The sequence below is a fragment of the Somniosus microcephalus genome, chromosome 7, assembly GCF_052327205.1.
Source record: "Somniosus microcephalus isolate GS21.2 chromosome 7, FLI_Smic_1.0, whole genome shotgun sequence".
Taxonomy (NCBI): Eukaryota; Metazoa; Chordata; class Chondrichthyes; order Squaliformes; family Somniosidae; genus Somniosus; species Somniosus microcephalus.
This window is the reverse complement of record NC_140993.1, coordinates 14,031,876-14,176,054: the sequence shown is the minus strand read 5'-3', so window position 1 is coordinate 14,176,054 and position 144,179 is coordinate 14,031,876.

The following is a 144,179-nucleotide window of genomic DNA, read 5'->3' as shown; positions in this document are numbered from 1 at the left end:
GGATAATATCCCAAGCTGATATCTCCTTATCCTCGCACTGAACCACCACTGCACCGTGTTTCCTTTTCCAAACCTCCTGGGGCCCCGACCCAAATCCTTGGGCTCTTTTGTTCTCCCTCCCCCCAACATTTTCTCCCCTGATTAAATTCTTCCTGGGAGCACAGTCCTCTGAGGCACTCTGGGCCTCTCAGCAGCCATCTGGCTGTTGTTTACATAGAAACATAGAAGATAGGAGCAGGAGTAGGCCATTCGGCCCCTCGAGCCTGCTCCACCATTCAATGAGATCATGGCTGATCATCCAAATTCAGTACCCTGTTCCTGCCTTCTCCCCATATCCCTTGATCCCTTTAGCCTTAAGAAATATATCTAACTCCTTCTTGAATATATTTACTGAATTGGCCTCAACTTCCTTCTGTGGTAGAGAATTCCACAGGTTCACCACTCTCTGGGTGAAGAAATTCCTCCTCATCTCTGTCCTAAATGGCTTACCCCTTATCCTTAGGTCCTAAAACATGAAAAAAAACCACCACCAACTTTTTACAAACTCACTCCAACTCCCTGCAGTAATCAAGCACCCAGCAGCACCTGCTCACTCCTAGCCCCGCCCACCTAGAGAAAGCCACCCACTGAGCCACGGCTGACACACAACTGACGCTGTTACATCCTCTTTTTATTAGTGATATGTGAAATTGTGCGAAAAAATATATTCAATACTTGCTTTGACGGTCTATCCAAAGCTGAACTCTGAACATCTCCATTCTGCTCATACCTTATCAGCAACAAGTTAAATATCCAACAACAACTTGTATTTATATAGCTCCTTTAATGTAGTAAAACGTCCCAAGGCGCTTCACAGGAGCGATTATCAAACAAAATTTGGCACTGAGTCACATAAGGAGCTCTTGGGGCAGATAACCAAAAGCTTGGTCGAAGAGCTAGGTTTTAAGGAGCATCTTAAAGGAGGAGGGAGTAGTAGAGAGTCGAAGAGGTTTGGGAAGGAAATTCCAGAGCTTAGGGCCTAGGCCGCTGAAGCCACGGCCGCCAATGGTGGAGCGAAGGAAGTGAGGGATGCACAAGAGGCCAAAGAGTTGAAGGAACGCAGAATTCTCAGAGGGTTGTAAGGCTGAAGGAGTTTACAGAGATAGGGAGGGGACAAGGCCATGGAGAGATTTGAACACGAGTATAAGGATTTTTAAAAATCGAGGCGTTGGTGGACCAGGAACCCATGTAGATTGGCAAGCACAGGAGTGATGGGTGAACGGGACTTGGTGGGAGTTGGGATATGGGCAGCAGAGATTATGGAGGGTGAAAGAAGGGGGGCCGGCAAGGAAAGCGTTGGAATAGTCGAGCCCAAAAATCCCATTGAAAATGAGAGTGCAAATGTAGCAAAGTGATCACATAAGGACTGCACTGCAAACACAAGTTCATCTGAATGAGGAGGACCATGTCATAGAATTATACATGGTGTGGAGATGCCGGTGTTGGACTGGGGTGGACAAATGTAAGAAGTCACACAACACCAGGTTATAGTCCAACAGTTTTATTTGAAATCACAAGCTTTCGGAGCGCTGCTCCTTCATCAGGTGAAATGGAGAGATGCATAAAGACACAGCTTATATAGTCAGAGAATAATGACAGATGATTACAGGTAATCTTTCTAACTGCCATTTATCACACCTCGGCAGAGAGATAATCACAGCAATCAAAGGTGTGAATGGTGTCCAAACAGGTCAGTCAGGAAAACATCACATCCAGGAACAATGAGGTGGGGTCACAAGGGGTCAAATGTTGCAGATGCTGGGGTCTGTATGAAAAACAAAAAACAGACAAAAAAACATTTTTTTTGCTGGAAATCACAGCAGGTCCGGCCGCATCTGTGTAGAGATCGGGCATTATTCTCTGACTATATAAGCTGTGTCTTTATGCATCTCTCCACTTCACCTGACGAAGGAGCAGCGCTCCGAAAGCTTGTGATTTCAAATAAAACTGTTGGACTATAACCTGGTGTTGTGTGACTTCTTACATAGAATTATACAGCACAGAAAGAGGCCCTTCGGCCCATGTGGCCCCTCCATCTCCGACATCTAGAGAGAACTCCAAGTCCCTCCAGTTAAATTGCACTAAATTAATTGGCATTGTCTAAAATTCTATCCAGATAGTTTCTTTGCGAGTAAAGCCACAAAGACTGCAATTCTGAAGAAAAAAATCAGATTAAGTGGTACAAAACTCTGAGGTAAATGTAACTGTGATAAAAGGGTGAAGTAGCCATCAGTAATTTCAGCATATTTTTACACGAATTCTCACAGTTTAGAATCTCCCGTGATCAGGCTACTATATCACATGGAGCTTCGCCATTATAGCGTTTAAATCACTGTAGATCCTCTCCAATAAGAAAGCGCCTTTCACGACCACCGGACGTCCCAAATCGCTTTACAGCCAATAAAGTACTTTTTTGAAGTGTGGTCACTTTTGTAATGTGGGAAATGCAGCAGCCAATTTGCACACAGCAAGCTCCCACAAACAGCACTGTGATAATGAGCAGATAATCTGTTTCAGTGATACTGAGTGAGGAATAAGTAATTGACCAGGACACCAGGGAGAACTCCCCTGCTCTATCTTTGAAATAGTGGCCGTGGTATCTTTTACATCCACCCGAGAAGGCAGACGGGGCCTCGGTTTAACGTCTCATTTGAAAGACGGCACCTCTGACAGTGCGGCACTCCCCTGGGAGTGTCAGCCTACATTTTTGTGCTCCAGTCTCTGAAGTGGGACTTGAACCCCCAATCTTCTGACTCAGAGGCAAGGGTGCTGCCCACTGAGCCACAGCTGACACTTAAGATACTTTGATGTTTTGTGAGAAGAATTTTACCACTAATTAAGCCTGTTTGCCGACATAATAGGCACTTTGAGTTTTCCCCCAAGAATCCATGCCAAGTTGTGAATAGTGATGCAGGTGCTGTTCCCCTCCTCCTGTCTAAAATATTATTGGTTAGCCAAAACACTCCTGTACAACAGCCTTGAAGTGAAGGTACATGCAGGAATATATTTTTATTTTATCGCTAAACACTGATGATGTACTGTGTGTACTTTTTTGCTTCTTGAGCATCCCTGATTATAATCGCTCCACCATTGGCGGCCGTGCCTTCAGCTGCCTGGGCCCCGAGCTCTGGACTTCCCTCCCTAAACCTCTCCGCGCCTCCGCCTCTCTCCCCTCCTCCTTTAAGACGCTCCTCAAAACAATTTCTTTGACCAAGCTTTTGGCCACCCCAGTACCTCCTTATGTGGCTCAGTGTCAAATATTGCTTGACTACGTTAACGGCGCTCTGTAAAGGCAAGTTGTTGTTGCTGTGATAAGACAAGCACTAACGTTTCTACTCTCCCAGGCTCTTAGAATATTTGCCTGTTAGCCAAGCCATGCTCCGTGCAGTCAGAACTACGCACTGATTTTTTGCATCTTGTATATATTTTCAACTATTCCCAATGGGAACCATCCCATCTGCTACTGTGTGAATTTCCGAACCCAAGTCCAGTACTTACATTTGAGAACACTTACACTAATGACTATGTTAAAAGAAAGACTTGCATTTATATCACACCTTTCACAACCCAAAGCGCTTTACAGCCAATGAAGTACTTTTTTTTGAAGTTGTAATGTAGGAAATGTGACAGCCAATTTTGCACACAGCAAGCTCGCACAAACAGCAATGTGATAATGACCTGATAATATATTTTTGTTATGTTGGTTGAGGGATAAAGATTGGCCAGGACACTGGGGATAACTCCCCTGCTTTTCTTGAAAATAGTGGCCGTGGGATCTTTTACGTCCATCTGAGGGGGCAGACGGGGCCTCGGTTTAACGTCTCATCCGAAAGACGGCACCTCTGACAGTGAGGCACTCCCTCAGCACTGCACTGGGAGTGTCAGCCCAGCTTTATGTGCTCAAGTCTCTGGAGAGGGACTTGAACCCACGACTTTCTGACTCACAGGCAAGGGTGCCGCCCACTGAGTCACAGCTGTTGAGATAAAAATAGAATTACAGATTTGGCAAATGACACAGGCTGTCAATTCCAGAAGTATCCCACTTTCTAGCTAATGTATAATTTATTTTTACATAGTAATTACAGTGCAGGAACAGGCCATTCGGCCCAACACGTCCATGCCGATGTTTATGCTCCACATGAGCCTCCTCCCACCTTCTGACTCAGAGGCGAGAGTGTTACCCATCGCCTGAGCAACGGCTGACAGGGTGATAGCACCTGCTATTCATTGCTGTCAGGACTAGTTAGCTTGTCCCTCTCTAAGAGCATCTAGAGAGGGAAAAAGCAAGGTTTATCTTCTTTTTAGGCAGTGCCTCGGAACCGAGGGTGACTTGCTTCCACACTAAAAATGAGTTCTCAGGTGACTGATGAGTCCAATGCGGGACCTACAGTCTCTGTCACAGGTGGGGCAGACGGTGGTTGAAGGGACGGGTGGGTGGGGCGCTTGGGTTGACGTGCGCTCCTTGCGCTGCCTGCGCTTGGCTTCCGCTTGCTCCCGGCGAAGAGACTCAAGGTGTTCGGCGCCTTCCCGGATGCTTCTCCTCCACTTTGTGCAGTCTTAGGCCAGGAATTCCCAGGTGTCGATGAGGATGTAACACTTTTTCAAGGAGGCTTTGAGGGTGTCCTTGAAGCATTTCCTCTGCCCACCTGGGGCTCTCTTGCCGTGCCAGGGCTCCGAGTATCACAGAATCACAGAAACCTCACAGTGCAGATAGAGGCCATTTCGGCCCATCGAGCCTGCACCGACACATATCCCACCAGATCCCCGTAACCCCTACACCAACACATATCCCACCCTATCCCTGTAACCCCACGTATTTAATCCCCCTAACACTAAGAGTCAATTTATCATGGCCAATCAAACTAACTCGCACATCTTTGGACTGTGGGAGGAAACCGGAGCACCCGGAGAAAACCCACGCAAACACGGGGAGAATGTGCAAACTCCACACAGACAGTCGCCCGAGGTCGGATTCGAACCCGGGTCTCTGGCGCTGTGAGGCAACAGTGCTAACCACTATGCCACCGTGCTGCCCTTGTTTAGAGTAGAGCGCTTGTTTAGGGAGTCTCGTATCGGGCATGCGGACAATGTGACCCGTCCATTGGAGCTGATTGAGCATGGTCAAAGCTTCGATGCTGGGGATGTTGGCCTGAGCAAGAACACTGACGTTGGTGCGCCTATCTTGCCAGTGGATTTGCAGGATCTTGTGGAGGCAGCGTTGGTGGTAACTCTCCAGTCCTTTGAGGTGCCTGCTGTACATGGTCCATGTCCCTGAGGCATACAGCAGGGCGGGTATCACTGCTGTTCTGTAGACCATGAGCTTAGTGCCGGGTTTGAGGTCCTGGTCTTCAAACACTCTCTTCCTCAGGCGACCGAAGGCTGCACTGGCACACTGAAGGCGGTGTTGGACTTTGTCGTCGACGTCTGCCCTTGTTGACAGTAGGCTCCCGAGGTATGGAAAGTGTTCCACATTATAATGGTTTCCTGATGGATAGAGTTACAACTTACAATAGAACTGGCATGAGGGTTTGTGATCATTTTTAAAAATTCATTCATGGGATGTGGGCATCGCTGGCAAGGCTGGCATGTATTGCCCAACCCTAATTGCCCTTGAAAACGTGGTGGTGACCCACCTTATACAACTGAATGTCTTGCTGGGCCATTTCAGAGGGGCAGTGGGTCACATATCGGCCAGACCGGGTAAGGGCGGCAGATTTCCTTCTCTAAAGGACATTAGTGAACCAGATGGGTTTTTGCGGCGATGCAGTAGTTACATGGTCACCATTACTGGTACTAGCTTTTTATTCCCGATTTATTTAACTGGATTTAAATTCCCACAGCTGCCGTGGTGGGATTTGAACTCAAGTCTCTGTGATTAACTAGTCCAGCAACACAACCACTAATGCTACCGTTCCCGATGTGGTGAAATATTAGAAGGATGAGAAGGAAGAGAAGCGGTTCTCATCACAAACCTGCAGTTGATAAAAGTCCTTCGACTTTCTAGTCTGACAGAAGTGCAGGGTTATCCAACGACATTCCAACGACACAATCCTGTTGTTATCATAGAAACTCAGGATTTCGTTTCAATCCTGATACCTGCGATATGCTTCACCAGCGGAAGCGCAGATACAATTATTTAGTCGATTGCCTCAGATAATTTTTTTTTTACAATTCTACAGAGTCCAAATGAGCGGGATTGACTGCGGCGTCTAAATTGGCAAGTGCCACCATATACAATCAATTTTGTAGAGAGGGTCAGGCAATAAAGCCAAGTTACTGCAACAAAAACAAGAACGACCTGCACTAATATAGCACTTTTAACGTAGTAAAACATCTCAAGGCACTTCACAGAACGTTCATAGGATCATAGGGGGAAAAATTCAATTGGTTTGCGCCTCCCGTTAACGCCTTAAGAGGGCGCTAATGGGGCGCAAAGCAACTAGCGCCCGTGCGCGGCGATGTTTGCGCCGCTCAGGAAATTAACTAGACATTTTGCGGCGGCGCTAAACACTACCGCCACGATCTCCTGCGCCGGCAGATCGTGATGTCAGTCGAGTGTGCAATGCCCCGGTAGCGCCCTGGATCAGATATTGAGTGGCGCCCCCTGCCTTACCGCCTGCCGCTAGCAACGACAGGTTGAGGGGAGCGTTTTGCAGACAGGAAGGGACTGGGGGAGCGCTATTTAAAGGCGACCGCTTCCTGCCTTTTTTTGTTGGTGACATTGTTGCACCACGCATTCTGAGAGAGAGAGAGACTTCTGGAGAGATTCAACGCTGTGTGAAGGAGTTTTGGGTACTGAGCAGCACTTTGCAGGTTTATTTTGATTTGCCCTTCCTTGTATCGATTTAGAAGAGACTGTGGGGGCTGCACTCTGAGCTCTTTCCCTGGGTCTCTCCATTGTTCTTTCCAGCAGATTTGATGTACAGGTCTCTCCAGGCCAAGATTCAAGGCTGCAATGAGCAGGATGTGGATGGAGAGCAAAATCAACCCTCCCCTTTAAGAACTGGCCGGCGCCAGTGTGTCTGTGTTCCATTGCTGACTGACATCACATGAGCTTCACCAGCGCTGTGAGGTAGGGCCTCACTCCTCAGCGTTAGCGCCTTAAGAGAGGTGTGAAGTGCCTGATTTAGCGCTCCAATCACCTCCGGGGCGATAAAAGCCAAGTTTGCAGTCGGAGGCGATAATTAGCGCCAGGCGCTAAACTTTGCGCCCGGCCAATGATCGCGCCCCAAACGGGGCGATACTGAATTTTTCCCCCATAGACTCTTATAGCACAGCAGGAAGCCATTCAGCCCATCGTGCCTGTGAAAGGGCTGTCCTATTTAGTCCCACACCCCAGCTTTCTCCCCATAACCCTGAAAATAAGTCCGCTTCAAATACATGTCCAATAGCCTTTTGAAAGTTCCTATGTGTAATGCATGTACCTTTAAGGGGGAGAACTACTTTTTACAGCTCCTGTATCCTGTAGTACCGGCAGTGACCACACCTGTATATAAACCCTGAGTAGTGATCTGTACAGTCAGTTGCAGTTTGAACCCTCATTCAGTAAACACCTGTTGATCGTTCCCTGCAGTCTTTTGTCTGATTGTTGAAGGACACAACATTAAGATACACGGATCTAACATTGGCGACGAGCAGATTCGAACCTACCTGCAACTCTGCATCACCTCCCAGGGATTCGCTCCTGGAGAACAGTGGAAGGAGGTCGAGTCCAGAAGCACGGGCATCGACCACGGGCAACCGCCCAGTCACCCAGCGGAGATTTGAGCATCGCAGGGGAGGCTGTCGAGAGCCAGGCTTGGCTTTCCAGTCACGGTGGTCCAGCGAGGCAGGCTGGCAACAGGTACTGCGCAGACCCTTCCCGGACAGCGGCGGTTAGAGCCGACCGAGCGGCACAGAAAAAGGCCGAGCAGCGTCGACGGGGGAGAGAGAGAGGGCAGAGCGCACAGAGCGCAGCCGGTGTTCAGGACCGAGCGGCGTCAACGGGGAGAGAGACGAGAGAGAGCAGAGCGCAGCCGGTGTTCAAGGGCCGAGCAGCGTCAACGGGGGAGAGAGGCACGCAGGAAAACACGCCGAGCGCAGCCGGTGTTCAAGGGCCAAGCAGCGTCAACGGGGGAGAGAGGCGTGCAGGAAAACGCGAGGCGCTGCCATTGCCATGAGGACCGCAGAGAGCGGCATTGGCAGCAGCGCAGGAGCAGTGCACGAAACCCACAGGGCGTCGCCATTTGCCACGAGGACCGCCGAGAGCGGCGTTGGCAGCAGCACAGGAGACGCCATTTTAAGCCGCAGCGGGGAAGAAAGGAAAGCGCGGGAGACGCCATTTTAAGCCAGTCTAACCACACCCAAAAATGCCGAAGAGTGGCAGTATCACAGCGTTCGACAATGAAGTCGAAGATTGGACGACATATGTCGAACGTATAGAAGTATACTGCAAGGAGAATGAAGTGCCAGATGACAAGAAAGCGCTGGTATTGTTGAATTCAATGGGTGCAAAAACGTATGGCTTACTACGAAACCTAGTAACCCCAGAGAAGCCAGTAGAAAAGGATTTTGAAAACATAGTGTCAATCCTACAGGACCACTTAAACCCCACACCGCTGCTGATAGCAGAAAGATTTAAGTTTCACAAAAGGAACCAGCATAAAGATGAAAGTAATGCTGAGTATTTAACGGAACTGCGCAAGCTATCGAAACACTGCCAGTTTGGAACGGGACTAGCAGATACTTTAAGGGACCAGTATGTGTGTGGGCTTCAAAGTGAAGGAACCCAGAAACGGCTTCTATCAGAAAAGGATCTTACGCTGGACAAGGCTTTCAGCATTGCAGTATCACACGAAGCAGCAGCACGGGGCGCTGCAGAGATACAAAGGAGACCGCAAGAATATGGCACAAATGAAATGTCATATGGAACAGTGAAGTGCTATCGCTGCGGCAGAACAACACACGACCATAATGATTGCTGGTTCAAGGACAAAGTGTGCAGACAGTGTGGAAAAGTAGGACACATAGCAAGAGTCTGCAGGTCAGGAAAGAAAAGCAGCAGCAAGAAATCTCCACAGGAGAAGTACAAGAAGGTACATAAGGTGACGGAGAGTAGTTCAGACGAACAGAAGAGTGATACAGACTCCGGAAGCAAGGAGCTGGGTTGTCTGAAACTACATAATGTGATCAAAACGGAGGATCACCAAACTATCTGGGTCACGCTCAAGCTAGCAGGAGTCCAAGTGAAAATGGAATTGGACACAGGATCAGCCCTAACAGTCATAAACCGAAAGGACTACAGGTGGCTATTCTCACATATACCCTCGAGAGATACAAAGATTGTCTTGAAGACGTACACGGGGCAAAAAGTCTACCCCAAAGGAAAAATAAGGGTGAACGTTATATATAACGGCAAGGAAACACCAAAAATGGACCTATATGTATTGCCAGATGGAGGACCACCACTACTAGGACGTGAGTGGATCCGGAAGATACAGCTAGATTGGCATTCCATACAAGCACTGACTGTAGATGCCAAAAAGGATGACGACGTCACACCTGGACGACTGTCAAAAATGCTAACTGACACACAAGAAGTGTTCCAGCAGGGACTCGGAACACTAAAAGGCATAACAGCGACGATCAAAATAGAGGAAAATGCAAGCCCAAAGTTTTTTAAGGCCAGACCGGTACCTTATGCGATCCGCCCAGCCGTCGAAGCAGAGCTGGAAGGTTTGGAACGTTCAGGAGTACTGTCCAAAGTGGACTGGAGCGAGTGGGCTACACCCATCATTCCTGTAATGAAGAGGTCGTTGAGTAATACGCCTGGGGAACCAAAGAAGGTTCGCATCTGTGGGGACTTTAAGGTGACAGTGAACCCAGTCCTTCACACTGTACAATATCCGCTTCCGCGGATTGAAGATATTTTCGCCTCGCTATCTGGAGGGAAATGCTTCACTAAGATTGATCTGGCCCAGGTGTACCTGCAAATGGAGGTAGAAGAAGCCTCAAAACAGTACCTCACGATCAACACTCATAAAGGTCTCTACCAATACAATCGGCTGGTGTTCGGGGTAGCATCAGCTCCGGCTATTTGGCAAAGGGCAATGGAACAAGTCCTGCAAGGGATTCCAGGGACCCAGTGTTATTTGGACGACATCCTGGTCACGGGCGAAAATGACAGTGATCACCTCGCCAACCTGGAGCAGGTGCTCACTAGGTTGAAGGAATATGGGCTCCGAGCTAATCGCCACAAATGCAAGTTTTTCCAGAAGCAGATCTCGTATTGTGGCCACGTTATTGATAAAGAGGGGTTACATAAGTCCCCTGAAAAGATTGAGGCAGTAGTCAAGGCTCCAGCACCGGAAAATGTGTCACAGCTGAGGTCGTTCCTCGGGCTGGTGAACTACTACCATAAGTTCTTGCCGAATTTGTCTACCGTACTACACCCACTGAACACCCTACTGCAAACGGGGGTACCATGGAAGTGGAGTGACGAATGTAAATGAGCTTTCAGGAGAGCAAAGCATTGATCCCATCAAAAGAGGTGTTGGCTCATTTCAACCCAGCACTACCAATTCGGTTGGCGTGTGATGCACCACCCTATGGCATTGGAGCGGTGCTGTCGCACAAATTCCCGAACGGCTCGGAGAGGCCAGTAGCCTTTGCGTCTCGGTCACTAACCTCAGCCGAGCGTAACTACGCCCAGATTGACAGGGAGGCCCTCAGCCTAGTGTGGGGAGTGAAAAAGTTCAATCACTATCTGCACGGGCAGAAGTTCACCTTGCTGACTGACCACCAACCACTTGTCTCCATCTTTAATCCAAAGAAGGGCGTTCCGGTGATGACTGCGCAACGGCTACAAAGATGATCCCTTTTTCTAGGGGCGCACCAATATGAAATCGAGTATAAGGGCACGAAACAGCATGGAAACGCTGATGGGCTATCACGCCTGCCACTGCCTACTGCGGAGGAAGCACCAGCAGTGGATCCTGTCGAAATATTTCATTCGACTATAATTGAATGCTTGCCAGTAACTAACGCTGGTATAGAGAAGGAGACCCGAAATGACCCGACACTGTCTCGGGTATATGATTTGACGGTGAAGGGATGGCCAGCACATGGCGACTCACTGTTGCCAGCATTCTCATCCAGAAGAGAACAGCTGTCAGTACGCCAGGGGACCTTGATGTGTGGATCCCGAGTGGTAATTCCACCCAAGTTAAGGGAGCGAGTGCTCAATGAGCTTCACGAAGGTCATCTGGGAGGGGTGAAAATGAAAAGCCTTGCTAGGGCTTATGTGTGGTGGCCGGGGATCGATCAGCAAATCGAGGACCTGACAAAGAGCTGCTCAGGATGCCAGAAGGTCCAAAATGCACCACCACATGCCCCTCTACACCCATGGGAGTGGCCCTCATCTCCATGGCAACGGGTGCATATTGATTTTGCTGGTCCATTCATGGACTCAATGTTTTTAATAGCCGTGGATGCGCACTCGAAATGGCCTGAGGTGATCAAAATGTCCTCCACCACCACGGAGAAAACTATTGCAGTCCTACGGACCATTTTTGCCAGGAACGGCTTGCCAGAGCAGATTGCTCTGATAACGGACCACAATTTGTGTCCGAAGAGTTTCGAAGATTTATGAAAAGGAATGGGGTAAGGCATTACACATCCGCCCCGTATCATCCAGCCACAAATGGATTGGCTGAGAGGTTTGTACAAACCTTTAAGAAGGCAATAAAGGCTATGTACAATGACAACATTCCGCTGCAGCACAAGGTGGACAATTTCCTGTTCGCCTACCGGAATGCGACACATGCAGTCACCAACCAGGCCCCAGCCATGATGTTCTTTAACCGAAGGTTAAGATCTCGCCTGGATTTGCTCAGACCAAACGTATGAAGAGATGTTGAGAGTAAGCAATTCCAGCACATCAATGAGAAGCCGACAAGGAGCTTCAATGTAGGGCAACCAGTCTTGGCCCGCGACTACCAAACAGAGAAATGGCAACCAGGAACGATATGCACACGGCAGGGGCCACTAATGTACACAGTGGATATTGGGGAGAACATTGTGAGACGCCATGCTGACCAGATCCTAGAGTCACAGGAACGAGTCAACCCCATGTCTCGGCCATACGTACCTGGTGAGGAACCCGACGTACAGATCGCACCTACCTCAGAAACAATAGCATTGGAAGCTGATGAATCAACTGGCGACAGGGTGTTAGAATCGCCTCCGCTCCAAGAGCGAGACACTCGGGAAAGGCGTTATCCAGAAAGAATCAGGAAGCCTCCCCAAAGACTGAATTTATAAATAGACTATTTTCAGTTAATGTTGCATGTTAAAAGTGTTAATTGTAATTAGTTTGATATTTAATTGTTAAATGAGTGTTATGGTACTGTTAATCTAAAAGGGGAGGAATTGTAATGTATGTACCTTTAAGGGGGAGAACTACTTTTTACAGCTCCTGTATCCTGTAGTACCAGCAGTGACCACACCTCTATATAAACCCTGAGTAGTGATCTGTACAGTCAGTTGCAGTCTGAACCCTCATTCAGTAAACACCTGTTGATCGTTCCCTGCAGTCTTTTGTCTGATTGTTGAAGGACACAACATTAAGATACATGGATCTAACACTATGGAATCTGATTCCACCACCCTTTCAGGTCGTGCGTTCCAGATCTCATCAACCCTCTGGGTGAAGAAATTTCTCCTCATTTCTCCTCTGTTCCTTCGCCAATTATTTTAAATCTCTGACCTCTGGTTACCGACCCACTTTCCAGAGTAAACAGTTTCTCCCTATTTGCTCTATCAAAATCCCTCCTCATTTTGAATATCTATATTAGGTCTCCCCTTAACCTTCTCTGCTCTAAGGAGAACAATCCCAGCTTCTTCAACCTCTCCATATAACTGAAGTCCCGCATCCCTGGTATCAAACAAAATTCAACACTGAGCCACATAAGGAGATATAAGGACAGGTGACCAAAAGCTTCGTCAAAGAGGTAGGTTTTACGGAGCATCTTAAAGGAGAAGAGAGAGGTAGAGAAGCGGAGAGGTTTAGAGAGGGTATTCCAGAGCTTAGAGCCTTCGCAGGTGAAGGCATGACCGCCAATTGTGGAGTGATGAAAATCAGGGATGCGCAAGAGACCAGAAGTGGAGGAGTGCAGAGATCTCGAAGGGTTGTAGGGCTGGAGGAGGTTACAGAGATAGGAAAGGCTGTAGGGCTGGAGGAACACAGAGAACTCAGAGGGTTATAGGGCTGGAGGAGACTACGAAGATAGGGATGGTTGTAGTACTGATGAATCAGTATTCCTCCATGTTGAACACCACTTGGAAGAAGCACGGAGAGTAGCAAGGGCACAGAAGGTACTCTGGGTGGGGGGCTTCAATGTCCATCACCAAGAGTGGCTCGGTAGCACCACTACTGACCGAGCTGGCCGAGTCCGGAAGGACATAACTGCCAGTCTGGGCCTGCGACAGATGGTGAGAGAATCAACATGAGGGAAAAACCTACTTGACCTCGTCCTCACCAATCTACCTGTCGCAGATGCATCTGTCCATGACAGCATTGGCAGCAGTGACCACCGCACAGTCATTGTGGAGACGAAGTCTCGTCTTCACATTGAGGACACCCTCCACTGTGTTCAATGGGATAGATTCAATCCTCTCTGGCTTCAGGTGTGATGCCGGAGGACTGGAGGACTGCTAATGTGGCACCGTTGTTTAAAAAGGGAGAAAAGGATAGACTGAGTAACTACAGGCCAGTCAGCCTAACCTCGGTGGTGGGAAAATTATTGGAAAGAATTCTGAAGTACAGGATAAATCTTCATTTAGAAAGAGACGGGTTAATCAAGGATAGTCAGCATGGATTTGTTAAGGGAAGATCATGTCTAGCAAACTTGATTGAATTTTTTGAGGAGGTAACAAGGAGGGTAGATGAGGGTAGTGCATTTGATGTCGTTTATATGGACTTTAGCAAGGCTTTTGATAAGGTTCCACATGGCACACCGGTCATGAAGTTAAAAGCCCATGGGATCCAGGGCAAACTGTCAAGTTGGATTCAAACTGGCTCAGAGACAGGAAGCAGAGGGTAATGGATGATGGATGTTTTTGTGACTGGAAGGCTGTTTCCAGTGGGGTTCCGCAGGGCTCAGTACTAGGTCCCTTGCTTTTTGTGGTATATATCAACGATCTTGACTTGCATATAGGGGGTATGATTAAGAAGTTTGCAGATGATACTAAAACCGGCTGTGTGGTTGATACTGAAGAAGGAAGCTGCAGACTGCAGGAAGATATCAATAAATTGGTCAGGTGGGCAGAACAGTGGCAAATGGAATTCAATCGGAGAAGTGTGAGGTAATGCATTTGGGGAGGGCTAACAAGGAAAGGGAATACACATTAAATGGTAGGACACTGAGTAGCGTAGAGGAACAAAGGGACCTTGGAGTGCATGTCCACAGATCCCTGAAGATAGCAGGCCAGGTAGATAAGGTGGTTAAGAAGGCATACGGAATGTTTGCCTTTATTAGCCGTGGCATAGAATACAAGAGCAAGGGGGTTATGCTTAAACTGTATAAAACACTAGTTAGGCCTCAGCTAGAGTACGGCGTGCAGTTCTGGTCACCACATTACAGGAAAGATGTGATTGCACTAGAGAGGGTACAGAGGAGATTTACAAGGATGTAGCCGGGAATAGAGAATCTAAGCTATGAGGAGAGACTGGATAGGCTGGGTCTGTTTTCCTTGGAACAGAGGAGGCTGAGGGGAGACCTTATTGAGGTGTATAAAATTATGAGGGGCCTAGATAAAGTGGATAGAAAGGACCTATTTCCCTTAGCAGAGGGGTCAAAAACCAGGGGGCACAGATTTAAAGTAATTGGGGGAAGGTTTAGAAACATAGAAACATAGAAGATAGGAGCAGGAGTAGGCCATTCGGCCCCTCGAGCCTGTTCCGCCATTTAATGAGATCATGGCTGATCATCCAAATTCAGTACCCTGTCCCTGCTTCCTCCCCATATCCCTTGATCCCTTTAGCCTTAAGAAATATATCCAACTCCTTCTTGAATATATTTAATGAACTGGCCTCTACTGCCTTCTGTGGTAGAGAATTCCACAGGTTCACCACTCTCTGGGTGAAGAAATTCCTCCTTATCTCAGTCCTAAATGGCTTACCCCTTATCCTTAGACTGTGACCCCTAGTTCTGGACTCCCCTGCCATCGGGAACATCCTTCCTGCATCTAGTCTGTCTAGTCCTGTTAGAATTTTATAAGTTTCAATGGGATCACCTCTCATTCTTCTAAACTCCAGCGAGTATAAGCCCAATCGACCCAATCTCTCTTCTTTCGTCATTCCTGCCATCCCAGGTATCAGCCTGAGGGGATTTGAGGGGAAATCTCTTCACCCAGAGGGTTGTGGGGGTCTGGAACTCACTGCCTGAAAGGGTGGGAGAGGCAGGAACCCTAACCACATTTAAAAAGTACTTGGATGTGCACTTGGGATGCTCTAACCTGCAGGGCTACAGACCAAGAGCTGGGAAGTGGGATTAGGCTGGATAGCTCTTTGTTGGCCGGCGCGGACACGATGGCCCGAAAAGGCCTCCTTCTGTGCTGTAACTTTCTATGATTCTATGAACAGATCTAGCAGCTCAAAACTGGCCATCCATGAGACGCTGTGGGCCATCAGCAGCAGCAGAATTGTATTCCACCACAATCTGTAACCTCATGACCTGGCATATACCTCACTCTAGCCATCAAGCCAGGAGACCCTGGTTCAATAAGGAGTGCAGAAGAGCATGCCAGGAGCAGCACCAAGTGTACCTAAAAATGAGGTGCCAACCTGGGGAAGCTGCAACACAGGACTACATGCATGCTAAAAAGCAGAAGCAGCATGCTATAGACAGGGCTAAGCGATCCCACAATCAGATCAAGGCTCTGCAGTCCTGCCACATCCAGTTGTGAATGGTGGTGGACCATTAAACAACTAACGGGAGGAGGAGGCTCCATGAATATTCACATACTCAATGATGACGGAGTCCAGCACGTGAGTGCCAAAGACAAGGCTGAAGTGTTTGCAACCATTTTCAGCCAGAAGTGCCGAGTGGGTGATCCATATTGGCCTCCTCCTGAGGTCCACACTATCACAGAAGCCAGTCTTCAGCCAATTCGACTCATTCCATGTGATATCAAGAAACGGCTGAGCGCACTGGATACACCAAAGGCGATAGACCCCGACAACATCCCGGGTATCGTACTGAAGACTTGTGCTCCAGAACTAGCTGCACATCTAGCCAAGCTGTTCCAGTATAACTACAACATGGCATCTATCCAACAATGTAGAAAACTGCCCAGGTATGTCCTGTCCACAAAAAGTAGGACAAATCCAATCTGGCCAATTACCGCCCCATCAGTCTACTCTCAATCTTCAGCAAAGTGATGGAAGGTGTTGTCGACAGTGCTATCAAGCAGCGCTTATTCACCAATAACCTGCTCACTGATGCCCAGTTTGGGTTCCGCCAGGACCACTCGGCTCCAGACCTCATTACAACCTTGGTCCAAACATGGACAAAGGAGCTGAATTCCAGAGATGAGGTGAGAGTGACTGCCCTTGACATCAAAGCAGCATTTGGCCGAGTGTGGCATCAAGGAGCCCTAGTAAAATTGAAGACAATAGGAATCAGGGGGAAAGCTCTCCACTGGCTTGAGTCATTACCTAGCACAAAGGAAGATGGTTGTGGTGGTTGAAGGTCAACCATCACAGCCCCAGGATATCGCTGCAGGAGTTCCTCGGGGCTGTGCCCTAGGCCCAAACATCTTCAGCTGCATCAAGAATGAGCTTCCCTCCATCATAAAGTCAGAAGTGGGGATGTTCACGGATGACTGCACAGTGTTCAGTGCCATTCACAACTCCTCAGGTAATGAAGCAGTCCATGCCTGCATGTAGCAAGAACTGAATAACATGCAGGCTTGGGCTGATAAGTGGCAAGTAACATTCGTGCCACACAAGTACTAGGCAATGACTATCTCCAACAAGCGAGAGTCTAAACACTGCCCCTTGACATTCAATGGCATTGCCATCGCTGAATCCCCCACCATCAACATCCTGGGGGTCACCATTGACCAGAAACTTAACTGGACCAGCCACATAAATACTGTGGCAACAAGAGCAGGTCAGAGGCTGGGTATTCTGTGGCAAGTGTCTCACCTCCTGACTCCCCAAAGCCTTTCCACCCTCTACAAGGCACAAGTCAGGAGTGTGATGGAATACTCTCTACTTGCCTGGATGAGTGCAGCTCCAACAACACTCAAGAAGCTCGACACCATCCAAGACAAAGCAACCCGCTTGATTGGCACCCCATCCACCACCTTAAACATTCACTCCCTCCACCATCGGCGCACCGTGGCTGCAGTGTGTACCATCTACAAGATGCACTGCAGCAACTCACCAAGGCTTCTTCGACAGCACCTCCCAAACCAGCGGCCTCTACCACCTAGAAGAACATAAGGACAAGGGCAGCAGGTGTATGGGAACACCATCATCTGCAAGTTCCCCTCCAAGTCACACACCATCCTGATTTGGAAATATATCATCGTTCATTCATCATCACTGGGTCAAAATCCTGGAACTCCCTCCCTAACAGCACTGTGGGAGTACCTTCACCACACGGACTGCAGCGGTTCAAGAAGGCAGCTCACCATCACCTTCTCAGGGGTAATTAGGGATGGGCAATAAATGCTGGCCTTGCCAGCGACGCCCACATTCCGTGAATGAAAAAAAAGGGCTGGAGGAGTTTACAGAGATAGGGAGGGTTGTAGGGCTGTAGGAGGTTACAGAGATGGGGAGGGTTGTAGGGCTGTAGGAGGTTACAGAGATGGGGAGGGTTGTAGGGCTGTAGGAGGTTACAGAGATGGGGAGGGTTGTAGGGCTGTAGGAGGTTACAGAGATGGGGAGGGTTGTAGGGCTGTAGGAGGTTACAGAGATGGGGAGGGCTGTAGGAGGTTACTGTTGAATCCGTAAATCTTAAGGTATGGTGTTCTTCAATAACTAGACGGAGGCTGCAGATTAACAATCAACAGGTGTTTACTGGAGGAGGGTAGTCTAAAGACTAACAGTACAGATGCCTGCTCAAGGCTTATATACAGGTGTGGTCACTGCCGGTACTATAGTATACAGGAGCTGTAAAAGTAGTTCTCTCTTAAAGGTACATACACTACAATTCCTCCCCTTTTAGATTAACAGTACCCATAACATTCAAATAACAGTTAACACTTTAACATGCACATTTAACTGAAATAGTCCATTTATAGATTCAGTCTTTGGGGCGGCTTCCTGATCCTTTCTGGATAGCGCCTTTCCTGAGTGTCTTGTTCTTGGTGCGGAGGCGATTCTGGCCCCCTTTCGTCGGTTAGTTCATCAGTTTCCGCTGCTACTGTTTCTGAGGTAGATGCTACCGGTATGTCGGGTTCATCCCCAGGTACGCGAGACATGGGGTTGACTCGTTCCTGTGACGCTAGGATCTGGCTCAAAATGGCGTCTCCCGCGCTTTCCTTTCTTCCCGCGCTTGCCCTTCTTCTCCACTGCGGCTTCAAAAAATGGCGTCTCCCGCGCTCTCCCTTCTTCTCCGCGGCTCAAATGGCGCGCTCTCCCTTCTTCTCTGCAGCTCAAATGGCGTCTCCCGCGCTCCCTTTCTTTCCCCGTGGACGCTGCTCCGCCCTTGAGCCCTGGCTGCGCTCTGCACGTTCTGCTGTGCGCCTCTCTCGTTGCCGCCGCTCGGTCCTGTACCCCGGCTGTGCTTTACCCTCTCTCTCTTTCTGTTTTCCATCGACGCCGCTCGGTCTTCAACCCCCGGCTGCGCCCTGTGCGCTCTACCCTCTCTCTTACCCCGTCGACGCTGCTCGGCCTTTTCTGTGCCGTCGGTCGGCTCCAGCCGCCGCTGTCCGGGAAGGGTCTGCGCTGTACCTGTTGCCAGTCTGTTGCTGGATCGTCGTGGCTGGAGAACCAAGCCCAGCTCTCAACAGCCTCCCCTGCGATGTTCACTCTCTCTGCCGGATGGCTGGGCGGTTGCTCGTGGTCGACGCCCGTGCTTCTGGCCTCGACTTTCTTCCACCGTCCTCCCGGAGCGAATCCTTGGAAGGAAATGCAGAGTTGCAGGTAGATTCGAATCCCATCCTCGTCGCCACTGTTGAATCCGTAAATCTTAAGGTATGGTGTTCTTCAATAACTAGACGGAGGCTGTAGATTAACAATCAACAGGTGTTTACTGGAGGAGGGTAGTCTAAAGACTAACAGTACAGATGCCTGCTCAAGGCTTATATACAGGTGTGGTCACTGCCGGTACTACAGTATACAGGAGCTGTAAAAGTAGTTCTCTCTTAAAGGTACATACACTACAGTTACAGAGATGGGGAGGGTTGTATGGCTGGAGGAGGTTACAGAGATGGGGAGGGTTGTAGGGCTGTAGGAGGTTACAGAGATGGGGAGGGTTGTAGGGCTGGAGGAGGTTACAGAGATGGGGAGGGTTGTACGGCTGGAGGAGGTTACAGAGATGGGGAGGGTTGTACAGCTGGAGGAGGTTACAGAGATGGGGAGGGTTATAGAGGCTGGAGGAGGTTACAGAGAGAAGGAGGGTTGTAGGGCTGGAGGAGGTTACAGAGATAGGGAGAGTTGTAGGGCTGGAAGAGGTTACAGAGATGGGGAGAGTTGTACGGCTGGAGGAGGTTACAGGGATGGGGAGGGTTGTAGGGCTGGAGGAGGTTACAGAGATAGGTGTAGAGTTGTAGGGCTGGACAAGGTTACAGAGATAGGGAGGGTTGTAGGGGCTGGAGGAGGTTACAGAGAGAGGGAGGGTTGTAGGACTGGAGGAGGTTACAGAGATGGGGAGGGTTGTAGGGCTGGATGAGGTTACAGAGAGAGGGAGGGTTGTAGGACTGGAGGAGGTTACAGAGATGGGGAGGGTTGTGGGGCTGGAGGACGTTACAGAGATAGGGAGGGTTGTAGGGCTGGAGGAGGTTACAGAGATAGGGAGGGTTGTGGGGCTGGAGGACGTTACAGAGATAGGGAGGGTTGTAGGGCTGGAGGAGGTTACAGAGATAGGGAGGGTTGTCGGGGCTGGAGGAGGTTACAGAGATAGGGAGGGTTGTAGGGGCTGGAGGAGGTTACAGAGATGGGGAGGGTTGTAGGGCTGGAGGAGGTTACAGAGATAGGGAGGGTTGTAGGGCTGGAGGAGGTTACAGAGAGAGGGAGGGTTGTAGGGCTGGAGGAGGTTACAGAGAGAGGGAGGGTTGTAGGGCTGGAGGAGGTTACAGAGAGAGGGAGGGTTGTAGGGCTGGAGGAGGTTACAGAGATAGGGAGGGTTGTAGGGCTGGAGGAGGTTACAGAGATAGGGAGGGTTGTAGGGCTGGAGGAGGTTACAGAGATAGGGAGGGTTGTGGGGCTGGAGGAGGTTACAGAGATAGGGAGGGTTGTAGGGCTGGAGGAGGTTACAGGGATGGGGAGGATTGTAGGGCTGGAGGAGGGGACAGAGATAGGGAGGATTGTTGGGCTGTTTGTTTGACTTGGAGAAATTCCAGTAATCTTTCTCAGATTACTCTCGTTTAACTTGAAAAACCAAGGGGAAACCAAGGCCCATGGGCCGGCACCACCGAGGCTGAAACCAGTAAACTATTACAAAATACTGATTTGGTGACATTAAGCTTGAGTGTAAAAAAGCCTGAAGACACAGAGGGAAGTCTGTGAGAAGGAAAGGGGTTCCAGATTTAAATGAATTGTGTAGAGACAGTGTAATGAGTCTTGATTTATACAGAGAGAAGATAGCAGCATAGAACCCTCGAATCACACAGCGCAGAAGGAGGCCATTCGGCCCATTGTGCCTGTGCCGGCTCTTTGAAAGAGCTCTCCAATTAGTCCCACTCCCCCTGCTCTTTCCCCACAGCCCTGTAAAAACATGTAGATGATATGTTAGCCGCAAAGATAGAAGGAACAAAGGGAGAAAGTTCAGAGGAAGACTGACAATACTGATAAAATAGACAAGAAAGGTTGTGGCAGAGAGAAAGACTCTGGGTGCTTGAGGTGACAAAGGGATTTCCGATCCGTCAATGAGTATTTTCTGGCAGCCTGGCCAGAAATTCGGAACATAGGAACAGGAGAAGAACATTCAGCCCCTCGAGCCTATCCTGCCATTCAACTAGATCACGGCTGATCTGTATCTTAACTCCATCTACCCGTCTTGGTTCCGTAACCCTTAATACTCTTGCCCAAAAAAAATCCACCAATCTCAGTTTCGAAATTTTCAATTGACCTCCAGCCTCAACAGCTTTTTGGGGGGAGAGAGTTCCAGATTTCCACCACCCTTTGTGTGAAGAAGTGCTTCCTGACATCACCCCTGAATGGCCTGGCTCTAATTTTAAGGTTGTGCCCCCTTGTTCTGGACTCCCCCCACCAGAGGAAATAGTTTCTTTCCATCGACTCCTCTAATCAACTTAAACACCTCAATTAGATCACCCCTTAATCATCTATAATCAAGGAATACAAGTTCTTGTCTATGCTACCTGTTGTGGTGTATGTGCCTTTAAGAGCAATTGTGGTGTATGTGCCTTTAAGAGCCCCAGGTGTGCGTAATGCCGGTAATTGCCACTTGGGCTATATAAGCCTGTGTATTGTGTATATCCTTTAGAACCCCCCCCCCCCAGACTTGCTTAGTAAATACCTATGAACCAACTCCTGTCTTCAGTGTCTTTATCTACACACGGACACTACAGTGGCGACGAAGTGGAAACGGACTTACCTGCAATTCGGCAGCACCTCAAGGACATCGATTCCTCCAGCGTCCAGAAGACTCAAGGAAGTAATAGAAACTGTGGTTTCACCAGCTGGCCAAGCTGGTGGCAGGTACTGCGCTAATCCTTCCTGGGCGTCAGGCTGGGGCTCCAGCGGCGGGCTCTACAGCTGAGACAGGCAGCGAAATCGGAAGCAAGCAATAACGGACTGGGAGGGTGCACTCGGGAGATGCCCGGCGCGGCAAGCAGGTCAGCGTTTAGACCTCCGTCGGGAACGAGTCTCCAACAGTGAATAAACGGAAACCACAGTAAAACAGCCTTGTTATCGGTAGCAGCGACGGGAAAGCGCGGGAAGCGCCATATCGTTGCTACAGAAGAAAAAAAAAAGCGCGGGAAGTGCCATATCTTTTTTTTGAAATGCCTAAGTCTGGCAATATTGATGCTTTTGATAACGAAACAGAGCCTAACTTTGGCAATATTGATGTTTTTGATAACAAGATAGAGGATTGGACCACATATGTAGAAAGAGTGGAGGTGTTTTGCACCGCAAATGGAATAGAAGATGAAAAAAAAGCTTCAGTGCTTCTGGATCTAATGGGCGCAGAAACATACAAGCTGTTACGCAACTTAATCACTCCAGCCGAACCGATGGACAAGAATTTTGAGGAGATTGTTGATACCCTACACTGCCAATTCGAGGCAGGACTGGCAGATTCTCTGCAAGACAAATTCATCTGCGATCCCCTAAGTGTAGAAACACAGAAAAAGATATCTTCTGGAAAAGATTTAACACTGGACAAGGCTTTCAGTGCAATAGGAGCGGCAAAGATACAGCAAAGGCCACAGGACTTCGGCACCCATGAAATGACACGGGGTTTCGAGAGGTGTTATCGCTGCGGCAGATCCAACCATGACCAGAGGGATTGCTGGTTCAAAGAAAAAGCATGCAGGCGATGCGGAAAGATGGGACACATTCCACGTGTATGCCGATCTGAAAATAAAAAATCCACTAACGGGAAAAGAATCAATAAGGAAAAGCACAGAAAGGTACAAATGATGACGGACAGTAGCTCCAAAGACCAGAAGAGCGATAGCGACTCCGGGAACAAGAGACTAAGCTCTCTCAAATTACATAATGTAATTGCCAATGAAGATTACCAGACCATTTGGGTTACCCTCATAATAGCAGGGTCCCCAGTTAAAATGGAGCTAGATACAGGATCAGCTCTAACCATAATAAATCGACGAGATTACGAGAGGCTATTTTCGCATATACCTCTAAAAGACACATCCATTATCTTAAAAACATATACGGGGCAGAAAGTATACCCCAAAGGAAAAATAAAGGTGCCTGTGGTATACAACGGCAAAGAAATACAAAAGTTGTATTTATACATTCTACAAGATGGTGGTCCACCGTTGTTGGGACGTGAATGGATAAGGAAGATACGTTTAGACTGGCACTCCATTCAGGCACTGACGGTGACCAGTAAGGAAAAAAACAATGATGACATCATACCTGAACGATTAAAAGACATCTTGGCCAACGCCAAAGAAGTGTTTCAAGAGAAACTAGGAACCTTGAAAGGCATCACCGCCTCAATAAAAGTGGAAAATGCAGCAATTCCAAAAAATTTTAAGGCAAGACCGGTGCCATACGCAATACGTCCGGCAGTCGAGGCAGAGCTGGAGAATTTGGAAAAGGCAGGCGTATTATCCAAAATAGATTGGAGCGAATGGGCAACACCCATCGTTCCAGTCATGAAAAAAGCATTGAAAAATAACTCTGAGGAACAGAGAAAAATTCGCATCTGTGGGGACTTTAAGGTGACTGTAAACCCGGTCCTTCACACGGTACAGTATCCTCTTCCGAGGATAGAAGATATTTTCGCCTCACTATCCGGAGGAAAACGTTTCACAAAAATTGACTTGGCACAGGCATATCTACAGATGGAGGTTGAGGAGACCTCTAAAAAGTATCTCACAATAAACACACACAAAGGCCTGTACCAGTACAATCGACTGGTTTTTGGAGTAGCATCAGCTCCAGCTATCTGGCAAAGAGCTATGGAGCAAGTCCTGCAAGGGATTCCGGGGACTCAGTGCTACCTAGACGACATCCTTATTACAGGAGAAAATGACAACGAGCACCTTGCCAATTTGGAGCAGGTGCTCACTAGGCTGAAAGAACGGGGCCTACGAGCAAATCGCCCCAAGTGCGAATTTTTCCAAAATCAGATATCATATTGTGGCCACATAATTAATAAGGAAGGGTTGCATAAGTCACCTGAAAAAATTGAAGCAGTTATAAAAGCCCCAGCACCTGAAAATGTTTCACAATTGAGGTCATTCCTGGGATTAATAAATTACTATCATAAATTTTTACCGAACTTATCAACTATTCTACACCCTCTTAATGATCTTCTACACACAGGAGTGATTTGGAAATGGAACGAAGACTGTAAACGTGCCTTCCATAAATGTAAAGACTTAATCACATCCGAGAAAGTTTTGGCTCATTACAACCCATCACTACCAATCAGACTGGCGTGCGATGCATCCCCTTACGGCATAGGAGCGGTATTGTCCCATAGATTCCCTGATGGCTCGGAACGGCCGATAGCTTTTGCGTCACGCTCATTGAACTCAGCTGAGCGTAACTATTCCCAGATAGACAGGGAAGCACTCAGCCTGGTATGGGGAGTGAAGAAATTCAACCATTACCTACACGAACAAAAATTTACCTTGCTGACTGACCATCAACCCCTCATCTCCATATTCAACCCTAAGAAAGGTGTCCCCATTATGATGGCACAAAGACTACAGAGGTGGTCCCTTTTTCTAGGGGCACACCAATACAACATTGAATACAAAGGGTCAAAACAGCATGGGAATGCTGACGGTTCATCGCGCCTGCCGTTGCCAACGATAGAAGAGACACCTACAATAGACCCAGTAGAGATATTCCACTCTACCATAGTGGAATGTCTACCGGTGACAAATTCTGCCATTGAAAGGGAGACAAGAAATGACCCTACTCTCTCACGGGTCTACGATTTAACAATGAAGGGATGGCCAGCACATGGCGAACCACTGTTGCCAGCATTCTCGCAAAGAAGAGAACAGCTGTCAGTGTGCCGAGGAAACTTGATGTGTGGATCCAGAGTGGTGATTCCACCCAAACTCCAGGATAAAGTGCTAAAGGAGCTTCACGAGGGGCATCTGGGTGGAGTGAAAATGAAGAACCTAGCTAGGGCGTTTGTATGGTGGCCAGGTATCGATGGAGACATCGAAGACATGACCAAGAGCTGCCTAGGATGCCAGAAGGTCCAAAATGCTCCGCCACAGGCCCCGCTACATCCATGGGAGTGGCCCTCATCTCCCTGGCAAAGGGTGCACATCGACTTTGCTGGTCCATTTATGGACTCAATGTTCTTAATCGCAGTTGATGCACACTCCAAGTGGCCGGAGGTAATAAAGATGTCCTCCACCACCACGGAAAAAACCATCACAGTATTAAGGACCATATTTGCCAGGAATGGGCTGCCGGAACAGATATGTTCTGATAATGGACCGCAATTTGTGTCCGAAGAATTCAGAAAGTTCTTAAAGAACAATGGGGTAAAGCACTACACGTCCGCCCATGCCATCCCGCCACCAATGGATTGGCTGAAAGGTTTGTCCAGACCTTTAAGAAGGCCATAAAGGCCATGGGTAATGAAGACATAAAACTTCAGCACAAGGTGGATAACTTCTTATTTGCATATAGGAATGCAACACATATGGTTACAAACCAAACTCCCGCCATGATGTTCTACAATAGAAACCTAAGATGCCGGCTGGATTTGGTCAAGCCCAACATCCGAAGGGACGTGGAGGACCGGCAGTTTCAGGGCATGAATGAAAGGCCAACTAGGGCCTTCCAGATAGGCCAACCGGTTTTGGCCCGGGACTACCGTACCGAGAAATGGCAGCCTGGAACTATCTGCACATGACTAGGACCACTGATGTATACCGTGGACATCGGAGAAAGCATAATAAGGCGCCATGCTGACCAAATCATCAAGTCATCCGGAAAGGGACAACCTACACCACCACGCTATACATCTAACGATGAGGTAGAGATACCCATATCTACCTCCGATCCGGTGATACTGGAACCCGATGAACGCGACACTGGCCTTCAAGCCGAATTGGCCTTGCCAGAAGAACCTACTACACCACCAGAAACTACTACACCCCCGAGGCGTTATCCGGACCGAGTCAGGAAGCCTCCTGAGAGACTAACTTATAATTAATTAATACAGCAATGTATATTATTTTGCATATAACATGTAATTAATAATTACTTAAAATATGATGTACTAGTTAGCTAGAAGGGGAGGAATTGTGGTGTATGTGCCTTTAAGAGCCCCAGGTGTGCGTAATGCCGGTAATTGCCACTTGGGCTATATAAGCCTGTGTATTGTGTATATCCTTTCGAACCCCCCCCCCCAGACTTGCTTAGTAAATACCTATGAACCAACTCCTGTCTTCAGTGTCTTTATCTACACACGGACACTACACCTGTGCTCATAATTTAACCCTTTGAGCCCCGGGTATCATTCTAGTGAATCTGCGCTGCTCCCCCTCCGAGGCCGATATAACCTTCCTGAGGTGCGGGGCCCAGAACTGAACACACTGGGCTGGATTTTGATACTGGAGGCGTGTAGGAGGCAGGACTACAACTTTCGGGGTTGTCTTCCCACCTCCATCGAGTTGTGGCCAACCCCACGCGATTTTCACTTGATTGACCTTGTTGAGCCCGCCCAGCGGGCCCAGCAGGCCAATTAAGGGCCACCCGGCAACAGGTGACATCACAGATTGATATTTCATCTGTCAAGAGCTTTTGACAGATGAAAAATCAGTGTTTGACAGCTCTTTGAAGCTGTCAAACACTGACAATCTGAACTCCAAGTTAATTCCTTCCTCTCAGGCTGATTTAGAGATCACTCCAGAACAGAAAGCTGAATGCTGCAACTTTTGACAGCTCGCAGCCATTCTGCTTTCTGTGCCGGTGAGATGAAGGAAGGAAGGCTGTAAAGATAAGTAAAGGTAAGTAAAACTTCTTTAAACACTTTACACACACCAAACACACTTACCTCTGCACTCATGCACCCATCACTCACCTGAACACTGGACATCTCGACCCCTCCAAGCCCTTCAGCCCGACGGTCCGCCTCGCTAACTTGGCGTGGTTTGGAGCTGTCGGTGGTCCCACACTTCAGGGATAAAAATAGGGATTAGGCTAAAAATTGCCTGTTAACTACCTGTTAACAGGCAGTTAATTGGCACTAATCCCCTTCCCACCTCGGGGAGGCGGCTCCCAGCACAGGTCGGGTATCCGCTTCCTTTGAAACTGGCATGGAGGCGGGTTGGGGGGGGCGGGATGATTTCGTGCCCCCCGATTTCGCGATTTTAACCCCCCACACCCCTCCAATCCCGACTCCACGGCCCAATGAAAATCGAGCCCAGTGACTCCAGGTGCGGTCTAACCAGAGCTTTGCACAGCTGCAGCATAACTTCCACCCCTTTGTATTAGGATGGCTCCCCCAGATGTGAGGGCAACATTTAAGTCTTGGATGACCTTGGATTTTATATATAGTTAAGGACCGATGAGTCATAGAGTCATAACGCCACAGAAGGAGGCCATTCGGCCCATCGAGTCCGCGCCGGTGGGGATGACGGGTGGGATACAAATGTTGGCCACACAGGAGGAAGCCAAATATCTTGCAGGTGGAGATGTGGGAATTGAATTGAGGCCAGAGGAGATACTGAGACCAAAAATGTCCATAGGTGACGAAGGACTAAGGTTGGAGCCATGAAATATACGAGTTACCCGCTAATTGTCAGATTTATGCGAGACACGAAAATAATTGAAAGGAACAAGCTTTCCATTGCTTCATCAAAGTACATTCTCGCTGCCCGTTCTCTTCAGTTTGCCATTACTAATGCTTAAATGCTTTAGGACTAATATTGCTACCTCTTTTGATATAAATTCTAACATACGTTTCCATTGATCAGCCTTGTTAATTAACCACTGCAAATCCAATTGCAGAGATGGTCATTGTGTCTCCTGGTGGGAACATAAGCATTTGTAAACAGTCTCAATTTGCAATGTTTATCACTGTAAACAGGAGCCAAATCCTCATAATTGTTTCTGACAATTCAGCTCCTATTTGGCCCAGTGAACAAAGTATAGAAAGAATATAATCTCTTGCCGTATTTTAAATCGCAAGGGTCCACAGCCTCTAATCATTGTATAATGGCTCCTCTAGCTGACCTGGAAACAGCCCAGATATGTCCAACTAGATGAATAAATTCACATCTGAAATGGGTAGTTTACATCTCTCCCAGTGCTCAGTTGAAAAAGGTGTCAGTGACAAAATTCTCATCCTTGTTTGCAAATCCCTCCACGGCCTCGCTCCCCTCCCTATCTCTGAAACCTCCTCCAGCCCCACGACCCTCCGAGATCTCTGCGGTCCTCCAATTCCAGCCTGTTGAGCATCCCCCCGATTTCCATCGCTCCACCATTGGCGGCCGTGCCGTCAGCTGCCTGGGCCCTAAGCTCTGGAATTCTCGCCCTAAACCTCTCCGCCTCGCTACCGCTCTTTCCTCTTTTAAGGCGCTCCTTAAAACCCACCACTTTGACCGAGCACCTGCCCTAATATCTCCTTATGTGGCTCGGTGACAAATTTTGTTCGATAATCGCTCCTGTGAAGCGCCTTGGGACGCTTTACTACTTCGGGGAAAAAAGATCTACAAACTTACCTGCCGGTCCCGTAGATCCCGAGGCTTGCTATCCTGGGCCTCTCCTCTTGGAAATGCACAGAGGCCCCGGTATAATAAATTATGCCTTTGTCAACACAGCAATTTAAATTTATACAGCATCTTCAGAGAAAACAGCACAAAATCCATGACTCACGGAGACATGGTTGAGGGAGGGTCAGGACTGGCAGCTCAATATTCCGGGGTATAGAATCTTCAGGCGAGACAGAGGGGGGTGTAAAAGGGGAGGGGGTGTTGCAATATTAATTAAGGAGTCAATTACTGCTGTAAGGAGGGATGATATATTAGCGGGTTCCTCAAATGAGGCCATATGGGTAGAACTTAAAAACAAAAAGGGGGCAAGCACTTTGCTGGGAGTGTACTATAGGCCCCCAAACAGTCAGGGGGAGATAGAGGAACAGATATGCAGGCAAATCTCAGAGAAGTGTGAAAATAATAGGGTAATAATAGTGGGGGATTTCAACTTCCCCAATATAAATTGGGATAGTCAGAGTGTGAAAGGCTTAGAGGGTGCAGAATTCTTAAAGTGCATCCAGGAGAGCTTTTTGAGCCAACATGTAGAAAGTCCTACAAGAGAGGGGGCGGTACTGGACCTAACTCTGGGGAATGTAGCCGGGCAAGTGGTGGAAGTATCAGTAGGAGAGCATTTTGGCGACAGTGACCATAATTCGGTGAAATTTAAGGTGGTCATGGAAAAAGACAAAGACGGCCCGGAAATAAGGGTTCTAAATTGGGGAAGGCCGATTTTAATATGATAAGGCAGGATCTGGCCAAAGTGGACTGGGAGCAGCTACTTATAGGAAAATCCACATCAAAACAGTGGGAGACTTTCAGAAGGGAAATAGAGAGAGTACAGCGCCAACATTTTCCTGTAAAGGTCAAGGGTGGGACCAACAAGCAAAGGGAACCTTGGATGACAAGGGACATACAAAAATGCATTAGAAATAACAGGGGGGCTTTTGGCAGTTACAAAAGACTAAAGACGGAAGAAGCCCTAGAGGAGTATAAAAAGTGCAGGGGCATACTTAAAAAAGAAATTAGGAGGGCAAGGAGGGGCCATGAAATAACACTGGTGAGCAAAATAAAGGAAAATCCTAAGATGTTTTATAAGTATATTAAGGGCAAGAGGATAACCAGGGAAAGGGTAGGGCCCATTAGGGACCAAAGTGGCAATCTGTGTGTAGAACCAGATGATGTAGGCGGGGTTTTAAATGAATTTTTTGCATCTGTGTTCACTATGGAGAAAGACGATGCAGACATAGAAATCGGGCAAGGGGATTGTGACATACTTGAACATATTAGCATCGAGAGGGAGGAGGTGCTAGCGGTTTTAGCAGGCCAAAAAGTGGATAAATCCCCAGGCCCGGACGAGATGTATCCCAGGCTGCTGTGGGAGGCAAAGGAGGAGATTGCAGGGGCTCTGACACAAATTTTCAGAACCTCTCTGGCCACAGGGGATGTACCAGAGGACTGGAGAACAGCTAATGTAGTACCATTATACAAGAAGGGTAGCAGGGATAAACCAGGGAATTACAGGCCAGTGAGCCTAACATCTGTGGTAGGGAAATTATTGGAAAAAATTCTGAGGGACAAAATTAGTCTCCACTTGGAGAGGCAAGGATTAATCGGGGATAGTCAGCATGGCTTTGTCAAGGGTAAATCATGTCTGACAAATCTGATTGAATTTTTCGAGGGGGTGACTAGGGAGGTGGATGAGGGAATTGCTGTGGATGTGGTTTACATGGACTTCAGTAAAGCTTTTGACAAAGTCCCGCATAGGAGACTGGTCAAGAAGGTAAGAGCCCATGGGATCCAGGGTGCCTTGGCGCATTGGATCCTAAACTGGCTGAGTGGCAGGAGGCAGAGGGTGATGGTCGAAGGTTGCTTTTGTGACTGGAAGCCTGTGTCCAGTGGGGCACCTCAGGGATCGGTGCTGGGTCCCTTGTTGTTTGCGATCTACATAAATGATTTGGATAAGAATGTAAAAGGGATGATCAGTAAGTTTGCAGATGACACAAAAATTGGTGGGGTGGTAAATTGCAAGGAGGAAAGCCTCAGGCTACAGGACGATATAGACGGGTTGGTCAGATGGGCGGAAAAGTGGCAAATGGAATTTAACCCTGAAAAGTGCGAGGTGATGCATTTTGGACGGACAAATAAGGCAAGGGAATACACAATGAGTGGTAGGACCCTAGGAAGTACAGAGGGTCAGAGGGACCTCGGTGTACATGTACATAGATCTCTGAAGGCAGCGGAACAAGTAGATAAGGTGGTTAAAAAGGCATATGGGATACTTGCCTTCATTAGCCGAGGCATAGAATATAAGAGCAGGGAGGTTATGATGGAGCTGTACAAAACGCTGGTGAGGCCACAGCTGGAGTACTGTGTGCAGTTCTGGTCGCCTCACTATAGGAAGGATGTGATTGCTTTGGAGAGGGTGCAGAGAAGATTCACCAGGATGTTACCTGGGATGGAGCGCCTCAGCTATGAAGAAAGACTAAACAGGCTGGGGTTGTTTTTCTTGGAGCAAAGAAGGCTGAGGGGGGACCTGATTGAGGTGTACAAAATGATGAGGGGCATAGAAAGGGTAGACAAAGAGGAACTTTTCCCCTTAGTAGGGGGGTCAATAACAAGGGGGCATAGATTCAGGGTAAGGGGCAGGAGATTTAGAGGGGATTTGAGGAGGAACTTTTTCACCCAGAGGGTGGTTGGAATGTGGAACTCAATGCCTAAAAGGGTGGTGGAGGCAGGAACCCTCACAACATTCAAGAAGCATTTGGATGAGCACTTGAAATGCCATTGCATACAAGGCTATGGACCAAATGCTGGAAAATGGGATTAGACTGGACAGGGATGGATGGGCGGCGCAGACACGATGGGCCGAAGGGCCTCTTTCTGTGCTGTAAAACTCTATGACTCTAAAGTGCATGCTCATCTTTCTCACAACGTCATGTTTGAGTCTCTCCAATCGGATTTCCTTGCCTGCCAGGGCACCGAAATGGCCTTAATCAAAGTCACAAATGATATCTTCGATGCATGGTGCACTGTCCCTCCTTGTCCTTCTCGAACTCTGTAGCCTATGACACGGTCGATCACTCCATCTTCCTTCAATGCCTTTCCTTTATTGTCCAGCTCAGTAGGACTATCATTGCTTGGTCCAACGCTTCACGATCCAATCATAATTGATCACGTGGGCCATGGGGAACCAATCAAAGAACATAGAAACATAGAAGATAGGAGCAGGAGTAGGCCATTTGGCCCCTCGAGCCTGTTCTGCCATTTAATGAGATCATGGCTGATCATCCAAATTCAGTACCCTGTCCCTGCTTTCTCCCCATATCCCTTGATCCCTTTAGCCTTAAGAAATATATCTAACTCCTTCTTGAATATATTTAATGAATTGGCCTCAACTGCCTTCTGTGGTAGAGAATTCCACAGGTTCACCACTCTCTGGGTGAAGAAATTCCTCCTCATCTCAGTCCTAAATGGCTTATCCCTTATCCTTATACTGTGACCCCTGGTTCTGGACTCCCCTGCCATCGGAAACATCCTTCCTGCAACTAGACTAGTCCAGTTCGAATTTTATAAGTTTCAATGAGATCCCCTCTCATTCTTCTAAACTCTAGTGAATATAATGAGCCTAATCGACCCAATCTCTCTTCATACGTCATTCCTGCCATCCCAGGTATCAGTCTGGTGAATCTTCGCTGCACTCCCTCCATGGCAAGAACATCCTTCCTCAGATATGGGGATAGAGTGCGATATGTGTTGGTGTAGGGGTTACGGGGATCGGGTGGGATATGTGTCGGTGCAGGCTCGATGGGCCGAAATGGCCTCTATCTGCACTGTGGGATTTCTGTGATCTGTGATTTCTGTGATAAGGCGACCAAAACTGCACACAATACTCAAGGTGTGGTCTCACCAAGGCCCTGTACAACTGCAGCAAGACATCCTTGTTCCTGTACTCGAATCCTCTCGCTATGAAGGCCAACTTACCATTTGCCTTCTTAACCGTCTGCTGCACCTGCATGCTTACCTTCAGCGACTGGTGCACAAGGACACCCAGGTCTCGTTGCACTTCCCCTTCTCCCAATCTATTGCCATTCAGATGTCATCTGACTTCCTGTTTTTGCCATCAAAGTGGATAACCTCGCATTTATCCACATTATACTGCATCTGTCCTGCATCTGCCCAATCACCCAACCTGTCCAAATCATACTGGAGTTTCTCTACATCCTCCTCACAGCACACACGCCCACCCAGCTTTGTGTCCTCTGCAAACTTGGAGATATTAGTTCCCTTGTCTAGGTCATTAATATATATTGTGAATAGCTGGGGTCCTAGCACCGATCCCTGCGGTACCCCACTAGTCACTGCCTGCCACTTGGAAAAAGACCCGTTTATTCCAACTCTTTGCTTTCTGTCTGCCAACCAGTTCTCTATCCAAGTCAGTACCTTGCCCCCAATCCCATGTGCTTTAACTTTACACGCCAATCTCTTATGCGAGACCTTATCGACAGCCTTCTGAAAGTCCAAATACACCACATCCACTGGTTCTCCCTTATCTATTTTACCAGTTACATCCTCAAAAAATTCCAGTAGATTAGTCAAGCATGATTTACCTTTTGTAAATCCATGTTGACTTTGTCCGATCCTGTCACTGTTTTCCAAGTGCTCTGCTATTACATCTTTTATAATGGACTCTAGCATTTTCCCCACTACCGATTCCCCGTTTTCTCTCTACCACCTTTTTTGAATAGTGGGGTAACATTAGCTACCCTCCAATCCATGGGAACTGTTCCAGAGTCTATAGAATTTTGGAAGATGATCAGCAATGCATCTACTATTTCTAGGGCCACTTCCTTAAGTACCCTAGGATGTAGATTATCAGGCCCTGGGGATTTATTGGCCTTCAATCCCATCAATTTCCCTAAGACCATTTCCCTACAAATACTGATTTGATTCAGTTCCTCCCTCTCATTAGACCCTATGTTCCCCGACATCTCTGGGAGGTTATTTGTGTCCTCCTTTGTGAAGCCACCGAACTGTCAAAAGTATGACTGGGGATCACATTTCAAAACATAATAAAACATTAAATAATGTTTTTTTAATTACATATTTTAAATGAATTAAAATGCCATTTAATTAAATATTTGAATGAAAAATTTCATTTTTTGAAAAAAAATAACGAAATGTTTTTACGGGACTAAAAATAAACTTAGCTTTTATAAGAGTGTTTTTAATTTATAAATTAGTGATCAGATTTTATTTTTCTATTTTTTAAAACTCTTACGCTGGTAAAAGCAGGCCTTACGCAGGCTTTTACCAGGCGTAAGAATTTGACAGGTTTTCAGCGGGCGGAGGTTGTGCAGAAAGCGGAACCCTCCGCCCGCGGAGGCCCATCTCCCGGGCAGGAGGAGGATCTGTCCAGAGGATTCTTGACAGATCGCAAGTGCATGTTTTCAGCGCGTGCGCTTCGCATGCCTAAACCCGGCACTTGCGTGGCCCCTCCGGGCACATCCGCACCTCGTACACACTCATAGGGGGTCACAAAATCTGGCCCATTAAGATTATAAAAATACATTTCCATCCAGAATTATTAACCAGTCATAAAAGCAGCATAAAATCAAGTATATAAAAGCAAGAAGATATTCAAAATATTTAAGTCCATTGAAAAGAGGAACTTGCATTTCTATAGCGCCTTTCACAACGTCTAGATGTCCCAAAGTGCTTTACAGCCAATGAAGAACTTTTTTGAAGTGTAGTCACTGTTGTAATGCAGGAAACACAGCAGCCAATTTGTGCACAGCAAGCTCCCACAAACAGCGATGAGCTAATTTGTTTTTTAGTGATGAATATTGGCTTGGACACAGGGGAGGACTCCACTGCTCTTGCTCTCAAGTAAGAAGAACATAAGAACATAAGAAATAGGAGCAGGAGTCGCTCATTTGCTAACCGTCTTCTTAAACCCCTCTCCCCTGTCTCCTCCACCCTCACCTCCGATAACAAGTGTGAGGAGCTCATGGACTTCTTTGTCTCTAAGATTGAGACCATCCGTTCAGCTGCCTCTGCCACTTCCCTTCCTTCCCCTAGCCCACCGGGCCAAATTTCCTCTCAGGTTCCCCCCATGCCCTAGCCCTGAACTCACATCTTTCTCCGGTTTCTCTCCAATCTCCCCTCTTGACCTCTCCGCGCTCAAACTGTCTATGAGACCCACCTTCTGCTCCCTCAACCCTATTCCCATCAAACTGCTGACAACCCAAATTCCTTTTCTGGCTCCCATGTTAGCTGATATTGTTAACAGTTCTCTCTCCTCAGGTACTGTCCCCCTCTCCCTCAAATGTGCCGTCATCACCCCTCTCCTCAAAAAACCAAACCTTGATCCCTCCATCCTTGCAAACTACCGCCCCATCTCCAACCTCCTTTTCCTGTCCAAAGTCCTTGAACGTGTTGTTGCCTCCCAAATCCGTGCCCATCTTTCCTGCAATTCCATGTTTGAATCCCTCCAATCAGGTTTCCGCCCTTGCCACAGTACCGAAATGGCTCTCATCAAAATCACAAATGATATTCTTTGTGACTGTGACTCCCTCCTCGTCCTTCTTGACTTGTCTGCAACCTTTGACACGGTTGACCACTCCATCCTTCTCCAACGCCTCTCCACCATCGTCCAGCAGGGTGGGACTGCACTCGCCTGGTTCCATTCTTATCTATCTAATCATAACCAGAGAATCACCTGCAACAGCATCTCTTCCCGCTCCCGCATCGTTACCTCTGGTGTCCCCCAAGGATCTATCCTTGGCCCCCTCCTATTTCTCATCTACATGTTGCCCCTTGGCGACATCATCCGAAAACACAGCGTCAGTTTCCACATGTACGCTGACGTCACCCAGCTCTACCTCACTACCTCTTCTCTCGACCCCTCCACGGTCTCTAAATTGTCAGACTGCTTGTCCGTCATCAGTTCTGGATGAGCAAAGATTTTCTCCAATTAAATATTGGGAAAACCGAAGCCATTGTTTTCAGTCCCCGCCACAAATTCCGTTCCCTCGCCACTGACTCCATCCCTCTCCCTAACATCTGTCTGAGGCTGAACCACACTGTTCGCAACCTTGGCCCTGAAATGAGCTTCCGACCACATATCCGCACCATAACAAAGACCGCCTACTTCCACCTCCGTAGCATCGCCCGTCTCCGCCCCGCCTCAGCTCATCCGCTGCTGAAACCCTCATCCATGCCTTTGTTACCTCTAGACCTGATTATTCCAACGCACTCCTGGCTGGCCTCCCACATTCTACCCTACATAAAAGTGAGGTCATCCAAAACTCTGCTGCCCGTGTCCTAACTTGCACCAAGTCCTGTTCACCCATCACCCCTGTGCTCACTGACCTACATTGGCTCCCAGTTAAGCAGCGCCTCAATTTCAAAATTCTCATCCTTGTTTTCAAATCCCTCCATGGCCTCGCCCCCTCCCTATCTCTGTATTCTCTTCCAGCCCCACAACCGCTCGAGATATCTGCGCTCCTCTAATTCTGCCCTCTTGAGCATCCCTGATTATAATCACTCAACCATTGGTGGCCGTGCCTTCTGTTGCCTAGGCCCCGAGCTCTGGAATTCCCTCCCTAAACCTCTCTGCCTCGCTACCTCTCTGCCTTTCCTCCTTTACGACGCTCCTTAAATCCTACCTCTTTGACCAAGCTTTTGGTCATCTGCCCTAATTTCTCCTTATGTGGCTCGGTGTCAAATGTTTTGATAATCGCTCCTGTGCAGCACCTTGGGACGTTTTACTACATTAAAGGTGCTATATAAATACAAGTTGCTGTTGTACTTTGTTGGCACTAAGCTCATGGTCTACAGAACAGCAGTGATACCTGCCCTGCTGTATGCCTCAGAGACATGGACCATGTACAGCAGGCACCTCAAAGCACTGGAGAGGTACCACCAACGCTGCCTCCACAAGATCCTGCAAATCCATTGGCAGGATAGGTGCACCAACGTCAGTGTTCTTGCTCAGGCCAACATCCCCAGCATCGAAGTTTTGACCACGCTCGATCAGCTCTGATGGACAGGTCACATTGTCCGCATGCCCAATACGAGACTCCCAAAACAAGCGCTCTACTCAGAGCTCCAGCACGGCAAGAAAGCCCCAGGTGGGCAGAGGAAATGCTTCAAGGACACCCTCAAAGCCTCCTTGAAAAAGTGTAACATCCCCACCGACACCTGGGAATCCCTGGCCCAAGACTGCACAAAGTGGAGGAGAAGCATCCGGGAAGGCGCCGAACACCTCGAGTCTCTTCGCCAGGGGCAAGCGGAAGCCAAACGCAAACAGTGGAAGGAGCGCACGTCAACCCAAGCACCCCACCCACCCGCCCCTTCAACCACCGTCTGCCCCACCTGTGACAGAGACTGTAGGTCCCACATTGGACTCATCAGTCACCTGAGAACTCATTTTTAGTGTGGAAGCAAGTCATCCTCGGTTCCGAGGGACTGCCTAAGAAGGAGAAGAAGAAGAAGACCTTATTGGAGTCCTAAGCTTTGCCTGGCTGCTCTCAGCTGTTGATTGCATTTTACTTCAGTCCCTAAAATACTCTTAGTGTACGCCTCAGTTCTTTTTACTTCACTAGCTTAATTCCAACATTCGATCTGCAAAGCTTACTTCTGATGTAAGTCATTGGCTACCCAAAATACCTTGGCTCCTTCATGCAATGACATACTTTTTATTCATTCTCAGGATGTGGGCATCACTTGCAAGACTAGCATTTATTGCCCACCTCTAATTACCATCTACATGTCAGCTGTGGCTCAGTGGGCGGCACTCTCTAGGTGGGAGGGGCTAGGAGTGAGCCAGGTGTGACTGGTTGCCTAATTGCAGCTGGGTGTTGGAGGAAGTTTTAAAAAAAGTTGGTGGAGGGTTTTGGGGTGTTGTTTTCAGGTTTTAGGGCCTTTTTGGCCCACAAAAAACAGCCAGATGGCTGCTGAGGGGTCCGGAGTGCCGGGCCCCTCAGAGGACAATATTCCCGAGAGGAATTTTATTAGGGAAGAAACTGTGGTGGGAAGGGGGAAAAAAAGGCCCAAAGATTTGGGCCGGGACCTCAGGAGGTTTGGTAAAGAAAATACGGTGGTGGTGCAATGTGAAGATAAGAAGATTCGAGCCTGGGATATAATCCAGGCGGTTCATGAGGACTGTGGTGAGGGAAGCTGTTTTGCCTGCCGACCAAAACCAAATGGGGGATTTGAGGTGACGGTCAGTGGCCGTGAGGAGGTGGAAAAACTGCTGCTCAGTCTGAAAGTTGGGGAGAAATTTTTGGAGGTGACTCTGCTATATTCAGAGGAGGTGGTGGTTTCATTTTTGAACTTGCCTGTGTACATCGAGGACGAAGTGCTGAGCAAAAAGTTGGAGTCGTGGGACATTAAAACCTGTTCCGAAATAAAGAGGAGGTACTATCCGGGAACACGGGTAGCAGACGGAACCCGGTATGTAAAGGTGCGGTTCCCAGAGGGGGTGAGGTCTTTGCCTTACAGTATGAAGTTCGAGACACTGGAAGGAGTACAATACTTTCGTGTGCTGCACGATAACCAAGTAAAGGTGTGTTACTATTGTCTGGGACATGACCATCTCGTGAGAAACTGTCCTGATTTGTATTGTTACAATTACGGTGAGTCGGGACATATCGCACGGAGCTGCAAGGCGGAGAGCTGTGGGGTGTGTCGTAAAGGCCCCGCCCGCTGTGAGTGTGTGGCAGAAGGGAGCGAAATGAGTGATGAGATGGGAGAAGGAGCAGGACATGAGTGTGGAACGGCTGGAGGTGCGGTGCAGTCGGAGGACACAGCCGGTAAAATGAAGGAAAAAGGAGCACAGGAAGAGGCAGAGGTTGGCGAAGCGGAGATCGAGATGGAGATGGCGGAAAACACGGCGAGTGCTATGGAGGGGAACAAAGCCAGCAGCGGGCAGCGAGGGTCGAGTGCAGACTCGAGCCTTAGTGCAGTTCGGCTCCCCCTGGGGAGTCTGGTGTTTGCGGGGGGAGAGGGGGCTGGAGCGGGGTGTGTGGTGGAAGTGAGTGCTCCGGGGAAAGGCGGGGAGTCGGATATTTTGGTGAGCGGGAGGGGGCAGGGCGGGGAGAGGGTGCAAGAGGCAGGAGCCTTAAAGGGACAGCAGAATGGGATCGGCGAGATAGAGACGTCAGAAGGGAACAATTTAGGTGCGCCATTGTCCCATGGAGTGAGGGAACAAGGTGCAAGGGTCAGAAGTGGAGATGTGGTCGAAGGGGGCGGCACAGTGGGAGAAACTGCGATAGCAGGAAGACTCTCTGTGGGAGATGAAGTATCTGACAGGGAGCAGGATTATGTATCTGACGGGGAGCAGGCACAGGGGGTTGCAGAAGAGCTTGAGTGTGAGGAATTAGAGGGGGACAGAGACATGGAAGTCGGGGATGGGGTGGCATCATGTGGAAAGGGAAAGGTTAGTGAGGGGAAGAAGGAGGGAGAAAGGGCAGCTCCTGGGCCCAAAGTTAAGGCAAGGAAGAGGCTGAAACAGCAGGGAGGGGTCAAACAGGAGGTGAAAAAGAGCCGGAGGCTGCAGGAAAAAGCAACAGCTGCCCGAAAAGTTGAGAAGGAGCATGAGAGGAGGGAAGAGCCAGAGATTAAATGATGGGGAGATTATTGGGCATACTTCCCTTCTTTGGAGCCATGATTACATTGGTCTCGATCAATGTGAACGGACTGAGGGGTGAGAAGAAATTGCAGCAGTTGTTGCAGGGTTTTAAAGGTTTGGACTTGTGTCTGCAAGAAACCTTTTGGGATGAGGATATTCTAGAAAGAGTTCAGAAGGTTTGGAAGGGAGAGGTGTTTGCAAGTTGTGCAAACAATAACCGTAGAGGGGTGGCTGTTTTGGTGAGTCCGTCCATAGAAGAGAATGTTGCCTTGGTGGACAAGGACACTGAGGGGAGATTTTTACGGCTGAGGGTAAAATTGGAGGGATTTAATTGTGATCGTTTTAATATCTATGCACCGAACGACCATTGCAAGCGTCGCGAGTTTTTTCAGGGGTTATTCACTGAAGTGGCAGAGGTGGAAAATCCTTGTATAGTGGGGGATTTTAATGTATTTTTATCTCGGATGGACATTTCAGCCCAGATGACCTTTAAAGAGGATAACTCCAGAGGGATGATTATAAAAATGATGGCAAATTTAAATTTGAGAGACTTATGGAGGGACCGGAACCCCATAAAAAGGGAGTTCTCCAGAGCAGGTTGGGTGGGTGATGTTTTAAAACAGAGCCAAATAGATTTTGTGTTAATGCGGGAAGGGTTAAGTTCGGAGGTGATGGAGATTTATTATAAAAAAGTATTTTTTAGTGATCACTCGGCTTTGGTTCTTAGAATTAGGAACAGCAGAGTTAAGATCGGTTCAGGGGTGTGGATTTTAAACAATCAATACCTGAAGGAAAGTGCTTATAAAGAAGGGATTATAAATAGAATAAAGAATGCTCAGAAGGAACTTTTGTTCTTGAAAGAAAGAAGAGTTTGGTGGGACAATTTCAAATATGAGGTCAAAGTTTTTTCAGTACGTTATGGGAAAAAGAGGGCAGCAGCTAACCGGTATCGAGAAGAGAATATAAACAAAAGGTTTACGGATGTCTGTAAAGCAGTTGACGGAGGGGATAAGGGAGCTGAGACTAAGTTCCGGGTGCTAAAGGAAGAGTGGGAATTATTGCAAGCTGAAAAATGCAAGGAGGCCATTCTCCGTGCAAAGGCTAGAGATGCATTGGAGGGCGAAAGATGCACTAGATATTTTCTAGAGCAAGAGAAGCTGCGACAGAGATTATCGTTAATTGAGGAGTTGAAGGTTGGGGAGAAGATCATTCATGAAAGTGGGGAGATTTTGGAGGCAGCTAGCAGCTTTTATCAAGAGCCATATACAAAAGAAGACATTTCCAATTTGGAGATGGAGAAGGTTACTGCTTTTATTGAAAAGGGTTTAAAGGAGGATGAGAGAAGCATGTGTGATAAAGAAGTAGGATTAGCGGAAATAAAAATAGCAATAAGTGGAATGAAGGGGGGGAAAAGCCCAGGGTCCGATGGACTAAGTGCAGAATTTTATAAGGAATTTTTCGAGATTTTAAGTCCATTGCTCTTAGAAGTTTTTAAGGAAATTAAAATTGAGGGAAGCCTGGCCCCATCTATGAGGAGAGGTATCATAAGCTTAGCTTATAAAAATAAAGGGGATAGACGGGATCTGAAGAATTGGAGGCCCATCACACTATTAAATGTGGATTATAAGATCTTGGCGAGGGTTATGGCAAATCGTTTGAAGGAGGTGTTACCGGAGATAGTTTGGCCCTCTCAGTCCTATGGAGTCATAGGCCGGGACATCACAGACTCTGTGGTCTCAATCCGAGATGCGATAGAACTCATGGAAGAGAGTGGGAGGGAGGCTTATGTATTAAAGATAGATCAAGAGAAAGCCTTTGATAGGGTCTCTCATGAGTTTTTATTGAAGGTTTTGGAAGCATTTGGCTTCAAGGAAAATTTCACTCAGTGGATAAGTATTTTTTATTCAAACATATTTAGCTGTGTTAAATGTAATGGTTTTTTATCTAAGTATTTTCCGATACAGAAATCAGTGAGACAGGGTTGTCCCCTGTCCCCACTGCTGAACACATTGGTAGCAGAACCATTAGGTTACATGATGCGAAAGAAACAAGGTGTATTTGGGATTGTGGTACCCAGTTCCGGGCTGGTGTCGGTGATACACCAATATGCAGATGACACAACCTTAACATTGAGAAATGGGGAGTCAGTGAGGAAAGCTATGGAGGTAGTGGAGGAATATTGTAGAGCTTCAGGTGCCAGAGTGAATTATAGTAAGTCCCAATGCCTGGCTGCAGGGAGGGGTAGGGGGGAATGGTTGGGGGAATGTCCCTTTAAGGTGGTGGAGGTTTTGGAAGTTCTGGGGGTGCATATGGGGTGCAAGAAAGACAGGGGAGAAGTGAATCGATTAAATTGGGAACCGAAGGTTATGAAAATTAAAAAGATTTTGGGAAGATGGGAAAGAAGGTGGTTGAAAGTGCAAGGAAGAGTGACTGCTCTCCTGTTATCTAAGCTATGGTACTTATTGACGGTGGAGGATATTCCTGAGTGGGCAGAAAAGTCCATCCGAGAGGCTTGTGTGAGGTTTTTATGGGAAGGGAAACCAGCCTTGGTGGCTTACAATACCATCATTGGACGGAGAAATCAGGGAGGACTCAACTTCCCAGATACTGATTTGAAGAAAAAATCCTTTAGAATCAAATGGGTGAAAAGATTTCTTCAGAAGTCAAATTCTTTTGGAAGAGTTGTTTTGAGCATTTTTTTAAACAAAGTGGGATAGGAGGGCAGGGGATATTGTATATGGAATACAATAGTATGTTTTTGAAATCGATTAAGCTTCTCCCTAGGTTTTATAAGGGGGTTGTAGAGACTTGGGCTCAATTTTTTAAAAGTGTGCAGTTTATGCCCAAGGGGGCTGAGGAATTTTTAGAACAGCCCTTATTTTTGAACAGGTGGGTCAACATCGAAGGAGAGGTTTTATTTAATCAAGCTTTTATAAAAGCTGGGATTATATCGGTGAAAGATGTATTATACGAGGAGATTCCAGGTTGGTTGCCGGAAGCGATAGTGAGGGACATGGTGTGGGAGGAGGATCAGGAGGTAGAAGGAAAAGCAATAGGAATCATGTATGAGAAGATTGTGAGGGCAATGCCACAGGATTGGATGGAAGAAATAAATGCGGAAATCTCCAAAGGAAGTAAAATGCGTCCTGCTTTTCCAAGCTTTGTACTGGAGAAAGGGGGAGAGTTAGTCCAATTTGACAACTGTAATACTCGAGATTTCTATGAGGTATTCAGAGAATGGAGATTCAAGACACCTGCTGGTCAGGAGTTTTGGCAGAGTATATACCCACAGCTGGATTTCAACAGGATTTGGAAGGGAGTGTGGGCGAATTTTAAATGCCCAGAATGGATTGAACTGGATTTCAAATTGGCTCATAACCGGATTTTTACCATGACGGTCTTGTGCAAGATTGGGCGAGTGGAGGCGGCAACTTGCCCAATGTGTGGGACACAGGATGAGACTCTGTCCCATTTACTGGTGTTATGCCCGCAGTTAAATGACTTTAAGTACTATGTTCGACAGTTGTGTGAAGCTTTTTTGCTGGGTGGGGACCGAACAGCGAGAATGGGAATCCCATGGGACTCAATTTTGAGATGGGGATTATTAAATCCGTGTGTTAATGGAAACACGGAATGCAGGAGTTGGTTTAACAAGTCTTTACTGAATGGAGACAATCTGGAAACTGAAACTACAGAAGCCTGCCAGGGCCTTTTATACAGGGATGGTCACTGCCGGTACTGCAGTCTGAGACCAGATATTCCCTTAAAGGGACATACACAACAATTCCTCCCCTTTTAGATAAACAGTACATCACATTCATTTAACAATTAAATAATAACTAATTACAATTACAATTACGGTTGCCAGATACATTAGTTGAAGTTAAGCAATTATAAGTTCAGTCTTTGAGGAGGCTTCCTGATTCTGTCTGGATAACGCCTCTTTGGGATATCAGGTTCTTCTGGCAAGGTTGAGTCGGGATCAATGTCGTTGTTTGGTTCGTCTGCTTCCAATATCACCGATTCTGCGGTAGATGCAATTGGTACTTCGGTTTCATCGCCAAGTGTAGCAGATCGTGGTGTGGAGTTGCGGTTTTCCAGTGACTCTAGAATCTGGTCAGCATGGCGTCTTACAATGCTTTCTCCAATGTCCACGGTATACATTAGAGGTCCTTGCCGTGTACAGATCGTTCCTGGCTGCCATTTCTCTGTGCGGTAGTCCCGGGCCAAAACTGGTTGACCTATCTTAAAACTCCTGGTCGGCCTTTCATTCATATTCTGAAACTGCCTGTTCTCCACATCTCTTTTGACGTTTGGCTTAACCAAATCCAAGCAGCATCGTAGTCTTCGATTGAAGAACATCATGGCTGGAGTTTGGTTGGTAACCGCATGTGTCGCATTCCGGTAGGCAAACAAGAAATTATCCACCTTGTGTTGTAGGGGTATATCTTCATTACACATTGCCTTGATAGCCTTCTTGAATGTTTGAACAAACCTCTCGGCCAATCCATTAGTGGCTGGATGATATGGGGCGGATGTGTAGTGCTTAACACCATTGTTCTTTAAGAACCTCCGGAACTCTTCAGACACAAACTGTGGTCCATTGTCAGAGCAAATCTGTTCAGGCAGCCCATTCCTGGCGAATATGGTTCGTAAGACTGTGATAGTTTTTTCTGTGGTGGTTGAGGACATTTTTATTACCTCTGGCCACTTTGAATGTGCATCCACCGCAATTAAAAACATCGAGTCCATAAAGGGACCAGCAAAATCAATGTGCACCCTTTGCCATGGAGATGAGGGCCACTCCCATGGATGTAGAGGGGCTTGTGGTGGGGCGTTTTGGACCTTCTGGCATCCTGTACAGCTCTTGGTCATCTCTTCGATTTCTCTATCGATTCCCGGCCACCACACAAACGCTCTGGCTAAGTTCTTCATTTTTACCCCTCCCAGATGACCCTCATGAAGCTCATTGAGCACTCTATCCTTCAATTTGGGTGGAATTACTACTCTGGATCCACACATGAAGGTTCCTCTGCACACTGACAGCTGTTCTCTTCTCGGCGAGAATGCTGGCAGCAGTGGTTCGCCATGTGCTGGCCATCCCTTCACCATTAAATCATAGACCCAGGAGAGTGTCGGGTCATTTCGTGTTTCCTTTTCTATGTTTGCATTCGTCACAGGGAGACATTCGACAATAGTCGAGTGGAATAACTCCACTGGATCCACTGCCAGTTCTTCTTCCACCGTCGGCAACGGTAGGCTTGACAATCCATCAGCATTCCCATGCTGTTTAGTTCCTTTGTACTCGATGTCATATTGGTGTGCCCCTAGGAAAAGGGACCACCTCTGTAGCCGTTGTGCCGTCATTATCGGTACGCCCTTCTGAGGGTTGAAAATGGAGACGAGAGGTTGATGATCAGTTAGTAGAGTAAATTTCTGACCGTGCAGGTAGTGATTGAACTTCTTCACCCCCCACACCAGGCTGAGGGCCTCTCTGTCAATCTGGACGTAGTTACGCTCGGCTGAAGTTAACGATCGTGACGCAAAAGCTATCGGCCTCTCTAAACCATCAAGGAATTTATGTGACAGTACCGCCCCAATGCCGTAGGGAGACGCATCACACGCCATTCTTATCGGTAGTGATGGGTTGTAGTGAGCCAATACTTCTCTTGAAGTGATTAGGTCCTTACTCTTCTGAAAGGCCCGCTTACATTCATTGCTCCATTTCCATGCTACTCCCGTTCGTAGTAGGGCGTTCAGTGGATGCAGAATTGTGGACAAATTCGGCAAAAACTTATGGTAGTAATTCACCAATCCGAGGAATGACCTCAGTTGTGACACATTTTCAGGCGCTGGAGCCTTAACTACTGCTTCAATTTTGTCAGGGGACTTATGCAACCCCTCTTCATCAATCGCGTGGCCACAATACGATATCTGTTTCTTAAAAAACTCGCACTTGGGGCGATTGGCTCATAGCCCATGTTCACGTAGTCTAGTGAGCACCTGCTCTAGGTTGGCAAGGTGTTCACTGTCATCTTCACCTGTCACTAGGATGTCATCCAAGTAACACTGAGTCCTCGGAATCCCTTGCAGAACTTGTTCCATCGCTCTTTGACATATCGCCGGAGCTGATGCTACTCCGAATACCAGTCGATTATACGAGTAAAGACCTTTGTGAGTGTTTATCATGAGATACTTCCTAGAGGATTCTTCAACCTCCATCTGCAAAAAATATGCTTGCGCTAGGTCAATTTTTGTAAAACGCTTCCCTCCAGATCGTGAGGCGAAGATATCTTCTATCCTTGGAAGAGGATATTGTACTGTGTGAAGGACCTGGTTCACTGTCACCTTGAAGACCCCACAGATGCGAACCTTCCTTGGCTCCTCAGACTTATTGTTTAACGTTTTCTTCATGACAGGAACAATGGGTGTCGCCCACTCACTCCAGCCTACCTTAGATAACACGCCTGCATTTTCCAGATTCTCCAGCTCTGCCTCGACGGCTGGGCGAATTGCATATGGTACCGGTCTTGCTTTGAAAAACTTGGGAATTGCATTCTCCTCTATTTTTATCGAGGCGGTTACGCCTTTAAGAGTGCCCAGTTCTTGTTGAAATACCTCTTTGGCGTCAGCTAAGATTGTTGACAATCGTCCAAGAGTGACGTCGTCATCCTTTTTACCAGCCACCGTCAGTGCCTGAATGGAGTGCCAGTCTAAACTTATCTTTCTGATCCATTCACGTCCCAATAACGGTGGTCCACCATCTTGCAGAATGTAGAGATACAATTTCCGTATTTTCTTGCCATTGTATTCGACAGGCACCCTTATTTTTCCTCTGGGGTATACTTTTTGCCCCGTATACGTCCTCAAGACAATGGATGTCTCTCTCAAGGGTATGTGTGAGAATAGCCGCTCGTAGTCTCGTCGATTCATGACGGTTAGAGCTGATCCTGTATCCAATTCCATTTTGACTTGAGACCCTGCTATCGTGAGGGTGACCCAAATGGTTCGGTGATCCTCTTTTGCGATTACGTTGTGAAGTTTGAGACAGCTTAGTCTCATGTTCCCGGATTCACTATCGCTCATCTGGTCTTCGGAACTACTGTCCGTCATCTTTTGTACTTTCCTGTACGGTTCCTCAGTAGCCTTTTTATTGTCGTTGGTCTTCTTCTCAGACCTGCAAACTCATGCAATGTGTCCCATCTTTCCGCATTGCCTGCATATTTTGTCCTTGGACCAGCAGTCCTTCTGGTCATGGTTTGTTCTGCCGCAGCGATAACATTTTGCAAATCCCCGTGTCATTTCGTGGGTGCCGTATTCCTGTGGCTTTTGTTGTATTTCCGCAGCTCCCCTTGCTTCTGCTTCGTACGATACTGCCACGCTGAAAGCCTTATCTAGCGTCAGCTCTTTCTCTGAGAGTAACCTCTTCTGGGTTCCTTCACTCAGGAGTCCACAGACAAATTTGTCCCATAAGGTATCTGCCAGTCCTGCTCCGAACTGGCAGTGCTTTGATAGCTTGCGTAGTTCCGTAAGGTAATCAGCATTGCTCTCATTTTTATGCTGATTTCTCCTGTGGAATTTAAGTCTTTCTGCTATCAGCAGCGGTGTAGGATTTAGGTGTTCCTGTAGGATAGCAACAATTTCGTTAAAACTCTTCGCCTTCGGTTTGGCTGGAGTAATTAGGTCCCGCAATAGGCCGTACGTTCTTGCGCCCATTAAATTTAGCAATACCGATGCCTTTTTCCCCTCGGCTATTTAGTTTGCCTCGCAATATACCTCGACTCTTTCCACATACACACAGAATCACACAGAATCCCCACAGTGCAGATAGAGGCCATTTCGGCCCATCGAGCCTGCACCGACACATATCCCACCCGATCCCCGTAACCCCTTCACCAACGCATATCCCACCCTATCTCCGTAACCCCACACATTTTAATCCCCTAACACTAAGGATCAATTTTATCATAGCCAATCAACCTAACCCGCACATCTTTGGACTGTGGGAGGAAACCGGAGCACCCGGAGGAAACCCACGCAAACACGGGGAGAATGTGCAAACTCCACACAGACAGTCACCCGAGGCTGGATTTGAACCCGGGTCCCTGGCGCTGTGAGGCCGTGGTCCAGTCTTCTATTGCATTATCGAAGGCAGTGATATCGCCAGTCTTTGGCATCTTGAAAATCTAAGATGGCGTCCCCCGCGCTTTTCCTTCGTCCCCGATGGATCAAAATGGCGCCTCCCGCGCTTTTCCTTCTTCCCCGCCGAGTTAAGATGGCGCCTCCCGCGCTTTCCCGCCGCTGCCGCTGCTGTCAACGCCGCTCTCCGTGGTATTTTTATTTTTAACCGTTCCCATCGTGGAGCGGGCCCTCTGGGACAATTCCCTCCCTCTTCTTAGGTCCGAACACTGCCCGGCTGCGAAGCACCGGCCGCGCCCTGTGTGCTCCACCCTCTCTCTCTCTCTTTGCTTCCCGACTCGCTGCCCGGCCCCGTTGCAGAGCCGCCCGATCGAGCTCTAGCCCGCCGCAGCCCAGGAAGGATCAGTGCACTACCTGCCACCAGCCCGATTAGCTGGGAAACCACAGACTGGGGAACCAAGCCTGGCTCTTGACAGTCTCTCCTGCAAGTTTTCAATCCGATGATTTGGAGGGCGGTTGCCCACGGTCGACGCCCGTTTCTCGAGTTTCTTTGGATTATTTTTTCTTTTTTCTTTTCTGGCTTCGACCTTCAACAACATCGTCTGAGGTGCTGCCGAGTTGCAGGTAAGTTCGTTTCTTACTCGTCGCCAGTATTAAATCTGTGTGTTTATGGAGACATGGAATGCAGGAGTTGGTTTAACAAGTCTTTACTGAATGGAGACAATCTGGAAACTGAAACTACAAAAGCCTGCCAGGGCCTTTTATACAGGGATGGTCACTGCCGGTACTGCAGTCTGAGACCAGTTATTCCCTTAAAGGGACATACACAACAGGGATTGCAGGAGAGTCTGCCAGAGTCTAGCGGAGCGGCAATTAATTTAATGTTCAGTTTGGCTAGATTCGTGATTGTGCGAAGAAGGAATGCTCTGTTTTTTAAGGGGAGGAGAATCAATCTAAAAGAGTATTTTAAATATAAGCTAAAAGACCATTATAAGGCTCTGTGGATGTTTTATTCAGAAAGGAATTTAAGGACAGTATTTTACAGCCAATTTTTAAAGTACAATCGATTAATATATGTTACAGGTGACAAATTAAACTTCAGGTTTTGATGTTAAAATGTGGTGGCGGAATGGCTGTGCAGGGCGGTGGAATTGATTTGTATCATACAATGTAATTATCATGATGTTGTAAATGTTCTTAATGTTCAATAAAGTATAATAAAAGAAAAAAAGTTGGTAGCACACTCGCTTCTGAGTCAGAAGGTCGTGGGTTCAAGCCTCACCCCTGGGACTTGAGCACATAAAGCTAGGCTGACGCTCCCAGTGCAGTGCTGAGCTGTCGGAGATGTCATTTTTTCGATGAGACGTCAAACCGGCCCCGTCTGCTCTCTCAGGTGGACGTAAAAGATCCCACGGCCACTATTTCGAAGAAGAGCAGGGGAGTTCTCCCCGGTGTCCTGGGCCAATATTTATCCCTCAATCAACATCACTAAAACCAGATTATCTGGTCATTATCACATTGCTGTTTGTGGGAGCTTGCTGAGCGCAAATTGGCTGCCGCGTTTCCTACATTACAACAGTGACTACACTTCAAAAAGTACTTCATTAGCTGTAAAGCGCTTTGAGACGTCCGGTGGTCATGAAAGACGCTATATAAATGCTAGTCTTTCTTTTTCTTTCTTTGAGCAGCTGGTGGTGAGCCGCCTTCTTGAACCGCTGCAGTCCGTGTGGTGAAGGTGCTCCCACAGTGCTGTTAGGGAGGGAGTTCCAGGATTTTGACCCAGCGACGATGAAGGAACGGCCGATATATTTCCAAGTCAGGGTGGTGTGTGACTCGGAGGGGAACTTGAAGGTGGTGGTGTTCCCATGCACCTGCTGCCCTTGACCTCCTAGGTGGTAGACAATGTTCCCTCTAAGCTGGGCGGCCGGGTAACATAGAAACATAGAAGATAGGAGCAGGAGTAGGCCATTCGGCCCCTCGAACCTGTTCCGCCATTTAATGAGATCATGGCTGATCACCCAAATTCAGTACCCTGTCCCTGCTTTCTCCCCATATCCCTTGATCCCTATAGAAGGGTAGCTACGCATCAATGGGAAAGGTCCCGTACAGGCCGCTCACCAGCTTTTCCATTGTAAGTACCGTATGTGTGCAGAAACGTAAAGGGACCGCGCGGTAAAAGAAACAGGCCGCGCGGAAAGAAGCACAGACTACGCACAGACTACAGGGAACATTGGTGGAGGTCGCGGGTTTGGGAGGTGCTGCTGAAGAAGCCTTGGCGAGTTGCTGCAGTGCATCTTGTAGATGGTACACGCTGCAGCCACGGTACACAGGTGGTGGAGGGAGTGAATGTTTAAGGTGGTGGATGGGGTACCAGTCAAGCGGGCTGCTTATTGGACAACCTCTTGTACCCAACTGCTGATTCACCTTAGCCAGCAGCTTAAAGCGAGCATTTCTTTTTTCCTTTATTCGTTTTTATGGGATGTGGGCGTCGCTGGCAAGGCCAGCATTTATTGCCCATCCCTAATTGCCCTTGAGAAGGTGGTGGTGAGCTGCCTTCTTGAACCACTGCAGTCCGTGTGGTGAAGGTACTTGTAAGAGCCATAAAAGCGCGCCACTACAGTACTCCCACAGCGCTGTTAGGGAGGGTGTTCCAGGATTTTGACCCAGCAACGATGAAGGATCGGCCGATATATTTCTAAGTCAGGATGGTGTGTGACTTGGAGGGGAACTTGGAGGTGGTGGTGTTCCCATGCGCCTGCTGCCCTTGTCCTTCTAGGTGGAAGAGGTCGCGGGTTTGGGAGGTGCTGCCGAAGAAGCCTTGGCGAGTTGCTGCAGTGCATCTTGTAGATGGTGCACACTGCAGCCACGGTGCGCCGGTGGTGGAGGGAGTGAATGTTTAAGGTGGTGGATGGGGTGCCAATCAAGCGGGCTGCTTTGTCCTGGATGGTGTCGAGCTTCTTGAGTGTTGTTGGAGCTGCACTCATCCAGGCAAGTGGAGAGTGTTCCATCATAATTGAGCAGATGATTATACTGCCGATCAATTATTTAGTCATTTCAATTATTTATTTTATTAGCAATACAAAAAAATAGCTTTTGACATAAGCTGGTAATTGGGAGAATTGTTCCATTCAGATTCTCCAGCTCACCATCTGTTAGAAAGAAAGACTTGCCTTTCTGTAGCGCCTTTCACCACCTCAGGATGTCCCAAAGCGCTTTACAGCCAATGAAGTACTGTTTTGAAGTGTAGCCACTGTTGTAATGTGGGAAACGCGGCAGCCAATTTGCGCACAGCAAGCTCCCAGATAATGACCAGATAATCTGTTCACGTGTACAATCTTTTAAATGGAAGATAAGCAAAAGATAAATAGTAAAGTGGCCAGGGCAGCGAAAACCTGCTGAGGTTAAAACAAATTAAAGGAAGACTATTTCATGGACGTTCTGATGAATAGTGGTAAGTACAACACATCGAACAATGGAGGGAAAGGCTAAACTCTCAAAACTATATTTCACTGAATCATAACAATTTTTTTTAATTCATTACATTTAAAAATGCTTTTGGTCATGTACATTTACTCCTATCAACCTGTCTCTTTAGTTGCTGAAGTAAAAATGATTACTTTTGTCTCTAGCCAGCGGCGACATGAGAAAAAGGAATTTACGAAGCGTGTTTTACGGTCTGGAATGCACTGCCTGAAAGGGAGGCAGATTCAACAGTAACTTGCTAAAAGGAATTGGATAAATACTTAAAGGGGAGAAATTTTCAGGGCTATGGAGAAAGAGCAGGGGGGAGTGGGACTAATCGGCGAGCTCTTTCAAAGAGCCGGCACAGGCACGATGGGCCGAATGACCTCCTTCTGTGCTGTATCATTCTATGATTCTAGTGCCTTTTTTAATCCACCCTTGCGACATTCAAATTCATTCAGATATAAAAGACTTTTCATTTTATGGTTTATTTTGTGATTTGGATTCTGTAGCGCGCTGGTGGGCTGGTGGATGGGCTGCTGATCGAGCGGATGGTGTTGAACTTTATTGTTAATTGTTAATTTTAAATCTGAGATTGTTGGAGTTTAGTTAACCAAAAGGTATTAAGGGATATGGGGCAAAGGCGGGTAGGTGGAGTTAGGTCACAGATCAGCGATGATCTCGTTGAAGAGGTGGAACAGGCTCGAGGGGCTGAATGGCCTCCTCCTGTTCCTATGTTCCTAAGAGGGATTTGAAGAGTGAATGGTGAGAGAGACGAGCTCAGTTGGGTGACAATGATCTATTCAATAACCTTGGAGTGGAAGGGTAGGTTAGAAAGTGTGAGGGGTTGTAAGGTTGCGTTTATTAAGAAAGGAATGAAGATGGTGGGTGATGTAAGAAAACTACTAGGCACTTGGTCTAAGCGTTAAACAAAACTTTAATCAACTGTTTTACAACATGGAGGTCTAGTTGTGTCCTTCACTAGTTCCTGTTAAGAATGTCCTGCGCAAGCTGGGCCCGTGCCCAAGTATTTATACTCTCCCTGGACAGTGCCACCCGCAGGCCGCTCAGTATTATTTCATAAGTCGTTCTTTCATGAATGACTGATTCATGTCAGAGGGCTTGACAGGGGTGGGGACAATGGTCGAGGATAGGGAGAGGCTGTTATTGTTGGCAAACAAGAAAAGGGAAGTTGGGTACTAGGAGCCAGGTCAGGAAGGGGACAGGGCAGAACGTTCATGGAGGACGTGACCTTGATAAGGGTTCAGGGGGAGGGAAGAGAGGATAGAATAGTTGAAGGGAAATAGAGGATACAAGCATTGGGTCAGAGGAGTGGATGGAGGAGGCACACACAGGCAAACCTCTGCTTCCACTGTGCCTAACTCAGTTCCTGGCATCTTCAGGAGCAAGTGCATCACAAGGCATAATGGCTGATCGACTGTTGGTGGGTGCCCAACGTACTGAAGCAGAATTCAATCACAAAGTGGAGCATGCAGTCACGACAACCACATTCACCATCATTCAAAGTAGCAACACAGGTTAACAAGGTCACAGAAAATGCAAATAAAGCACTGGTGTTCATTTCTAGAGGAATAGAATTGAAAAGCATGGAAGTTGTGTTAATGGTGTGAAGTACTTGGAATCCTGTTCTGGTCCTCATATTACAAAAAGGATATAGAGGTACTGGCAAAGGTGAAATTTTTTTTTACAAGGATGATACCAGAACTGAAAGGTTATAATTATCAGGGAAGACTGAACAGACTGAGAGTCTTTTCTCTAGAAATGAGAAGACTGAGGGGTGACCTGATAGAGGTCTTTAAAATTATGAAGGGGTTTGATAGGGTAGACGTAGAGAAGATGTTTCCACTTGTGGGCGAGACCAGAACTAGGGGCCGTAAATATAAGATAGCCACTAATAAATCCAATAGGGAATTCAGGAGAAACTTCTTTCCCCAGAGAGTGGTGAGAATGTGGAACTCGCTACCACAGGGAGTGGTCGAGGCGAATAGCACTGATGCATTTAAGGGGAAGCTGGATAAACACATGAGGGAGGAAGGAATAGAAGGATATGTTGACGGGGTGAGATGAAGAGGAGTGGGAGGAGGCTCGTGAGGAGCATAAACACCGGCACGGACCAGTTGGGCCGAATGGTCTGTTTCTGTGCTGTATAATTCTCTGTGTGTAACCAAATGATTGCGAAAGCAGCAAAGAAAGCTCGTTGAGATTCAATATCCTTAATGATGGTAATTATGCCTCATTTACAAAAGACCCTCTATCTTCTGTTCTCCACTTTAGGTTTGTCACTCTGCTTCACAATAACACTGTAAATCTCTCTAAGGATTGAAGCTGATTTGCATTGGTTACATCCTCAGACTAATAAATGCTTCGCCCATTTTGAACTTTAGCAGAATAGCAAAATACTGCGGATGCAGGAGATCTATAACTACAACAGAAAATGCTGGAGACACTCAGCGGGTCAGGCAGCATCCGTAGAGAGAGAAACAGAGTTAACATTTCAGGCCGGTGACCCTTCGTCAGAACTGGAAAAAGTTGGAGATGTAACAGATTTTTAAGCAAGGGCAGAGGAGGGGAGAGTGGAGGAAAGAACAAAAGAGAAGGTCTGTGATAGGATGGAAGGCAGCAGAGATTAACTAACAAGGCAAAAAGAGATGATAATGGGACAAGTTAAGAACAAAAAGATGACTCTAGATGAGGTGTAAATGGCGACGGCAGAATGATCGACAGCTGCCATGTGAGAGAAAAAATAAAACATGGGGCCGAGGTTATAGTCTGAAATTGTTGAACTCGATGTTGAGTCCAGAGGGCTGCAAAGTGCCTAATCTAAAGATGAGGTGTTGTTCCTCGAGCTTATGTTGAGCTTCGTCGGAACAGTGTTTATCATCCCCAACACTCCTTCCCCTTCCCACGGCACCTTCCCGTGCAAGCGCAGGAGATGCAACACCTGCCCTTTTACCTCCTGCCTTCCCACTGTCCAGGGCCCCAAACACTCCTTCCAGGTGAAACAGCCTGGACGGGCTCAACAAGGTCAATCAAGTCAAAATCGGGCAGGAAAGTGGAGTTGAGATAGAAGATCAGCCATGATCTCATTGAATGGCGGAGCAGGCTCGAGGGGCCGAATGGCCGACTCCTGCTCCTATTTCTTATGCTCTTATGATCTTATGTCTCTGAAGCATACAGCAGGGCAGGTATCGCTGCTGCTCTGTAGACCATGAGCTTAGTGCCGGGTTTGAGGTCCTGTTCTTCAAACACTCTCTTCCTCAGGCGACCGAAGGTTGCACGGGCACACTGAAGGCAGTGTTGGACTTCGTCATCGACGTCTGCCCTTGCTGACAGTAGGCTCCCGAGGTATGTACAGTGGTCCACGTTGTCCAAGGCCTCGTCATGGATTTTGATGATCGGGGAGCAGTACTGTGTGGCGGGGGCAGGTTGGTAGAGGGCCTTTGTGCGGATTCCACTCACTAAGGGGCACAATGGACATGATCTTCACCACGCATCAACTACAAGAGAAATGCAGGAAACAGCACCCACCGCTGTACATGGCCTTCTTTGATCTCACAAAGGCCTTTGACACAGTCAACCGTGAGGGATTATGGAGTGTCCTCCTCAATTTTGGCTGCCCTCAAAAGTTTGTCACCATCCTCCGCCTGCTTCACGATGACATGCAAGCTGTGATCCTGATCAACGGTTCCACCACAGATCCAATTCATGTACGGACTGGGGTCAAGCAAGGCTGTGTCATCGCACCAACACTCTTCTCGATCTTCCTTGCTGCAATGCTCCATCTCACCCTCAGTACGCTCCCCGCTGGAGTGGAGCTAATCTACAGAACAAACGGGAAACTGTTCAACCTCCATCATCTCCAGTCCAGATCCAAGGTCATCCCATCCTCTGTCATCGAATTACAGTATGCAGACGACGCTTGCGCCTGCGCACACTCTGAGGCTGAACTCTAAAACATCGTCAACACCTTCACTGAAGCATACAAGAGCATGGGCCTTATACTAAACATCCGTAAGACAAAGGTACTCTACCAACCTATCCCTGCCACACAGTACTGCTCCCCAATTATCAAAATCCATGACGAGGCCTTGGACAACGTAGACCACTTTCCATACCTCGGGAGCCTACTGTCAACAAGGGCAGACGTCGATGACAACACTGCCTTCAGTGTGCCAGTGCAGCCTTTGGTCGCCTGAGGAAGAGAGTGTTTGAAGACCAGTACCTCAAACCCGGCACTAAGCTCATGGTCTACAGAACAGCAGTGATACCCGCCCTCCTAGAAACATAGAAACATAGAAACATGGAAGATAGGAGCAGCAGTAGGCCATTCGGCCCCTCGAGCCTGCTCCGCCATTCAATGAGATCATGGCTGATCATCCAAATTCAGTACCCCGTTCCTGCCTTCTCCCCATATCCCTTGATCCCTTTAGCCTTAAGAAATATATCCAACTCCTTCTTGAATATATTTAATGAATTGGCCTCCACGGTAGAGAATTCCACAGGTTCACCACTCTCTGGGTGAAGAAATTCCTCCTCATTTCAGTCCTAAATGGCTTACCCCTTATCCATAGACTATGACCCCTAGTTCTGGACTCCCCGGCCATCTGGAACATCCTTCTTGCATCTAGTCTGTCCAGACCTGACAGAATTTTATAGGTTTTGATGAGATCCCCTCTCAATCTTCTAAACTCCAGTGAGTACAAGCCCAATCGACCCAATCTCTCCTCGTACGTCATTCCTGCCATCCCAGGTATCAGTCTGGTGAATCTTTGCTGCACTCCTTCCATGGCAAGAACATCCTTCCTCAGATAAGGCAAACAAAACTGCTCACAATACTCAAGGTGCGGTCTCACCAAGGCCCTGTACAACTGCAGCAAGACATCCTTGTTCCTGTACTCGAACCCTCTTGCTACGAAGGCCAACATACCATTTGCCTTCTTAACCGCCTGCTGCACCTGCATGCTTACCTTCAGCGACTGGTGCACAAGAACACCCAGGTCTCTTTGCACTTCCCCTTCTCCCAATCTATTGCCATTCAAATAACAATCTGCCTTCCTGTTTTTGCCACCAAAGTGGATAACCTCACATTTATCCACATTATAGTGCATTTGCCATGTTTCTGCCCAATCACCCAACCTGTCCAAATCGTACTGGAGTTTCACAACATCCTCCTCACAGCATACCCTCCCACCCAGCTTTGTGTCGTCTGCAAATTTGGAGATACTACATCCAATTCCCTCGTCCAGATCATTAATATATATTGTGAACAGCTGGGGTCCTAGGACCGATCCTTGCGGTACCCCACTAGTCACTGCCTGCCACTCGGAAAACGACCCGTTTATTCCAACTCTTTGCTTTCTATCTGCCAACCAGTTCTCTATCCAAGTCAATACCTTGCCCCCAATCCCATGTGCCTTAATTTTGCACACTAATCTCTTATGCAGGACCTTATCGAAAGCCTTCTGAAAGTCCAAATACACCACATCCACTGGTTCTCCCTTATCTATTTTACCAGTTACATCCTCAAAAAATTCCAGTAGATTAGTCAAGCACGATTTACCTTTTGTAAATCCATGTTGACTTTGTCCGATCCTGTCACTGCTTTCCAAGTGCTCTGCTATTACATCTTTTATAATGGACTCTAGCATTTTCCCCACTACCGATGTCAAGCTTACCGGTCTATAATTCCCCGCCTTTTCTCTACCACCTTTTTTGAATAGTGGGGTAACATTAGCTACCCTCCAATCCATGGGTACTGTTCCAGAGTCTATTCTGGTGACGCTGCTCCCTCAGAGGCTGCAGGTTCCTGAGGAGTCGTCCGGCTCTTGCTCCTGGACAGTGGGGAGGGGGATTCTCGATGGTCCTGTGGGGGAGTAAAGGCATGAGTTACACATGTGATATTTAGGTAGCAGACACATCCTATTGTGCAGATGATCAGAAGTCAATCTGTATGAACATCAGATGCCATATCAGTCACTCATGAAATCGAAATGAGAGGTGTATGCTTTAGAGTCATGGACCATGTACAGCAGGCACCTCAAAGCACTGGAGAGGTACCACCAACGCTGCCTCCGCAAGATCCTGCAAATCCATTGGCAGGATAGACGCACCAATGTCAGTGTTCTTGCTCAGGCCAACATCCCCAGCATCGAAGCTTTGACCACGCTCGATCAGCTCCAATGGACGGGTCACATCGTCCGCATGCCCAATACGAGACTCCCAAAATAAGCACTCTACTCAGAGCTCCGACACAGCAAGAGAGCCCCAGGCGGACAGAGGAAATGCTTCAAGGACACCCTCAAAGCCTCCTTCAACAAGTGCAACATCCCCACCGACACCTGGGAATCCCTGGCCCAAGACCGCACAAAGTGGAGGAGAAGTAGCCGGGGAAGGCACCAAACACCTCGAGTCTCTTCGCCGGGAGCAAGCGAAAGCCAGGCGGAAACAGCGGAAGGAGCGCACTTCAACCCAAGCACCCCACCCACCCACCCCTTCAACCACCGTCTGCCCCACCTGTGACAGAGACTGTCGGACCCGCTTCGGACTCATCAGTCACCTGAGAACTCATTTTTAATGTGGAAGCAAGTCATCCTCGGTTCCGAGGGACTGCCTAAGAAGAAGAAGAGGCCCACATATCCCAGGGGCGCAGGCTGTTCGCGAGCGCCCCTTAGATCACAAGGGCCAGCCCAACCAATGACGGAAGGGGATCCCCATTCATACTTATGGTGATTCTGTATGTACGGAACTCCCATAAGCATGAATGAGAATACCCCGAAAAATACACCGAGACATCAAATAAATAAATTTAAAAATTGCATATTTAAAATTAATTAAAATACAATTTAATTAAACATTTAAAACAAAAAATTAAATTTTTTGAAAAATAAATTTAAATGCTTTAAAGGGGTTAAAAGTAACCTTACCTTATTTCACAGGTGTTTTAATGTTTAAATAATTGAAAAAAATTATTTTTATATTCATTTAAACACTTACACTAGTAAAACAGGCCCTATGCTTGCTTTTACCAGGCATAGGAATTTCTCGGGCATTCGCTGGGCAGTAACTCACCGCCTGCGGAGGCCTTTTTCTCGGGGATGCGGACGATCTGTCAAGAAGATTCCTGACACATCGCACGTTTTAGCGTGCGAAAAACCAGAACTTACGGGGCCCCTTACGGGCGCGTACGCACTATGTATGTACTCTCAGGCCCCAGAGAACCCCGGGCCAATATCATTGCGCTAGGTGCTGTCTCTAATTGCAGCCTGTGCATTAAGAAGATACAGTTACACTGCTTTGCTTAATGTATTCATGAGAAGGGAGGCTTGGCCCGTTCCCTGTTGCAACCGGCAATTTATTTCCTTCAAGAAAATACTGCAGTTGCTAAATCATGGCAGTGCGGATACAAAATTGGCTAAAGGACAGACAGCAGAGAGCAGCAGTGAACGGTTGTTTTTCAGACTGGAGGGAAGTGTACAGTGTTCCCCCGGGGTCGCTATTAGGACCACTGCTCTTTTTGACATATATATTAATGACATGGACCTGGGTAGACAGGGCATCATTTCAAAGTTTGCAGATGACACAACACTTGGAAATGCAGTAAACAGTGAGGAGGATATTGATAGACTTCAGGAGGTCACAGATAGACCAGTGTAATGGGCAGACACATGGCAGATGAAATTTAATGCAGAAAAGTGTGAAGTGATGGTAGGAAGAATGAGGAGCGGCAATATGAACGTAATGGTACAATTTTAAAGGGGGTGCAGGAACAGAGAGACCCGGGGGTTCACGGACACAAATCTTTGAAGGTGGCAGGACATGTTGAGACGGCTGTTAAAAAGCTATATCAGATCCTTGGCTTTATTAATAGAGGAATAGAGTACTAAAGCAAGGAAGTGATGCTAAACCTTTATAAATCAAGGATGTCAAGGCCTTGGAGAGTCTGCAGAGGAGATTTACTAGAATGGTTCCAGGGATGAGCGACTCCAGTTATGTGGAGAGGCTGGAGAAGCTGGGGTTGTTCTCCATAGAGCAGAGAAGGTTAAGGGGAGATTTAATAGAGGTGTTCAAAATTATGAAGGGTTTTGAGGAGAGTAAATAAGAAGAAACTGTTTCCACTGGCAGGAGGGTCGGTAACCAGAGGACACAGATTTAAGGTGATTGGCAAAAGAACCAGAGGGGGAGATGGGGCGACATTTATTTATACAGCGAGTTGTGATCTGGAATGCGCTGCCTGAAAGGGCGGTGGAAGCAGATTCAATAGTAACTTTCAAAAGGGAATTGGATAAATACTTGAAAGGAAAAAATTTGCATGGCTATGGGGAAAAAGCAGAGGAGTGGGACCAATCGGAGAGCTCTTTCAAAGAGCCGGCACAGGCACGATGGGCCGAATGGCCTCCTCCTGTTCTGTATCATTCTATGAATCTATGATTCAATATCCAGGGGGCATAGATTTAAAGTATTTGGTAGAAGGATTAGAGGGGAATTAAGGAGAAATTTTTTCACCCAGAGGGTGGTGGGGGTCTGGAACTCACTGCCTGAAAGGGTGGGAGAGGCAGAAACCCTCATCACATTTAAAACGTACTTGGATATGCACTTGGAATGTCAGCTGTGGCTCAGTTGGTAGCACCTTTGCCTCTGAGTCTGAAGGTTGTGGGTTCAAGTCCCACTCCAGGGACTCGAGCACAAAAAGCTAGGCTGACACTCCAGTGCAGTGCTGAGGGAGTACCGCACTGTCGGAGGTGCCGTCTTTCAGATGAGACATTAAACCAAGGCCTCAGGTGGATGTAAAAGATCCCATGGCACTATTTCGAAGAAGAGCAGGAGAGTTATCCCTGGTGTCCTGGCCAATATTAATCCCTCAACCAACATAACAAAAACAGATTATCTGGTCATTATCACGTTGCTGTTTGTGGGAGCTTGCTGTGCACAAATTGGCTGCCACATTACAACAGTGACTGCACTTCAAAAAGTACTTCATTGGCTGTAAAGCGCTTTGAGACGTCCGGTGGTCCTGAAAGATGCTATAGAAATGCAAGTCTTTCGTGAAGTGCGGTAACCTACAGGGCTACGGACCAAGAGCTGGAAAGTGGGATTAGGCTGGAGAGCTCTTTGTCGGCCGGCACAGACACGATGGGCCGAATGGCCTCCTTCTGCGCCGTGAACTTCTATGATTCTATGCTTCTGTATCTAAAGTCTTCAGAATAAGACTAAGAGGCAGTGTGACTTAAAGATGGTTCATTGTATACATCGCAGTGTGCAACAATTTGGGCAAAATTCATACTGGCTTTAGTTTGCAAGCAACAACAACAACAACTTGTATTTATATAGCGCCTTTAACGTAGTAAAACGTCCCAAGGTGCTCCACGGGAGTATTTGAAGACAAAAAAATTTGACACCAATCCACATAAGGAGAAATTAGGGCAGGTGACCAAAATCTTGGTCAAAGAGGTAGGTTTTAAGGAGCGTCTTAAAGGAGGAAAGAGAGGTAGAGAGAGGTTTAGGGAGGGAATTCCAGAGCTTAGGGCCCAGGCAGCTGAAGGCACAGCCGCCAATGGTGGAGCGATTATAATCAGGAATGCTCAAGAGGCCAGAATCAGAGGAGCGCAGATATCTCAGGGGGGGGGTTGTGGGGCTGGAGGAGGTTACAGAGATAGGGAGGGGCGAGACCATGGAGGGATTTGAAAACAAGGATGAGAATTTTGAAATCGAGGAACAGAGGTAAGGTATGGTTTTGAGTATGGCTTATAACTCAAGTGGACTGCATCACAGACTATCTGGAATTTGCAGTGTAATAGGGCGACGGGAGCACATTCGATAGCAACTTTCCAAAGGGGAATTGGACATATAATTGAAAAGGAAACATTTGCAGGGCTGTGGGGAAAGAGCAGGGGGGGAGTGGGACTAATTGGAGAGCTCTTTCAAAGAGCCGGCACAGGCACGATGGGCCGAATGGCCTCCTTCTGTGCTGTGTGATTCTATGATTGAAGTTAATTGTATCTGTCTTTACAAACCAGTGGTAATTAGCTAGATTTGCATACAGTCACTGGTACAAAGGATCTATCAGCGTGTAAAAGCTAATTTGGGATTTGCTCTCTTTTTTTCAAAATACTATTGATAGATTTGTTTTTGGAAAGTGTGGGTGGCTGCCGTTTACCACATGGCAGCCAGTCGACATCAACATTACAAACCGGCCAGAAATCTTCCCCGCGTCTTTCCATAAAACATTTTAATTGAGTCTCTTAACTGCTGAAATTAGGTTGCCGGCTGCTCGGAAGTATGATTGATACAAAGAAGAGACGCATTCTTTCATTGCCAGAGAAGAGAGTTTAGTGGATTTTTTTTTTTGTTTACTTCAGGACGTATAGAATTATTGTATTCCACTCCAGAGACCAGAGCACAAAAATCTAGGCTGACGCTCCCAGTGCAGTGCTGAGGGAGTGCTGCACTGTCAGAGGTGCCGGCTTTCGGACGAGATGTTAAACCGAAGCCCCGTCTGCTCTCAGGAGGATGTACAAGATCCCACGGTCACTATTTCGAAGAAGAGCAGGGGGGGTGAGTTATCCCCGGTGTCCTGGGGCCAATATTTATTCCTCAATCAACATCACTAAAACAGATTATCTGGTCATTATCACATTGCTGTTTGTGGGAACTTGCCGTGCGCAAATTGGCTGCCATGTTTCCCACATTACAACAATGACTACACTTCAAAAAGTACTTCATTGGCTGTAAAGCGTTTTGGGACATCCGGTGGTCGTGAAAGGCGCTACAGAAATGCAAGTCTTTCTATTTTTCTTTATTAGCAGTTGAGCAACTTTGAACATGGGATCTTCCGTCTAAATCACCAAGAAATCCAAAAAGGAATTCAGGAGAAACTTCTTTACCCAGAGAGTGGTGAGAATGTGGAACTCGCTACCACAGGGAGTGGCTGAGGCGAATAACGTATTAGGAATGATTGAACAGGCTGGGTCTCTTTTGTTTCGACCTGCTTTAAAATTATGATGAAGGGATTCGATAGGACAGAGACAAAAAAATGTTTCCACTTGTGGGGGAGTCCAAAACAAAAGGCCGTAAATATAAGAATGTAGGAATTGACGAATTCCTAACTAAGAACTGAGGTCGACTCAGGCGATCAAACAAACAGGCTTTTAATGTAAAACTGAACGAGTTTAAACGGTTTGTTAAGATCGATACAGGAGAACCACGAAAACAGGTCTGTACAAGATGGAGCTTCCACGAGGACTGCCTGGGCAGTCATGTGGTTTGCGACATGACGTCATCGCGTTTACCCGCATTTTCCCATGCTCTTAAAGGGGCCACGCCCCATGCATACAAACACTATATACAAAATGAAGTAATGTCTAACACAATGGTACAGACTTAGGCTGGTGTTAGAACATCGTTAAAGGGAATTATATACAGTTGCCCAGAGTCATTCAGTGGCTCCGCCACAAGAATATATATATATATATAGTCACTAATAGTCACTAATAAATGCAATAGGGAATTCAGGAGAAACTTCTTTACTCAGAGAGTGGTGAGCAATGGGTCTAGAACGAGCGGTCACAGTCTCAGGATACGGGGTAGGACATTTAGGACTGAGATGAGGAGAAATGTCTTCACTCAGAGGGTGGTGAACCTGTGGATTTCTCTACCATAGAAGGCTGTGGAGGCCAAGTCACTGAATATATTTAAGGATGAGATAGATAGATTTCTAGACACAAAAGGCATCAAGGGGTATGGGGAGAGAGCGGGAATATGGTATTGAGATAGAGGATCAACCATGATCTTATTGAATGACGGGGCAGGTATGATGGGCCAAATGGGCTACTCCTGCTCCTATTTTTCGATGTTTCTATGTTCCCGTTAAGCTGCATGGCCGTGTGGCGGCGGTCTGGAGGTCCCGCGCAGGCCGCTCACTGGCTTTTAAATGGGAGAAACCGCGCACGGGCGAAATTTGAATGGGCCGCGCAGCCAAAAGAGAGGGAACATTGATGGTGAGAATGTGGAACTCGCTACCACAAGGAGTGGTTGAGGCAAATCGCGCAGATGCATTTAAGGAGGCGCTAGATAAGTCTATGAAGGAAAAAGGAATAGAAGGATATGTTGACGGGTGAGATGAAGAGGGGTGGGAGGAGGCTTGTGTGGAGCATAAACACCGGCACGGACCAGTTGGGCAGAATGGCCTGTTCCTGCGCTGTAAATACTATGTAATCTTGTGGCCGCGGAAACCTTTCTAAGTGTGCTAGATATCACTGTGAAGGGTCTCCAGAGGTTTACCTGAAAGCTGAATCGCTTAAGGCATGGTGCAGGGTGCCTCTTCCTCTTCCATCGTAAGTGCGACAGAACCGCCTAATTAAAATTGAAGGAAGTAATTTTTTAATTACATTTTTGAAGCAAAAATCTGTTTCTAAAATCTCTCTGAGCCATTTAGACGGAAATCTTAACCAGCTCTCTATTATTGTGCCTTGAAATCCATTCTATTTAAACATACCGGTTGATTACATAATTTGCCAATCTAAATTGAAAGAAAGAACAATGTGAAGTAGTACTATTGTAGTTAAAGTCTCTCGCAGTTAATTATTATTCACACTGCCTCTCTCGCATGCTTAGAGCCCATACTGACAGCGGTTCTGAAGCTGCTATTATAAGGAACACGCGTTAGTTTTTAATTGTCAGCATAGCAAATGAATAGAAATGTTAAAAATATGATATATTGGGGCCGAATCTTGCCGGAAAAATAACGGGGCATAAACGTTATTAATGTGCAAAACCCGCCAGCAAGTTCAAGGGATGAAGAGATACAGAGTGAGTCACGAGTCGCCAGAACTTGCTGGTCGATTTACACCGCTCTGCCGTTAGGTTCATGCAAACGGCATCTCGCCCTGCACCCCACCCCACCCCCGCCCCGCCCCGGTATTTATAAGAACTCGCTGGATTTGCATAGCGATTGCCCGTTAAACTCGTCGCAAAAAGTTAGGGCTGGAACTTAACAGCATAAGGACCTTTTTAAAAGAAAGACAGACTTGCATTTCTGTAGCGCCTTTCACGACCACCGGACGTCCCAAAGTGCTTTACAGCCAATGAAGTACTTTTTGAAGTGTAGTCACTGTTGTAATGTGGGAAATGCAGCAGCCAATTTGTGCACAGCAAGCTCCCACAAACGGCAATGTGATAATGACCAGATAACCTGTTTTTGTTATATTGATTGAGGGATAAATATTGGCCCCAGGGCACCGGGGAGAACTCCCCTGCTCCTCTTCGAAATAGTGGCCCTGGGATCTTTTACATCCACCTGAGAGAAGGCAGACGGGGCCTCGGTTTAACGTCTCATCCGAAAGACGACACCTCCGACAGTGCAGCGCTCCCTCAGTGCTGCGCTAAAAAAAAAACAGATTATCTGGTCATTATCACGTTGCTGTTTGTGGGAGCTTGCTGTGCACAAATTGGCTGCCACATTTCCTCTGTATATTTCTCAATCCTTCAGTCTCATTGGTTAAGGGGATAGACTGTCGGTCCCGCCGTTCATTGAGGTCCCAGACGCCCCGCTGCCCTTGCCGCACCGTTACCAGCTCGCTCTCCCAGCGAGTTACGGCTCAATACACTGCGAGCTCAACCTTTATAAAACACTAATTCGACCCCAGCTGGAGTATTGTGTCCAATTCTGGGCACCGCACTTTAGGAAGGACACGAAGGCCTTGGAGAGGTTACAGAAGAGATTTACTAGAATGGTTCCGGGGATGAGGGATTACAGTTACGTGGAGAGGCTGGAGAAGCTGGGATTGTTCTCCTTGGATCAGAGAAGGCTAAGCGGAGATTTGATCGAGGTGTTGATGGGTTTAGACAGAGTAAATAAGGAGAAACTGTTTCCAGTGGCTGAAGGGTTGATAACCAGAGGACACAGATTTAAGGTGATTAGCAAAAGAACCAGAGGCGACATGAGGAAAAACATTTTTATGCAACGAGTGGTTAGGATTTGGAACGTGCTGCCTGATAGGGCGGTGGACACAGATTCAATAGTAGCCTTCAAAAGGGAATTGAATAAATACTGGAAGGAGAACAATTGCAGTGATATGGGGAAAGAGCGGGGGAGTGGGACTGACTGGATTGCTCTTCGAAAGAGCCGGCACAGACGCGATGGGCCGAATGGCCTCCTCCTGTGCTGTACTTCTCATCTCCCCTGGATTGCTCTTCGAAAGAGCCGGCACAGACGCGATGGGCCGAATGGCCTCCTCCTGTGCTGTACTTCTCATCTCCCCTCTGGTTCTTTTGCCAATTACATTAAATCTGTGCCCTCTGGTTACCAACCCTCCTGCCAGTAGAAACAGTTTCTCCCTCTTTACTCCAGCAAGCCCCCTCATGATTTTGAACACCTCTATTAAATCTCCCCTTAACCTTCTCTACCCCAAGGAGAACAACCCCAGCTTCTCCAGTCTCTCCACCTAACTGATATCCCTCATCCCTGGTACCATTCCGGTAAATCTCCTCCGCACCCTCTCCAAGGCCTTGACATCCTTTTTAAAGTGTGGTACCCGGAATTGTACACAATCCGCCCTCCTGTATGCCTCAGAGACATGGACCATGTACAGCAGGCACCTCGAAGCACTGGAGAGGTACCACCAACGCTGCCTCCGCAAGATCCTGCAAATCCATTGGCAGGATAGGCGCACCAACGTCAGTGTTCTTGCTCAGGCCAACATCCCCAGCATCGAAGCTTTGACCATGCTCGATCAGCTCCGATGGACGGGTCACATTGTCCGCATGCCCGATACGAGACTCCCAAAACAAGCGCTCTACTCGGAGCTCCGGCACGGCAAGAGAGCCCCAGGTGGGCAGAGGAAACGCTTCAAGGACACCCTCAAAGCCTCCTTGAAAAAGTGTAACATCCCCATCGACACCTGGGAATCCCTGGCCCAAGACCGCACAAAATGGAGGAGAAGCATCCGGGAAGGCGCCGAACACCTCGAGTCTCTTCGCCGGGAGCAAGCGGAAGCCAAGCGCAAACAGCGGGAAGAGCGCACGACAACCCAAGCACCCCACCCACCCGCCCCTTCAACCACCGTCTGCCCCACCTGTGACAGAGACTGTAGGTCCTGCATTGGACTCATCAGTCACCTGAGAACTCATTTTTAGTGTGGAAGCAAGTCATCCTCGGTTCCGAGGGACTGCCTAAGAAGAAGAAGACACAATGAGGCTGAACCAGTGTTTTATAAAGGCTGAGCACAACATCCTTGCATTTGTAACAACAGAAAATGCTGGAAAAACTCAGCAGGTCAGGCAACCTCCGTGGAGAGAAATTGGAGTTGACGTTTCGGGTCGAACCCTCCTTCAAAACTGGAAAGAAAAGAAGATAGATCGGCGGCAGGGCTGCGATCGGACAAAAGAATAAAAGAAACAAAAGAAGTAAAAGAGACAATAAAAGATATTAGAAGCTAGACAAGATGGTAATAGGCTGCGATTAGGTGTAAAGTGTACTGGCAGGGCAAGAGATAGCTGCCAGGTGTGAGAGAGAAACAAAAGGAAAGGGGGGGGGAAAGGGGTGGAAAAATTACAAGAAAAAATTAAAAAGGGGCCGAGGTTATGATCTGAAATTGTTGAACTCGATATTGAGGCTCAAATTTCTCTCCATGGATGTTGCCTGACCTGCTGAGTTTTTCCAGCATTTTCTGTTGTTATTTCGGATTTCCAACATCCGCAGTATTTTGCTATCATCCTTGCATTTGTACTCCGTGCCTCTATTATAAAGCCAAGGATCCTGTGTGCTTATTTAACAGCCTCATCAACTTGTCCTGCCACCTACGTACACCCCCAGGCCTCTCCTTCTCTCTCTCTCTCCGTTCCTGCATCCCCTTTCAAATTGGATTGCGAGGAATGTTTATTCCTGGTAACACATACTTTATCAAAGCTGCGTGGGTGTGATGTGTATTTTCTCGCTCGCAAACTAAAGAACAGAAGACAGGAAGCAATCCAGTAAGATAAAGTTATCACCAAACACCAGCGTCACCACATAATTGCCTTTGCATTAACCTTGAAGTGTTGCAGGTGACCTAAGGCGTGCGGTGGGGGGGGGGAAGGCACCATTACAGAAACAGCCAGAGCTGTTCTAGGGCTGTTCCTGATTGTAACATGAAGGACTCTTTGGAAAACCTAACCACATGGCCAAATAACAAAACTAACATTACTGAGACCAGACGCTACTTAAGAAATAATAGATAATCCCATATGCTGTACTGGGGATTTGAGGATAGACAAAAAAAAAATGAGATTGTAAATTGAGTCTTTTAATAGGCTTGCTATTCTCAGTTCCCAGTACAAATGGAGTCAATTATATTTGACCACAATTTTCAGCCGTTCCCAGAGTTTTCATCAGTCACCGCCTTTCGACAAACAGAGCACATCAACACCGCCAATTAAGTACTTTTTGAAGTGGAGTCACTGTTGTAATGTAGGAAACACGGCAGCCAGATTGTGCACAGCAAGCTCCCACAAACAGCAATGTGATAATGACCAGATCATCTGTTTTTTAGTGATGTTGATTGAGGTGATAAATATTGGCCCCAGGGCACCGGGGAGAACTCCCCTGCTCTTCTTTGAAATAGTGGCCGTGGGATCTTCTACGTCCACCTGAGAGAGCAGACGGAGCCTCGGTTTAACAGCTCATCTGAAAGACGGCACCTCCAGCTACCATTCTGACTGTAGATTTCCCCTAGTGTTGAGCATTGACCGGCAGGGCTTTGTGGCTACCATCTTTCTAGCAGGCTACAACAACAACAGCCAGTTGTATTTATATAAGAACATAAGAAATAGGAGCAGGAGTAGGCCAATCGGCCCCTCGAGCCTGCTCCACCATTCAATAAGGTCATGGCTGATCTGATCCTAACCTCAAATCTTCTATCACTCTCCATCCCACCCGAACCCATGTGATCTCCCGGCAGAGGCGAAAAACCAGATATAAAACCCAATGGCCAATTTGGGAGAAAAAATCTGGGAAATTCCTCTCCGACCCATCTAGGCGATCGAAACTTGTCCAGGGGATCACTCTGTCCCTATATTTTCTACAGTATTTACCTTCTGTAAAGGCGATCTCCACCCCAGCCAGGAACAGGAATAAAACCATCTCCTGAAATCTAACACAGAATTAGAACACAAGAAGTAGGAGCAGAACCAGGCAACACGGCCCCTGGGCCCGCTCCACTACCCACAGGGCCATGACCATTCCGAACCTAGACTCATGTCCAATTTCCTGCCCGCTCCCCGTAACCCTTAATTCCCTTTACTTCTAGGAAACTATCTATTTCTGTTTTAAATTTATTTAATGATGTAGCTTCCACAGCTTTCTGGGGCAGCAAATTCCACAAACCTACCACCCTCTGAGTGAAGAAGTTTCTCCTCATCTCAGTTTTGAAAGAGCAGCCCCTTATTCTAAGATTATGCCCCCTAGTTCTAGTTTCACCCATCATTGGGAACATCCTCACCGCATCCACCCGATCAAGCCCCTTCACAATCTTATATGTTTCAATAAGATCGCCTCTCATTCTTCTGAACTCCAATGAGTAGAGTCCCAATCTACTCAACCTCTCCTCATATGACCACCCCCTCATCCCCGGGATTAACCGAGTGAACCTTCTTTGTACTGACTCGAGAGCAAGTATGTCTTTTCTTAAGTATGGACACCAAAACTGTATGCAGTATTTCAGGTGCGGTCTCACCAATACCTTGTATAACTGCAGCAATACCTCCCTGTTTTTATATTCTATCCCCCTAGCAATAAAAGCCAACACTCCATTGGCCTTCTTGATCACTTGCTGCACCTGCATACTAACTTTTTGAGTTTCGTGCACCAGGACCCCCAGATCCCTTTGTATTACAGTACTTTCCAGTTTCTTGCCATTAAGATAATAACTTGCTCTATGATTTTTCCTGCCAAAGTGCATAACCTCACACTTTCCAGTATTGTATTCCATCTGCCAAATCTCTGCCCACTTACTTAGCCTGTCTATGTCACTTTGCAGGTTTTTTATGTCCTCCTCACTCACTACTTTCCCTCCCATCTTTGTATCATCTGCAAACTTTGATATGTTACACTCGGTCCACTCCTCCAAATCGTTAATATAGATTGTAAAGGGTTGGGGTCCCAGCACTGACCCCTGCGGAACACCACTAGTTACTGATTGCCAGTCTGAGAACGAACCATTTATCCCAACTCTCTGCTTTCTGTTAGAGAGCCAATCCTCCAGCCACGCCAGAATATTACCCCCAATCCCGCGATTTTTTATCTTGAGCAATAATCTTTTGTGTGGCACCTTGTCAAATGCCTTTTGGAAGTCTAAATACACTATGTCCACTGGTTCTCCTTTATCCACCCTGTATGTTACTTCCTCAAAGAACTCAAGCAAATTTGTCAAACATGACTTCCCCTTCATGAAACCGTGCTGAGTTTGTCCTATTAAATTATGTTTATCCAAATGTCCCATTACTGTCTCCTTAATAATGGACTCTAACATTTTACCAACCACAGATGTTAGGCTAACAGGTCTATAATTTCCAGCCTTCTGCCTACTACCCTTTTTAAATAAGGGTGTTACATTAGCAGTTTTCCAATCTGCTGGGACCTTTGCTGAGTCCAGGGAGTTCTGGAAAATTATTACCAATGCATCCACAATCCCTACCGCCACTTCCCTCAAGACCCTAGGATGTAAGCCATCAGGTCCAGGGGATTAATCCGGCTTGAGTCCCATTATTTTACCAAGTACCACTTCCTTAGTGATTTTAATCATATTTAGCTCCTCTCCCCCTAGAGCCCCCTGTTTGTCCAGTGTTGGGATATTCTTAGTGTCCTCTACCGTAAAGACTGATACAAAATATTTGTTCAGCGTTTTTGCCATCTCCATGTTTCCCACCATTAATTTCCCGGTCTCATCCTCTAAGGGATCAACATTTACTTTAGCCACCCTTTTTCTTTTTATATAACTATAGAAACTTTTGCTATCTGTTTTTATATTTTTTGCTAATTTACTTTCATAATCTATCTTCCCTTTCTTAATCAATCTTTTAGTTATTTTTTGCTGTCTTTTAAAGACTTCCCAATCTTCTATCCTCCCACTAGATTTGGCTACCTTATATGCCCTTGTTTTTAGTCGAATACTATCCTTAATTACTTTACTTAGCCACGGATGGCTATCTTTTCTTTTGCACCCTTTTTTCCTCTGTGGAATATATTTTTTTTGGAAGTTGTAAGATAACTCCTTAAATGTACACCACTGATCACGGACCGTCTTACCCTTTAATCTATTTTCCCAGACCACTCTAATCAATTCCGCTCTCATACCTTCATAGTCTCCTTTATTCAAGCTCAGCACGCTTGTTTGAGATCCAACCTTCTCACCCTCTACTTGAATATGGAATTCAACCATGTTATGGTCACTCATTCCAAGGGGATCCTTTACTAGGACATTTTTAATTAATCCTGCCTCATTACACAGGACCAAATCTAAGGTTGCTTGCCCCCTGGTCGGTTCAGTTACATACTGCTCAAGAAACCCATCCCTAATACACTCAATGAACTCATCCTCAAGGCTGCTCTGTCCAATTTGATTTGTCCAGTTAATATGATAGTTAAAATCCCCCATAATTATAGCTGTTCCCTTATTACAAGCCTCAACTATTTCCTGATTAATACTCCGTCCAACAGAGTTGCAACTGTTTGGAGGCCTATAGACTACGCCCACTAGTGTTTTTTTCCCCTTATTATTCCTTATCTCCACCCAAACTGTTTCACTACCCTGCTCCTTTGACCCAATATCATTTATCTGTATTATAGTGATTCCTTCCTTTATTAACATAGCCACCCCACCTCCCCTCCCTTCCTGCCTGTCCTTCCTGATTGTTAAATAACCTGGTATGTTTAATTCCCAGTCATGGTCACCCTGCAGCCATGTTTCTGTAATGGCCACAAGATCATACCCATATGTAGTTATTTGTGCCTTTAACTCATTCATTTTGTTACGAATGCTACGTGCATTCAGATAAAGAACTTTCAAATATGTTTTGTGACACTTAGTCCCTGTTTTTCCCCTTTTTACTACTTTACCTTTCACTCCATACCTTCTGTCCCTTCCTGACATGTTCTGTTTTTTAATTTCCCCACTGCTACCTAAGTCTATGCCCTTCTCCGTTGTCATTTCTGTTATTTGCTCTCTAGAAACCTCCCCCCCACTAATTAGTTTAAAGCCTTCTCTACAGCCCTAGTTATATGAGTCACCAGGACTCTAGTCCCAGCACTGGCCAAGTGGAGTCCGTCCCAACGGAACAGCTCCCTCCTGTCCCAGTACTGGTGCCAGTGTCCCAAGAAGCAAAACCCATTTCTCCCACACCAGTCTTTGAGCCACGCATTTAACTCTTTAATTTTATTTATCCTAGCCAAATTCGCTCGTGGCTCAGGTAATAATCCAGAGATTATTACCCTTGAGGTTCTGTTTTTTAATTTGACCCCTAGCTGCTCATACTCCTTTCACAGAACCTTCTTCCTTGTCCTATCTACGTCATTTGTACCAACATGGGCCACGACAACTGGATTCTCCCCCTCCCACTCCAAGTTTCTTTCCAGCCCAGAAGAGATGTCCTTAACCCTGGCACCGGGCAGGCAACACAGCCTTCGGGACTCCCGCTCTTGACTGCAGAGAACCCTATCTATCCCCCTAATGATACTATCCCCTACCACTACAACATTTCTTTTTACTCCCTCCACTTGAATGGCCCCCTGTACCACGGTGCTGTGGCCAAGTTGCTCATCCTCCCTGTAGTCCCTGCTCCCGCCCTCACAGGGAGTAAGAACCTCGATCCTGCTTGACAAGAGCAAGGGCTGCGGCTCCTTCAACACTACATCCTGGATCCCTGTACCTTCCTCACTCATAGTCACACCGTCCTGTCCCTGACCACGGACTACATCTGCAGTAATTAATTTCATAGGTGTGACCACCTCCTGAAACATAGAGTCCTGGAACTTCTCCCCCTCCCTGATGTGTCGCAGTGTCTGAAGCTCGGCCTCAAGCTCTTTAACATGGAGCTTGAGTTCCTCTAGCAGCAAACACTTATCGCAAATATAATCACCACGAGCCTCAATGGGGTCCACCAGCTCCCACATTTCACAGCAGTGACACATCACCTGTTCACCCATATCTGTGTAATTAATTACATTTCTTATTATTAGTTATGAAGACCTTCTGCCCCGATATAGATGATAATATTACACCACTATTTAATAGGACTTACCAACTTAAAGGTATAGAAGAGAAGGAAGAGGACCTACCAACCAGCTGATCACCAACCTCCCTCATGAATGCTGTCTGTGGGACCTGTCCGGTTGAATTGTCTCGCTGCTCCACATCCTCAGTGTTGGATTAGCCTGAGAGAGGGAAGCAAAACAGAGCAAAAAGCACCCCCTCACCTCCCACTTGCCCGAACTCTCCCACTTACCAAACTCTACTTACACTCAATGCGACCGCACTCAGCCTGCAGCACTAAGCCCGCCCCTTTTTATACCCGGATTCTACTTCCGGTTTAAACTCCCCAACAGCTTAATTTACTCTAAAAAATTTAACTTACTTCAAATAATTCACTTTTTTACTCACTAAAATTCAGTAAATGCACTTAAAAGACTTTTTCTGCCACCTACCAAAGTCTGCTTAAGCTCAATGCGACTTGCACTCAGCACCTTTAACATAGTAAAACGTCCCAAGGCGCTTCACAGGACCGATTATCAAACAAAATTTGACACCGAGCCACATAAGGAGATATTAGGGCAGGTGACCAAAAGCTTGGTCAAAGAGGTAGGTTTTAAAGAGCATCTTAAAGGAGGAGAGAGAGGTGGAGAGGTTTAGGGAGGGAATTCCAGAGCTTGGGGCCCAGGCAGCTGAAGGCACGGCCGCCAATGGTGGAGCGATTAAAATCGGGAATGCTCAAGAGGTCAGAATTAGAGGAGCGCAGAGCTCTCGGAGGGTTCTGGGGTTGGTGGAGATTACACAGATAGGGAGGGGTGAGGCCATGGAGGGATTGGAAAACAAGGATGATAATTTTGAAATCAGGGCGTTGCCGGACTGGGAGCCAATGTAGGTCAGCGAGCACGGGGGGGGATGATGGGCGAACGGGACTCGGTGCGAGTTAGGACATGGGGCAGCAGAGATTTGGATGACCTCAAGTTTATGGAGGGTGGGAGATGGGAGGTGTGATGAAATATGCCATTCATCAGGCACTGTATTCCCTGTGTTTAGTTTAGTTTCAGTTTCATTTCCTTACATGTATTGTATTGTGTGTAGGGCTCCGCCCATACCTGGCCCCTACTTAAGCAAGCCCCAGCGTGTCTCACAGCAGTACAGCAGATCTCTGGATGAGAGACACTTCTCCAATGTGTATTACTTTCTGAGTTAATAAAAGCCTTGCTTTGCTCCGTTAACGTCGAGTCTCGGATTCATTGAGGCACATCAATTTTATTAACTCAATTTTCAACGCAATGGACCAACTCTTGAAACCCGAACGTTTGGATTTGGACCCTGATGCGCCATCAATTACTCAAAAGACTGAGGTTAAGCGAGTAACAACCAGGCTTTTATTAACTAAAGAATGAAGGTCTAGTCTCGAGTGGTCGACCCGTCCAGAATACTAAGGGACTGGGAGGTAGTCACTTATATACCTGGAATAGTGGGAGGAGTCAGCCGAGGCATGTCCAGACCTGTACCTAGTGGAATACACATACACATACAGACAGGTACAACAGTGGTTTACCACAGACCCACATGCTTCGGACGCATCGGCACGATTCGGACACTGGTTTAAGTGTATGGATTTCTTCCTGGACAATTCCGCAGCCATCAGAGGCGCTACGGACACAGAGTATGAAACTCGGAATCCTGCAGAATTGGGTAAGCCACCGGGTTTACCCCCTCATCCAAGACGCCGACATGTACCCGGCCGCCTGCGACATCCTAAAGGCGCATTACCAGCAGCCTACGAACGAGGTGTACGCTAGGCATCTGCTCGCTACTCGCACACAGCGACCTGGGGAATCGCTGGATGAGTTCCTAGTCACCCTGAAAACGCTTGGCAAAGACTGCAAGTGCCAAGATGTAAAAGCCGCAGTGTACACTGACGAGCTTGTTCGTGATGCCTTTATCGCAGGCCTCAGCTCCACTTACATCCGGCAGAGACTACTGGAAAAAACGGGATTGGACCTGAAACAGGCTGTGGACACAGCGCGATCCCTGGATGTGGCCCAGAGAAACTCGGACGCCTACTCTTCGGCCCGCGCCGCCCACGCCGCCACGTGTGCACCAAGGGCACCGCCATCTTGGAAGGCATCTTCCCCGCCCGGCAGCCCGACACCGTCGGGGCCCCGCTCTCCCCCCAGAAGCCCTACGACAGCCGCGACGCGTCGGGGCCCCAACTGCTACTTCTGCGGGCAGACAAAGCACATCAGAAACCTGTGCCCGGCGAAAGGCACCACCTGCTTTAAGTGCGGTAAGAAGGGGCACTTCGGGAAGGTGTGCAGAGGGAACCCCGCTGGAAAACCCGCCACCGCCACGTGTGCGCCGTGGGAGCGGCCATCTTGGACGCCATCTTGCCCGACCTCGTGGGGTCCGCCATCTTGTGAGCAGACAGCGTGGACGCCATCTTGTCTCGATCAGGGCCCTACAGTGGCATCGGTCACAGTGGACCAGACCAGACCGCACCCGCTATCCAAATCAATGGTGGACATCGAGGTAAATGGGTGCGGGGTTGAATGTTTAATTGACAGTGGAAGCACGGAGAGTTTTATCCACCCTGAACTAGCACAACAACTCTCTCTAACGGTGGTCCCTGCTCGGGGCACCATCTCTGTGGCTGATAAAACCCAGACATCGACCATTATGGGTTACTGCGCGGTACAATTGTCCGTTAACGGAACTGTATACGATAATTTTAAATTACTAATCATGAAGAATCTATGTGCGAGCATGATCTTGGGCCTGGATTTCCAGTGCCACCACCAAAGCATCACGCTCAATTACGGTGGGTCCCAGCCGCCCCTCACAGTGTGCGGTCTGGCTACCCTGAAGGTAAAGCCGCCTTCGCTATTCGCAAACCTTACCCTTAACTGCCGGCCAATAGCGACCAAAAGCAGGAGGTACAGCTGGGAGGACAGGCGGTTTATCGCGACCGAGGTAGACAGGCTCCTGAAGGAGCGCATTATCGAACGCAGCAACAGCCCGTGGCGCGCCCAAGTGGTGGTGGTGAGGGGTAGCGAGAAGAAGCGGATGGTGATAGATTATAGCCAGACGGTTAATCTATACACCCAGCTAGACGCCTACCCGCTACCCCGCATATCCGAGATGGTGAACCAAATCGCCCAATACCGGGTGTTCTCCACCATCGACCTCAAGTCAGCGTACCACCAGCTCCCTATCAGATCAGAGGACCGCCCGTACACCACCTTCGAGGTGAACGGACGCCTCTACCAATTCCTCAGAGTCCCCTTTGGGGTGACGAATGGGGTCTCGGTCTTCCAGAGGGAGATGGACCGCATGGTCGATGACCACCACTTGCAGGCAACCTTCCCCTACCTCGACAACATCACCATCTGCGGTCACAACCAGCAGGATCACGACTCAAACCTCGAGAGGTTCCTGAAAACCGCACAAAAACTCAACCTCACTTACAACGAGGACAAGTGCGTTTTCAACACCACGCGCCTCTGCATACTAGGCAGCGTGGTGGAGAATGGGGAAATCGGACCAGACCCCGACCGATTGCGCCCCCTATGGGAGCTCCCCCTGCCCAACACTCCCAAAGCCCTGAAAAGGTGCTTGGGGTTATTTTCTTATTATGCCCAATGGGTCCCCAACTACTCCGACAAAGCCCGCCCCCTCTTGAAAGCATCCTCTTTTCCGCTCTCTGCTGAGGCCCACGCCGCCTTCAAAAGCATTAAGCGGGATATTGAGCGGGCCACGCTACAGGCAGTGGACGAGAACACTCCCTTTCAAGTGGAAAGTGATGCGTCTGACTTTGCCTTGGCGGCCACCCTCAACCAGGCGGGGCGGCCCGTAGCTTTCTTCTCGAGGACCCTCCAAGGGCCCGAGATCAGACACTCCTCCGTGGAAAAGGAGGCCCAAGCCATCGTGGAGGCAGTGCGCCACTGGCGGCACTACCTAGCCGGCAAACGCTTCACCCTACTTACCGACCAGCGGTCGGTAGCGTTTATGTTCAATAATAAACAGAGGGGGAAGATTAAAAATGATAAGATTCTTAGGTGGCGGATCGAGCTCTCCACCTTCGAGTATGACATCATTTACCGGCCAGGGGCCCTTAACGAATCCCCCGACGCCCTCTCACGAGGGATGTGTGCCAGCGCCACCGGGGATCGGCTACAGACCCTCCACAACGACCTCTGCCACCCAGGGGTCACACGGCTGTTCCACTTCATAAAGTCCCGCAACTTACCCTACTCGATTGAGGAAGTTCGGTCTCTGACCAGGAACTGCCGCACTTGTGCTGAGTGCAAGCCTCGGTTCTACCGCCCAGATAGAGCCCACTTAATCAAAGCTACACGGCCCTTTGAGCGGCTCAGCTTAGATTTCAAGTCGACCGCAATGTTTACTTCCTGAACATTGTGGACGAATACTCCCGTTTCCCATTCGCCTTCCCCTGCCCAGACATGACCAGCGCCACGGTCATTAAATGCCTCAACAGCCTGTTCTGCCTGTTCGGTATGCCGAGCTACATCCATACGGATAGGGGGGCGTCCTTCATGAGTGAAGAGCTACGCCAGTACATGCTGTCCAGGGGGATCGCCACAAGCCGTACCACCAGCTACAACCCCCAGGGTAACGGCCAGGTGGAGCGAGAGAACGGGACAGTATGGAAAGCAGTCACTCTAGCTCTAAGGACCAAGGGCCTCCCTATCTCCCGCTGGCAGGAAGTCCTCCCAGATGTGCTCCATTCGATACGGTCGCTATTGTGTACTGCCACTAATGCCACGCCTCATGAACGAATGTTTGTCTTTCCCCGGAAATCCACCTCAGGCGTATCCATGCCGTCATGGCTCTCCACCCCAGGTCCGGTATTTGTACGAAGGCATGTGATGGGCCACAAGACGGACCCCCTCGTGGAGTCAGTGCACCTACTCCACGCCAACCCCCAATACGCGTATGTCCGGCACGCCGACGGAAGGGAGGACACCGTGTCCATAAAAGACGTCGCCCCAGCCGGTAACAACAACAACCACGACAACAGCAACAACGATCACAGCAATTCTTACCCACCCACTATCCTTTCACCACCCCCGGAAGAACATCGACAAAAGGTGCCCCCACCAACTACCCCTTCAACAACCCTGGCGGCGCCCCCGGCAGAGACCCAGGAGGCCACCGGGGACACCCAGCCGACACCCGCGGCACCACAACAGCTACGTCGGTCACAGAGGACTATCAAACCCCCGAATAGACTAAATCTGTAGAAGGGGTGAATGTGATGAAATATGCCATTCATCAGGCACTGTATTCCCTGTGTTTAGTTTAGTTTCAGTTTCATTTCCTTACCTGTATTGTATTGTGTGTAGGGCTCCGCCCATACCTGGCCCCTACTTAAGCAAGCCCCAGCGTGTCTCACAGCAGTACAGCAGATCTCTGGATGAGAGACACTTCTCCAATGTGTATTACTTTCTGAGTTAATAAAAGCCTTGCTTTGCTCCATTAACGTCGAGTCTCGGATTCATTGAGACACATCAGGAGGCCAGCCTGGAGTGCGTTGGAATGGTCAAGTCTGGAGGTAACAAAGACAGGGATGAGAGTTTCAGTAGCGGATGAGCCGAGGTAGGGACGGAGACGGGTGATGTTATGGAGGTGGAAATTTACTAGACGGTAACAATGTAGTGGAACAGTGCGAAATGTACATTGCAACTAAAATTCTGCCGCCCAGCAATATTTGCATATTTTGTGAATTTCACTCGAATGCAATAAAATTCCCCAAAGGGAAAAAAGAACAAAAGGCACATTCTGATGATTCAGAAAGCTTTGTGAATAAATGCTGCTTATAAATAATCTAAGCTGCATTTAGAAAATGGGGTGAGCCTCATTTAAAAATATCTTTGCAATGAGCCTGTTTTTGTCGGAGACAATTAGTTTCGTACAATACAATATAAGTTGATTTCTGAAAATATAATTAATTTATTTTCCTGTCAGTCCTATTAGTTAACACAATCACCAGTTTAATTATTGCCTCATCATCTTTCCTTCTGATTAAAACACAGAATAAACAAGTTTTGAATTAATTTAACTTTACAACAATTCTCTGCGTGCTTTAATAATCCAAGTATACAATGGCTCCAAATGAACACATCAAACCCTGGAGTTTTGCGTTTGCCAGGAGTATCTATGTCAGTACTCACTGTGCCAGCAAAATGGGTCTTAGTTGCAATTTGTTTCAATCTCTTGTTTCTTGTATCTTATCATCCTTGTTTTCAAATCCCTCCATGGCCTCACCCCCTCTCTATCTCTGTCATCTCCTCCAGCCCCCTACAACCTCCCGAGATCTCTGCGCTCCAACCAATTCTGGCCTCTTGAGCATCCCCCGATTTTAATCGCTCCACCATTGGCGGCCGTGCCTTCAGCTGCCTGGGCCCCAAGCTCTGGAATTCCCTCCCTAAACCTCTCCGCCTCTCTCTCCTCCTTTAAGACGCTCCTCAAAACCTACCTCTTTGACCAAGCTTTTGGTCACCTGCCCTAATATCTTCTTATATGGCTCGGTGTCAAATTTTGTTTGATAATCGCTCCTGTGAAGCACCTTGGGACGTTTTACTACGTTAAAGGCGCTATATAAATACAAGTTGTTGTTTTTGTATGTGTATTTTCCATACTTTATATCATAAATCTGTGCAAATTTGTCGAAGTATATCTATTGATTGATATGATGGAAAATGTATGTATTTCAAAAACTGCAAAGGACACTTAGTACTTCAATAAACAATGCAGTGTCTCATTAACAGTGAGCTCTAAGTCATGCAATCATTTCATTCTGCTATCGGCATTTATCAGCTTGGAACTCTGTTCGTCTGAATTATAGAAACCGTTATAAATGCAGTAAAGGAGACATTTACATTTTTATTGGCGTCTATCAGCTGTTGCTTGTTGCTATAGTTTATGCTTTAAGTCTGCTTCAGAGACAGTCTGCACACAGACATTATGGGCTCCCTTTTCTACGAACACAGGAACAGGAGGAGGCCATTCAGCCCCTCGAGCCTGTTCCACCAGTCAATTAGATCATGTATCTTATCTCCGTTTACCCACCTTGGTTCCGTAACCCTCAATACCCTTGCCTAACAAAAATCTATCAATCTCAGATTTGAAATTTTCAATTGACCGCCCCCCTCCTCCCCCCCCAAGCCCTGAACAGCTTTGTGGGGGGAGGATTTTAAGGTGATGCCTGTAGTGTATGTAACCGTTCTACCTTTAAGAGAACTATTTTATGTAACCGTCCACCTTTAAGAGAACTATTTTAGGTGTGGCACTACTTTATCCTGGCTGCTGTATACTGTAATACCGACGGTGACCACACCAGTATATAAGTGCTGTGGCAGAATTTATTGGGCAGATTCGCCCTGACCTTCGAATAGTAAAGTCCTGTTTAAGTTACTCTTGTAGTCTGTGTATTACTTCGCTATACAACCCACAGACGTTACAGTGGCGACGAGTTCGATCTTACCCTGCGGCAACAATACTTCTGAAGAAGTAAACGAGCGTCGAGAAGAGGCACCTGCCCTCGTCGTTTTGCTGAGAGAAAACTCGAGTCTGCAGACCAAGAAAGGAGGAAGATTTCAAACACGAAGTCTTCCATCAGCAACAGGCACGGATTGTCCCTTCTGCCATGGTGGTGAGTGAGCCGATCAACACGTGAAGCAAGTCGGCCACGGTGACTGTGAGTAAAGGGAAAATAGAAACAAATAAACGGAGGATAAGGGCGGTGCACTCGACCACGGTCGAGGGGGAAAGGAGCCGGACAGAAGTCGGGCCCAGAGGCGCTGAGACTGGGGCAGCATGGAGCAGAAGCCGCGGTACAAGCGGGCTGGGGAGCATCATGAGACGACTAGACCGCGACGGCGAAAAAGGCCGGACAAATACCGCGACCACGAGGCGCTGCGACCGGGATCGTAAGGCGCGGGAAGATATAAACATAAATAAGCCACGGAGAACTCAGCCACAGCCGGGGAGGAAAGCACCGGACTGCGAGAAGCTGGGAGGCGCGATTGGGGTGAAAAAGGCCAGACAGTGATTGAGGCCACGAAGCGCTGCGACCGGATCATAAGGCGCAGAGGCAATCAATAAATAAATAACTAAATAACCCGCGAAGAATCAGCCGCAGCCGGGGAGGAAAGGACCGGACTGCGGGAGGTCTGGGAGAGGCGTTTAAAGCCGCTGAGCGAGAGCCGAGCGAGCGGGAGAGACAGAGCCCGAGAGAGAGCGAGCGAGAGCTGCGCAAGCGGGAGAGACAGAGCCCGAGAGAGAGACCGAGCGAGGTTCCGGCCAGCGGCTTGCAGCAGCTGCCGTGAAGGACCAGGAGCTGGATCTGTCCGACGCCAACTGGTTGTCCCCAGCGCCGTTGCCCCTACCGAAAAGAAGGGGGGTGGGGACAAGGAACGCGATCAGCTTTTCTAGCGCGCGCGCTTCAGAATAAACTGAAGCCGGCGCACAGGCTACAAACCCCGTAAACCAGCGGTCGTCGCCCGAGGGCAAAGCTTACCCCTCCCACCAGAGGAAGAAGTCAGGAGCGGGAAACCGCCATTTTGCCAGTTGGGGGGAAGAAGACAAGCGCGGGAACCCGCCATTTTTGGAAAAAAGAAAAAGTTAAAAAGTTAGAGAAATCCTGTTGTTTCGCAGAAAGATAGTGGGAGGTAGTGAAGATGCCTAAGCATGGTAACATCAACAACTTCGATGCGGAGGTGGAAGATTGGGCCACGTACGTAGAACATATCGAGATATATTGTGAGGCCAATAAAATAGAAGATGATGATAAAGCTATAACCTTGCTAAACTCGATGGGCGCGAAGACATACGGGTTATTGAAGCATCTTCTATCACCAGCTAAACCGGCGGATCAGACCTTCGCTAATATTGTTGCTGTTCTGAAGGATCACTTGAACCCCACACCGCTGATGTTGGCGGAACGATTCAAATTTTATGCAAGAACGCAACGGAAAGAGGAAAGCAACGCGGAATACTTGGTCGAACTGCGTAGATTAGCGAAATACTGCCAGTTTGGAGGAAATCTGACAGAGGCATTGCGAGACAAGTTCGTGTGCGGGTTGTCGAAGGAAGGAACGCAAAAGCGACTGCTCGAAGAGAACGACCTTACACTTGATAGGGCTGTCCTTATTGCAGCATCACACGAAGCCGCAGCAAAAGGAACTGCGGAAATGCAGCTAAAGGCAGCGGTACTCAGTGTGGATCAAATGACTTCGGGTACAACGAAATGTTATCATTGTGGGAAGACAACACATGACCAGAACCAATGCTGGTTTAAAAACCAGGAATGTCGAAAATGTGGCAAACTGGGGCACATAGCTAAAGTATGCCGGTCAGGAAAGAAGACCAACAACCAAAAAAAGCCATCACCGGAAAAGTACAACAAAGTACACAAGGTGGCTGAGAAGAGTTCAGACGAACAGAATTCGGATTCAGACCCAAACGGCCAGGAACTGGGTAGTCTGAGAATTCACAATGTGAGTAAGGAAGCTGACCTACAAACTATCTGGGTCATGCTAAAAATAGCCGGAGTCCAAGTAAAAATGGAGTTGGACACTGGATCAGCCCTATCAGTCATAAATCGAAGGGATTACAACCGGCTATTCTCACATATACCCTTGAGAGAAAGCAAGTTCGTATTGCAGACATACATGGGGCATAAAGTATACCCCATGGGAAAGATAAGAGTCAAGGTGAGAGACAGGGGCAAAGAACACCCCGGAATGGACTTATACGTACTACCTGAGGGAGGACCACCACTTCTAGGATGGGAGTGGATCAAGAAAATAGACATGGAATGGCACTGCCTAAAAGCAATAACGAGTGAGGACTCGGTGCAGACAATCAGCTCAGACTCTGAAACGGATGATGATAAGACCAGCCCAAGCATGAAAGACAAGTCTAAAATGAACTTGCTGACTAAGGTTGGTAGAACGAATGTGGGCATAAAGGCTTATGCTCCACAGGAGAACAAAGTTTCAGAACAGAATTCCTCTGAACAACAACAACATAGCTTGACAGAGAATTCTGAGTCTGTTCAAGTTACAGACATATATATTACTGAGGAACATCGAGCTCGAACGCAAACTTATTTCAGATTACGACAGCAATTAGAACAATTGAATTGCCGTCTCGAGCAAGAGATGAAAGCAATGAAAAAGTTCTATGATACCGAATGGGAGAATCTGGAAAGACAACAGAAGCAGCTGGGGAAGAAAAGGGAGCAGGAGCACACAAACCGTCTGCACGAGGAGGCCAAACGAATCAAAGCTGATTCGGCTTCTGAAGGGGCGTGCTCCAATCCGGTGGAACAAGATGTGCCGCAACTGAAGGCGCTTGTTAGCAGGTTGCAGGCAGAAAAAGCTGAGTTGGTCGACATGACTTCCGAGCTCCTACTGAAGTTGGGTGCAGCATCACCGGACGATTCATTAGTGGAAATTCGAATGATGGGGGCTGCGGATGATGGCGAAGTAGAAGCAGCAAAGGAGCCCCAGGACAAGGTTCTAAACAGCCCTGCAGCTAATGGAAAAGGGATGAGGACAGAAGAGTTAACAGTCAGCCAACTCCTCCAGGGCAAGGTTATAAACAGCCCTGTAGTTAATGGAAAGGATGATGGCAGAAGAGTTAACAGTCAGCCAACTCATTCATATGCTGAGGGATAAAACTCTAAAATGGGAAAAACTTAAATACGAGCCTCAATCTTCAAAGGGAAGGGAGCTCTCAAAAGTCATTGGAAGAGCTGAGGTGGCAACCCAGACCGAGAAGTCTGCAGCAGAACAGCCCTTGGATGCCAAAAGTACGCTGACGCACGGCAATGCAGAACAACAGAATACTGAAACAGCTACTTCAGTAGAGGGATTGAATAGTCCGATCAATCAATCTCCGAATGAAGTTGAAGTATTGAAATCACAAATGATGTCATTAGTAAAAGACTTGCAGGAAGCCCAGGAAAAGCGGGATGAAGCTGAACACATGAAGAAGTCTCTTCAGGAAAGATGTCAGGATTTGGAACAAAAGTTGGCTAACATCCAGCTGGGTAGGGAGGAAATAGAAGACCCTCCCGCTGGCTTAGCTCAGGACGACACCGAATATGACCACGACCTGTTGAGCGACACCGAATATTACGAGGACCTGTTCTGCCCAGCTTGTGATGAAAACTCCCAAAGTGCAGAAACCTTGATGAATCACAAAAAGTCTAAGGAACATCGGGAGATGGTGGCGCTACTACGGGAGGAACTGTGCAGGCAGCTGGCAGCTGACAGTGGAGCCCCGAGAGTCTCCAAGAAGCAGAAAAGGAAAAGACGAAGCAGAAAATAATGACCATCTGAACCATTATCACCTCTACCAGACCACGCACGTGCTCCTTCCGAATGGAGCCAAATCAGTTGGAAGTAGAAAAACTTCCCAAGGAATCCAGTGGTTTTTAAAAGTCAGCAATGCTGGTTCAGGAGTGACGGAAGTTCAAGCTGTTAAGTTTAGGGAAGGACTATTGGATGAGTCACTCCAGCAACGTGAACCGACTACACCACCGGGAACTGCTACACCACGGAGGCGTTGTCCGGACTGAGTTAAGAAGCACAGGAGACGCCTCCACAGAGACTAAATCTGTGAACTGTTTTCCACAGAGACTGAAATTGTGAACTGTTTTCCACAGAGACTATATCTGTGAATTGTTTTACATGAAGTTGAATACATGTATGTTTAATGGAGAATAAGTATGTTGTAAGCTAAAAAAGGAGGATTGTAGTGTATGTAACCATTCTACCTTTAAGAGAACTATTTTATGTAACCGTCCACCTTTAAGAGAACTATTTTAGGTGTGGCACTACTTTATCCTGGCTGCTGTATACTGTAATACCGACGGTGACCACACCGGTATATAAGTGCTGTGGCAGAATTTATTGAGCAGATTCGCCCTGACCTTCGAATAGTAAAGTCCTGTTTAAGTTACTCTTGTAGTCTGTGTATTACTTCGCTATACAACCCACAGACGTTACAATGCCCCCTTGTTTTGGACTCCCCCCACCAGAGGAAATAGTTTCTCTCTATCTACCCTAGCAACTCCTTTAATCATCTTAAACACCTCAATAAGATCGCCCCTTAATCTTCTAAACTCAAGGGAATACAAGCCTCATCAATGCAACCTGCCCTCATAATTTAACCCTTTCAGCCCCGGTATCATTCTGGTGAATCTGCGCTGCTCCCCCTGCGAGGCCGATATATCCTTCCCAAGACTGCGGGGCCCAGAACTGAGCACAGTGACTCCAGATGGGGTCTGACCAGAGCTTTATACAGCAGTAGCATCACTTCCGCCCCTTTGTATTCCAGCCCCTTGAGATAAAATCTATGTTGGACTGAGAATCGTAGAATCAGAGACATTTATGGCACAGAACGATGTGTGTCTGTGTCGGGAAGAAGAATAAAAGTGATTTTGCCCCTGGTATTGTATTTCTGTTCCTTGACTGTGATTGCCATGTGTGTTAGAAGACCCCAAAATAAAATGTGTGGAACAGAAAAGCTTCAAGTACCAGGTAGGGTAGGTTTGCACTGCCTCAGCCCACTTCCTGATCTGCGCTCCAATTAACAACAACAACTGGCATTTATATAGCACCTTTAACACAGTCAAACGTCCCAAGGCGCTTCACCGGAGCGATTATCAAACAAAATTCGACACCGAGCCACACGAGATATTGGGGCAGGTGATCAAAAGCTTGGTCAAAGAGGTAGGTTTTAAGGAGGGTCTTAAAAGGGGGAAAGAGAGGCGGAGAGGTTTAGGGAGGGAATTCCAGAGCTTAGGGCCCCAGGCGGCTGAAGTCACGGCCGCCAATGGTGGGGCAAAGGAAGTGGGGGATGCGCAAGAGGCCGGAGTTGGAGGAGCGCAGGGGTCTCGAAGGTTGCAGAGGTAGGGAGGGGCGAGGACATGGAAAAGTTAGAATGCAAGTATGAGAATTTTATAATCAAGTCATAAAAGCGCTAACTTTTAAAAATTACCTTTAGAAACATTTAAGATTAAAATAGAGGCAGGCTCACATTTCCATCAGGCTGTAAAATGAACAAGATTCACTTTGAATTAAGATAAAAATCAAACTTAATTGACATGGGGGGAGGGATCGGTGCCTCAGGGTTAAGATGGCTGAATGTGAGACATCACCCCATCATTATACCTTTATGCTGTTCCTGGGCTGCCCTGACCAGCAATTTTAAATATAAAGTACATTAAGGAAGGCAAACTAACGGTGAGCATGGAGACATTTACCCCAGCCTTGGTCCTGCTCTCTGTCTCAGCCATGGCTCAGTGGGCAGCACTCTCACCTCAGGGTCAGAAGGTTGTGGGTTCAAGTCCCACTCCAGAGACTTCAGCACAAAAATCTACACTGACACTCTATTGCAGCGCTGAGGGAGTACTGCCCTGTCAGAGGGGCCATCTTTCGGATGTGACATTAAACCGAGGCCCCGTCTGCTCTCTCAGGTAGACATAAAAGATCCCGTGGCCACTATTTTGAAGATGAGCAGGGGAGTTCTCCCCGGCGTCCTGGCCAATGTTTATTCTTCAACTAAAAAAACCAGATTATCTGGTCATTATCACATTGTTGTTTGTGGGAGTTTACTGTGATGAAATATGTCATTCATCAGACTCTGTAGTTAACTGTATATATTGTATTGCCTGCTCCGGTGTTTGTACCTTGTATTGTGTATAGGGCACCGCCCCCTTTGTGTGTCGGCTCCGCCCATACCTGGCCCTACTTAAGACAAGTCCAGGCTTGTCCTGCAGTAGAACAGCAGCACGCCAGGTGAAGCTAGGTGCAGCCACCGGCATCTTTTCTTTGCTAATAAAAGCCTTGTTTTATTCTGCTAACTTCGAGTCTTGAAGTTATTGAGGCACGTCAATTTTATTAGCAAACTTTTAACGATGGATCAACTTTTGAAACCGGAACGCTTGGATTTGGACCCGCATGCTTCGGATGCATCGGCACGGTTTGGACACTGGTTCCAGTGCTTGGAATTCTTTATGGCCAACTCCGAAGCCGTCACAGCCTCTACAGCCACCGGAGATGTGAAACTCGGGATCCTACAGAATCGGGTAAGCCACCGGGTTTTTCCACTCATACAAGACGCCGCCAGCTACCTGGATGCCTGCAACATCCTAAAGGCCCACTATCAGCGGCCTACCAACGAAGTGTACGCCAGGCACCTGCTTGCTACCTGCACACAGCGACCCGGAGAGTCGCTAGAGGACTTTCTAGTCACCCTAAAAGTGCTTGGCAAAGACTGCAAATGCAAAGACGTGAAAGCCACGGTATACACAGACGAGCTGATTCGGGATGCCTTTATCGCAGGCCTTAGCTCTAATTATATCCGGCAGAGACTGCTAGAGAAAACGGGCCTAGATCTGACACAGGCTGTGGACACAGCGCGATCATTGGATGTGGCTCATAAGAACTCTGACTCCTACTCGGCAGGCCGCGCGGCCCACGCCGCCTCTGTTTCCCCGCCCGGTAGCCCAACACCGTTGGGGCCCTGCTCTCCCCCCAGAAGCCCTACGACCGCCGCGACGCATTGGGGCCCCAAATGCTACTTCTGCGGGCAGCCGAAGCACACCAGGAACCTGTGCCCGGCGAAAGGCACCACTTGCTTTAAGTGCGGTAAGAAGGGGCACTTTGGGAAGGTGTGCAGAGGGAACCCCGCAGGCAAAACCGCCACCGCCGCGTGCGCGCCGTGGGAGCGGCCATCTTGGACGCCATCTTGTCCGACCTCGTGGGATCCGCCATCTCGTGAGCAGACAGCGTGGACGCCATCTTACCCGGCCTCGTGTGGCCCACCATCTTGTCCCGATCAGGGCCCTACAGTGGCGTCGATCACAGTGGACCAGTCCAGACCGCACCCACTATCCAAATCGATGGTGGACATTGAGGTAAACGGGTGCAAGGTTAAATGTTTAATTGACAGCGGGAGCACAGAGAGCTTCATTCACCCTGATCTGGTACAACGACTCTCTCTAACTATAGTCCCTACTCAGGGCAGGATCTCTATGGCCGACAAAACCCAGATATCGACTATTGCGGGTTACTGCGCGGTACGATTGTCCGTTAAAGAAACTGTATATAATAATTTTAAACTGTTAATTATGAAAGATTTATGTGTGAGCGTGATCTTAGGCCTGGATTTTCAGTGCCACCACCAAAGCATCACACTCAATTTCGGTGGGACCCAGCCGCCCCTCACAGTGTGCGGTCTGGCTACCCTGAAGGTAAAGCCGCCTTCGCTATTCGCGAACCTTACCCCTAACTGCCGGCCAATAGCGACCAAAAGCAGGAGGTACAGCTGGGAGGACAGGCAGTTTATCGCGACCGAGGTAGACAGGCTCCTGAAGGAGCGCATTATTGAACGCAGCAACAGCCCGTGGCGTGCCCAAGTGGTGGTGGTGAGGGATAGCGAGAAGAAGCGGATGGTGATTGACTATAGTCAAACAGTCAACATCTATACCCAACTAGACGCCTACCCGCTACCCCGCATATCCGAGATGGTGAACCAAATCGCCCAATACCGGGTGTTCTCCACCATCGACCTCAAGTCAGCGTACCACCAGCTCCCTATCAGACCAGAGGACCGTTCGTACACCGCCTTCGAGGCAAACGGACGCCTCTACCAGTTCCTCAGAGTCCCCTTTGGGGTGACGAATGGGGTCTCGGTCTTTCAGAGGGAGATGGACCGCATGGTCGATGACCACCACTTGCAGGCAACCTTCCCCTATCTCGACAACGTCACCATCTGCGGCCACAACCAACAGGACCACGACTCAAACATCGCGAGGTTTCTGAAAACCGCACAAAAACTCAACTTCACCTACAACGAGGACAAGTGCATTTTCAACACCACGCGCCTTTGCATACTAGGCAGCGTGGTGGAGAATGGGGAAATCGGACCAGACCCCGACCGATTGCGCCCCCTATGGGAGCTGCCCCTGCCCAACACTCCCAAAGCCCTGAAAAGGTGCCTGGGGCTATTCTCGTATTATGCCCAATGGGTCCCTAACTACTCCGATAAAGCCCGTCCCCTCTTGAAAGCATCCTCTTTCCCGCTCTCTGCTGAGGCCCATGCTGCCTTCAAAAGCATTAAGCAGGATATTGAGCGGGCCACGCTACAGGCAGTGGACGAGAACACTCCCTTTCAAGTGGAAAGTGATGCGTCTGACTTTGCCTTGGCGGCCACCCTCAACCAGGCAGGGCGGCCCGTAGCTTTCTTCTCGAGGACCCTCCAGGGGCCCGAGATCAGACACTCCTCCGTGGAAAAGGAGGCCCAAGCCATCGTGAAGGCAGTGCGCCACTGGCGGCACTACCTAGCCGGCAAACGCTTCACCCTACTTACCGAATAGCGGTCGGTAGCATTTATGTTCAATAATAAACAGAGGGGGAAGATTAAAAATGATAAGATTCTTAGGTGGCGGATCGAGCTCTCCACCTTCGAGTACGACATCATATACCGGCCGGGGGCCCTTAACGAATCCCCCGACGCCCTCTCACGAGGGATGTGTGCCAACGCCACCGGGGATCGGCTACAGACACTCCACAATGACCTCTGCCACCCAGGGGTCACACGGCTGTTCCACTTCATAAAGTCCCGCAACTTACCCTACTCGATTGAGGAAGTTCGGTCTCTGACCAGGAACTGCCGCACTTGCGCTGAGTGCAAGCCTCGGTTCTACGGCCCTGATAGAGCCCACCTAATCAAAGCTACACGGCCCTTTGAGCGGCTTAGCTTAGATTTCAAGGGCCCCCTCCCGTCTGTCGACCGCAATGTTTACTTCCTGAACATTGTGGACGAATACTCCCGTTTCCCATTCGCCTTCCCCTGCCCAGACATGACCAGCGCCACGGTCATTAAATGCCTCAACAGCCTGTTCTGCCTGTTCGGTATGCCAAGCTATATCCACATGGATAGGGGGGCGGCCTTCATGAGTGAAGAGCTACGCCAGTACATGCTGTCCAAGGGGATTGCCACGAGCCATACCACCAGCTACAACCCCCAGGGTAACGGTCAGGTGGAGCGAGAGAACGGGACAGTATGGAGGGCAGTCACCCTAACTCTAAGGACCAAGGGCCTCCCTATCTCCCGCTGGCAGGAAGTCCTCCCAGATGTGCTCCACTCAATACAGTCACTATTGTGTACCGCCACTAATGCCACGCCTCATGAGCTAATGTTTGTGTTTCCCCGGAAATCCACCTCAGGCGTATCCATACCGTCACGGCTCTCCACCCCAGGTCCGGTACTTCTGCGGAAGCATGTGAGGGGCCACAAGACGGACCCCCTCGTGGAGCCAGTGCACCTGCTCCACGCCAACCCACAATATGCGTATGTCCAGCACGCCGACGGACGGGAGGACACTGTGTCCATAAAAGACCTCGCCCCAGCCGGTAACAACAGCAACAATGACAATGTTGACCATAATTCAGTGAGATTTAAGGTGGTCATGGAAAAAGACAAAGACGGCCCGGAAATAAGGGTTCTAAATTGGGGGAAGGCCGATTTTAATATGATAAGGCAGGATCTGGCCAAAGTGGACTGGGAGCAGCTACTTATAGGAAAATCCACATCAAAACAGTGGGAGACTTTCAGAAGGGAAATAGAGAGAGTACAACGCCAACATGTTCCTGTAAAGGTCAAGGGTGGGACCAACAAGCAAAGGGAACCTTGGATGACTAGGGATATACAAAAATGCATTAGAAATAAAAGGGGGGCTTTTGGCAGTTACAAAAGACTAAAGACGGAAGAAGCCCTAGAGGAGTATAAAAAGTGCAGGGGCATACTTAAAAAAGAAATTAGGAGGGCAAGGAGGGGCCATGAAATAACACTGGCGAGCAAAATAAAGGAAAATCCTAAGATGTTTTATAAGTATATTAAGGGCAAGAGGATAACCAGGGAAAGGGTAGGGCCCATTAGGGACCAAAGTGGCAATCTGTGTGTAGAGCCAGATGATGTAGGCGGGGTTTTAAATGAATTTTTTGCATCTGTGTTCACTATGGAGAAAGACGATGCAGACATAGAAATCGGGCAAGGGGACTGTGACATACTTGAACATATTAGCATCGAGAGGGAGGAGGTGCTAGCGGTTTTAGCAGGCCAAAAAGTGGATAAATCCCCAGGCCCGGACGAGATGTATCCCAGGCTGCTGTGGGAGGCAAAGGAGGAGATTGCAGGGGCTCTGACACAAATTTTCAGAACCTCTCTGGCCACAGGGGATGTACCAGAGGACTGGAGAACAGTTAATGTAGTACCATTATACAAGAAGGGTAGCAGGGATAAACCAGGGAATTACAGGCCAGTGAGCCTAACATCTGTGGTAGGGAAATTATTGGAAAAAATTCTGAGGGACAAAATTAGTCTCCACTTGGAGAGGCAAGGATTAATCGGGGATAGTCAGCATGGCTTTGTCAAGGGTAAATCATGTCTGACAAATCTGATTGAATTTTTCGAGGGGGTGACTAGGGAGGTGGATGAGGGAAATGCTGTGGATGTGGTTTACATGGACTTCAGTAAAGCTTTTGACAAAGTCCCGCATAGGAGACTGGTCAAGAAGGTAAGAGCCCATGGGATCCAGGGTGCCTTGGCGCGTTGGATCCTAAACTGGCTGAGTGGCAGGAGGCAGAGGGTGATGGTCGAAGGTTGCTTTTGTGACTGGAAGCCTGTGTCCAGTGGGGTACCTCAGGGATCGGTGCTGGGTCCCTTGTTGTTTGTGATCTACATAAATGATTTGGATGAGAATGTAAAAGGTATGATCAGTAAGTTCGCAGATGACACGAAAATTGGTGGGGTGGTAAATTGCGAGGAGGAAAGCCTCAGGCTACAGGACGATATAAACGGGTTGGTCAGATGGGCGGAAAAGTGGCAAATGGAATTTAACCCTGAAAAGTGCGAGGTGATGCATTTTGGACGGACAAATAAGGCAAGGGAATACACAATGAGTGGTAGGACCCTAGGAAGTACAGAGGGTCAGAGGGACCTTGGTGTACATGTACATAGATCCCTGAAGGCAGCGGAACAGGTAGATAAGGTGGTTAAAAAGGCATATGGGATACTTGCCTTCATTAGCCGAGGCATAGAATATAAGAGCAGGGAGGTTATGATGGAGCTGTACAAAACGCTGGTGAGGCCACAGCTGGAGTACTGTGTGCAGTTCTGGTCACCTCACTATAGGAAGGATGTGATTGCTTTGGAGAGGGTGCAGAGAAGATTCACCAGGATGTTACCTGGGATGGAGCGCCTCAGCTATGAAGAAAGACTAAACAGGCTGGGTTGTTTTCCTTGGAGCAAAGAAGGCTGAGGGGGGACCTGATTGAGGTGTACAAAATGATGAGGGGCATAGATAGGGTAGACAAAGAGGAACTTTTCCCCTTAGTAGGGGGGTCAATAACAAGGGGGCATAGATTCAGGGTAAGGGGCAGGAGATTTAGAGGGGATTTGAGGAGGAACTTTTTCACCCAGAGGGTGGTTGGAATGTGGAACTCAATGCCTAAAAGGGTGGTAGAGGCAGGAACCCTCACAACATTCAAGAAGCATTTGGATGAGCACTTGAAATGCCATTGCATACAAGGCTATGGACCAAATGCTGGAAAATGGGATTAGACTGGACAGGGATGGATGGGCGGCGCAGACACGATGGGCCGAAGGGCCTCTTTCTGTGCTGTAAAACTCTATGACTCTATGACTACAACAACAACAACAACAACAACAACAACTGTCACCCACCCACTCCACCCACTAATTTTTCATCACCCCCGGAAGAACACCAGCCAACGGTACACCCACCACCTACTCCCCCACCACCTACTCCATCAACAACCCCGGTGGCGCCCCCGGCAGAGACCCAGGAGACCACCCGGGACACCCAGCCGGCTCCCGCGGCACCGCAACCGTTACGTCGGTCACAGAGGACTATCACACCCCCGGACAGACTAAATCTGTAGAAGGGGTGAATGTGATGAAATGTGTCATTCATCAGACTCTGTAGTTAACTGTATATATTGTATTGCCTGCTCCGGTGTTTGTACCTTGTATTGTGTATAGGGCACCGCCCCCCTTTGTGTGTCGGCTCCGCCCATACCTGGCCCTACTTAAGACAAGTCCAGGCTTGTCCTGCAGTAGAACAGCAGCACGCCAGGTGAAGCTAGCTGCAGCCACCGGCATCTTTTCTTTGCTAATAAAAGCCTTGTTTTATTCTGCTAACTTCGAGTCTTGAAGTTATTGAGGCACGTCACTTACTGTGCACAAATTGCCTGCCACATTACAACAGTGACTACACTTCAAAAAGTACTTCATTGGCTGTAAAGCGCTTTGGGACGTCCGGTGGTCGTGAAAGGCGCAAGAGAAATCCAAGTCTTCTTTTTTATAACACTCTGCCTGTTCTCTTTTCCCTCTACTGTTAAAACCTTCTCAAATCCCATCTTTTTGACCAAGCTTTCAATCACCTCGCTCCTAATCTCTCACTGTCCATAGGTCAGTATCCATTCCCTTACCAATTTGTTTCTACCCTTTATAAAGTGTTTACTATGTTAAAGGTGCTATATAAATAAAAGTTGTTGTTGTTTTGTGTTTAAGAATATGTGGCAAAGTGAATACAAAGGAACATTAGGAACAGGAGGAGGCCATTCACTCCCTCCACACCTTAAACATTCACTCCCTCCACCACCGGCGTACCATGGCTGCAGTGTGTACCATCTACAAGATGCACTGCAGCAACTCGCCAAGGCTTCTTCGGCAGCACCTCCCAAACCCGCGACCTCTTCCACCTAGAAGGACAAGGGCAGCAGGCACATGGGAACACCACCACCTCCAAGTTCCCCTCCAAGTCACACACCATCCTGACTTGGAAATATATCACCGACCCTTCATCGTCGCTGGCTCAAAATCCTGGAACTCCCTCCCTGACAGCACTGTGGGAGTACCATCACCACACGGACTGCAGCGGTTCAAGAAGGCGGCTCACCACCACCTTCTCAAGGGGCAATTAGGGATGGGCAATAAATGCTGGCCTTGCCAGCGATGCCCACATCCCAGGAACGATTTTTTTAAAAGTTCAGCCCCTCGAGCCCGATCCGCCATTTAATTAGATCATGGCTGATCTGTACCTGAACTCCATTTACCCGCCTTTGCTCCTTATCCCTTGATAGCCTTATCGAACAGAAACCTATCATTCCTAGTCTTGAAAGCTCTAATTGATCACAGCCTCTTTGGGGAGCGAGTTCTAGATTTCTACTACCCTTTGTACAAAGAGTTGCTTCCTGATTTCACTCCTGAACGGCCTCGCTCTAACTTTAAGATCACGCCCCGCCAGAGGAACTAGTCTCTCTCAATCTATCCTATCGAATCCTTTCAACATCTTAAACACCTCAATCAGATCACTCCTCAATCTTCTAAACTCGAGGGAATATAAAGCAAGTCTATGCAACCTGCCCTCATAATTGAACCCTTTTAGCCCCCGGTATCATTCTGGTGAATCTGCGCTGCTCCCTCTCCGAGGCCGATATATCCTTCCTGAGGTGCGGGGCCCAGAACTGAACACTATGGCCCAGAAATTCGGGTCTCCACGGGTGAGTACGCACGGGGTAGTCACCCGTAGGCCCGATGGAAGTGCCGGTTTCCTGCATGCACTGCGCATGCACGGGAAACCGGCACTTCCGTTCCTCTGAACGAAGAGTTTCAGAGGTCGAACGCGTGTGCGGGGGAGGCTGCGCGTGCGCATCAAACTTACAGTTTTTTTTACAGGTTTCTCCGGGAACGTAAGCCTGCAGAAGTTAGAAATGTAAAAAGCAGGCATAAGGCCTGCTTTTTACAAGGTAAGTGGTGAATTAATTAAAATTAAAACATTTTTTCCACAGGTTTACTATTTTTAAATACTTTAAAGCAAGGTAAGTTTATTTTTAGCCCCGTTAGAAAATAAAATTATTTTTTTCACAAATTTAAATTATTGTTTAAAATAGTTATTTCATGTAATTTATAGTTTATTTAAAAAATTTGATTTTTTTAAAAAATTATTTGAAGGTTTAGTGCTTTTTGGGGGCCGTAGTATTTATAAGTCTTGACAGCACTTCCTGTCAGACTTATGAATGGAGCATTCCCTGCTCCGATTGGCTGCCCATGGCCCACATGATCCCAGGGGACGCATCGAACCAACTGCGCCCCTGGGATACGCAAGCACTGCGCGCCGGCAGCTGGACCAGGACCCGGGTCGGAATTCCACGGGGCCCCACAGCTCAATGGCCGGCACGCAAGGTAAGTGCAGATCGGGGGCTTGCACCCGCGGGAAGCCCCCGACCCAAATTTCTGGGCCAATATACTAGATGGGGGTCTGACTAAGTTGTCTATTCATCTTGTAGATGGTGCACACTGCAGCCACGGTGCGCCGGTGGTGTAAGGAGTGGTGGATGGGGTGCCAATTAAGCGCGCTGCTTTGTCCTGGATGGTGTCGAGCTTCTTGAGTGTTGTTGGAGCTGCACTCATCCATTGCGAGTTTGAGCAGTCATATTCCAGTTCCTAATGGGAATGGGCCCCCAGCAAAAAATAACCACAACTCACTGCAATTTGTAACTAAATTAACAATGTCACTGAGGCAGGATGTAAGATTGCCTCGTAATGGGAACTAGGCGGGGGGGGGTGGTGGGGAAAGATCACACTTAGGCTAAGGCAGATTGTTCAGGCAGATTTGAGGCAGGTTTTACTACATGTCATACCTGACCTGGGAATGTTAATCCTTATATCAGGAGCACAAAGTGGAACGATGTCTCATTCCCAACATTGATGTCCCTCACCTTAATGAATAAACAAAATCCTACGCATTAAAAAAAAGAACATATTCTAACTCTACCTCATTTGAAATTGTAATGTTTTTTTTATCCCTGAATAACGATGTTATTTTAATATTAATGATTTTCCTAGAGCGGTCTTGACTTGTGTTTGCAAAAGCATTCAGAACCGTTATTTTTTTGGCATTCTTGAGCACATTTATTTGTTTGCTCGTGCTCCAATATGTAAATTTTCGCGAAATGAAATGTTGTTTCCCCCCCCAGCGCCAAGCGATATTAACCGGGAGCGTACAATTTCAGATTCCGAAAGTGATGCAAGTGGCAGTCGTAGCAGTCAGAGTGAGGATTCATTGACTTCTCCAATGGAGTGTGAAAGTAGTGCATGTTCCCACAACAACGAATGGAACAAACATAGACAAAATTATAAAGCGAGGCTGGATTCTCTTGACGTTTATTGAATTTAACCTGACCACCACTAAATTTGTCGTCCAGCGTCCAATTATCTGAGGGGAATTACAAGAATCTCAAGATAATTGAACATTTTCTAACCAGTTGCAATCGGCCAGCAGCAGACAGATAACTCATCTCCCCCCCGACCCCCCACCCCACCCAGTTCAGTCAATCGCTAAGCATCTCTCGTAAGTGAGATAAATGAGGTTAGAAGTCTTCCCTTATAGACCCCATTAACTTTAAGTCTCGTTTATTTGTTTCAAAACATTTATGTTGCGTGTGCACACACAGTCGGAAGTAATATAAAAAAAACCTAATTACCAAAAAGCAGTTTGTTTCTATTGAGACCCTGTGCAAAAGAATGAAACATTGGTCTCCCGTTTGCGAATGTATATATTGCAATTCAGAAGTGTCATGAATCCAATCATGGTGATTACCACTAACCTGGATTGTAGAACTTCAGTCTTACAATAAAAGCTACATAAAGAAAGAAAGACTTGCATTTCTATAGCGCCTTTCACGACCACCAGACGTCCCAAAGCACTTTACAGCCAATGAAGTACTTTTGGAAGTGTAGTCACTATTGTAATGTAGGAAACAATTTGCGCACAGCAAGCTCCCACAGACAGCAATGTGATAATGACCAGACTGTTTTAGTGATGTTGATTGAGGGATAAATATTGGCCAGGACACAGGGGATAACTCCCCTAACTCTTCTTCGAAATAGTGCCATGGGATCTTTTACGCCCACCTGAGAGGGTAGACGGAGCCTCGGTTTAACGTCTCATCCAAAAGACGGCACCGACGACAGTGCAGCGCTCCCTCAGCACTGCACTGGAGTGTCAGCCTAGATTTTTGTGCTCAAGTCTCTCGAGTGGGACTTGAACCCACAACCGTCTGACTCAGAGGTGAGGGTGCTACCCACTGAGTCACGGCTGATCCCTTTTACAAACTGTGGGCCCGATAAATAACTTGTATTTATTTCAAAGAAAGAAAGACATGCACCTCAGGACGTCCAAAGTGCTTTACAGCCAAAGAAGTACTTTTTGAAGCATAGTCACTGTTGTAATGTGGGAAATGCAGCATTATTAAGAGGTAGGTCAACAGAAGTAACAGTTTGTCATCTAATTGTGCTTTTTCCTTGTAATGCCAGCAGAGAAAATGTCCATTTCCTGCTTTTTTCCAGTTCTGACGAAAGGTCTTCGACCTGAAACGTTGACCCTGTTTCTCTCTCCACGGATGCTGCCTGGCCTGCTGAGTTTTTCCAGCGTTTTCTGTTGTTATTTTAGAGAAAATGTCACCTTGGTTTGATGGGGGATTTCAACTACCCCAATATTAACTGGACTGAAGAAGTAGGTAAAGGGAATAAGGGAATGGAGTTCCGACAATGTGTACACGTCTCCTTTCTAACCCAATATGTAAAAAGCCCAACAAGGGAGGATTCGCTATTGGATCTAGTAATGGGGAATGAACCAGAGCAGATAAGAGAAGTAAAAGTAGGGGAACTTCTAGGCAATAGTGACCATAATATAATATGTTTTAAGATGATAATTGAGAAGGATATAAGTATGATGAAAATCAGGTTAATAGATTGGAGAAAAGCTGATTTTTAGGGGCTGAGAATAGAACTTGGAAAAATAAAAAGGGCAACAATATTGGCAAACAACGATGTAGAATAGCAATGGGAAACATTTAAAACAGTGTTCAACAGAGTGCAAGAAAAATATATTCCACTAAAAGGAAAGAACAAACTAAACACTAATGAGACTCCATGAATAAAGCCATAAGGGAACAATTGAGGGTAAGGAAAGAGGCATACATTAAGTACATGGACAGCAGGGGAGTGCATGATAAGGGAAAATAGAAACATAGAAGATAGGAGCAGGAGTAGGCCATTCGGCCCCTCGAGCCTGCTCCGCCATTCAATGAGATCATGGCTGACCATCCAAACTCAGTACCCTGTCCCTGCCTTCTCTCCATATTCCTTGATCCCTTTAGCCTTAAGAAATATATCTAATTCCTTCTTGAATATATTTAATGAATTGGCCTCTACTGCCTTCTGTGGTAGAGAGTTCCACAGGTTCACCACTCTCTGGGTGAAAAAATTCCTCCTCATCTCTGTCCTAAATGGTTTACCCCTTATCCTTAGACTGTGACCCCTGGTTCTGGACTCTCCGGCCATCGGGAACATCCTCCCTGCATCTAGTCTGTCTAGTCCTGTTAGAATTTTATAAGTTTCAATGAGATCCCCTCTCATTCTTCTAAACTCCAGTGAGTATAAGCCCAATCAACCCAATCTCTCCTCATACGTCATTCCTGCCATCCCAGGTATCAGCCTGGTGAATCTTCACTGCACTCCCTCCATGGCAAGAACATCCTTCCTTAGATAAGGCGACCAAAACTGCACACAATACTCAAGATGTGGTCTCACCAAGGCCCTGTACAACTGCAGCAAAACATCCTTGTTCCTGTACTCGAATCCTCTCACTACGAAGGCCAACATACCATTTGCCTTCTTAACCGCCTGCTGCACTTGCATGCTTACCTTCAGCGACTGGTGCACAAGGATACCCAGGTCTCGTTGCACTTCCCCTTCTCCCAATCTATTGCCATTCAGATAATAATCTGCCTTCCTGTTTTTGCCACCAAAGTGGATAACCTCGCATTTATCCACATTATATTGCATCTGCCATGCTTCTGCCCAATCACCCAACCTGTCCAAATCATACTGGAGTTTCTCGGCATCCTCCTCGCAGCACACACGCCCACCCAGCTTTGTGTCATCTGCAAACTTGGAGATATTGGCCCAGAAATTTGGATCGGGGGCTTGCCGCGCGTGCAAGCCCCCGATATGCACTTACCCGGCGCGCCGACAGCTGAAGCCTGGGACTGCTTGGAATTCCTGTCACTGGCCCGGTTCAGCTGTCGGCGCGCTGTGCTTGCCTGATCCAGCGGCGTAGTTAGTTCGATGTGCCGGCTGGGATCAGGTGAGCACTGGGCAGCCAATCAGGGGAGGGAAAACTTCATTCATGAGTTTGATAGTAAAGAACTGTCAAACTCATGAAAACTATGGGCGCCCAAAACATTACTTAAACTTTAAATAAAACTTTTTAAAACATCCCACTAATTAAATGAACTATAAATAACTTTAAAAAACTATTTTAAACAATTAATCAAATTTTTGAAAAAAATAATTTTTTAAGAAATCGGGTCTAAAAATACACTTACCTTACTGTAAAGTCCTTAAAAACAATAAAGCTGTGGAAAAAATGTTATAATTTTAAATAATAGACCACTTACCTTAAAGAATCAAGTCCTTACGCCTCCTTTTTACATTTCTAAAAAGTTCAGGCCCTTACACACGCGCAAACCTGTCAAAAAGAAGGAAGTTCAACGCGTGCGCGCAGGTGTTGGACCTCTGACCCCCTTGGAGGAAATGCCGGTTTCCCGCGCATGCGCTGTGCGTGCTGAAATCCGGCACTTCCAACGGGCCCACGCATGAGTACCCCGTCCGTACTCACGCGTTGGGACCGGAATTACTGGCCCATTACATCTATACAAAGAGATTAGGAGAGAAGTCAAAAAAACAATTAGGGAGGCAAAGAGGAACTATGAAATTAAATTATCAAGGAACATAAAACAAAAGAGCAAAATATTTTACAGGCACATCAATAAAAAAAGGAAGGTTGGGATGGAATTAGGGCCATTAAGGGATAGATAGGATAATACCACAGGTAACGATAGAGCGATGATAGAAATATTAAATAATTATTTTGCTTCAGTATTTACCAGGGAGATAGAACAGGTGGACATGACATTGGATGATGAGATTAGTAATGAGATAAGTGCATTTAAAATAAAGAGGGGATATATTAAATAAACTAACCAAACTTAAAGAGGATAAAACCCCTGGTCCAGACGGATTGCATCCACACATTTTAAAAGAATCTAGGGAAAGGATAGCACAGGCATTACTACACATATTTAGTAATTTCATTTGTGACATCCGGTGGTCATGAAAGGCGCTGTAGAAATGCAAGTCTTTCTTTTTTACCTAGCTTCCCCTTAAATGCATCTGTGCTATTCGGCTCAACCACTCCCTGTAGTAGCGAGTTCCACATTCTCACCACTCTCTGGGTAAAGAAGTTTCTCCTGAATTCCCGATTGGATTTATTAGTGATTATCTTATATTTTCTTTCTTTCTTTTTATGGCCCCCTAGTTTTGGACTCTCCCACATCTTCTCCCCATCTATCCTATTATTATTTTTGTTCCCTAAAAATAAATGCAGAGAATTCTTCTGTAAGAGTTCTAGATGGATTCTTGTTTATTTATACATACATACCTACACACAACTTATTTTTAACCTTATTCTAGCTAACAGCAGACTGCAGCTGTAATCATTTCACATTTCAGAAACTTAGATTATACCTTGGAACAAAGAGAGTCGGCCCACGGATTTTTGCAGCCTGTTGTGAGGTTTGTCATGGATCCCCCTACGTAGCTTGTCCATTCCGACTCGTAACTTTCAAACTAAATGGGAACATAAAGGTCATTGAACAGTAGTTTGTTGGAACCCATTTTGTTAACATTGGGCCATTAAGCCCAAAAGTAAACAGTTGCCTTGTCAACAATCATATGTATCTTAGAAAGATGTTTTGGCCATATCTTGTGTGAACAACATTCCAGCTCAACTCTTTCCTCTTCCCCCCTACCGCGCCCCCCCCCCCACCCCACCCCCACGACCCCCCCCCCCGCCACTAAGGCAAAGCATAATCCTTGCACATTACAACAGCAACAACTTCCATTTATATGGTGCCTTTCATAACAACAACTTGCACCTTTACATAGAATGTACAGCACAGAAACAGGCCATTCGGCCCAACTGGTCCGTGCCGGTGTTTATGCTCCACACGAGCCTCCTCCCACCCCTCTTCATCTCACCCCATCAACATATCCTTCTATTCCTTTCTCCCCCATGTGTTTATCTAGCTTCCCCTTAAATGCATCGATACTATTCGCCTCAACCACTCCCTGTGGTAGCGAGTTCCACATTCTCACCACTCTCTGGGTAAAGAAGTTTCTCCTGAATTCCCTATTGGATTTATTAGTGACCGTCATATATTGATGCCCCCTGGTTCTAGTTTCACCCATCATTGGGAACATCCTCACCGCATCCACCCGATCAAGCCCCTTCACAATCTTATATGTTTCAATAAGATCGCCTCTCATTCTTCTGAACTCCAATGAGTAGAGTCCCAATCTACTCAACCTCTCCTCATATGACCACCCCCTCATCCCCGGGATTAACCGAGTGAACCTTCTTTGTACTGACTCGAGAGCAAGTATGTCTTTTCTTAAGTATGGACACCAAAACTGTATGCAGTATTCCAGGTGCGGTCTCACCAATACCTTGTACAACTGCAGCAATACCTCCCTGTTTTTATATTCCATCCCCCTAGCAATAAAAGCCAACATTCCATTGGCCTTCTTAATCACTTGCTGCACCTGCATACTAACCTTTTGAGTTTCGTGCACCAGGACCCCCAGATCCCTTTGTACTTCAGTACTTTCCAGTTTCTTGCCATTAAGATAATAACTTGCTCTATGATTTTTCCTGCCAAAGTGCATAACCTCACACTTTCCAGTATTGTATTCCATCTGCCAAATCTCTGCCCACTTACTTAGCCTGTCTATGTCCCTTTGCAGGTTTTTTACGTCCTCCTCACTCACTACTTTCCGTCCCATCTTTGTATCATCTGCAAACTTTGATATGTTACACTCGGTCCCCTCCTCCAAATCGTTAATATAGATTGTAAAGAGTTGGGGACCCAGCACTGACCCCTCTTTTGTATTTGGGCATAACTCACTTCCTGGGCAAAGGGTATAGTGAAAAATCTGGAGGAGATCGGGTGCCCACACCAAGGGGCCGAATGGCCTACTCCTGCTTCTATCTTCTATGTTTCTATACCACAGAAGGCAGTAGAGGCCAATTCATTAAATATATTCAAGAAGGAGTTGGATATATTTCTTAAGGCTAAAGGGATCAAGGGGTATGGGGAGAAAGCAGGGACAGGGTACTGAATTTGGATGATCAGCCATGATCTCATTAAATGGCGGAGCAGGCTCGAGGGGCCGAATGGCCTACTCCTGCTCCTATCTTCTATGTTTCACACATGCATGGAAATGGGCGGGGGTCTCCATTAGGTGTGGGCAGTACTGACCCTTAACTTCCATCTACATGCTCTGCCCACATGGTTAATTATGTTGAGTGCAAAGTGAAATATCTGCCCTATACTCTTCGGTCCTGTCTATCCTACATGGAATTACACAGTGTCTACAGCACGCAAAGAGGCCATTCGGCCCAACTGGTCCGTGCCGGTGTTTATGCTCCACACGAGCCTCCTCCCACTCCTCTTCATCTCACCCCATCAGTATATCCTTCTGTTCCTTTCTCCCTCATGTGTTTATCCAGCTTCCCCTTAAATGCATCTATACTATTCGCCTCAACCACTCCCTGTGGTAGCGAGTTCCCCATTCTCACCACTCTCTGGGTAAAGAAGTTTCTCCTGAATTACCGATTGGATTTATTAGTGACCGTCTTATATTGATGGCCCCTGGTTCTGAACTCCCTCCCACAGGTGGAAGCATCATCTTGAACCGCAGAAACAGATGGGTTTTCAGGTCAGAGGTTGCGCGCATGCACGAAATTTTGAATGGACCGCGCAGCCCATTAAAGGGACCACCCACTGAAAAAAAATTAAGGGGACCTTTGGCCAGGAGGCACTGGGCTGGATTTTCATTGAGGAGTCGGGTAGGAGGCGGGACTACAACTTTCGGGGTTGTAGTCCCGCCTCCATTGAGTTCTAGCCAACCCACGCGATTTTCCCTTGATTGACCTTGTTGAGCCCACCCAGCGGGCCCAGCAGGCCAATTAAGGGCCACCCAGCAACAGGTGACATCACAGATTGACATTTCATCTGTCAAGAGCTTTTGACAGATGAAATATCAGCGTTTCACAGCTGTTTGAAGCTGTCAAACACTGAATCTGTACTCCAGGTTAATTCCTTCCTCTCAGGCTGATTTAGAGATCTCTCCAGAACAGAAAGCTGAATGCTGCAAATTTTGACAGCTCGCGGCCATTCTGCTTTCTGTGCCGGTGAGATGAGGGACTCCCGAGACCTGAAGGAAGGAAGGCTGTAAAGGTAAGTAAAGGTATGTAAAACTTCTTTAAACACTTTACACACACCAAACACACTTACCTTTGCACTCATGCACCCAACACTCACCTGAACACCGGACATCTCAACCCCTCCAAGCCCTTCATCCCGACGGTCCGCCTCCTGTAACTTGGCGTGGTTTGGAGCCGTCGGGAATCCCACACTTCAACATTAAAAATAGGGATTAGGCTAAAACCTGCCTGTTAACTACCTGGTAACAGGCAGTTAATTGGCACTAATCCCCATCCCGCCTCGGGGAGGCGGGTCCCAGTGCGGGGCGGGTACCCGCCTCCTTTGAAACTGGCATGGAGGTGGGTTGGGGGCGGGATGGGTTCGTGCCCCCCGATTTCGGGATTTTAACCCACCACACGCCTCCAATCCCGCCTCCACGGCCCAATGAAAATCCTGCCCACTGACTTCGCTAAAGCAACGTAAGAGCAGCTTCTGCTCGACCGCTGGTACGAACAAGTTCTGCTCACTCAGCTTCAGTGTGCTCCAATCATTGAAGCATTCAGAGCTGACATATCTAGTTTGCTGTTGGCTGGTTATGATAAGGCAGGAATGTGTTTGCATTAATGGGGCACGAGTCCGATAGTCAACAGCACACGGTCACTGTCAGTCAACTCAGAGAAAGACGCAGCAGCAACGGACGCTGGGAAATTGCGGCATCTCCTGACCAAGTTTGTTTACCTGAGCATCGCTCCCCACCTCCCTCCTTCCTCTCTGGAAGCTGCCTCATCCAGCTATCTCTTCTTCTGTGAACTGCGAAGCTAACTGTTTCTCCCAACAACTCCATTGGTAAAGGGCTTCTGCAACTGAGCAGTACACCAAGGCGCCGGACACCTCGAGTCTCTTCGCCGGGAGCAAGCGGAAGCTAAGCGCAGGCAGCGGAAGGAGCGCACGTCAACCCAAGCACCCCACCCACCCGCCCCTTCAACCACCGTCTGCCCCACCTGTGACAGAGACTGTAGGTCCCACACTGGACTCATCAGTCACCTGAGAACTCATTTTTAGTGTGGAAGCAAGTCATCCTCGGTTCCGAGGGACTGCCTAAGAAGGAGACACCAAGGTCATTCAGTCAACACACATTGTTTGATATTGGATTTGGGGAATGAAGTGCGACAAATAACGGATGTGAGAATAAGAGAGCACGAGGGAAATAGCGACCACAACCAAATTAGGATTAATGTAAAAGCCAAAAAGGATAATGAACAGCCAAAGATAAGGGTGCTGGGCTGACCAAAGCAAAGTCCAGTAAGATAAGAGATCTGAGGCATATTAACAGGGCACGACATTTAGCAAGGCGGATAGAGTACAAAATAAATATACTGTATAAAAGCGGGGATGTGGGACTGAGCACGACTGCTCTTCCAAAGAGCCAGCACAGACACAACGGGCTGAATGGCCTCCTTCCGTGCTGTAGTTTTCTATGATTTTATGATTCTATATACAGAACTGCGAGGATATGCTAATCAGGAAAGGTTGAGCAGGCTGGGGCTCTTTTCTCTAGAAATTATGAAGGGGTTCGATAAGATGGTCACTAATGAATCCAATCGGGAATTCAGGAGAAACTTCTTTACCCAGAGAGTGGGGAGAATGTGGAACTCGCTGCCACAGGGAGTGGTTGAGGCCAATAGGATAGATGCATTTAAGGGGAAGCTGGATAAACATATGAGAGAGAAAGGAATAGAAGGATATGGTGATGGGGTGAGATGAAGAGGGGGTGGGAGGAGGCTCGTGTGGAGCATAAACACCGGCACGGACCGGTTGGGCCGAATGGCCTGTTTCTGTCCTGTAAAATTCAATGTAATAAGTTACTGAATTATTGTAAAGCGATTTGTAGACGATACATATTGGGAACCATCACCCTTATATACAGTAAAAGGGCTTACAATTAGAAATGAGCCTGCTCAGGAAGACATAATACTTTCTGTAGATGTCAATGTTTGAAACGATGGGTGATTGGAGGTCTGGGGTAAAGTGTAACAGGCACAAAGTGCATTAGCAAACACAATTTAAAAACAATGAAGGGCTTGATTCTTGTGAGAATGTGGAGTATGTGCCAGACATGGTAAACACAGGTTACAAGAGATTGCACTGTTTAACTCTGAGAATTATGATTTTCCTCAGTCAAGCAAGTTAAAGATTAATGTGATTGAACAAAGAGGCACCATGAAAATGCATGAATATAAAAGATGACAAGCCTTCTGCCTAAGGGGAAGCATTGACTCAGCTAGGCCTTCACCATTTCTTTATATAAACAGCTGGTAATCCGAGTACTTTTAATTCCAACATATAAGCCTACAATCCCCGCAACGCAAGCTGCATGTACCCAGTGCGGTGTCAACCGTGGCTCGGTGGGTAGCACCCCTGCCTCTCAGTCAGAAGGTCGTGGGTTCAAGTCTCGCTCCAGAGCGTTAAGCACAAAATCTAAACCGACGCTCCCAGTGCAGTACTGAGGGAGTGCTGCACTGTCGGAGGGGCAGTACTGAGGGAGCCCTGCACTGTCGGAGGGGCAGTACTGAGGGAGCCCTGCACTGTCGGAGGGGCGGTACTGAGGGAGCCCTGCACTGTCGGAGGGGCAGTACTGAGGGAGCCCTGCACTGTCGGAGGGGCAGTACTGAGGGAGCCCTGCACTGTCGGAGGGGCAGTACTGAGGGAGCCCTGCACTGTCGGAGGGGCAGTACTGAGGGAGCCCTGACCGGTCGGAGGGGCAGTACTGAGGGAGTGCCGCACTGTCGGAGGGGCAGTACTGAGGGAGTGCCGCACTGTCGGAGGGGCAGTACTGAGGGAGCCCTGCACTGTCGGAGGGGCAGTACTGAGGGAGTGCCGCACTGTCGGAGGGGCAGTACTGAGGGAGCCCTGCACTGTCGGAGGGGCAGTACTGAGGGAGCCCTGCACTGTCGGAGGGGCAGTACTGAGGGAGCACTACACTGCCGGAGGGGCAGTACTGAGGGAGCGCCGCACTGTCGGGGGGGCAGTACTGAGGGAGCCCTGCACTGTCGGAGGGGCAGTACTGAGGGAGCCCTGCACTGTCGGAGGGGCAGTACTGAGGGAGCCCTGCACTGTCGGAGGGGCAGTACTGAGGGAGCCCTGCACTGTCGGAGGGGCAGTACTGAGGGAGCCCTGCACTGTCGGAGGGGCAGTACTGAGGGAGTGCCGCACTGTCGGAGGGGCAGTACTGAGGGAGCGCCGCACTGTCGGAGGGGCAGTACTGAGGGAGTGCCGCACTGTCGGAGGGGCAGTACTGAGGGAGTGCCGCACTGTCGGAGGGGCAGTACTGAGGGAGTGCCGCACTGTCGGAGGGGCAGTACTGAGGGAGTGCCGCACTGTCGGAGGGGCAGTACTGAGGGAGCCCTGCACTGTCAGAGGGGCAGTACTGAGGGAGTGCCGCACTGTCGGAGGGGCAGTACTGAGGGAGTGCCGCACTGTCGGAGGGGCAGTACTGAGGGAGCATGGCACTGTCGGAGGGGCAGTACTGAGGGAGCGCCGCACTGTCGGAGGGGCAGTACTGAGGGAGCGTCGCACTGTCGGAGGGGCAGTACTGAGGGAGAACTGCACTGTCGGAGGGGCAGTACTGAGGGAGCCCTGCACTGTCGGAGGGGCAGTACTGAGGGAGCCCTGCACTGTCGGAGGGGCAGTACTGAGGGAGCACTACACTGCCGGAGGGGCAGTACTGAGGGAGCGCCGCACTGTCGGGGGGGCAGTACTGAGGGAGCCCTGCACTGTCGGAGGGGCAGTACTGAGGGAGCCCTGCACTGTCGGAGGGGCAGTACTGAGGGAGCCCTGCACTGTCGGAGGGGCAGTACTGAGGCAGCCCTGCACTGTCGGAGGGGCAGTACTGAGGGAGTGCCGCACTGTCGGAGGGGCAGTACTGAAGGAGCGTGGCACTGTCGGAAGGGCAGTACTGAGGGAGAGCTGCACTGTCGGAGGGGCAGTACTGAGGGAGCACCGCACTGTCAGAGAGGCAGTACTGAGGGAGAGCCACACTGTCGGAGGGGCAGTACTGAGGGAGCATGGCACTGTCAGAGGGGCAGTACTGAGGGAGAGCTGCACTGTCGGAGGGGCAGTGCTGAGGGAGAGCTGCACTGTCGGAGGGGCAGTGCTGAGAGAGTGCTGCACTGTCGGAGGGGCAGTACTGAAAGAGCGCCGCACTGTCGGAGGGGCAGTACTGAGGGAACGCCGCACTGTTGGAGGGGCAGTACTGAGGGAGCACTGCACTGTCGGAGGGCGGTACTGAGGGAGCGCCGCACTGTCGGAGGGCGGTACTGAGGGAGCGCCGCACTGTCAGAGGGCGGTACTGAGGGAGTGCTGCACAGTCAGGGGGGCAGTACTGAGGGAGCGCTGCGCTGTCAGAGGGGCAGTACTGAGGGAGCGCTGCACAGTCAGGGGGGCAGTACTGAGGGAGTGCTGCACAGTCAGGGGGGCAGTACTGAGGGAGCGCTGCACAGTCAGAGGGGCAGTACTGAAGGAGCACTGCAGTGTCAGAGGTGCCGTCTTTCGGATGAGACGTTTAAACCAAGGTCCCCTCTGCCCTCCAAGGCCAATATTTATCCCGCAATCAACTTCACTAAAAAACAGATTATCTGGTCATTATCACATTGCTGTTTGTGGGAGCTTACTGTGCGCAAATTGGCTGCTGCGTTTCCTACATTACAACAGTGACTACACTTCAATATGTACTTCATTGGCTGTAAAGCGCTTTGGGACATCTGGAGGACTTTCCAAATGCAAGTTTGTTCTATAATGATTTCCTGTGTGACCTCTGCCTCTAGGCTGAAGCGTGTGGAGCTCACCACTTATACTGCGGCAAACTGGTGCAATGAATGTGGGGTATCGGGGGGGGGGGGGTGGTTTGCATTGAAATTTTACGTTTCAAATGTTACAGTTGAATCGCGAAAAATTGGTCCACCGGCCTCATTAGATTAGTATCGGCATCAGAAATAGCTTGCCAGTCACAGAGAGGGAGGGAGCAGCAAGATGGAAAACTGGCCGAGGGCCCAGGAGAGCCCTGAGGGGACGGGTGGGGGGGGGGAGGGGAGGGGGATGGGGGAGGACGTGGGTGATTACCGGCCCACGGTTTTAATGTGGTGTCGGGAGGAACACTCTTGCTCCTCCTCTCTTCACCAATATGTGGGTCTTACCATTTGGGGTGGCGGCCTCCAGCGGTCCCCCTTGAAGGACCCCTGGTTTGGCTGCTGTGCGCCTGATAAAAACAACCGCACGCCGTCAGTCAGACTCTAACTTCTCAAAAGAGGGCTTAAAGCCGGCGTTAGGCACCCCCCGCCCATCCCCCCTGAAGTCTATCACCAGCACAGGGCCTAACACCAGAGTCACGCCAATCGTGCAGCCCCATCTAGTTTGGCGAACGGCGCACTTCTGGCTCAGAATGAGCGTGCGCGCGGCTGTCTGCCATATTGGATCCCACGGGCACAGTGCGATCCAATTTCTAGCCCGTAGTCTCCAGTCTGGATTGAGGCACAAACAAAAAAGGAAAATGATGTCAGAAAACCTGGGATGAGAGGGTTGTCCTATGATGAGAGATTGTGTAGAATGGGCCTATACTCTCTGGAGTTTAGGAGAATGTGAGGTGATCTCATTGAAACATAATATTCTGAGGGGGATTGACAGGGTAGATGCTGAGAGGTTGTTTCCCCTGGCTGGAGAGTCTAGAACCAGGGGGCACAGTCTCAGGATAAGGGGTCGGCCATTTAAGACTGAGTTGAGGAGGAATTTCTTCACTCGGAGGGTTGTGAATCTTTGGAATTCTCTGCCCCAGAGGGCTGTGGATGCTGAGTCGTTGAGTATATTCAAGGCTGAGGTCGATAGTTTTTTGGACTCTTGGTGAATCAGGGGATATGGGGATCGGGCGGGGAAGTGGAGATGAGGTCGACGATCAGCCCTGATCTTACTGAATGGCGGAGCAGGCTCGAGGGGCCGAATGGCCGACTCCTGCTCCTGTTTCTTATATTGTTAGAAAAACAGAAAGGCTGTAAATATTCTGCGTTCCCAACTGATTTTAAGTCACAGTTGCAGCGCCTTCTGCAATCTGACCGAGAAGAATTTCCTTCTCCTGTATTTCAGTGTGAGCGCCACCTCTTGCTGTAAGTATCACCTGGCAGTTCAGAAGAGTTTGTCCTCCTCGATTGGTCTTACTTCACACAAAGGGAATCGTCAACAAGCATTTCGTGTGCAGGCCAGGGCAGTCTCAGGGAGACTGTCACTGCCATGCCAGGTGCAGAAATTCAAGGAAGTCACAGGTGTAACTGTTGCTCCCCCACCAATGGCCCTGACATAAGAAAACTACTAGGCACTTGGTCTAAGTATTAAACAAGGCTTTAATCAACTGTTTTACAACATGGAGATCTAGTTGTGTCCTTCACTAGTTCCTGTTAAAGAATGTCCTGAGCAAGCTGGGCCCGTGCCTGAGTATTTATACTCTCCCTGGACAGCGCCACCCGCAGGCCGCCCAGTATCATTTCATAAGTCATCTCCACATGAATGACAAGATTCATGTCAGGCCCCTCTACAGGTCGGAGGATCTCCTCGTAGGACTGCTCCTGGGCCTGGCCAAAGTGGCCATTAACAGGTCCAGGCAGCGGGCGGTCGAGGGGGTCGTCCGGCCCGATTGCCTGCCTCTCTTCCGCGGCTATGTTCGCGCCCGGGTGGCCCTGGAGATGGAGCACGCGGTGTCCGCCGGCACGCTCAAGGCCTCCCGCGACCCGTGGGCACCGCGGGGACTGGAGTGCATCATCACCCCGGGCAATGTAATTATAATTTAATTTGATAAATTTTATTTAAAGTTCTGTTAATTTTCAGTTAATTTACAGTTAATTTGGTTCAATATACAAAGAGGACCAATGGCCCCTTTAAGCAGGGCGTGTGATTCTAACATTGCAAGTACCGCGCCTGCACAGAAATGTAAAGTGAGCGTGCACTGAAAGGAACAGGCCGCGCAGAATGTACTGCAGCCGACAGGGAACATTTTGTCCACCGCTCTCTGGTACAATCGCACAGGTGTGTCAACATCTTCACTCAGAAAGAACGACTTGCATTTACACAGCGCCTTTCACGACCTCAGGACGTCCCAAAGCGCTTGACAGCCAACTGAGTACGATTAAAAGAGTGGCGAGAATGTGGAACTCGCCACCACAGGGGGTGGTTGAGGCGACCAGCAGAGGTGCATTTAAGGGGAAGCTGGATAAACACAGGAGGGAGAAAGGAATAGAAGGATATGCTGATGGGGTGAGATGAAGAGGGGTGGGAGGAGGCTCGTGTGAAAGGAATAGAAGGACATGCAGATGGGGTGAGCTCAAGTAAGGTAGGAGGAGGCTCGTGTGGAGCATAAACACCGGCATGGACCTGTTGGGCCGAATGGCCTGTTTCTGTGCCGTAACGTCTGTGTCATTCTAACTAACATATTAAACTGCTGGGCCACTTCAACATTCAAAAGACCACATACATAAAACAAATGATTCATTTAACATCATTAATATCTTCCTTCACCATTAGAGTTCCATATCAACTAATGATGCTACCATTAAGAGATCCAAATTGTCATAGTTCTATAGATATGTGAAGAGAAAAAGATTGGTGAAGTCAAGCGTAGGTGCCTTGCAGTCAGAATCAGGGGAATTTATAATGGGGAACAAAGAAATGGCAGACCAATTAAATACATACTTTGGTTCTGTCTTCACAAAGGAGGACACAAATAACCTCCCAGAGATGTCGGGGAACATAGGGTCTAATGAGAGGGAGGAACTGAATGAAATCAGTATTTGTAGGGAAATGGTGTTAGGGAAATTGATGGATTGAAGGCCAATAAATCCCCAGTGCCTAATAATCTACATCCTAGGGTACTTAAGGAAGTGGCCCTAGAAATAGTAGATACATTGCTGGTCATCTTCCAACATTCGATAGACTCTAGAACAGTTCCCATGGATTGGAGGGTAGCTAATGTAACCCCACTATTTAAAAAAGGTGGTAGAGAGAAAACGGGGAATTACAGACCGGTAAGCCTGACATCAGTAGTGGGGAAAATGCTAGAGTCCATCATAAAAGATGTAATAGCAGAGCACTTGGAAAACAGTGACAGGATCGGACAAAGTTAATATGGATTTACAAAAGGTAAATCATGCTTGACTAATCTACTGGAATTTTTTGAGGATGTAACTGGTAGTATAGATAAGGGAGAACCAGTGGATGTGGTGTATTTGGACTTTCAGAAGGCTTTCGATAAGGTCCCGGATAAGAGACTAGCGTGCAAAGTTAAAGCACATGGGATTGACGGCAAGGTTTTGACTTGGATAAAGAACTGGTTGGCAGACAGGAAGCAAAGAGTTGGAATAAACGGGTCTTTTTCCGAGTGGAAGGCAGTGTCTAGTGGGGTACCGCAGGGATCGGTGCTAGGACCCCAGTTATTCACAATATATACTAGGTGTAATATGTCCAAGTCTGCAGACGACACAAAGGTGGGTGGGCGTGTGTGCTGTGAGGAGGATGCAGAGAAACTCCAGTACAATTTGGACAGGTTGGGCGATTGGGCAGATGCATGGCAGATGCAGTATAATGTGGATAAATGCGAGGTTATCCACTTTGGTGGCAAAAACAGGAAGGCAGATTATTATCTGAATAGCAATAGATTGGGAAAAGGGGAAGTGCAACGAGACCTGGGTGTCCTTCTGCACCAGTCGCTGAAGGTAAGCATGTAGGCGCAGCAGGCGGTTAAGATGGCAAATGGTATGCTGGCCTTCACAGCAAGAGGATTCGAGTACAGGAGCAAGGATGACTTGCTGCAGTTGTACAGGGCCTTGGTGAGACCACACCTTGAGTATTGTGTGCAGTTTTGGTCGCCTTATCTGAGGAAGGATGTTCTTGCCATGGAGGGAGTGCAGCGAAGATTCGCCAGACTGATACCTGGGATGGCAGGAATGACGTATGAAGAGAGATTGGGTCGATTAGGCTTACATTCGCTAGAGTTTAGAAGAACGAGAGGGGATCTCATTGAAACTTATAAAATTCTAACAGGACTAGACAGACTAGATGCAGGAAGGATGTTCCCGATGGCGGGGGAGTCCAGAACCAGGGGTCACAGTCTAAGGATAAGTTGTAAGCCATTTAAGACTGAGATGAGGAGGAATTTCTTCACCCAGAGAGTGGTGAACCTGTGGAATTCTCTACCACAGAAGATAGTTGAGGCCAATTCATTAAATATATTCAAGAAGGAGTTAAATATATTTCTTAAGGCTAAGGGGATCAAGGGATATGGGGAGAAAGCAGGGACAGGGTACTGAATTTGGATGATCAGCCATGATCTCATTAAATGGCGGAGCAGGCTCGAGGGGCCGAATGGCCTACTCCTGCTCCTATCTTCTATGTTTCTATGTTTACGAAGCACTTCAGCTCCCCTCCCATGATTATGGTTTCGCTTGATCAAGTTGTTACAGGATGTTTAGGCCTTTGGAAGACAGGACACTTTTCTTCAACTAGATATCCTGCAGCAATATTATTTCACACCAAATAATAATAATTTTCTGACCATGAAATGTTATTAAAAATCATTTTGATTTTACTTTATTTCAAGATGTTAAGGGCAACTGATAGAGAGGACCTATTTCCGCTGGTCGGGGATTCTAGGACTAGGGGGCAATAGTCTAAAAATTAGAGCCAGACCTGTCAGGAGTGAAATTAGGAAATACTTCTACACACAAAGGGCTGGATTTTTCCAGCCTCGGCGGGTCCGGGGCGGGCGACGTCCGTGGCGTGTGGGGACCCGGCATCTGTGTCGATCCCGGCCTCCAACAAGATTTTACGATCTTGGGGCTTGTTAAGCCCCGCCCTGCGATGTTCCAGGCCAATTAATCGGAAGCGGGTCTGATGACGTCATTTGATGACGCGTCATCAGCCAGTTTCCTTAAAGGGGCCATGGCCAAATTGATTTTGACAGTTGTGCTCTTGGTGTTCTCAGTGTTCTCCAGCATTGACCTACCTTCAGTTGCCGCAGACGGCAACTGAAGCTTGGTCAATTGTTAATTTTAAATCTGAGATTAATATATTTTTGTGAACCAAAGGTATTAAAGGATATTGAGTTAGGTCGTAGATCAGCCATGATCTCATTGAATGGCGGAACAGGCTCAAGGGGCTGAATGGCCTCCTCCTGTTCCTATGGTCCTATTTATTATAAGGAAGGCAAATAGGTAAGGCAGTAGATAAGCGGTTGTTCTCCTTAGAGCAGAGAAGGTTAAGGGGAGATTCAACGCTCGAGGCGTTCAAAATCATGAAGGGTTTTGATAGAGTAAATAAGGAGAAACTGTTTCCAGTGGCAGGAGGGTCGGTAACCAGAGGACACAGATTGAAGGTCATTGGCAAAAGAACCAGAGGGGGCATGAGGGGAAAAAAACACTTTTGCAGCGAGTTGTTGTGATCTGGAACGTGCTGCCTGAAAGGGCGGGGGGAGCAGATTCAATAGTGACTTTCAAAAGGGAATTGGATAAATACTTGAAAAGGGAAACATTTGCAGGGCTGTGGGGAAAGAGCAGGGGGGAGTGAGACTAATTGGAGAGCTCGTTCAAAGAGCCGGCACAGGCACGATGGGCCGAATGGCCTCCTTCTGTGCTGTATCATTCATTCTATGATTCTATGTCTAAGCTCACGAAAAGTTTAAGATCTAACGGGGGAGGGGGGGGAATATGAGTATTGGCAAACAACACTGGACCTGGAATTACTATAAGTAAATGACATTTTGTGGCTTCTTGCTTGCCATTAGACTCTATGTGGGAAATGTGCAGTAAATCCAACCTTTTACCACAAAAGTGTCAGTGATGAATTTTCTACTTTCAATATAGTGTAAAATGGGCTGCCGTCCAATCAAATCCAAACGAAAATCATGCAGATTAATTACCTCAACAACACAGCAAATTAGCCACTTGACTTTCAAGAAGACTTTCAGGCAAGTCTAACATCGCTCCTGCTGGCAGTGAGCTTCGGAAAATGAACATCTGAGGGCACCATACCTCACGGAAGCTGTAGCAGGTGTGCATGTAGAAGTTTTAAAATGGCACAAAGCCACCGTTAGATCCAGACAGCTCGCGCCCACCCCGACTGAACACAATACTGCCTGGTCAGGGGAAAAAAAAGGACTTGCATTTCTATAGCGCCTTTTACGACCACCAGACGTCCCAAGGCGCTTTACAGCCAATGAAGTACTTTTTGAAGTGGAGTCACTGTTCTAATGTGTGAAACACGGCAGCCAATTTATACACAGCAAGCTCCCACAAACAGCAATGTGATAATGACCAGATAATCTGCTATAGTGATGTTGGTTGAGGGATAAATATTGGCCAGGACACCAGGGAGAACTCCTCCTGATCTTCTTCGAAATAGTGGCCGTGGGATCTTTTACGTCCACCTGAGAGGGCAGAGGGGGCCTCGGTTTAACGTCTCATCTGAAAGACGGCACCTCCGACAGTGCCGCACTCCCTCAGCGCTGCACTGGGAGCGTCAGTCTAGATTTATGTGCTCGAGTCTCTGGAGTGGGGACTTGAACGCACGAACTTTCGGACTCAGAGGCGAGAGTGCTTCCCACTGAGCCACGACTGACTCTCTGAAATGTGAAAGTGTTGAACCTGTGGTTTACAGATGGGCGGTGGGCCTTCCCTAAGTGGCCAGTCTGCATTGGCAAGTCCTGGCAGTGGGCATTGCCGGGCTATTTAACCTCATGAGCATCACAGCTGAAGCTGCCATCCACCAGCATGGCTCTGTTGGGCTGAATGGCCTATTCCTGTGCAGTAATTGCTTGGTGAATGGGCACTTTGAGCCGCAATAAGGAGCAGGAACATTGGCTGATTTTTCCTCTCCTGGCCTTGCGCTTCACAGGACCTCAGGACGCACAAGATCACAGCCAGTGAAATACATCGCTGCTCACCATGTGGTCTCCTCTACATTGGGAAGACCAAACGCAGATTGGGTGACCGCTTTGCGGAACACCTCCGTTCAGTCCATAAGGGGGATCCCGAGCTTCCGGTCGCCTGTCATTTCAATTCACCGCTCCACTCCCGCTCGGACCTCACCGTCCTCGGCCTCTTGCATTGTTCCACAGAAGCTCAGCGTAAGCTCGAGGAACAGCACCTCATCTTCCGATTAGGCACTTTACAGCCTTTCGGACTCAATATCAAGTTCAACAATTTCAGATCATAACTTCGGCCCCTATTATATTTTTATATTTTTTATCCACACTTTTGGTTTGTGCCTTTTCCTTTTTTCTCTCTCCCACATGGCAACTGTCTCTCACTCTGCCAGCGCATTTCACACCTAATCTGGAGCCATCCTTTGTCTCTTTACCTGTCCTATTACCATCTCGTCTCGCCTTGAATATCTCTTAATGTCTCTTCACCTCCCACAGACCCTCCCTTTAGTTCTTTCATCCCCTCCCCCATTTCCCAGCCCCCAAACTTGCTTCTTAATCTGTTTCATTGCCTGCTTTTTTCTCAGTCCTGACGAAGGGTTTCGACCTAAAACGTTAACTCTGTTTCCCTCTCCATGGATGTTGCCTGGCCTGCTGAGTTTTTCCAGCGTTTTCTGTTGTTATTAAGTACTTTTGAAGGGTAGTCTTCACTGCGGAGTGTGTTAGCTCCCCTATGCATTGTGCATTCTGTTTGGTGACAGTTGCCGACTCTCAGCAACAAAGAACCCTGTTCAACAAAATTTACTGACAAGGGTTGGTAACCTCAGATGCATTTATAATTCTCATCCTTGTGTTCAAATCCCTCCATGGCCTCGCCCCCTCCCTATCTCTGTAACCTCCTCCAGCCCTACAACTCTCTGAGAACAACACATAGGGGCAACTAACATATTTCTCAATCGTTACCGTGGTTATGCAGCTTGCAAACTGTTTCAGAAGCTGTTGTGCTGAGGAATTGTGCGCCAGACCTAGCCGCGCCTCTAGCCAAGCTGTTCCAGTACAGCTACAACACTGGCATCTATCCGACAATGTGGAAAACTGCCCAGGTATGTCCTGTCCACAAAAAGCAGGACAAATCCAATCCGGTCAATTACTGCCCCATCAGTCTACTCTCAATCATCAGCAAAGTGATGGAAGGAGTCGTCGACAGTGCTATCAAGCGGCACTTACTCACCAATAACCTGCTCAGTGATGCTCAGTTTGGGATCAGCCAGGACCACTCGGCTCCAGACCTCATTACAGCCTTGGTTCAAACATGGACAAAAGAGTTGAATTCCAGAGGTGAGGTGAGAGTGACTGCCCTTGACATCAAGGCAGCATTTCACCGAGTGTGGCATTAAGGAGCCCTAGTAAAATTGAAGTCAATGGGAATCAGGGGGAAAACTCTCCACTGGCTGGAGTTAAACCTAACACAAAGGAAAATGGTTGTGGTTGTTGGAGGCCAATCATCACAGCCCCAGGACATCGCTGTAGGCGTTCCTCAGGGCAGTGTCCTAGGCCCAACCTTCTTCAGCTGCTTCATCAATGACCTCCCCTCCATCATAAGGTCAGAAATGGGGATGTTCGCTGATGACTACACAGTGTTCAGTTCCATTCACAACTCCTCAGGTAATGAAGCAGTCCATGCCCACATGCAGCATGACCTGGACGACGTGCAGGCTTGGGCTGATAAGTGGCAGGTAACATCCGCGCCACACAAGTGCCAGGCAATGACTATCTCCAACAAACGAGAGTCTAACCACTGCCCCTTGACATTCAACGGCATTACCATCACTGAATCCCCCACCATCAACATCCTGAGGTTCACCCTTGACCAGAAACTTAACTGGACCAGACACATAAATACAGTGGCAACAAGAGCAGGTCAGAGGCTAGGTATTCTGCAGCAAGTGTCTCACCTCCTGACTCCCCAAAACCTTTCACCATCTACAAGGCACAAGTCAGGAGTGTGATGGAATACTCTCCACTTGCCTGGATGAGTGCAGATATCAAGTCCGCATGTCAAATCCGTTGATGTCCAGCTGAATTCTACTATGAGAATTATCACCGGTACGCTTTTATCGACACCAACACCTTGGCTGCCCGTGCTTGCAAACATCGCACCATCGCACCTAGAATACAACCGCTACACCAGCAAAGACATGCCGATCCAGGCCGACTTGAACAACCTACCACCAAACCATCTCAAATCTAGAAGGCCATTTTGGACCGTCGCTGAAGCCCTTCAGCGATCTCCCCTCAGCCTTGATGACCGATGGCGAAATGCTTGGAAGAACTGCGACGTACGGAATGGATTCCTTATAGAGGACCCTGTAAAGTCCGCGCCTCAATAATACACGGACTTCGGGAGAACAGTTAACAGGTACTTTACTTGAACAGGAGGCAACGTCAGACTGAAATACAGAAGCCTGCTAGGGCCTTTTATACAGGGGTGGTCACTGCCGGTACTGCAGTCTAAGACCAGTTATTCCCTTAAAGGTACACACACAACAATTCCTCCCCTTTTAGATAAACAGTACATAACATTCATTTAACAACTAAATAATAACTAATTACAATTACAGTTTTCCCGGTACTATATACATCAACTGAAATGTTCATTTATAAGTTCAGTCTTTGAGGAGGCTTCCTGATCCTGACTGGATAGCGCCTTTCTCGAGTATCCTGTTCTTGCGGTGGAGTCAATTCTGGCTCATTGTCATTGGTTGGTTCGTCAGCTTCCAATACCCCTGCTTCTGAGGTAGACGCAATCTGTACTTCGGGCTCATTACCAGGTGCACCGGCTTGTGGTATAGATTTGGCTTGTTCTTGTGACTCTAGAATCTGGTCAGCATGGCGTCTCACGATGCTCTCTCCAACGTCCACTGTGTGCATTAGTGGTCCCTGCTGTGTGCATATCGTTCCAGGCTGCCATTTTTCTGTTCGGTAGTCGCGGGCCAAGACTGGTTGCCCTATCTTGAAGCTCCTGGTTGGCTTCTCATTTATGTGCTGGAACTGCTTCTCCTCAACATCTCGTCTTATGTTTGGTTTGAGCAAATCCAAGCGACATCTTAGTCTTCGGTTGAAAAACAGTACGGATGGAGTTTGGTTGGTTACTGCATGTGTCGCATTCCGGTAAGCAAACAAGAAATTATCCACCTTGTGTTGTAGTGGTATGTCGTCATTATATATTGCCTTTATGGCCTTCTTAAAGGTCTGAACAAACGTCTCAGCCAATCCATTTGTGGCTGGATGATATGGGGCAGATGTGTAATGTTTCACCCCATTATTCTTCAGGAACCTCCGGAAATCCTCAGACACGAACTGTGGGCCATTGTCGGAGCAAATCTGTTCTGGCAACCCATTCCTGGCGAAGATGGTCCTTAGGACTGCAATAGTTTTCTCCGTGGTGGTGGAGGACATTTTAATGACCTCTGGCCATTTCGAATGGGCGTCCACAGCGATTAGAAACATTGAGTCCATAAATGGACCAGCAAAATCAATTTGTACCCGTTGCCATGGAGATGAGGGCCACTCCCATGGATGTAGCGGGGCCTGTGGTGGAGCGTTTTGGACCTTCTGGCATCCTGTGCATCTCTTGGTCACATCCTCGATTTCTTTATCGATTCCCGGCCACCACACAAACGCCCTGGCTAGGCTCTTCATTTTTACCCCTCCCAGATGACCCTCGTGAAGCTCATTGAGTACTCTATCTCTCAACTTGGGTGGAATTACCACTCGGGATCCACACATCAAGGTTCCCCGGCACACTGACAGCTGTTCTCTCCTTGGCAAGAATGCTGGCAACAGTGAGTCGCCATATGCTGGCCATCCCTTCACCGTCAAATCATAGACCCGAGAGAGTGTCGGGTCATTTCGGGTTTCCTTCTCAATACTTGCGTTTGTAACAGGCAAACATTCGACTATGGTCGCATGGAATATCTCCACAGGGTCCACTGCAGGTGCTTCTTCCGCCGTAGGCAACGGTAGGTGCGACAGCCCATCAGCGTTTCCATGCTGTTTCGTACCTTTGTAATCTATGTCGTACTGATGTGCCCCTAGAAAAAGTGACCATCTTTGCAGCCGTTGCGCCGTCATCACCGGAACGCCCTTCGTTGGGTTAAAAATTGAGACCAGGGGTTGATGATCAGTTAGTAGGGTGAATTTCTGCCCGTGCAGATAGTGATTGAACTTCTTCACCCCCCACACCAGGCTGAGGGCCTCCCTGTCAATCTGGGCGTAGTTACGCTCGGCTGAGGTTAGCGAGCGCGATGCAAAGGCTATTGGCCTCTCTGAACCATCACGGAATTTGTGTGACAGTACCGCTCCAATGCCGTAAGGTGACGCATCACATGCCAACCGAATCGGTAGTGTTGGGTTGTAGTGGGCCAATACTTCTTTTGAAGTGATTAGGCATTTACATTCCTGAAAGGCACGCTTACACTCATCACTCCATTTCCATGTTACACCAGTTTGAAGCAGGGCATTCAGTGGGTGCAGAATTGTAGATAAATTCGGCAAGAACTTATGGTAGTAGTTCACCAACCCGAGGAACGACCTCAGTTGCGACACATTTTCCGGTGCTGGGGCCTTGACTACAGCCTCAATCTTGTCCGGCGACTTATGTAACCCTTCCTCATCAATCATGTGGCCACAATACGAGATTTGTCTCCTGAAGAACTCGCATTTGGGGCGGTTGGCTCGTAGCCCATATTCCTGCAATCTCGTGAGCACCTGTTCCAGGTTGGCAAGGTGTTCATTGTCTTTTTCGCCCGTAACCAGGATGTCGTCCAAATAACATTGGGTCCCCGGGATCCCTTGCAGGACTTGTTCCATTGCCCTCTGCCAAATAGCTGGGGCCGATGCTACCCCGAATACCAGTCAATTGTACTGGTAAAGGCCTTTGTGAGTGTCTATCATGAGGTATTTCCTAGATGCTTCTTCCACCTCCATTTGTAGATACACTTGAGCCAGATCAATCTTTGTAAAACGTTTCCCTCCAGATAGTGAGGCGAAAATATCTTCTATCCGCGGAAGTGGACACTGTACTGTGTGCAGGACTGGGTTCACAGTCACCTTGAAGTCCCCACAGATGCGAACCTTCCTTGGCTCCCCAGGCGTGCTGCTCAATGCTTTCTTCATTACAGGAACAATGGGTGTGGCCCACTCGCTCCAGTCCACCTTAGACAGCACCCCTGAACGCTCCAGACTCTCCAGTTCAGCTTCAACGGCTGGGATATGGCACCGGTCTGGCCTTGAAAAATTTTGGGGTTGTGTTATCCTCAATCTTTATGGTTGCCTTTACTCCTTTTAGAGTCCCAAATCCTTGTTGGAACACCTCTTCCGCGTCAGATAGAATTTGTGACAGACGTCCAGGTGCGACGTCATCATCCTTTTTGTCAGTCACAGTTAGTGCCAGAATGGAATGCCAATCCAATTGTATTTTTCGGATCCATTCACGTCCCAATAATGGTGGTCCTCCATCTCGTAGTATATACATGTATAGTTTCTGTGTTTCCTTTCCGTTATATTCAACTGGCACCCTTATTTTTCCTCTGGGGTAGACCTTTTGCCCCGTGTATGTCTTCAATACAATGGACGTGTCCTTTAAGGGTATGTGTGAGAATAGCCGCTCATAGTCTCGTCGATTCATGACAGTTAGGGCTGATCCTGTGTCCAATTCCATCTTTACTGGGGACCCTGCTATCATGAGGGTGACCCAAATGGTTCGGTGATCTTCCTTTGCGATCATGTTGTGTAACTTTAAACAACTTAGTCTCCTGCTCCCGGAGTCCTTATCACTCTCCTGATCTTCTGAACTACTGTCTGTCAGTTTCTTTACTTTCCTGTACTGTTCCTTAGTAGTTCTTGTCGTGTCGGTTTTCTTTCCCGACCTGCAGACTCTTGCTACATGTCCCATTTTTCCGCATTGCCTGCATGTTTTGTCTTTAAACCAGCAGTCCTTCTGCTCATGGGTTGTTCTGCCGTAGCGATAGCACTTTTCTGCTGCATACGCCATTTCGTTAGCGCTGTATTCTTGTGGTTTCTGTTGTATTTCTGCAGCTCCCCGTGCTGCTGCTTCGTAGGATACTGCCACGCTGAAAGCCTGTTCTAGCGTCAGGTCCTTTTTTGAAAGTAGTCGTTTCTGGGTTCCTTCACTCTGGAGCCCGCAGACAAACTTATCCCGTAAGGTGTCTGCCAGTCCTGCTCCGAACTGGCAGTGCTTCGATAACTTGCGTAGTTCCGTCAGATAGTCAGCATTGCTCTCATCTCTGTGCTGGTTTCTTTTATGGAACTTGAATCTTTCTGCTATCAGCAGTGGTGTAGGGCTCAGATGTTCCTGTAAGATATGAACAATCTCCTCAAAACTTTTCTCCATTGGTTTAGCTGGTGTAATTAAATTCCGCAATAGGCCGTACGTACTCGCACCCATCAGATTTAATAATACCGACGCCCTCTTTCCATCGGCCACCTCATTTGCCTTGCAGTACACTTCAATTCTTTCCACATACGTGGTCCAGTCTTCTACCTCGTTGTCGAAAGCAGTGATACTGCCACTCTTCGGCATCTTGGGTGACTTAAAATGGTGCCTCCCGCGCTTTTGCTTCTTCCCCAATGGAATAAAATGGCGCCTCCTGTAGGGGGTTTCTCTTGCTCGTTCTGGTCTCCTACCAGGCTTCGTGCAATAATTACCCTTGAGTGGTTCGACCCACTCTTCCCTACGGTTCTAGACCTTGGACTTAGGTGCAGGGAACTGTAGTGCAGAGAAAGACTCAATAGACCAGGTTGAATAGCACGAAATGGAGGCTTCTATTATAAAACAGTTTGCAGCATTGTAAAATACATGTCATAAGCACAGATTAAAATAACTACAATCATGCACATATCTATAAACTTAACTCTATGGAAATGGGGAACACACGGCACATCGTAAAAGGGGAAACACATTACGATTACCCTTAACCCCCTCCCCTAGACCTAAACTAAGTTTCGACTTGAGGAACTCGGGATCATGCTCACCACTTTCAGATTCGCAAAAGGGGGGGGTTCGCAGCCTTTCGGCACAGCTTTCCGTCGTCACGTGGATTTGGAAACTTCTGGCGCAGTTTGTTTTTCTCTCAGGCGATGGAGCAGCAGATACAGCCTTGATGAGTGCTCGTCATGGTTGAAATCAGTTGAAACCTGTTGAATAACTGGATGCACATGGGAGAGTCCAGTAAGGAAAACTGGGAATGGGATGTTGAGGCACGGGAGTGCTAGGCCCGGAGTGTCCTTTTATTTCTCCCTCCGGCCTGGCTCGTCGGTTTTCCTGAGGGTGTCTTCTCCTTCGGCCTGGGTCGTCGATGATCTCCCGACAACAGCACCCGGGCCACCCTCGTCGTCTTCCCGTCGTTTTCCGTTCCGCACCGAAGTTACGAATCGTACTGAAGAAATGAATTGTGAATCGTAGCGGTCGAGGTGAAGCGAAGCGTAATCGTAGTCGTAATCGCCGTTCGTCCACCCACTGATGGACTTTTCAATCCGCAGTTATACCTTTTTGGGACAGTCTTATCTCCCGCCAAATCATAGTCCTGTCTTTGTAATATTTTTGGCGGGCAGAAATCTCTGCAGGGGCGCTTTGTCTTACAACGGGAGCCGGTGATAGCTTAACTGGCCTTCCTGGCCGATAATGTCTTTTACTTTGTCACCGTAACTCGGTTCGTATATTGATCGGTCTGGAGATTGCCCTTGACGGCTGTTAAACGGTTTTCCTTTGTACAGTAAATGGGTTTAAGTGTTCATTCAAATGTCTGCCCATTTCTTGATGGGCCCCATCCTGTTACCTGAAACTGTCCTGTACTTAGAATCCAATTAATATGTATGCTCAGTTCCCTGAGTTTCGTTTTCCCGATACTGGCTTTCGCGGGCTTACTGTCCTCAATCCACAAGCCTGTCTGGCTTGCAGTAACAGAAATCAAATGGTGCCAGAAACTGATCATGAGGTCCGGTGGCCATTTTGTATGCCCTTTTTATCAAAGGTTTTTCTGTACAAGCTTCTTTTTGGTCAATAAAACTGTCTTATTAACCCTGTTTTCTTGCGTGATTAAATTACTGAAAATTTCGAATCTTACAGTCCCCCCTGTGATACTGATAGCTTGCTTAAAGTATCAATAATCCTTGGTGAGCAAATTTTCCCTGATTCCTCACATCCAAACATTCCTGGTAATTAACTATCTATGGCCCTCACGACACATGCAGTTCCCATTTCAGAAAAATTACCTTGTGTACAGTTGGACAATCATAGGCAGTATTATCTTACACTATAACACATTCATCTTTCAGATGTGAAGGGGGCCAATGCCCCTTGCACCACCTGCATGCACCTTTTATTAATCAAACAAAACAGAAAACTTATCAACGGCTATAACACAACAGTATTCACACACTTAAATCATGCAGTGGCTGAAATCCAAAAAAAAAATGGAGGGACGCTTTAACTTTTAATACTAGCCACTTACACTGGGGTGTCCTCTTCCCCCACTTGCACATAGCGTTCTCTCCATTCTCCTGTGTTCTCGTGCCTCTGGAGGCGTTTGCCTCTCTTGCAATGCACGAACAATAAAAATATTACAATTAAAATCTGACACACTGCTAGGATGTGGGATATTATTCTAATCCAGGCCGGGATCTCTATATTGGTGAACAGGTCCCACCATGGTGGGATGACTATGTCCAATATGTCTTTTCCTATCTCTAAAGTCTTCTGCTCCAGTGTGTAAAAATGTTTCTGTGAAACTATAACGGCCTTTAGAATCTTGGTGAGGTGTTCGGGGAGAGGGGGAATGACATAACCAAAATGCGCGACGAAGCCCTGCAAGTCCGTGAAATTCTCTTTTACAGTGAGGTGAACGGTGGAGGGTGCAGGAATGGGGACAATCCGTTGTTGTGCCACTTGAACTTCAGCCCTGGGTTTAAAACAGAAACTGCTGTCACTGACCGGACACCACTCGTGCTGTCCATGGCGGTAGTGAGGCGCTGCAGTGGTGACACAGTATGTCCCACCTCCGATATATGCCACCTGCGGGGGCACATGGTCCTTTGCCATTGCCTCCATGGTGCAATTTATCGGCTTCGCGCTAGCGGCTCTGAACCCGCACTGTGGTTTCAAAAAGGCGTTCAAGTGCTGGGGACACAGGATGATGTGTGCTCCCCAGCTACGACACCCCGAGAGGTCGGTGCCTGTCATCGTACGCTCCCATCTGATGACATAAGGCGGGACCACTGCGTAACGAATGTGCGCACCCCCCTGAATGACTCCAATGTTCTCCACCCTGTATACCGGGGCGGGCTTTGCTGTGGGACCCAACACCGGCATCCTTACCACTATTCCCATAATAGTGTGATTTGAGCGTCCGCAGTCCACTGGGACTGGGTACGCCTCTGCAGCTAGTCTGAGCTGGCACGGGCTTAATGCGTTCTCAAAAGGGTGGAGCGCTTGCAAGTGCTTGTTGCTGATCCAGGACGGGACCAAACCTTGTTTTAAATCCTCCAGATTACTGCGGCCCTCGCCCAGTAACCACGCCCCATATAGCACACAGGCCTCGTTCTGCGCAGCCTGATCGGATGCATTCCGATCCTCCTTAATGAGCGCATTTACCGTTCTAGCGTGTTTCTCCAGCTCAGCAATTATTTCTTTTAAGTGTAGTGTCATGGCTTGGTCCTCATGTAGCTCAGAACCCACTACCTTATTCTCGCTTGTCAGTATGTTCCTTAACTGGGCTTTTAAACCATTGATCTGTGTCTGCAGCTCCACGTTGTCTAGAGCGCTGACAACAGACGTCCCGGTATTAAAAGCAGTGAAAATGTCATTTACAGTACCCCTTCTTTGCCTCCCTACCCGATCCAAAACTTCCTGTGGTGTGATGTATAATTTGGCTTTGTCGATGTCGGCAAAGTCAAACTTGTAAAATTGTCTGAACATTCTGGTTAACAGGACCTGGTACAATTGTTCCGTTTCCTTGGGACACCACTCCGGCAATCGTACCTCAGTGAGGTTTAAAATCACTGAGGCCACCGCGTAGTGTACCCCTTGGTACAGCACCTGACTGGTGGGTACCAATACTAAACCGTTCCCGGGTCCCTTTGTGGTGGTGGGGCACCCTTTCTTCTGGGCTAGCGCTACCGGAATCGTGGGCAGGGGCTTGCGTGGGCGGGTGATGAGATCAGTGGCGTTTACCGGAATCGGGGAGTATGGGGCTCCGCACGCCCGAGTGCTGACATCACATCTCATCCCCTTTCCTTCATCCTGCCACTGCCTCTGGAAAAAGATGGATACGCCCTTGGGGCAAATGCGTTTTGAACCCCACATGCAGACATATATCCCTTCATCTGGTTCCCACCATTTGTCCCAACACACATGTAATTGTCCGTGAGTCCCCGTAATTGTCCGATGGGTATTGTTACCCAGTCGTTCCCACTCGATAGTAGAGTTCTTCATGTCCTTTCCCAGCTTTCATAACCACCACCATCTACTTAGCGGTACATTCCCATTACACACCAAACAGATCCTTTTTCCCACGGTAACACTGACTCTGGGTGCAAGGATCCTCATCCGAGGGCACGATAACGAAGTCTCTTGGTAGGCGAAACCGAAATTGTTGGAGTATTCCGTAGAATTCGTCCCCAGCCATCCTGGCCATCTCCCTTGGTGGAAATAGGTGGCGGTTTCCTCAACCTCTCGCTTCCCCGTCCCATCCGTCGCGATGGGGGCTGTGTCCCCGGAACATCCGAACACGATGACGTCCTTGGTGCGGCCTCGGTAGGCCAGCCCGCACCCGATCGCCGCGAGCGCTCCGAGAATCCTTTCCATTGTATCCCTGGTTTCTGTAATCGATAAGATGATGTAGCCAGGCTCCCAATAGGTGCTGGCTTAATTAAACGGACGCGCGGGTCCCTTGACCCCGCTTCCAAACAAACACACATACTGGGCAGACTCCGAAAACTATCTTTTAAAACATCCCCATCATCTTAAACTTTACACACCTTAAACTATCATTATAATTACCTAACTTAACTTATCATTTCCTAACACCTATGTACAGCGCCGCCCTCCTATGGGCGGCCTACTTAATTCCTGTGAGGGCTGCAGCGTGCCGCTCCCTGTGGCGGGGCTGCACTGACCTTCGGCTTTGATCCCCCGCAGCCTGTCGCTGCTGAACGGGAATCGTGCCTTTCTTGGGCTGCTCTGGACCGAGGTTGGGGAAGATAGGGAGAATTTGGCCAATACTTCCTGGGCTGGGGCGTTCGAGTCGACCTACGAGGAGCTGCCTTGGGTGAGGCTCCCAGGGCTGACGGACCAGGAGTTGGGGCTTTCACCGTCACAGCCTGTGGTTCCACCACAGCTGCCGGCTCCGGCTCCCCTCCCTCAGGCTCCGCCCCCCCGGGGCCGGGATTTGTGACATCCGACTCCACCTCACCTGTCCCTACAGGCAGTGAGTCTCCGCCCCCAATCCCTACCTCCCCTAAGCTTGAGTCGAGGGCGGGATCTTCGTCCTCTGACTCTTCCTCCTCCGTGATCGGGTCAAGGGCGGGGTCGAGCTGTTCGGGCTCTTCCTCGTCCGAATCCCAAATTAGAGGGGAGACCTCCCACTCCATTGGGATGACTCCTCCCTTCACGCAGGCTACAGTTCCAGCCTGTGTGGTCTGGGACTCTGTCGCAGGCTGAGGATTTTTGTCCTCAGACCTGGCCCCTGTTGTTGGCCCTTGTGCACCCGATCTAAACAGTTTGCACTGGTTAATGTGAAACCATTTAGTACGTCGGGGCACCTCTACTGTACGAGTGTCGCAGACCGGCGGATTTTGCACCGATTCCGGCTCATCCTCCTGGTCTACTGTTCTCTCGCCAGCGCATAGGGTTAGACCCAAGAATTTTACTTCTCGCCGGCCAACCCACGCCTTCGTAGGGGTTTCCTTAACACTCTCCCCCTCCCTCACACTCGTACCCTCTCCCCAGAGACAATGATTTCTTAGGTCCACGTGGATCCCGTGGGCCACCAAGAAATCAGACCCCAGGACTCCCGTTCCACCTCCCTCTTCCCACTTCATCAGGATACGCTTCCACGTGGTGTGGAGTGGCCCTAAATGAATGGAGAGGGGAAGGGAATGTGCGCCAGCCTGTTCTTCGCCCGTGAAGCCCAACAGACGAAATGGGACCCCGGTGGACAGGGCCGAGGTGGTGGGGTTATCTGCGTGGATTATGGTGCACGATGCTCCCGTGTCCAACAGATAAGTTTCCTTCACCTCCTCTACCTCCATCTCTACGAGGGGTCGTCTCCATGCATCGTAGCGGAGCGGACACAGGTAGACGGGCTGCGCCGACTCTAGTCACTTGGGTACAGTGATCGGAGTTTCGGGAGCGCCAAGGCCGGTGGTGACAGCTATTTTCCCCTGCGAGGTCATTAGAGACCGCATTGCCTCTAACACTGACTCGATCGCATCGGGATGTATCGACCCCTCGGCCCCTTTCTCCCGGATGGGCGTTTGGGCCGGGGCTGGGGAAGTTTTTCCCTTTAAATCCTTCCAGGGATTTTTACAGTCCCGGCGCCAGTGACCCTCCTTCCCACACCCGTAACAACTGCTCTTGGCTTGGGGAGGGCGATTCCCCTCCTGATGCCATTCCTTTTTAGCAGGAGCTGCAGGCCTTGCCTCATGCACCTTTCCCTTTGAGGAAGGCACATCCCTACTCTTGTTGTTCCTGTAACCTATCGTGAGCTGATCAAGTACTACTTCCTCTGTGGAGCGGGGGTTAGTGGGGTCAAACCATGTTTTGGCCTGCTCCCTCACCTGGGGCAAGCAATTGGCGACCAGGCACCGGAGCCAATGAGTCCTTTGGTCATTATTCAGCCCGGCCCGGGCCGGCCCGCCCGGACAGCTGCGCCGATACACTGGCCACAACCTTCCGGCGAAAACCCGTGGGGGTTCTCCCTCTAGCTGTACCGTCCTTTCCAATCGGAGGAACGGAGTTCTGTCACTCTCCCCTATAATCTCCAGGATCTCGTCCCGTAACTCCTCATACGCCTTGTGCCCTCTCTTGCTCTCGTCAGGGAGACACTGGAGGAGCGAGCTGTCCAGGGAGAACAGCAGCATTTTGGACTGTTCAACCCCGTCACAGTCATTAACTGCTGCGGTCTGCTCCACGTCCCTAAAATGGACGGAGGGATCTCCTGACTCGGAGAGTTTTGGGATGTGACTGATCATTTCCCTTAGCTGTCGTGCGCTATGGGGCATTATGATCTGATTCACGAGGGGTCCGTCCTCGCCATCCTGGTCCGGACCGAGCCTCCGGTGTCGCGTGGGACACATCGGTGCCGGTCCCGACTCTACTACCTGGTGTTGCTCTACCTCAAGATACCCTGTGTCTGACTTCTCCGTTTCCTTCCCCGGAGTCCAAGACTCAGTATAGGCGGGAGGTGCCGAGGGCTCGGGGGTTGGTACCCCAACTGCCTCTTGCGGAATCGGTCTTTTGGATTCCTTGGCTAACAGTAGCTGGCTCGCTGGTGGGTTTATGAGTCACACCAAGCCGTTTGCCTTTGCTAGGGCCGCTCTCAGGTCCTCTAGCTCCCTGTGGCAAGCGCTATGGTTGGTGTTCTCAGATCTATCCTCCATTGCCATCTTATATGCTGCCCTAGCCCGCAAAATACTTTCCTCCTGTGTCGCTACCTGCTTAGCTAGGCGGAAACACCTATCTCTCATTCTACCTTCACTGGCCTTGGCCTCAACGACCTGACACTCCAAGTAATCTATCCTGGTCTCATGGCGGTGAGTTACGGATTGGCGTTCCTGATTCAGCGCGTTAAGCGATTGAATCAGTTTCTGACCTCCCGCAACCTTTTCCTCTACTTCTGTTAGTAGCCCTTTGATCTGGGCCGTCTGTGCTACAACGACCTGGTCCAAAAGCTGGACTTGCTTCTTGTAGCACATCAGCCAGACCGCCTTTTCTACCGATTTCTTATGCTCTTTGCTTTCTGTCCACTTGATGGCTGCATCTAGCGGGCGCCTATCTCTCAATAGGTCAGATATCCACTGTTTTGTAAGGTTTACCTTCCCAAAAACATAATCCGCTATTCTCTCATCCATCACATTTCGTTTATTCAAACCTTGATCTAACACACTACATTCCTGCTGCCAAGGTCCTGCCGCGGTCGCCATCTCTGTAGGGGGTTTCTCTTGCTCATTCTGGTCTCCTACCAGGCTTCGTGCAATAATTACCCTTGAGTGGTTCGACCCACTCTTCCCTACGGTTCTAGACCTTGGACTTAGGTGCAGGGAACTGTAGTGCAGAGAAAAACTCAATAGACCAGGTTGAATAGCACGAAATGGAGGCTTTTATTATAAAACAGTTTGCAGCATTGTAAAATACATGTCATAAGCACAGATTAAAATAACTACAATCATGCACATATCTATAAACTTAACTCTATGGAAATGGGGAACACACGGCACATCGTAAAAGGGGAAACACATTACGATTACCCTTAACCCCCTCCCCTAGACCTAAACTAAGTTTCGACTTGAGGAACTCGGGATCATGCTCACCACTTTCAGATTCACCAAAGGGGGGGGTTCGCAGCCTTTCGGCACAGCTTTCCGTCGTCACGTGGATTTGGAAACTTCTGGCGCAGTTTGTTTTTCTCTCAGGCGATGGAGCAGCAGATACAGCCTTGATGAGTGCTCGTCATGGTTGAAATCAGTTGAAACCTGTTGAATAGCTGGATGCACATGGGAGAGTCCAGTAAGGAAAACTGAGAATGGGATGTTGAGGCACGGGAGTGCTAGGCCCGGAGTGTCCTTTTATTTCTCCCTCCGGCCTGGCTCGTCGGTTTTCCTGAGGGTGTCTTCTCCTTCGGCCTGGGTCGTCGATGATCTCCCGACAACAGTACCCGGGCCACCCTCGTCGTCTTCCCGTCGTTTTCCGTTCTGCACCGAAGTTACGAATCGTACTGAAGAAATGAATTGTGAATCGTAGCGGTCGAGGTGAAGCGAAGCGTAATCGTAGTCGTAATCGCCGTTCGTCCACCCACTGATGGACTTTTCAATCCACAGTTATACCTTTTTGGGACAGTCTTATCTCCCGCCAAATCATAGTCCTGTCTTTGTAATATTTTTGGCGGGCAGAAATCTCTGCAGGGGCGCTTTGTCTTACAACGGGAGCCGGTGATAGCTTAACTGGCCTTCCTGGCCGATAATGTCTTTTACTTTGTCACCGTAACTCGGTTCGTATATTGATCGGTCTGGAGATTGCCCTTGACGGCTGTTAAACGGTTTTCCTTTGTACAGTAAATGGGTTTAAGTGTTCATTCAAATGTCTGCCCATTTCTTGATGGGCCCCATCCTGTTACCTGAAACTGTCCTGTACTTAGAATCCAATTAATATGTATGCTCAGTTCCCTGAGTTTCGTTTTCCCGATACTGGCTTTCGCGGGCTTACTGTCCTCAATCCACAAGCCTGTCTGGCTTGCAGTAACAGAAATCAAATGGTGCCAGAAACTGATCACGAGGTCCGGTGGCCATTTTGTATGCCCTTTTTATCAAAGGTTTTTCTGTACAAGCTTCTTTTTGGTCAATAAAACTGTCTTATTAACCCTGTTTTCTTGCGTGATTAAATTACTGAAAATTTCGAATCTTACAGTCCCCCCTGTGATACTGATAGCTTGCTTAAAGTATCAATAATCCTTGGTGAGCAAATTTTCCCTGATTCCTCACATCCAAACATTCCTGGTAATTAACTATCTATGGCCCTCACGACACATGCAGTTCCCATTTCAGAAAAATTACCTTGTGTACAGTTGGACAATCATAGGCAGTATTATCTTACACTATAACACATTCATCTTTCAGATGTGAAGGGGGCCAATGCCCCTTGCACCACCTGCATACACCTTTTATTAATCAAACAAAACAGAAAACTTATCAACGGCTATAACACAACAGTATTCACACACTTAAATCATGCAGTGGCTGAAATCCAAAAAAAAAATGGAGGGACGCTTTAACTTTTAATACTAGCCACTTACACTGGGGTGTCCTCTTCCCCCACTCGCACATAGTGTTCTCTCCATTCTCCTGTGTTCTCGTGCCTCTGGAGGCGTTTGCCTCTCTTGCAATGCACGAACAATAAAAATATTACAATTAAAACCTGACACACTACTAGGATGTGGGATGTTATTCTAATCCAGGCCGGGATCTCTATATTGGTGAACAGGTCCCACCATGGTGGGATGACTATGTCCAATATGTCTTTTCCTATCTCTAAAGTCTTCTGCTCCAGTGTGTAAAAATGTTTCTGTGAAACTATAACGGCCTTTAGAATCTTGGTGAGGTGTTCGGGGAGAGGGGGAATGACATAACCAAAATGCGCGACGAATCCCTGCAAGTCCGTGAAATTCTCTTTTACAGTGAGGTGAACGGTGGAGGGTGCAGGAATGGGGACAATCCGTTGTTGTGCCACTTGAACTTCAGCCCTGGGTTTAAAACAGAAACTGCTGTCACTGACCGGACACCACTCGTGCTGTCCGTGGCGGTAGTGAGGCGCTGCAGTGGTGACACAGTATGTCCCACCTCCGATATATGCCACCTGCGGGGGCACATGGTCCTTTGCCATTGCCTCCATGGTGCAATTTATCGGCTTCGCGCTAGCGGCTCTGAACCCGCACTGTGGTTTCAAAAAGGCATTCAAGTGCTGGGGACACAGGATGATGTGTGCTCCCCAGCTACAACACCCCGAGAGGTCGGTGCCTGTCATCGTACGCTCCCATCTGATGACATAAGGCGGGACCACTGCGTAACGAATGTGCGCACCCCCCTGAATGACTCCAATGTTCTCCACCCTGTATACCGGGGCGGGCTTTGCTGTGGGACCCAACACCGGCATCCTTACCACTATTCCCATAATAGTGTGATTTGAGCGTCCGCAGTCCACTGGGACTGGGTACGCCTCTGCAGCTAGTCTGAGCTGGCACGGGCTTAATGCGTTCTCAAAAGGGTGGAGCGCTTGCAAGTGCTTGTTGCTGATCCAGGACGGGACCAAACCTTGTTTTAAATCCTCCAGATTACTGCGGCCCTCGCCCAGTAACCACGCCCCATATAGCTCACAGGCCTCGTTCTGCGCAGCCTGATCGGATGCATTCCGATCCTCCTTAATGAGCGCATTTACCGTTCTAGCGTGTTTCTCCAGCTCAGCAATTATTTCTTTTAAGTGTAGTGTCATGGCTTGGTCCTCATGTAGCTCAGAACCCACTACCTTATTCTCGCTTGTCAGTATGTTCCTTAACTGGGCTTTTAAACCATTGATCTGTGTCTGCAGCTCCACGTTGTCTAGAGCGTTGACAACAGACGTCCCGGTATTAAAAGCAGTGAAAATGTCATTTACAGTACTCCTTCTTTGCCTCCCTACCCGATCCAAAACTTCCTGTGGTGTGATGTATAATTTGGCTTTGTCAATGTCAGCAAAGTCAGACTTGTAAAATTGTCTGAACATTCTGGTTAACAGGACCTGGTACAATTGTTCCGTTTCCTTGGGACACCACTCCGGCAATCGTACCTCAGTGAGGTTTAAAATCACTGAGGCCACCGCGTAGTGTACCCCTTGGTACAGCACCTGACTGGTGGGTACCAATACTAAACCGTTCCCGGGTCCCTTTGTGGTGGTGGGGCACCCTTTCTTCTGGGCTAGCGCTACCGGAATCGTGGGCAGGGGCTTGCGTGGGCGGGTGATGAGATCAGTGGCGTTTACCGGAATCGGGGAGTATGGGGCTCCGCACGCCCGAGTGCTGACATCACATCTCATCCCCTTTCCTTCATCCTGCCACTGCCTCTGGAAAAAGATGGATACGCCCTTGGGGCAAATGCGTTTTGAACCCCACATGCAGACATATATCCCTTCATCTGGTTCCCACCATTTGTCCCAACACACATGTAATTGTCCGTGAGTCCCCGTAATTGTCCGATGGGTATTGTTACCCAGTCGTTCCCACTCGATAGTAGAGTTCTTCATGTCCTTTCCCAGCTTTCATAACCACCACCATCTACTTAGCGGTACATTCCCATTACACACCAAACAGATCCTTTTTCCCACGGTAACACTGACTCTGGGTGCAAGGATCCTCATCCGAGGGCACGATAACGAAGTCTCTTGGTAGGCGAAACCGAAATTGTTGGAGTATTCCGTAGAATTCGTCCCCAGCCATCCTGGCCATCTCCCTTGGTGGAAATAGGTGGCGGTTTCCTCAACCTCTCGCTTCCCCGTCCCATCCGTCGCGATGGGGGCTGTGTCCCCGGAACATCCGAACACGATGACGTCCTTGGTGCGGCCTCGGTAGGCCAGCCCGCACCCGATCGCCGCGAGCGCTCCGAGAATCCTTTCCATTGTATCCCTGGTTTCTGTAATCGATAAGATGATGTAGCCAGGCTCCCAATAGGTGCTGGCTTAATTAAACGGACGCGCGGGTCCCTTGACCCCGCTTCCAAACAAACACACATACTGGGCAGACTCCGAAAACTATCTTTTAAAACATCCCCATCATCTTAAACTTTACACACCTTAAACTATCATTATAATTACCTAACTTAACTTATCATTTCCTAACACCTATGTACAGCGCCGCCCTCCTATGGGCGGCCTACTTAATTCCTGTGAGGGCTGCAGCGTGCCGCTCCCTGTGGCGGGGCTGCACTGACCTTCGGCTTTGATCCCCCGCAGCCTGTCGCTGCTGAACGGGAATCGTGCCTTTCTTGGGCTGCTCTGGACCGAGGTTGGGGAAGATAGGGAGAATTTGGCCAATACTTCCTGGGCTGGGGCGTTCGAGTCGACCTACGAGGGGCTGCCTTGGGTGAGGCTCCCAGGGCTGACGGACCAGGAGTTGGGGCTTTCACCGTCACAGCCTGTGGTTCCACCACAGCTGCCGGCTCCGGCTCCCCTCCCTCAGGCTCCGCCCCCCCGGGGCCGGGATTTGTGACATCCGACTCCACCTCACCTGTCCCTACAGGCAGTGAGTCTCCGCCCCCAATCCCTACCTCCCCTAAGCTTGAGTCGAGGGCGGGATCTTCGTCCTCTGACTCTTCCTCCTCCGTGATCGGGTCAAGGGCGGGGTCGAGCTGTTCGGGCTCTTCCTCGTCCGAATCCCAAATTAGAGGGGAGACCTCCCACTCCATTGGGATGACTCCTCCCTTCACGCAGGCTACAGTTCCAGCCTGTGTGGTCTGGGACTCTGTCGCAGGCTGAGGATTTTTGTCCTCAGACCTGGCCCCTGTTGTTGGCCCTTGTGCACCCGATCTAAACAGTTTGCACTGGTTAATGTGAAACCATTTAGTACGTCGGGGCACCTCTACTGTACGAGTGTCGCAGACCGGCGGATTTTGCACCGATTCCGGCTCATCCTCCTGGTCTACTGTTCTCTCGCCAGCGCATAGGGTTAGACCCAAGAATTTTACTTCTCGCCGGCCAACCCACGCCTTCGTAGGGGTTTCCTTAACACTCTCCCCCTCCCTCACACTCGTACCCTCTCCCCAGAGACAATGATTTCTTAGGTCCACGTGGATCCCGTGGGCCACCAAGAAATCAGACCCCAGGACTCCCGTTCCACCTCCCTCTTCCCACTTCATCAGGATACGCTTCCACGTGGTGTGGAGTGGCCCTAAATGAATGGAGAGGGGAAGGGAATGTGCGCCAGCCTGTTCTTCGCCCGTGAAGCCCAACAGACGAAATGGGACCCCGGTGGACAGGGCCGAGGTGGTGGGGTTATCTGCGTGGATTATGGTGCACGATGCTCCCGTGTCCAACAGATAAGTTTCCTTCACCTCCTCTACCTCCATCTCTACGAGGGGTCGTCTCCATGCATCGTAGCGGAGCGGACACAGGTAGACGGGCTGCGCCGACTCTAGTCACTTGGGTACAGTGATCGGAGTTTCGGGAGCGCCAAGGCCGGTGGTGACAGCTATTTTCCCCTGCGAGGTCATTAGAGACCGCATTGCCTCTAACACTGACTCGATCGCATCGGGATGTATCGACCCCTCGGCCCCTTTCTCCCGGATGGGCGTTTGGGCCGGGGCTGGGGAAGTTTTTCCCTTTAAATCCTTCCAGGGATTTTTACAGTCCCGGCGCCAGTGACCCTCCTTCCCACACCCGTAACAACTGCTCTTGGCTTGGGGAGGGCGATTCCCCTCCTGATGCCATTCCTTTTTAGCAGGAGCTGCAGGCCTTGCCTCATGCACCTTTCCCTTTGAGGAAGGCACATCCCTACTCTTGTTGTTCCTGTAACCTATCGTGAGCTGATCAAGTACTACTTCCTCCGTGGAGCGGGGGTTAGTGGGGTCAAACCATGTTTTGGCCTGCTCCCTCACCTGGGGCAAGCAATTGGCGACCAGGCACCGGAGCCAATGAGTCCTTTGGTCATTATTCAGCCCGGCCCGGGCCGGCCCGCCCGGACAGCTGCGCCGATACACTGGCCACAACCTTCCGGCGAAAACCCGTGGGGGTTCTCCCTCTAGCTGTACCGTCCTTTCCAATCGGAGGAACGGAGTTCTGTCACTCTCCCCTATAATCTCCAGGATCTCGTCCCGTAACTCCTCATACGCCTTGTGCCCTCTCTTGCTCTCGTCAGGGAGACACTGGAGGAGCGAGCTGTCCAGGGAGAACAGCAGCATTTTGGACTGTTCAACCCCGTCGCAGTCATTAACTGCTGCGGTCTGCTCCACGTCCCTAAAATGGACGGAGGGATCTCCTGACTCGGAGAGTTTTGGGATGTGACTGATCATTTCCCTTAGCTGTCGTGCGCTATGGGGCATTATGATCTGATTCACGAGGGGTCCGTCCTCGCCATCCTGGTCCGGACCGAGCCTCCGGTGTCGCGTGGGACACATCGGTGCCGGTCCCGACTCTACTACCTGGTGTTGCTCTACCTCAAGATACCCTGTGTCTGACTTCTCCGTTTCCTTCCCCGGAGTCCAAGACTCAGTATAGGCGGGAGGTGCCGAGGGCTCGGGGGTTGGTACCCCAACTGCCTCTTGCGGAATCGGTCTTTTGGATTCCTTGGCTAACAGTAGCTGGCTCGCTGGTGGGTTTATGAGTCACACCAAGCCGTTTGCCTTTGCTAGGGCCGCTCTCAGGTCCTCTAGCTCCCTGTGGCAAGCGCTATGGTTGGTGTTCTCAGATCTATCCTCCATTGCCATCTTATATGCTGCCCTAGCCCGCAAAATACTTTCCTCCTGTGTCGCTACCTGCTTAGCTAGGCGGAAACACCTATCTCTCATTCTACCTTCACTGGCCTTGGCCTCAACGACCTGACACTCCAAGTAATCTATCCTGGTCTCATGGCGGTGAGTTACGGATTGGCGTTCCTGATTCAGCGCGTTAAGCGATTGAATCAGTTTCTGACCTCCCGCAACCTTTTCCTCTACTTCTGTTAGTAGCCCTTTGATCTGGGCCGTCTGTGCTACAACGACCTGGTCCAAAAGCTGGACTTGCTTCTTGTAGCACATCAGCCAGACCGCCTTTTCTACCGATTTCTTATGCTCTTTGCTTTCTGTCCACTTGATGGCTGCATCTAGCGGGCGCCTATCTCTCAATAGGTCAGATATCCACTGTTTTGTAAGGTTTACCTTCCCAAAAACATAATCCGCTATTCTCTCATCCATCACATTTCGTTTATTCAAACCTTGATCTAACACACTACATTCCTGCTGCCAAGGTCCTGCCGCGGTCGCCATCTCTGTAGGGGGTTTCTCTTGCTCATTCTGGTCTCCTACCAGGCTTCGTGCAATAATTACCCTTGAGTGGTTCGACCCACTCTTCCCTACGGTTCTAGACCTTGGACTTAGGTGCAGGGAACTGTAGTGCAGAGAAAAACTCAATAGACCAGGTTGAATAGCACGAAATGGAGGCTTTTATTATAAAACAGTTTGCAGCATTGTAAAATACATGTCATAAGCACAGATTAAAATAACTACAATCATGCACATATCTATAAACTTAACTCTATGGAAATGGGGAACACACGGCACATCGTAAAAGGGGAAACACATTACGATTACCCTTAACCCCCTCCCCTAGACCTAAACTAAGTTTCGACTTGAGGAACTCGGGATCATGCTCACCACTTTCAGATTCACCAAAGGGGGGGGTTCGCAGCCTTTCGGCACAGCTTTCCGTCGTCACGTGGATTTGGAAACTTCTGGCGCAGTTTGTTTTTCTCTCAGGCGATGGAGCAGCAGATACAGCCTTGATGAGTGCTCGTCATGGTTGAAATCAGTTGAAACCTGTTGAATAGCTGGATGCACATGGGAGAGTCCAGTAAGGAAAACTGAGAATGGGATGTTGAGGCACGGGAGTGCTAGGCCCGGAGTGTCCTTTTATTTCTCCCTCCGGCCTGGCTCGTCGGTTTTCCTGAGGGTGTCTTCTCCTTCGGCCTGGGTCGTCGATGATCTCCCGACAACAGTACCCGGGCCACCCTCGTCGTCTTCCCGTCGTTTTCCGTTCCGCACCGAAGTTACGAATCGTACTGAAGAAATGAATTGTGAATCGTAGCGGTCGAGGTGAAGCGAAGCGTAATCGTAGTCGTAATCGCCGTTCGTCCACCCACTGATGGACTTTTCAATCCACAGTTATACCTTTTTGGGACAGTCTTATCTCCCGCCAAATCATAGTCCTGTCTTTGTAATATTTTTGGCGGGCAGAAATCTCTGCAGGGGCGCTTTGTCTTACAACGGGAGCCGGTGATAGCTTAACTGGCCTTCCTGGCCGATAATGTCTTTTACTTTGTCACCGTAACTCGGTTCGTATATTGATCGGTCTGGAGATTGCCCTTGACGGCTGTTAAACGGTTTTCCTTTGTACAGTAAATGGGTTTAAGTGTTCATTCAAATGTCTGCCCATTTCTTGATGGGCCCCATCCTGTTACCTGAAACTGTCCTGTACTTAGAATCCAATTAATATGTATGCTCAGTTCCCTGAGTTTCGTTTTCCCGATACTGGCTTTCGCGGGCTTACTGTCCTCAATCCACAAGCCTGTCTGGCTTGCAGTAACAGAAATCAAATGGTGCCAGAAACTGATCACGAGGTCCGGTGGCCATTTTGTATGCCCTTTTTATCAAAGGTTTTTCTGTACAAGCTTCTTTTTGGTCAATAAAACTGTCTTATTAACCCTGTTTTCTTGCGTGATTAAATTACTGAAAATTTCGAATCTTACAGTCCCCCCTGTGATACTGATAGCTTGCTTAAAGTATCAATAATCCTTGGTGAGCAAATTTTCCCTGATTCCTCACATCCAAACATTCCTGGTAATTAACTATCTATGGCCCTCACGACACATGCAGTTCCCATTTCAGAAAAATTACCTTGTGTACAGTTGGACAATCATAGGCAGTATTATCTTACACTATAACACATTCATCTTTCAGATGTGAAGGGGGCCAATGCCCCTTGCACCACCTGCATACACCTTTTATTAATCAAACAAAACAGAAAACTTATCAACGGCTATAACACAACAGTATTCACACACTTAAATCATGCAGTGGCTGAAATCCAAAAAAAAAATGGAGGGACGCTTTAACTTTTAATACTAGCCACTTACACTGGGGTGTCCTCTTCCCCCACTCGCACATAGTGTTCTCTCCATTCTCCTGTGTTCTCGTGCCTCTGGAGGCGTTTGCCTCTCTTGCAATGCACGAACAATAAAAATATTACAATTAAAACCTGACACACTACTAGGATGTGGGATGTTATTCTAATCCAGGCCGGGATCTCTATATTGGTGAACAGGTCCCACCATGGTGGGATGACTATGTCCAATATGTCTTTTCCTATCTCTAAAGTCTTCTGCTCCAGTGTGTAAAAATGTTTCTGTGAAACTATAACGGCCTTTAGAATCTTGGTGAGGTGTTCGGGGAGAGGGGGAATGACATAACCAAAATGCACGACGAATCCCTGCAAGTCCGTGAAATTCTCTTTTACAGTGAGGTGAACGGTGGAGGGTGCAGGAATGGGGACAATCCGTTGTTGTGCCACTTGAACTTCAGCCCTGGGTTTAAAACAGAAACTGCTGTCACTGACCGGACACCACTCGTGCTGTCCGTGGCGGTAGTGAGGCGCTGCAGTGGTGACACAGTATGTCCCACCTCCGATATATGCCACCTGCGGGGGCACATGGTCCTTTGCCATTGCCTCCATGGTGCAATTTATCGGCTTCGCGCTAGCGGCTCTGAACCCGCACTGTGGTTTCAAAAAGGCATTCAAGTGCTGGGGACACAGGATGATGTGTGCTCCCCAGCTACAACACCCCGAGAGGTCGGTGCCTGTCATCGTACGCTCCCATCTGATGACATAAGGCGGGACCACTGCGTAACGAATGTGCGCACCCCCCTGAATGACTCCAATGTTCTCCACCCTGTATACCGGGGCGGGCTTTGCTGTGGGACCCAACACCGGCATCCTTACCACTATTCCCATAATAGTGTGATTTGAGCGTCCGCAGTCCACTGGGACTGGGTACGCCTCTGCAGCTAGTCTGAGCTGGCACGGGCTTAATGCGTTCTCAAAAGGGTGGAGCGCTTGCAAGTGCTTGTTGCTGATCCAGGACGGGACCAAACCTTGTTTTAAATCCTCCAGATTACTGCGGCCCTCGCCCAGTAACCACGCCCCATATAGCTCACAGGCCTCGTTCTGCGCAGCCTGATCGGATGCATTCCGATCCTCCTTAATGAGCGCATTTACCGTTCTAGCGTGTTTCTCCAGCTCAGCAATTATTTCTTTTAAGTGTAGTGTCATGGCTTGGTCCTCATGTAGCTCAGAACCCACTACCTTATTCTCGCTTGTCAGTATGTTCCTTAACTGGGCTTTTAAACCATTGATCTGTGTCTGCAGCTCCACGTTGTCTAGAGCGTTGACAACAGACGTCCCGGTATTAAAAGCAGTGAAAATGTCATTTACAGTACTCCTTCTTTGCCTCCCTACCCGATCCAAAACTTCCTGTGGTGTGATGTATAATTTGGCTTTGTCAATGTCAGCAAAGTCAGACTTGTAAAATTGTCTGAACATTCTGGTTAACAGGACCTGGTACAATTGTTCCGTTTCCTTGGGACACCACTCCGGCAATCGTACCTCAGTGAGGTTTAAAATCACTGAGGCCACCGCGTAGTGTACCCCTTGGTACAGCACCTGACTGGTGGGTACCAATACTAAACCGTTCCCGGGTCCCTTTGTGGTGGTGGGGCACCCTTTCTTCTGGGCTAGCGCTACCGGAATCGTGGGCAGGGGCTTGCGTGGGCGGGTGATGAGATCAGTGGCGTTTACCGGAATCGGGGAGTATGGGGCTCCGCACGCCCGAGTGCTGACATCACATCTCATCCCCTTTCCTTCATCCTGCCACTGCCTCTGGAAAAAGATGGATACGCCCTTGGGGCAAATGCGTTTTGAACCCCACATGCAGACATATATCCCTTCATCTGGTTCCCACCATTTGTCCCAACACACATGTAATTGTCCGTGAGTCCCCGTAATTGTCCGATGGGTATTGTTACCCAGTCGTTCCCACTCGATAGTAGAGTTCTTCATGTCCTTTCCCAGCTTTCATAACCACCACCATCTACTTAGCGGTACATTCCCATTACACACCAAACAGATCCTTTTTCCCACGGTAACACTGACTCTGGGTGCAAGGATCCTCATCCGAGGGCACGATAACGAAGTCTCTTGGTAGGCGAAACCGAAATTGTTGGAGTATTCCGTAGAATTCGTCCCCAGCCATCCTGGCCATCTCCCTTGGTGGAAATAGGTGGCGGTTTCCTCAACCTCTCGCTTCCCCGTCCCATCCGTCGCGATGGGGGCTGTGTCCCCGGAACATCCGAACACGATGACGTCCTTGGTGCGGCCTCGGTAGGCCAGCCCGCACCCGATCGCCGCGAGCGCTCCGAGAATCCTTTCCATTGTATCCCTGGTTTCTGTAATCGATAAGATGATGTAGCCAGGCTCCCAATAGGTGCTGGCTTAATTAAACGGACGCGCGGGTCCCTTGACCCCGCTTCCAAACAAACACACATACTGGGCAGACTCCGAAAACTATCTTTTAAAACATCCCCATCATCTTAAACTTTACACACCTTAAACTATCATTATAATTACCTAACTTAACTTATCATTTCCTAACACCTATGTACAGCGCCGCCCTCCTATGGGCGGCCTACTTAATTCCTGTGAGGGCTGCAGCGTGCCGCTCCCTGTGGCGGGGCTGCACTGACCTTCGGCTTTGATCCCCCGCAGCCTGTCGCTGCTGAACGGGAATCGTGCCTTTCTTGGGCTGCTCTGGACCGAGGTTGGGGAAGATAGGGAGAATTTGGCCAATACTTCCTGGGCTGGGGCGTTCGAGTCGACCTACGAGGGGCTGCCTTGGGTGAGGCTCCCAGGGCTGACGGACCAGGAGTTGGGGCTTTCACCGTCACAGCCTGTGGTTCCACCACAGCTGCCGGCTCCGGCTCCCCTCCCTCAGGCTCCGCCCCCCCGGGGCCGGGATTTGTGACATCCGACTCCACCTCACCTGTCCCTACAGGCAGTGAGTCTCCGCCCCCAATCCCTACCTCCCCTAAGCTTGAGTCGAGGGCGGGATCTTCGTCCTCTGACTCTTCCTCCTCCGTGATCGGGTCAAGGGCGGGGTCGAGCTGTTCGGGCTCTTCCTCGTCCGAATCCCAAATTAGAGGGGAGACCTCCCACTCCATTGGGATGACTCCTCCCTTCACGCAGGCTACAGTTCCAGCCTGTGTGGTCTGGGACTCTGTCGCAGGCTGAGGATTTTTGTCCTCAGACCTGGCCCCTGTTGTTGGCCCTTGTGCACCCGATCTAAACAGTTTGCACTGGTTAATGTGAAACCATTTAGTACGTCGGGGCACCTCTACTGTACGAGTGTCGCAGACCGGCGGATTTTGCACCGATTCCGGCTCATCCTCCTGGTCTACTGTTCTCTCGCCAGCGCATAGGGTTAGACCCAAGAATTTTACTTCTCGCCGGCCAACCCACGCCTTCGTAGGGGTTTCCTTAACACTCTCCCCCTCCCTCACACTCGTACCCTCTCCCCAGAGACAATGATTTCTTAGGTCCACGTGGATCCCGTGGGCCACCAAGAAATCAGACCCCAGGACTCCCGTTCCACCTCCCTCTTCCCACTTCATCAGGATACGCTTCCACGTGGTGTGGAGTGGCCCTAAATGAATGGAGAGGGGAAGGGAATGTGCGCCAGCCTGTTCTTCGCCCGTGAAGCCCAACAGACGAAATGGGACCCCGGTGGACAGGGCCGAGGTGGTGGGGTTATCTGCGTGGATTATGGTGCACGATGCTCCCGTGTCCAACAGATAAGTTTCCTTCACCTCCTCTACCTCCATCTCTACGAGGGGTCGTCTCCATGCATCGTAGCGGAGCGGACACAGGTAGACGGGCTGCGCCGACTCTAGTCACTTGGGTACAGTGATCGGAGTTTCGGGAGCGCCAAGGCCGGTGGTGACAGCTATTTTCCCCTGCGAGGTCATTAGAGACCGCATTGCCTCTAACACTGACTCGATCGCATCGGGATGTATCGACCCCTCGGCCCCTTTCTCCCGGATGGGCGTTTGGGCCGGGGCTGGGGAAGTTTTTCCCTTTAAATCCTTCCAGGGATTTTTACAGTCCCGGCGCCAGTGACCCTCCTTCCCACACCCGTAACAACTGCTCTTGGCTTGGGGAGGGCGATTCCCCTCCTGATGCCATTCCTTTTTAGCAGGAGCTGCAGGCCTTGCCTCATGCACCTTTCCCTTTGAGGAAGGCACATCCCTACTCTTGTTGTTCCTGTAACCTATCGTGAGCTGATCAAGTACTACTTCCTCCGTGGAGCGGGGGTTAGTGGGGTCAAACCATGTTTTGGCCTGCTCCCTCACCTGGGGCAAGCAATTGGCGACCAGGCACCGGAGCCAATGAGTCCTTTGGTCATTATTCAGCCCGGCCCGGGCCGGCCCGCCCGGACAGCTGCGCCGATACACTGGCCACAACCTTCCGGCGAAAACCCGTGGGGGTTCTCCCTCTAGCTGTACCGTCCTTTCCAATCGGAGGAACGGAGTTCTGTCACTCTCCCCTATAATCTCCAGGATCTCGTCCCGTAACTCCTCATACGCCTTGTGCCCTCTCTTGCTCTCGTCAGGGAGACACTGGAGGAGCGAGCTGTCCAGGGAGAACAGCAGCATTTTGGACTGTTCAACCCCGTCGCAGTCATTAACTGCTGCGGTCTGCTCCACGTCCCTAAAATGGACGGAGGGATCTCCTGACTCGGAGAGTTTTGGGATGTGACTGATCATTTCCCTTAGCTGTCGTGCGCTATGGGGCATTATGATCTGATTCACGAGGGGTCCGTCCTCGCCATCCTGGTCCGGACCGAGCCTCCGGTGTCGCGTGGGACACATCGGTGCCGGTCCCGACTCTACTACCTGGTGTTGCTCTACCTCAAGATACCCTGTGTCTGACTTCTCCGTTTCCTTCCCCGGAGTCCAAGACTCAGTATAGGCGGGAGGTGCCGAGGGCTCGGGGGTTGGTACCCCAACTGCCTCTTGCGGAATCGGTCTTTTGGATTCCTTGGCTAACAGTAGCTGGCTCGCTGGTGGGTTTATGAGTCACACCAAGCCGTTTGCCTTTGCTAGGGCCGCTCTCAGGTCCTCTAGCTCCCTGTGGCAAGCGCTATGGTTGGTGTTCTCAGATCTATCCTCCATTGCCATCTTATATGCTGCCCTAGCCCGCAAAATACTTTCCTCCTGTGTCGCTACCTGCTTAGCTAGGCGGAAACACCTATCTCTCATTCTACCTTCACTGGCCTTGGCCTCAACGACCTGACACTCCAAGTAATCTATCCTGGTCTCATGGCGGTGAGTTACGGATTGGCGTTCCTGATTCAGCGCGTTAAGCGATTGAATCAGTTTCTGACCTCCCGCAACCTTTTCCTCTACTTCTGTTAGTAGCCCTTTGATCTGGGCCGTCTGTGCTACAACGACCTGGTCCAAAAGCTGGACTTGCTTCTTGTAGCACATCAGCCAGACCGCCTTTTCTACCGATTTCTTATGCTCTTTGCTTTCTGTCCACTTGATGGCTGCATCTAGCGGGCGCCTATCTCTCAATAGGTCAGATATCCACTGTTTTGTAAGGTTTACCTTCCCAAAAACATAATCCGCTATTCTCTCATCCATCACATTTCGTTTATTCAAACCTTGATCTAACACACTACATTCCTGCTGCCAAGGTCCTGCCGCGGTCGCCATCTCTGTAGGGGGTTTCTCTTGCTCATTCTGGTCTCCTACCAGGCTTCGTGCAATAATTACCCTTGAGTGGTTCGACCCACTCTTCCCTACGGTTCTAGACCTTGGACTTAGGTGCAGGGAACTGTAGTGCAGAGAAAAACTCAATAGACCAGGTTGAATAGCACGAAATGGAGGCTTTTATTATAAAACAGTTTGCAGCATTGTAAAATACATGTCATAAGCACAGATTAAAATAACTACAATCATGCACATATCTATAAACTTAACTCTATGGAAATGGGGAACACACGGCACATCGTAAAAGGGGAAACACATTACGATTA